This window comes from Castor canadensis, chromosome 17 (genome assembly GCF_047511655.1).
Source record: "Castor canadensis chromosome 17, mCasCan1.hap1v2, whole genome shotgun sequence".
Classification (NCBI taxonomy): Eukaryota; Metazoa; Chordata; class Mammalia; order Rodentia; family Castoridae; genus Castor; species Castor canadensis.
The window spans coordinates 12,124,525-12,230,367 of NC_133402.1; the positions used below are offsets into that span (position 1 = coordinate 12,124,525).

General features: G+C 45.6%; 1 protein-coding gene across 1 annotated transcript; it reads left to right on the plus strand.

Annotated features, from left to right (window-relative positions):
• Positions 1 to 5,630: 5,630 nt before the first annotated feature.
• Bmerb1 (bMERB domain containing 1) lies at positions 5,631 to 105,080 on the plus strand. The gene is made up of 6 exons (XM_074059310.1): positions 5,631 to 5,932; positions 65,233 to 65,356; positions 94,550 to 94,623; positions 100,293 to 100,407; positions 101,405 to 101,487; positions 103,878 to 105,080. The coding sequence occupies exons 1-6, from the start codon at positions 5,827 to 5,829 to the stop codon at positions 103,988 to 103,990; spliced, it is 615 nt and encodes a 204-aa protein (XP_073915411.1). The 5' UTR covers positions 5,631 to 5,826; the 3' UTR covers positions 103,991 to 105,080.
• Positions 105,081 to 105,843: the final 763 nt, after the last annotated feature.

Sequence of the window (105,843 nt, forward strand, 5' to 3'; positions counted from 1 at the left end):
TGGAATATTATTCAGTCACGAAAAGGAATGAATATGTTCTACAGTGTTGATGAATCTCAAAAACAGTGTCCAAAGGAAAGCAGCGAGGCACAAAAGGTCACATACTATGATTCAGTTCATCTTAAATCATCCAGAAGAGGTAATCCATGGGGGGAAAAAAGCATTACAGTTGCTGGGAGCTGGAAGGAGGGGGGAATTTGGGGTTGCTACATAATGGGTGTGAAGTTTTGAGAATAAGATGAGAATTTTTTTGACATAAAATAAAGGTGATGGTTACACAACATTGTCAAAATACAATGCCATGGAATCAAGCTACTAAAATAGTTGATTTTCTTTTTCTTTTCTTGGCGGTACTGGAGCTTGAACTCGGGTGCCTCACACTCGCTAGGCGGGTGCTCTTGCATCCCACCACCCTTTTTTTGTGTGTTGGGTATTTTTGAAATAGGGTCTTGTGAACTATTTTCCCGGGCTGGCTTTGAACTGCTATCCTCCTGATCAGGCGTGAGCCCCTGGCGCCTGGTGGTAATGCTTTTTCTGAATAGTATCTCAATTGCTTAGGAAATAAGAACAAGAATTGAAAACAAGATTACGCCAACTGAAAAAGCTTCTGCACAGCAAAGGACACAACCACCGGAATCAAAAGAAAACCTAGAGAGCGGGAGAAATCTTTGCCAGTTATTCATCTGATAAAGGAGTAATATCCAGAATCTATAAAAAGCTCCAAAAATTAAACACCAAAAACCAAATAATCAATTAATAAATGCACAAACAAACTGAACAGTTTTCTAAAGAAAAAGGACAAATGGCTAATAAATGCATGAAGTAATCTTCAGCATCTTTAGCCACAAAGAAAATGCAGATCAAAACATCACTGGGATCCCATCTCACCTCACTCAGAATGGCCACCATCGAGAACACAGTGACAAATGGGGGCGCCGAGGGAGGCGGGGTCCCTTAACCACTGTTGGGGGGAATGGGAATTAGTGCAGCCACTATGGAAGTCAGGATGGGGGCCCCTCAAAAGAGCAAAGATGGACCTGCCATATGATCCTGTGACACCACTCCAGGGCACGTACCCAAAAGAATGAGTCAACATATCATCGAGATACCTGCACACAAGTGTTCATAGCAGCACTATTCACAGAAACCAAAATATGGAATCCGCCTAGGTGCCCATCAACCAGTGAATGGATAAAGAAAACTTGGAATATGGGTACACGATGGAGTATTACGCAGCTATGAAGAAGGATGAAATTGTGTCCTTTGCAAGAAAATGGACTGGAAAGACAGATATCACATGTTCTCCCTCATATGTAGAATCTAGTCTTTAAAAACATGAATGATGGCCAAGAGCTGGTGGCTCACACCAGTAATCCTGGCTACTTGGGAGGTGGAGACTGGGAGGATCACAGTTGGAAACCAGACAGTGTGGGGAGGGACTTCATCTCAACAGGAAAAGCTGGACGTGGTGGCAGTGCCTATCATGCCAGCCTCTGGTAGAGCGCCTGCCTAGCAAGCATGAGGCCTGGAGTTCAAAGCCTAGTACAAGCGTGAAATCCTTATTTTTGCTTTCCATTTGGTTAGGTGAATATTTCCATCCCATTTATGGAGTAGTTTATCGTTTTGGTCCTCATTCGTGTACCTCCTCTGCCATATATCACCTTTCAACAATGTGTGGGTTTATTTCGGGGCTCTCGATGTTTTTCTTGTGTCCTAAGGCTCTACAATATATTTTTTTCTTTTTTGGTGGTACTGGGGTTTGAACTCAGGTCCTCACGATTGCTAGGTGGGCACTCCGCCAGCTCTACACTGTGTTTTGATAGCTGGTAGTTAAGTTCTCCCCACCTTGTTCATTTTCTTCCACAGTCTTGTCTATCTCTGGTGCTTTGTTCTTCCATGGAATTTTAGGATCAGCTTATCAAGGTTTATTTTAAGCTCCTATTCCCTATTGAGATTTCAACTGGAGGGCTGAAAACAACAAGAGAAAAACAGAGACAGAACTGAAGAAAACTTTTCGTCCTTTTGATACTGACTCTTTTTAGCCTTCACATGGCAAATGCATTCCATCGTTTTCGAGGGTTCTTGGGATTTGAACCTGGGCCCTTGGGCATGCTCAGCAAATGCAATCCAAATTCATTAATTGTCCCAAGTGACGTAAATTAGTAATCTCCTCGAGTTTTTTGCTGTTATGTCTGTATTTTAAATTCAATTACTAATGTTATAAAAATATTACTGTTCTTTATTTTGGCAGTCCTGGGGATTGAACTCAAGGCCTCACACTTGCTAGGCAGGCTCTCTACCACTGCAGCCACTCCTTCAGCCCCTTTTTGCCCTGGTTGTTTTGTAGATAGGGCCTTGCCATGTGCTCAAGCTTGCCTGGACTGTGATCTCCTACATTAAGCTTTCCATTATAGCTGAGACGGATGGTACATACACACTCGCCCAGCTTTTTCCCATTAAGATGGGTTCTTGCAAATCTTTCTTTTTCCTTTGGCTGGCCTGGAACTGTGATCCTCCCAATCTCAGCCTCCCATGTAGCTTGGGACGACAGGCATGCACTACTGTGCCCCATCATTGGTTGAGATGGGATCTCTCAAATTAACCAGGATCCTCCCAATAACAGCCTCCTAATTAGCTAGGATTACAGGTGTGAGCCTGTAATCTTTTATGCTTACCTTGTTTTCAAAACCTTTCTCTTGCTTATTTTATTAGCTTATCTGTGGATTTTTTTTTTTTTTTGGCAGTATTGGGGTTTGAACTCAGGATCTCACACTTGCTAGGCAGGTGCTCTTCCACTTGAGCCACATTCCCAGTCCTTTGCTTTTGTTTGTTTTTCAGATAGGACCTCACATTAACTTTGCCTCAAACAGCAATCCTTCTCCCTCTGCCTCCTGAGTAGCTGGGCTCACAGGTGTGCACCACCAAGCCCTGCTCTTGTTCAATTCTTATGCCTCATTTATTTTTCTTATCTAACTAGAAGTGGGGATAATAGACACGCTTGTTTATTCCCTAATTGTAATGAGGATGGCAGTGGAAGTGAAAGCACAAGTGTGATATTTCTTGTATTTCTTTTCTTTGCAGTGCTAGGGATCAAACCCAGAACTGTGCACATGCATGCTAGGCAAGTGCTCTTCCACTGAGCTGCATTCCCAGGCCTTTGCTGCATTATTGTTTTATAATTATTATTATTATTAAGACAGAGTTGCACTACATATCCCGGGCTAACCTGGAAGTCATGATCCTCCTGCCTCAGCCTGCCAGGTGCTGGGATTACAGGTGTGAGTCACTGCACCTGGCCTCCTGCTTCCTGCCTTCCTTTCTTCCTTCCTTTTCTTTCAGTAGTACTGGGGTTTGAACACAGGGCCTCAACTTGCTAGGCAGGCAGTGCTCTACCAATAGATCTACTCCATCTGCCCTCCAGCTTCCTTTGTTAATATTGCTCATGAATAAGAACTCTCATGAGCTTTGAGAGGTTTTCCCTCCTGAGGACTCAGCTTGGGATTTTTTTGGTCTTCTCCATTGCTTGATCGATTGATTCGTGGTTTCCTAGTTTCTTAATTTATGTTCTTGTCCCTATTTCATTTTTCCTGTTTCACTTAAGTTTTAACTGTTCTGTTTTTCTTAAAGCTTTTTGAGTTAAAAATGTAACCCATTTCTTTCTAGTCTTACATCTTTTAATAAACGCACTCCTGTAAGTCAGCTTTCCTGTACTGTAACAAAAATATCTGAGATAATAAATTTATAAAGAGTGAAGGTTTATTTCGGCTCAAATCTCAGCGGTTTCAGTCCATGGTTGGTTGACCCCATTGCTTTTGGGCTTGTGGGGAGACAGTGGATCATGGGAAGGGGCACATTCTGGAGCAAAGCTGCTCATTTTATGGCCGACATTCAAAGAGAGGAAGAGGAAGGGGCTGGAGTCTCCTATACCCTTCAAGGGCATGCCGCCAGTGACCAGAAGACCTCTCACTATGTCTCACCTCTGAAAGTTTCCACCAGCTTCCAATACCACCACTCTGGGGGCCAAGTCTTTAACACAAGGACTTTTGGGGACATTCCAGATCCAAACTATAGCAGTGTTTAAGGCTGCATATTTACATACATCAAAACTCCTATGTTTTGAGCTGGGCACTGGTGGCTCATGCCTGTAATCCAGCTATTTGGGAGGCTGAGATCAGGAAGATCACAGCTCAAAGCCAGCCTGAGCAAATAGTTGTCAAGACCTCATCTCCAAACCCCAGACCCACCAAAAACAAAACAACAAAAAACTTGTCAGTTTTGAAGCCGGCACAACAGCCAGTCTGTGGCTGTAGATCCAGCCACTTAGGAGGTTGAGGCTGGAGGGTGACTTCAGCCTGGACTGTGAAGGCCAGGCTCAGCAACATAGCAAGCCCCCATCTCAAACCAAAACCAAAACCCAAACAAAACAAAAACTTACACATTTTGACATATGATACCCTCATTGTTGTCTAGTCTAAATATTTTATGATTTTTTTCATGCTATTTCCTCTTTCTTCCATGAGCTATTTCAAAGTTCAATATTGGTGATAACTTTTTAAGTGGATAAGTCATTTTCTTAAAGAATTTGGCTGTTTCACACCTCCAAGACAAATGGACTCCAAAAATTGTCCCAGATAGCATCAAAACAGCAACAAACAAGAAGCCAGCAAGCCTGTCCTACAAAGCGTTCCCCCTTCCTGATACAGAACCACATCACTGCAGCCTAGGAAGTAAGAAAAATAAGAAAGAGGCTGGATGTTGATTCAAGTGCTGACCTGGCCATTCAAGAAACGTGGGAATTTGGGCAAATCATCTTTCTGCAGCTCAGTTTCATCTTCTGTAAAACAAGAGTAAGTGGGAATTCACAGAGTAACCAGGGATTGTTTTGTTCCTGGTTGTCGCTCAGTAATAGTACTGATTCTGGTCCATGTAGTGACTTTATTTTGTATTTTTAACATTGCCATTTTTTGTCAGTAAGATTCATCTCCAGGTTTCTGAAAAGTAAAGTCCCATGTTCCAAACAGCTTTGTGGTTCCGGTGTCAAAAATGTTCTCTCTCTCTCTCTCTCTCTCCCTCCCTCTGCTTCTCCTCCCTCCCTTTCCCTCCCTCTCCCTCTCCTCCCTCTCTCCAATGCAAATACATAGGAAATCAACACAGGCACTCACTGTCCCATTTCATATTAAAATTATGCACACGCATGCAAGCAACAGAGATTCCCACAAAAAGCATACAGAACCCACAGATCAAGGTATACACTTAGCTTGTGCATGATATGCCCACAAAGATGGTTCCATCAGGGTGGAGGTGTGGCTCAAGCGGTAGAGCACCTGCTTTGCAAGCACGAAGACCTGAGTTCAAATCCCAGTTCCACCCCTCCTCCGCCCCCCAGAAAAAAAAGATGGATCCTTCAGAGAGCCGGGCTCACCAAACCCACTCAAAACCTACCATCCCGCTGATGGATCACAAGCCACCCATGAAAAGCATAGCCTCTGGCTACAGTTCGGACAGGAGCCTTTCTTACTTCCTTTGGTTGGTTTTATATTAGCTGTGTTTGTTGTTCTTAAGTTTACCACCTGCCCCTTTTTCTCCCTACCCAGCCCCCAAGTCTCCCCTTCCCCTCTCGCCTCATTGCGCATGCGCCCTGCATCCCTCCCCCTCCTGGGTACCAGTCTGCGCTCCCGGGCGCTGGCGGCGGAAGAGATGGAGCAGCAGCATCACGAGTGTCCGGCCCCTTAAATCGCTGCTGACTGGAGCCGCCTCCCTCCCTGCAGCCTGTGGCGGGGATGGAGTAAAAAGGGGGACCCGTCGACCTGCGTGCGGGGATCAGCGATGGAGTTAAAGCAATCTTTGTCCACCCATCTGGAAGCTGAGAAGCCTCTGAGGCGCTATGGGGCGGTGGAGGAGACAGCATGGAAAGCGGAGGGACTCGGGAGAAGTGAGTACTCGGACGGGGGTGGGGGAGCAGTTGGGGACCCGTGCTCTGGAGCCGGTTGTCCCCGGAGCGCGCAGAGCACAGAGAGCGGACCCAGGGACGCGCCCCCGCAGCCCGGCTTTCTGCGCGCGGGGATGCGCGGCGCCGCGCTCTTCCCGCGAACAAAAGGGGGGACCCGCGGGGCTGGGTTTCACCAAGCGGCTCGGGAAATCGCCAGGGAGCTAAGGCTGGAGCCTGGGTTGGACTCGGGAGTCCCACACCTGCCAGCTCGCAGCTGGACCTAGGAAGTGGGGTCTTTCCCGCCGCTGCCGGAGGAGGACCCTTTCTGATCCTTTCTCGACTTGCTTGGGATGCGCTAGGGCGTTGGGAAGCACTGGGGCTCTAGAGCCATAGGGCCAACCTGGAAAGTGCCCCTGACCCCGGAGAGGGGTGGGGGGAGTGTCCGCTGTTCAGGGCACATCTGAAATCCCCTGGATTGGAGGGGAGGGGGGAACGGGTAAGGGGTGGCTAGTCCTATTCACACCCTTCTCCTCCTTTCTCCTTGGTCCTTGGTTTGGGTACAGCCCTAGAAGAGGCTCTGAGACAGGCTGGCTGTGTTTACTGCTTCTCTGCGTGGTGCTTTGGTGCCCACAACATTTCCAGATAAATGATTTTTGGGTTTAATGAATAAGGTACACTAACTGAAAGTCATCCAAGTGTATAGAAGTAGCCTCAAGGGCTCACGGTCACCAGGTGTTCCTGCAAACCCTAGGGGCTTCCTAGTGTCCCCTGCTCTGGCATGGCTTGCCCTCACCCCAGTGCCTGTTGGTGGCAAAGGCCCTCTTGCCTTGTCTGGGACCCTGTAGATTCTTGTGGTGGCACTGGGTGATTGGGCTGAGCACCAATCTCGGTGTTATGTTGGGCTAAAGTATTGTAAATGTGCTGCTTTCCTGTCTTCACCTGGAAGAAAAATGTGTGTGTGTGTGTGTGTGTGTTTCATTCTGCGCTGTAACTATGAATTCAGAAAAATCTTCCTAGAATGGCTCAGCTGTGTTGTGTGTTTGGACTTCAAGTTGAAATCACAATCAAACGTCTTAGCTCCTCACCTGCTATGACAGGTACCGTTGTGCTTTCCTTCTTTCCTTTGCTCTCTGCTTTTTAAAGCTGAGTCCTTCTTACCCTTTCATCATTTCCACATCCTTGGGTTTGGTGCTTTGGCATAACCACAGGGCTGGTTGGTGTCTATTTCTTACAAGCTCAAAATGCTGTCAACAAAAGCTGCTTTTTATGCATAGATTGACACATCGTAACAACTTTAAATGCATCATCTCATTTAATCTCCAAAACAGCCTCCTGTGGTTTTATGACTCTCTTTGCATGGGTGAAGACACCGGATTTGTTGGGTGATATGACTATTAGGTGGCAGAGTCAGGGTTTGCACTCAGGTCTGTTGGACCCAGGCTTTTAGCGTGAAGACTATTGCCTTGATTTTTTTTAGGAACATTTCCATGTCTGTTGAGAGAGTCCCAGGAGCTGGCCAGTGGTTTTATAAGTATGCAGCAGCCCTGTGGGGCTCTGCAGCTCACAGTGCCTTGGAAGAATGTGGGGTCCACCCAGAGTAGAAGTTGTGCAGAGTAGAAAGCTATATGCATTCAGATAAGCTCTGATTTGAATCCTTGCCCTGTCCCTTTGTTGACAATGTGACTTGAGACACATTTCTAAGCTTCACTCTACCCCTGCTTTCTCCCAATAGAGGTAATAATAGGTACCTTCCTCTGGCTTATTGGAAGTTTAAGACAGTGTATGTGGAGCTCGTGGCAAGTAAGCATCCAATATTTTACTCCTACATCTATAGAAGGAACTTGAGTTTTAACCTTTGCAAAGAATTACATAAAGCAACACCCAGGACTGAAACTGCTATGATGGGCAGTTTCCTAATCACTCTCTTACAGCTTTTTAATTCTCCTTACCATTTTATTAGGAAAAATTTTAGCTATACAAGGAAATTACAGCAAGCATCCAATTTATATCATGTTAGCACCTGAGATTTTTATACTTCTGAGTCCCAGGCAGAAACCTGCTAAAAGTCTACAGAAGGGTGTTCTCATCCTTTCTCTCCCCAGCCATCAGATATTCTGAGGTTTGCTTCCTGGGTCAATGCAAGACCAGTGTTTTATTTGTTTTTGTGTGGATCCCCAAATCTATAGCCCCCCTTTCACCTAACCATGTATGAAATTTTCTTAAAGCTCCAATGCACAGTTCCACTTTTGAACTTTGATCTTGGTAAATTTTGACCTCTAGACTCTTCTCTACAACCAGGCATTTTTTGATTAAAGTGGCTTTTTGGGGGGAACACTCAAAATAATGGATTGTAGAAAGAGGGCATGCTCTGTTTGACCTCCACACATACTTAAATGTTTTATGTTAAACATTAAATATGTATAAATTAAAAGGAACTGAAAAGGGGAAAAACATGGCAGAACTGCTTGTTTTAGTTAAGGTTGTATTAAATGCAGTCTTCATTTCAGCTGCAGTTTTTAGGTGGAAGATGCATGATGTTCTAGAGTATAGTACAGAAAAGAATGGCAACTTTGAAATCAGGTGAAATTTTAATCCAATGCCAAGTGCTGTGAGTCACGCCTGTAATCCTAGCTATTTGGGAAGCTGAGATTGAGAGGATGGAGGTTTGAGATTAGCCTGGGCAAATAGTTCATGAGACCCCATCTTCAAAAATAACCAGAATAAAATGGACTAGAGATTAGAGGTGTGGCTCAAGCAGTAGAGTGCCTGCTTTGCAAGTGCAAAGCCCTAAACTCAAATCCCAGTCCCACCAAAAAACAACAACAACAACAACAACAACAAAAATTCTAGCACTGAAACTCTCTGTGTGTCAGCTGCGTCATCTGTAAAGTGGGGACAATAATAGTGTCTGGCACTCGGGGGCTCTTGGAGGATGGAACATAGGTGTGGCCCCTTACTCTGTGAGCATTGATCGGTGCTGAGCGGTTGTCACACTAGAACCTGAGCGGAAGGCACTCAACAGTATTTGCAGAGATTATTCTAAACTCGATGGTCACAGCTTTTCATTGCTGCATTTAGCTGTAAATTCTGGATAATGATGGTGTATATACTGACGTCCACGTAGGGAAAGACTTCTCTTGTTGCCGTTTGATTTCTTGCAGTGTTGGGGATTGAACTCCAGACCTCATGCACTCGAGGCAAAGCTTCTGCACCCTTGAAAACTATCTAGTATTTTCTCATTTGAAAGAAATTCTAGGCAATTGCTCCTATGCACCTTTCACAGAATTTTTTTTTACAGCATTTTCTCACTAGCAGTGAATTTTTTTTTAAAACTCAGTTGGAAAATGTATGGTGACATTTCCGTGTGGTGAGATACATAAAAATATTGCTTTCAGCCAACTGTAATTAATTGAGTGAGGCACAAAGACAAGGTGCCTCTAGAAAAGGCACAGAGCTTTCTAAAAGCACACGTGTGTGTTGCCAGGGTCATTTGTTGGTAGATTTGAATGGGCCCTAAAGGACGATGGAGATTAGGGCAGCACAGGTGGGGGAGAGGGTGGCCCGGGGGGCAGGAAGGCTGAGAGAAGCAGGGCATCGAGGAAGAAATACATGCTCTGGAAGTAGAAGACTGGAATCTTTCCACAAGCTCAGGGGAGATGACTGTTATTTAAAATTCTGAGGATGTATCCTCACTAGCCAGGGAACCATTACACTGGCCAACGTTTCAGTTCAATAAACAGCGCAGGGCCTGAAATAACGGGAATTATTGGCAATCCATATAATAGAAACCGTGGGGGAAGGTTTTGGATTATTTGTATCAGTTTGATTAGATAAGCTAACTTTATTATTTTACTTTGTTTTGCATTCTTTCTTTTTCTTATTATAAAAGCAAGACATGCACTTTGTAAAAAAAATTCAAGTTCATCTAAACTATAAAAATTTAAAGTGAAGTGTGGGGGCCAGAGATGCAGCTCAGTGGCAGAGCACTTGTGAACTCGAGGCTCTGAGTTCAAATCCCAGCATTGCCAAAAGTGAAAAGATGAAGGTCCCCCCCACACACACACACTCACATTAACTCATTCAGTAAGTAGGTGTCCCTGTCCTAGGGGCTGTGGATACAGGACCCAGCCAGGCCAAGTCCCTGCTCAGATGGAGCTTCTGTTTAGGGGAAGTCAGAACCTGAGCTGAGAAGAAAGTATTAGTGCATATCTCAGCAAACAAATACAGCTCAGATCTTAAGTGTTCCGTGAGAATTTCTAGGGAGCCATATTTCCCATCTGATGGTCAGGAAATGCTGCTTTCTCCCAGAGGTGACATTTGCCATTGCTAGGGTCTAGAGTATAAATTCAAAGGCCTTTGGTGTGTTAAAGAAGAGACAGAAGACCAGGTTGGCTGGAACCTAGTAATTTAGGGCAAGAGAGTAGAGATGAATCAGAAAGGAGCCAGACTATGTAGGACCTGTAGGTTGTGGTTAAAAAAAAGTCTGGAGTTCATTATCCAGCAGGAGACACAACTGTAGCCTTTTTATCAAGTGACTAACATGAGTTGGTTTTGTTTTTAAAATGACATGTTAACTACTGGGTAGAAATTAAGACCATAGAGGGACAAGCCATGATCAGTGTAAGGGTCACTTGGTATAGACCTGGTTCCTTCCTAATTAGTTCCATTTGGGTAAGTGGCAGGAATTTCCTTGAGTGTGAAGGGTATGATAGGGCTAGAGGCACTGGATTAAGAATGAGAGGATCTGATAGTTTCAGCTGGACATGGTGGTACACATCTGTAACCTCAGGTACTCGGATTATAATCTAAGGGGAAAAGCCCAAGACCCTATCTTAAAAATAAACTAAATACAAAAGGACTAGGGTGAGGTTCAAGTGGCAGAGCACTTGCCTGGCTAGTATGAGGCCCTGGGTTCAAGCCCCATCAAAAAATAAAATTAGAATTAGGTGTCCTAACTTGGTGTGTCATTTTTTATGAGTTTCCTCCTTAGATGTTAATTGAAGGAAAAAAATCCATGGAACCTATTTTTGTCTCTGATTCATTATTAAACACATTAATAATAATAGCAGTCAGTGAGTTTCAGCTATGAATTTAAGCTCATTCAATTCTTCCATCAGTCCTATGACACGGGCACAATTGCTGTTCCCATTTTTGACTTGGGTATGCTGAGGTTTGGGGGGTTAAGAAGCCTGCTGTAGGTCATACACTTAGTAAGTATAGGCCTGTGTTCCTGTCAGTGTCTGTTGTTCCTGGCACAGCTCAGAGGCTGGAGAGAAGCGAGGCACAGGCCTGTCTCAAGAAGCTTACAGACCTGGGGAGAGGGAGTGCAGCTACGAAGAACACCACAACTCCTAATAGCAGTACCAAGAAGCATGCTAAATCAAATCCAACTGGGACCTCCAGGCCAACAGCTAAGAGGAGTGTCTGCCAAGCAGAGTTTCAAAAGGTGAAGATAGGAGAGCATGCCATCTCAGGTGAGCTGCAGGGAGGAGGAGGTCTAAAGGCCAGAGTCCATGCTCCAGCTTTTTCTTTTGTTTTGTTTCCTGCTTCTTTCCTCTGGGCTTAGTGAAACCTGGGTTTGTTGACTGTTGTGTTGAGTGTCTGGGGCTGTGTGGCTCTCCATGTGAGTCACCTGTTACCTAGATGAGCACATGGGCGGGAAGCCAGCACTGGTAGAGGCTGTCTTTTGATGTAGCCTTCCGGACCACCACTCACAAGCTTCCCCAAGGAGGCTTACCATACAATCCATTCTTTCCTTCATCATTCCTTTGCTCAGCAGGCTTGAGTGCCTACTGTGTGCTAGTTTCTGAGGCACAGAGAGAGAGAGAGAGAGAGAGAGAGAGAGAGAGCGGGCCCAGACCTCTCCCTAAAGGAGTTCTCTGTCTGACTGTGTTCCCTTCCTCACAATGCTGCCTCCTAGCACTGTGACATTGGGCAATTTGCCTAACTTCATTAAACCTCAGTTGCCTCATCTGTAAAATGGGCATAGTCCCCCGAGTGTTAACTAGGGTAATACTGACAAAACATGGCATCCGACATAGACATGTCACTAAATGTCATTTCTACTCACAGTTATTAAGGTTCAGCTCAGTTGAGCTGACAATATGTAGTAAGAAATGCCTGCTGGGCTGGATGGGAGGAGCTAAACTAGCACAGGTTCAAGAAAATCCAAATTGGAAAATGACTATATTGCATGATAGGAATTACTTTGCTCATTTTAAATTCCCAAACATGTAAGTTGTTCTTTCGTCTATTAGTCATTTCATTCATTCATTCATCCATCCATCATCCATCCATTAATCATCCACCCACTCATCCATCCATCCATCCATCCATCCATCCATATTTACTGATGGTTTCTTCTGTACAAGATATTGGGCTAAACTGCAGAGTATAGGAGCCCTTGGCATAAGGTATGGGCAGTCCTTGTCTTCAGGTGACTTAAGGTCTATTGGGACCATATCCTGTTTCCAACTATGTAAAACAAAAGCACCAGAAGGTTGATGCATTCAGTCTTTCTGAAATTCAGGACGCTTTGACCTCTTAGCTTAATGCTGGCAAAAGATTAATTTCATTGTTTTGCTACAGGCATGTTTTTGCTGGCCTGTGAGAAGATGAGTCTTAATAGGGTCAGATCAAGCTTTCTGGACTAAACTGAGTGCAGTTATTTGCTTCGGTCTTCCTGCAGGGGCCCTGACCACAGAGACTTTGAGTGTCCTCTTCATCTGAGTGTTCAATGCCAGTGTCTAACCTATTATTCACGACTTAAGCTTCTCACTCAACCAATAGTTACTGGGCTGGGCGACTGTTAATCCACGAAGCTGAGGTGCAAATGATTTAATTGTGTTTGTAAACCTTCAGCATCACCAAACTGAACAAGAAAGTTAGCTAGAGTCTCAGTTGGTCTGAATTGCTTGCCCATCGGTTTAGATGGCTTATTACTGATGCTGGGGTTAGATAGCATTCCTGCTTTCTGCAGGATACAAGATTTTCAGGTCAGATATGGTGGCTCACATCTGTAATCCCAGCTACTCAGGAGACAGAGATCAGGAGGATTGTGGTTTGAAGCCAGCCTGGGTAAATAGTTTCCAAGACCCTGTCTCAAAAATACCCAACCAAAAAAATGGCTGGTGGAGTGGCTCAAGTGGTAGAGCACATGCCTAGCAAGTGTGAGGCCCTGAATTCAAACCTCAGTGCTGCCAAAAATAAATAAATAAAATAAAATTTAAAATACTCATATGCCTTGGACCCAGCCTTCTCACTCCTGGGACTCCATCCTTTATTAAAAGGTGAAAGATTTATGTAACCTTAAGAGAAACCAGAGGCCCTGGGACTCTGTCCAGAAGAAATCAAAATGGTGGTATACAAAGTCTTATGTGCAAAAAACCTGGACACCAATGAAGACCTACTAGATGCTTGGTTAAGTTATTTTTCATCCACTGTGAAAAGATATGCAGCTGTTAAAAAGGAGTATGTTAGAGAGTCATTGTTGTCTTAGAGGTCTTAGGGAAGGAGGAAAATGAGATCCAGGAAAGGTCTGAAATAGGATCTCACTTGTAAGACAAAATACCTATTCTCTGTCTTTGTCTCCCTCTTTTTGTCTCTCTCACTCTCTCTCTTGATATACATCTATGTCTATGTAGCTGTATGTAGATGTATAGTGTCACATATGTATGCATGACTGCATCGTGTGTGGGGGGTTTTATTAGTATGGAGAAAAATGTGTGTATTAAGTCCTACTTGCATCACTACAAGGAAATACCTGAGGCAGCTAGCTTATGAAGAGAAAAGGTTCATTTAGCTCACAGTTTTAGAGGTTCAAAATCCAAGATCAGATGACCTCTAGTGAGGGTGGCAGGTGGTGGCACACATGGCTGGAGTGCGTGTGTGTGAGAGAACTTACAAAGTCAAAGAAGTCAGAGAGGGAGAGAGAGAGACAGGCAGACAGACACACACACACTAGCATGTCACAGTTCTCTTTAAGGGCAGGCCAGCAATGGCCTAAAGACCTCCCACTAAGTCCTGCCTCCCTATGGTTCTTGAGCACTTCCCAGTACTGCCACCTGGTGGACCAAGCCTTCAGTCACAATGGACCTTGGGAGCCAATGACCATTTCCAGCCACAACTACATGAATCAATCTCTCAATCTTGTTCTCTCTCTCTCTCTCTCTCTCCCTTCTTCTCTCTCTCCATCCCTGCCTCTCCCTCTCTTTGGCTGCACTGGGGCTTGAACTCAGGGCCTTGCACTTGCTAGGCTGGTGCTCTACCATTTGAGCCACGCCCCCAGCCCTTTCTGCTTTAGTTATTTTTCAAACAGGATCTTGATCTCCTACCTGTGCTGGACTTGGACCATGACCCATCTATCTCTGCTTCCCACATAGCAAGGATTACAGGCATGCACCACCATGCCCAGCTTCTTCTTCTTCTTCTTCTTTTTGGTTTGAATTCAGGGCCTCATGTTGCCAGGTGGGCATACTACCACTTGAGCCATGCCCCCTTAGCCCCTTTTTCCACTTTAGTAGGGTCTCTGGACCAGAGGTATAGATCAAGCAGTAGAGCACCTGTTTTGTAAGCTTGAAGCAAGTGGGAAGCCCTGAGTTCATATCCTGATCCCACCAAAAAAAAAAAAATAGGGTCTCATTTTTTTTTTTTTGCCTGTCATCAGTCTTGGACCTCAATCCTCTCACCTACATTTCCCAGATAGCCAGAATGACAAGTGTATGCCATCATACCTGGTTTGTTTGTTGAGATGGGGTCTTGCTCACTTTTTGCCCAGGCTGGCCTTGAATTGTTATCCTTCAGATTTCCACCTCTTGAGCAGCTGGGATTATAGACATGAGCCACTGTGCCTGGCCTGGAATCCAGGCACAGTGGTCCCATTCATGAAGGTTTTAACCTCAGGACACTCATCCCTTTTCCAAAGCCCTCACCTCCTAATTCATCTAACTTCGGGGTTCAATTTCATAGTATGGATTGGGGGAGATGGTACATAAACACATAGTCCATAGCAGTCCCCTCAAGTCTAGGAGGACTTTGAGATATCTGAGAGCTGAAGATTTGTCCAGATCTTCCTCCACAAGGGAAATGCTCTTAGCAGGTAACTTAAGAGTGGCCATCATTTTGACAGGGATCAAAAGTGCTGAAATTCTGTCCATTTTGGTTTCCTTTGGTTGTTTCTGTGCCCGGCATGCCAGGGTGAGAGCAGGTCACCTACTCTGTGTTTCCGGTTCTATGTAAATACTAGAGGCCTGTGTCCACTGCTGTAGGAGCCATCCATCTTCATCCCCCTTTAAATAGGCCTAGTGAGGGCGTCCCTGGAGCCCATCCTGCTGGTTACAACCAGGGCAAACTACATTCTGAGGAGCAGCCAGCTGGGGCCCCCCCGCAGCGGCCGTGCTGGGTTCCAGGAGCTGAGAGCCTGTTTTCCTAGGGATCAGTTCTGCCTTAGAGCAGGGCTTTGCAGCTTCTCAGATGCTCACCCAGAGCTGGGGCAAGGCTGGCTTTATACATCTTCTCTCCTGTGACAGAGATCTTTAAAAAAAAAAAAAAAAAAAAAGAAATGGAGGTCAAGCTGGGCACCGGTGGCTCACGCCTATAATCCTAGTTACCAGAAGGCAGAGATCAAGAGGATCACGGTTCAAAACCAGCCCAGGCACATAGTTTGGGAGACCCTATCTCAAAAAAAAAAAAACCTTCACAAGAAAGGGCTGGTGGAGTGGCTCATGTAGTAGAGTGCCTGCCTAGCAAGCGTGGGGTCGTGAGTTCAAACCCCAGTGCCACCAAAATAAATGAATAAATAATAATAAATGAAAAAAATAATAATTCAGGTAAGGCTCACTTAACCACTGGCTGCTTTCAAGCATACAACGAGGTGGCATTAATAGTACATTCACGGGGTTGTACAAGCATTGCCTCTTTCTAGTTCAGAGACGTTTCTTGCCCAACAAAGGAAAGCCTGGACCCATTAAGCAGTTCGTCCCCATGTCCTTGTATAAGACAAGGTGGTTTCTTTCCTTCACCTATCGCTAGGTTCACACCTGAAAGCCCCAGAACCAAAGGCAGATTAAAAAGAGAAGAGCATAGCAAATTTATTTAATATAGATTGAGTATTACCTGAAATATTTGGGAGCAGAAGTGTTCAGGTGTCTTTCAGGTTTTTGGAACATTTGCATATATTTACATATCTGTATCTATCAAATGAGATATCCTTGGAATGGAACCCAAGTCTAAACACTAAATTTATTTGTGTTTTACATACAAGATACACATAGCCAGAAGGTAATTATATACAGTACTTTTAGTGCCCCTCTGTTTTGACAGTGACCCATCAGCTGGCAGGTATGGAATTTTCTACTTGTGGCATGATATATCAGTGGTCAGAGATTTCAGGTTTTTGAGCATTTTGAATTTTGCATTTTTCAGGTTAGGGATGGTCAACCTGTACAAGTTTTATATCAATGGGAACATTCAGAAGCAAACCCCCCCAAACCGGGGAAACCTGAAGATTCTTTTGGAGGAAGTATGGTGGATTGATCAAGAGGTGTGACATGATTTTAACACAATAGGGGGACTTAACAAGCTTGCTTATTCAAGTTCTTCTTAGTGTCCTGTGTGACATCGCTTTCCTTTGGGCGTAAAACACCACACCTGTCACGAGGGAACTGCAGGGAACAGTGTGAGAAAGTCAGAGTGACCTCCATCTTTCTGCTGTTTTCCCAAATCCCATGGTGCCATATTTTGGGGTAGCATGTCGTGAACCCCAAGTCCTTGGCAGCTACTGCTTTCTGTCTTTCTGTATTTGCCTATCAGGATATTTTATACAACATGTGACCTTTTGGTCTGCTGTTTCATTAGCAGGTTCTCGAGGTTCAGCTGAGTTGTAGCACACATTAGAGCGTCATTCCTTCTCCTTTCGGCGATAGTGGGGTTTGAACTCAGGGTCCTGTGCTTGCTGGGCAGGTGGTCTACCACCTGAGTCACACCCCCAACCACTTTTGCTTTTAGTTATTTTTTACATAAAGTCTTGTTTTTATGCCAGGGCCACCCTGGACCACAGTCCTCCTATTTATGCTTCCCACAGGGCTGGGTGACAGGTGTACACTACACACCCAGCTTCTTATCGGTTGAGATGAATCTTGCTAACTGTCCCAAAATGTCCTCAAACCACCATCCTCCCAATCTCCATCTCCAGAGTATCTAGGATTACGGTGGTAAGCCTCCGTGCTTACATAATATTCCATTTAGGGAAAGGCCACATTTTATCTATTCATGATAACAGAAGCTAGCATGTCCTCACCACTGAGCTGGGCTCCCAGCCCTAAACCTGAGATGCAGATTCTCTAGTGCAAAGAACGTCCCTGTCCCTTCTTCATCTCTGTCCCTAGGTTTCTGTTCTCATTTCCTGCAGGTTTCTCATGGTTTTCTGTTCACAAACACAAGTTTGGTAATCCAAACTGTTGGACGTGCTCAGGATGAAGCCAGACGAAATACAATTAGGAGCTTCCCAAAGCATCAAGAAACCTCTCCATGCAAAATGGCTTTATTTTCCTCCAGGCATTCCAGCCCAGAAAGTTTCTACTGGCTTCAAATTGGAGTGAGGAAGAAATTATCACTCCCACTCATAACAAAGGAAATGCTTCAGGTGGAGGGCCAGAAATCCCTGCACTTGTCAGCCCTGGCTGTGCTTCCCCAAAGGAGGGGATCTGGAGTTTCTCTGGAACATTCTCCATTTCTGGGGACCACCTGGCTCTTCTTTATGCTCACCTCCAGAAGTGCGCAGGAAACAGTGAAAGAGACCAGCAGAATAAAGTATCTCATGTTACAAAGGACATCTCAGTTTTTGCAAACTGAAATTAGCATTGTGCATGTGTGTGAGAATTGAACTCAGGGCCTCCAGTTTACTAGGCAGGTTCTCTACCACTTGAGCCACGCCCCTAGTCCTTTTGCTTTTAGTGTTTTTCAGGTACAGTTTCTAGATTTTGCCTGGGACTATAATCCTCCTACCTCACTAACTTTTTGCCCAGGCTAGCCTTGAACCTTGACCTTCCCATCTGTGCCTCCTGCAGCTGGGATTAGGAAATTAGCATTTCTTTTGATGGGGGGGGAGGAGGAGAAAGAATTCATTGATCATTCTTCCTGTAATGTTCTTAAATTTCTTGGTATAAAGGTATACTGGCAAATCAGGTATTCCTGAAAATGAGGGGGTGGTCCTCTTATTTCCTTGAGGATTTCTTTGAGGAGTACAGTGTGTGTATGCAGCTGTCTGCATTTGTGCTCAGTTGCTTTTATCACTTCTGCAGGGCATGGGAAAAAAATGGTTCATGCTGGGGACAATCTAGTCCTGTGGGATTCCTATGTCTGACTGTACATCAGGGTCCCAAGCCACGCTTAATACATTCAGCCCGTTCCTCCCTTTTCAGTGGATTAGAAATCCCCAACCCAGAGGGAAGAGGATTCTCCAAAGGGCTGGGGAGTAACCCACTTGTCCTATATATTAAAAAAAAAGGAAAGGAGAAAAAAAGCTAAGTTAAAAAAACGAAACAAAACAAAACAAAAAACCTCTTTTTCTTTTTTTTTCTAATAAAGGATTTTTTCTACCTGACCATGATAGCCAACAACTGAAAGCTCTCAGTAAGATAAATAATTAATCTGAAATCGTAAAGCTGTAATTGTCCCTAAGAAAAGAAAGCTTAACCCCTGTTAAGCTTTCCTGTTGCCCTAGATCAGCCATCCTTAACTGACTACAAAAGACACTGATATTGTTATTATTATGTGGGACATTATTCAGAATTTTGTCATGGACAGAGAGATGCATATAAACTGTATTTAGTGGACCGGCCTCTCCAATAATTTTGTTCCTTTTCCTGCAAAAAAGGAAACACAATAAACTGTATTTAGAAAAGGCAGTTATCCATTAACTAATACATTTCCTACAGAAACAGCTGGCTGTGTGACAATGTGTCAGCTGCCATACAAATTCACCCACAGCAGGGCTGAGGATGTAGGTCAGTGGTACAGCACTTGCCTAGAAAGTGTGAGGCCCTGAGTTCAATCCCCAGCGCTGCAAAGTAAACAAGCAAACAGAAATTTACCCATAGTTCCAATGGGCTAAGGGGTAGGAGACAAAGGAACACTTGAGATACTGGGTGTTAGTCTGTTTTCTGTTGCTGTGACTAAATGTCCAAGAGAAGCAGCCTAAAGGAGTGAAGTCTTATTTTCACTCGTGGTTTCAGAGATTTCCACCTATGGTTGTGGGCTTCATTGTTTTGGGTCCATGGCAAGGCAGAACACCATGGCAGGAGTGTGAGGTAAAGCCAAACTGTTCACCTCATGGCAGCTGGGAAGCAGGAAGTGGCCTGAGTCCCAATCTCCCTACAGGAGCCCTCCTCCTCCATGACATAACTTCCTTCCACTAGGCCCCACCTCTTAAAGGTTCCACCACAGGCTGGCGACAAAGGTTTGACACCTGAGCCTTTGGGGAACAGTCCAGATCCAAGCTATAACACTTGGTGGACTGGGGTTTGAACTCAGGGCCTCATGCTTGCTAGGCAGGCGCTCTACCACTTGAGCCACTCTGCCAGCCCTGAAAATAATTATCTTCCTATAATATTATGAAAAGATAATTTTCAGAAAAAGGTAAAATTCTGTCACAAAGATACAAAAATGAATACGTGTTGAAGACTGTATTCCACTGAATAAGAAAACCGAGTAGGTGTAACTGTTCAGAAGCACCTGAAGAACAGTCTCGATAGAGCAAGAGGACTGAAGGGAATGTACAAAGGAAGGTCCTTTGATGTTTCCATGACAGAAGCTGACTGGACTTCTGTAAGACAGGACAGAATTTGCATGTGGATAGAAATTTTTTCTACATGATTCTTAGTTCATAACTACCTATGGTGTGGTGACCACATAAGCTCAAAGACAATGAGGGACCAGACTCCGATGACCTCCAGAGGTGATCCCCAGACAGAGGGCTTTTCCATGGAGACCCACATTTCTTTTCTCCATCATCTGCAGGCACTCCTGAAGAAGCAGCAGAATTCAATCTTTAATTCACCACTTTTTTTGTTTGTTTGTTTTTACAGTACTGAGATTTGAACTCAGGATTTCACACTGGCTAGGCAGGTGCTCTACCACTTGAGCCACTCCACCAGCCCTGTTTTGTGTTGAGTATTTTCAAGACAGGGTCTCACAAACTGTTTGCTGAGTGCTGGCTTCGAACTGAGGTCCTCCTGAGCTCTGCCTTCTGATAGCTGGCAGTATAGGCATGAGGCACTGGCGCCTGGCATCACCACGTTTTTTTGAGAACAAAGAATGCTATTAGTTTTCAGGAGTTTTTTCAGTTCAGAAAATGATCTTGAGAGCTTAAAATGATTTCAAGTGAAACCTGGTCCCGTGAATGGCTATGCTTGAAAATCAGGAACCCACAGGGCCACTCATTTATCCAGATGTCTTCTTTTGATACCAAATGTCTGATGTTTTACTGACTCTCTAAAAAGCCTCAACCAGATCTCTTGGGGTTGATTCAAGCTGAGAGGAGGGTCAATTCAGCACTTGCTGGTGACCCACTTTGCTACTCTGCAAACTAAAAATGTCACTACGTATTTATATTTTAGGCTCAGGGTCACAGCCATGTCACCTATGGGTGAGGACTATGAATCTGCTCGGTCAACAGATCTTCCTTTTGAAGAAAAGGCTGTTCACACAGGGACTGGCACACCACACCAATTCAACACGCATTGGCTGAATCCCATATCTGACTCCTAAGCAACGAGGAACATGGCATCACTTCCTGAAGGGAAGTTGACACACTGGACAAGCAGCTAAGAAGCTTCTAAAATTGGCCTTGGAAGAGAAACCACTTGGGCCTCTGTGGGGCTGGAATCAGGTGTCTGGATTTACAGCGTTTGTTCAGCTGCTATTTCTGTTATCTAAAAATATAACAAGGCAGCATGGAGCTGGCTAGCAGACCAGACTCCTCTGTGTGTGATTACTTGGTGGCCTGGCACGCATTGCTAGGGTTCAGAGCCCTGATGGTACCCCAAAGGAGCGTAACAGGCAGGGTTTAAAATAGAAGGCCCTGCAGCAGTTTGCGGTTCTCGAAGGCAGCATTTTCTAAATTATGCTCCCAGGAATAGCAGCTGTTAATAGGTTTTCGAAGAAAAAGAGGCAGGATGGTAGTCAGTAAATTTGGACATTATTGGATAAAACTTAGGGATGCAGCTGTAGGAAGGTTTTTACTTATTTATTTCTGCAGTGCTGGGGATCGAACCCAGTGCTAAGCAAGCACTCTAGCACTGAGCTACAGCCCCCACCCAGCTGCAGGACTCTCTGGGGAACAGGCTGATGCATACTGTGACTATCTGAGGGGAGGTGAAGCCTGCTTTTGAGATGGGATCTTGCTATGTTGCCCAAGTTGGCCGTGAACTCCCAGGCCCAAGGGATCTTCCTGCTTAGCCTCCGGAGTGGCTGGGACTACAGCTGTCCACCAATGTGCCTGACTTTTTTTAACTCTGTAATTGGAGTTTAATATCTTTTCCCTCATCTTCCCCATTCTCCATAATCTGCCCGGAATCTCATTTCTCTCCAGTCTATAACATGCACCCCTGGCTCCCTGATCCATGTAGATCGACACACACAGTGCCTTCATCTACTCATTAGTAAGGTGGGTTAATATACCCCTCCCTCATCATGGCAGTCAAGACGAGTCAATGAGATGATGACCTATGAATGTTTGCTGCCATTATTGTTGATACTCTTGTTATCATTCGCTCCTGCATCCTGTACCCCCTTCTCCTTTATTCCTTTCTGCCTAAACTTATTACATTCCCTTTGTGGCAGATCCATTCCTCCATTTCCCTCACTCTTTTTGTCTTTCCTTTTTTTTTTTTTTTCTTGGCTGTACTGGGGTTTAAACTCAGGGCCTCATGCTTGCTAGGCCCCCACAGCTCTAGCTCCCCCATTCCCTTTATGGGATGTGCACAGTTGCCCTCTCCTATAAAGGAAAATGCAAGCCCCCAGTCCTGACCATTGTCTCTGAACCCCTTCTACATGGGAATTCAGGAATTGGCAAAGGTTCCAGCCTCGGCTCTCCTGGAAGCCCCCACCTCTTCTTTTTCAAGGAGTTCTTCGATTTCTGACTTCCTGACCTGCTCTCTCCGCCCTGTGCAGTTTAATGTTTGTTGTCCTTGACTTGATTTGGTTGCCTGGGAACTGTCTAACTCCGTTGATGGTAAGCTCCTTCAGAGCAGGGGCCTTACCCGCCTAGATCAGGGGGTGAAGAGACTTTCTGTGCCGGCTAGATGGTAAACATTGTGACCCTCCATAACCCTGGACTCTGCATTCACAGATTCTATCCACTGCAGATTTAAAACATTTTTTAAAACGTGTTTCTACTGAACACATACACCCTCCCTTCCTTCCTCCCTCCCTTCTTCCGTCTCTTCCTTCCTTCCTCCCTCCCTCCCTCTTTCCTTCATTCCCTCCCTTCCTCCCTTCCTTTCTTCCCTCCCTCCCTTCCTCACTCTTCCCACCTCTCTCTCTCTCTTGTTCTTTTGTGTGTGATGAATGGGGTCAAACCCAGGGACCACACATGCCAGACAAGTGCTCTACCACTAAGCTCCACTCGCACCCCAGACTTTTTTCTCAGCATGGCTCCTAAACAATGCAGTATAACAACTCTTAACACATTTAGATTGTATCGGGTATTGCAAGTAGTCTAGAGATTATTTAGGATGTGTTGTAGAAAGATTAAGTGCAAACACACCATTTTCTGTAAGGGACTTGGCCATCTGAGGATTTTAAAAGTATCCACGGGGGTCCTAGAACCAGTCACTCATGGACACTGAGGGGACAACTGGGACAACTGTGTTGCAATTTGTGTAGGTCATTTGGTCTCCGTTGCATTCAGTCTGTACTTAACTCTACTTCTGTACCCAAAGGTAAAGCCCCAAAGCTGCCATAGGCAAATATTTTGCTGTTTCATTTAAACTTCAGATGTGGACACCAAAATTTGAATTTTATGCAATAATTCCACATCATGAAATATTATTGTTTTTCCCCAAATCACTTAAAAACCTAGAGGTCATCCTTAGCTCAGAGTCATACAAAAACTGCCATTGAGCTAGGCTTGATCGAAGGTCAGCTGACCCTTAGTTTAGACACTAGTGGGTACGTAAAGGTGGTCATGTCACCACCAGTGACTTTTTGATGCTGTGGGGAGAGAAAGTTCTGACTCTTTGTCTGTGATCTTGACTTGGCTCTTTACAACCACCATTCTGGGGCTTTTTGCTCACAGAGCTTGTCCTAGTGCTGGAAAAAGAGCATCGTTCAAGAGAAAAAGTTGTATGGTTCCATTTACAGGTGCTCATTTTGGATGTTTTCACACACAATTGCAAGCAGCAGAAGTTAACTGTGGAGTCTGGGAGTGGTGATGCATATTGCAAGCAGTCTAGAGATTATTTAGGATGTGCTGTAGAAAGATTAAGCCCAGCCCTGGGGAGGCTAAGGCAGGAGGATCCCAAGTTTGAGGCCAACCTGGACTATACTGGGAAATTCTGTCTTGAAAAAAGAAATTATCTTTTGGATAACTGAGATGTTTCCAACCAGGCGGAAAACCCATTGGTGAGACTTCAAATCAATTTAAAGGTTGCGACCAATATTTTAAGCAAGAAATGGACGATAACAGAAAGTACGAAGCTGTCACCAGGTGCTAAGAATAAGTAGCTGAAGCATCCTTGCTTCACTGATGTTTATACATGCATGTAGATACCGGGTCTCTCTGCACATGTCTTCCTGTGGCTCACAATAAGTAAATTTATTTAAGTAAGTCTGCAGAGTCCAGTGACTTAGGAAGAAGAAAGAATGTACGGGCAGCACGGGGGAAATCCCTCCAGAATCAGAGAAAAAGCTCAGTAGCAAGTCTTCAGAAGAGAAACCGACAACTGTGAAGTTCCAGGTGGCAGAATCAGTCATCAGGCTGAATCAGTGTCACTATTTTTGCATTTCTGACACTGTGCTCAAGACTTAAATGCCCTGGAGAGAACAGACAGAGAAGCTCTGCATTAACCAGAGTCAATTTCTGTTGTTTGCAAATAATCCTACCGACTGTGCACAAAACTCCCCAAATAAGCACTTAGAAAAGAAATGCTGAACCCTACAAACTTTCCCTGGGTCTCAGTGCCTCCTGCAGGCTCTGCAGCTGCCGCTCCTAGGCAGTGGGACATCTCCAGACACTGGACCTGCTCTGTGAGCAAAATGGGGCTGCCCGGTGTCAGGTGGAGCCAAACTAAGGCCAAGGTCAAAAGCAGCCAGGACCAAGCACGTATATGTTGGTACTTATCTTGGCTAGGAAGGACAGGGCATCTGGACTGCTGTTCCTAAGATACTACATTCCATGGGTGGCATGTACTTTCCACAGAAGGACAATGGAGGTGCCATGAGAAGAGCAAGGGCCATGGGTGCTTCTAAGGCAAAACCTACAGGTGGCCACTAAGGAGTGAAAAAGTGCTTTTCCCTGTCTAATAAAAATAACTGCTGTGAGCTGGACGTTGGTGGCTCTCTCCTGTAATCCTAGCTATTTGGGAGGCAGAGATCAGGAGGATCAAGGTTCAAGGGCAGTCTAGGAAAATAGTTCGCAAGACCTTATTTTGAAAATACCCAACACAAAACAGGGCTGGCAGAGTGACTCAAATGGTAGAGCACCTGCCTAGCAAGCACGAGGCCCTGAGTTCAAACCCCAGTATTGCCCCCCCAAAAAACACCTCCAAAAAATTGATGTGTCTATTCTGATAATAAACGGTTAATGCTTATAGTATTTAGTTAAAAATGCTGAAAATTGTAAGAGAGAGTAAAGGCCACCGAAAAAAATGCTGCTAACCTCAGATAACCACTGAGAACATCCTTCCAGATGCTCTCTTTCCACCTTCTTCTCTCCTTTCTTCCCCTTCTCTCTCCTCGCTCTCCCCTCTTCCTCCTCAGAATGAGACAAACCACATTTTGGAATCTGGTGTCTCTTAGGAACCCTATTCCCCATGGCTATCAGAGGAGTCCTTTCTGTCTAGAGTGGAACGAGGGGAAGCAGTGGGACGAGGAAACTGAAGGGGGGAAATACTAAGTGGCAAATTAGATGGAAATGGTACCCCATTTGGAGCCACTGTATCCCAAATGGGATGGAACAGAAAGCCTAACCTGATTTAACACGTGTTTTGATTCCTTTTGTGCAGAAGCCTCTGCTAGGTGCTGAGGAAGTAGAAGAGCAAACAAGCTAGGTAGGGCAAGGCTGCTTCCTTCTAGTAGCTTCCTTTCTAGTGACTGAGAGAGATACAAAGAGAAGATACCACGTGAGCCAAGTGCTATGGGGACCCAGAGGAAAAGGCAATTATTCCCTTCCCAACACAAAGGCACCCCCCTCTGCCTTCCACTCCAGCCTCACCTGGGTCCTCTCCCACCTGCCTGCTCTGCTTTTGGCTCCTAGGCTGGACCCTGGTCTTTGGAACCTTTTCTTTGGAGTATCTTGTTTTGATTCCCTTCTTCCTTACCTGGTGAACTCCTTCACATACTTTTAAGTCTCAAATATCAACACTTCCTTCCCTGACTTCATGCCTGGCCTCAACATCCTTCTCTCTTAGTACACAGTCTCTTTCCTATCGCTCTACCCCTCCTGATTTATGATGACAAATACTACCTGTTTCCCCTTGATGCTGTGAGGGTAGGGATCACATCTGGTTTGTTCCCCCAGCACTTGCTGTATTCCGTTAATACCTGTTGTGTGATTGAAAGGTCAATGACTGTGTAACTGAGACAACACGCTCTAATGAGAAAAGAGAGCTAAGATCCCTTGTTCCAATTAAGATGGGGGAGGCTCTGACCTCTTTGCCGAGAGCACTGGATCTTGGAACAGTAAAAGGACTTCAGTGGAAAAACCAGTAATTTCAAATCAAGTGAGAACCTCCACGAATGTTATGCTCTTAGTTGTGGTGAATTTGCCGTTGTTCTGTAGGATGTTGACACTAGTGGAAGAGTGAGGGATATACGGGAACTCTCTGTACCACCACCGAAACTTTCATGTAAACCTAAAATTACTCCAAAGTAGAAACAGCCAGTGCATTTGGTCTGCAGAAGCCTGATGGAAAGTGTGAATATTAATACCTTTTTCCTACCTTTTCTTTAGAACACCCTCCATCCAGAAAGCTGTTCAAGTGAACAAAGTCAATCACATTAAAAAATGAGAAGAAAAAATATGGAAAGTTTTTTTTTCTGCTCAGATGTCAAGTTCTATTACTTGATTAAAGTCAAGCATATTTTCATATTTTTCTTTTTTGTATTTTTAAAATTAATTTTTTTTTAAAAAAATTGCTTTGTTTTTTTGAGACAAGGCGATGCTATATAGTCAAGTTTGGCTTCGAACTCGTGTTCCTCCTGCCTCAGCCTCCCCAAGTACTGAGAATATTTTGTATTTTTCAAGAGAAATATCAGGTCCCCCTTTTTTTTTTTTTTAGTCACAGTTTTAGGAAAGAAATATGAAATTCTCCAAGCCTGACTTGATGTTAAAGTGAATAATGACAAACAGTTCCTCTACTATCTCAGTCCAGCCTGGTTATTTTTTTAAGGATCCTCCAAGTTTAAGGAACTATTCCAACCATAGGGGAAATACATGAACTCTTACATCTACAAAGGATTTTCAGTTTCATAAGAGAGGATCTTTTGTGGTGTCAAGAATATTTAAAAAGTCTCCCCCCCAAAAAAATGAGCTTGAAAAATGAATTCCTATTGCTTTACACTAAAATAATAAGAGCATGTTTGAACATGTTTTGCAAAGTCAAGTTATTCTCCAATCAGATTACAGCATCAAAACTTATGACTCATTCTGCTGACACCTAACTGTTTTTTTTTTTCTATTTCTAACTTGTACTTCTTATAACATAAGCCATGGCCTGTGATTGAATCTTAATGGTTCAGGAGCAGAGCAGTAAAGACTGTGTCCATCAGCAAGCCCTTCTCAAACCATCTGCTGGAGAGAACCAAGAGGAACTGTCAAGTCTCCAGCCCTCCCTACCTTCCTGGATTAGAGTTTCCCTCCCCTGGCTCCTACTAAGACCACCTGTGCCTGGCCACCACCAGAAAAAAAAAAAACACAGTTGGAGACTTTAATCTCTGAACTATGCATTAGGCTTATGACTAAATAACTGTGTTAAGCTACATAGTCAAGATCACTGCTCTCCTAGGCTATTCCATCTATAGGTCCCCTTTGAATAAAGCAACAGTTCCATTGGTGGGATTTAGTTATAATGAGTGTTTTGTGAAAAATCATTCATGTGCACTCTGTAGCTTTAATAATCTCTTGCAACCAAGAAAGCTGAAATGAATAAGAGTAGAAAATGTCATCTCAATAAATGCCCAACAACTGCCACTACAAGGGTGCTCAGGCATCCTGGGTTTGCCTGAGACCATCTTAGTTTTGGCACTGAAATGTCCTGCCTCCCAGGAAACTATGGGCTCTGAGCCAGGCAGCTTGTCACCCTACCTCTACCCACTTCACGTAAATGGGAAGTGTTGAGAAGACATTTGCTCCCCAATGGCAAACAACAGAACTGGTCCCCTCCTCTCCTTATCATAGCATCAGAGATTGGGTACTATGATTGTGAAGGGTGAATGTTGCATGAACTTGACTCTGAGGAGAAGAATATCTACAGAGAGCAAGCTGGTGTCTTGGGTGCATGATGGCCAAACTAACAAAGTAGTGCTGCAACTGCTGAAATATCAAGACAGGAAACAGATTTGGGGATGTGGGGGGGTACTGGGTTTTGAACTCAGGGCTTCATACTTGCTAGGCAGGTGCTATACCACTTGAGCTGTTCCTCCAGCCCAGAAGTAGCTTTGTTTTAGGGACTGCACCTTCAAAATGGTCTTCACTGTTAAGACATGTAACCTGTATACCAAAGCCAGGAATCTCTGGCCTGACTTTCCCACTGTGTTCTCTGAAAGGAGTGTGGTTAATGTCTGACTATTCTTAATAGCAATTTCTGGCTCATCAAATTGACATTTTCCTTTCTCTTTAGGTGGCTGAGACTAAGGGATTAAATTAATTTCATGGCATTCCTTGCAGTATTCATAGATACTATCAGTAAGCTTCTATAAAATCTTTTTAAAATAATGGATGCTCATTATAAAAATTCAAAAAATATGGAAGCACAGAGAGTAGAAAGTAAAAGCCATTTCCCATCCTCAAGCTGTTATCCCACCATGGGTTTAGTGTATTAGTCTTTTATTGGGTATATATTAACATGTGTATTTTCATTACTGGCTGTGGTTTTTTGAAACGGGGTCTCATTACATAGCCCAGGCTGGCCTGGACCTTTTGATCCGCCTGCCTTGGTCTCCCAAGTTCAGGGATTACAGGTATGTACCACCACACCCAATGTTACGTATGTAATTTTTAAAAAAGTGGGTTAGCTCTTTGTCACTGCTACAAATACCTGGAAAAATCAACTTAGAAAAAGAAAAGGCTTATTTTTGGCTCACAGTTTTGGAGGTTTCAGTCTATACTCAGTTGGCTTTATTGTTTAGAGCTGTACACGGGAAGAACATCATGGCAGGAGCACATAGTGCAACAAAACCAGTCACCTCATGGCAGCCTGGGAGAGAGAGAGGAGAGAGAGGAGAGAAAGGAAAGGGAGAGACAGAGAGAGGACAGAGATGAGAGAGAGAGAGACAGAGAGAGTGAGAAGAGAGAGGAGAGAGACAGAGGAGAGAGAGACAGAGACACAAAGAGAAAGACAAAGACAGACACACAGAGAAAGAGAGAGAGAAGCAAAAGAGAGACCAGGATTCCCCCCTCCAAGGGCACCCTCCCTAGTGACCCAAAGACTTCCCACTAGACCCCTCCTCTGAAAGGTTCCACCACTACCCCCCCGAATAGCATCACCCCGGGGACAGTCCAGCTCTAAATTACAGCAAATGGAAGACAGTGTACACTAAACATGGTCTAATTTTTTCACTCAGACAGTATATCATATCCATCTTTCTATGTCAGTAACACAGAAGTATTTCATCCTTTTGATGATTGCATGATTTTTAAGTTATATATATATTATATATATATATATCTTCTAACCAATTCCCTATTGATAGCCATTTATGCAATTTAACATTTTAAGAATGCTGCAAAAAATATCTTTTTCATTTTTTGTACATCTGTCTAATTACTTCCTCTGTAAAAATTCTTAAAGGTGGAATTGCTAAGTAAAAAATTGTCAACAAGGTTTAAAATGTGGGAGACAAGTAAGTCTGACTTCATTTTATGGGAATTCATTTTGGGACTAAAATGGGCTCACTTTTAAGAAGAAATAAAGTATCATAATTCAAATGATGAAATGGACAAAGCAGTCACCTAGGAGTTAGGATACCATTGGTTCAAGTTCTTGTTCACCTCCCAACTAACAGGTTGACCTTTGATACTCCCCTTCACCTCTCTGGGCATCTGACTCTTGCCTCCAGTGGTACTTTGCTCATGGATTTTCCAAATAATTGACAGGGTCATTTTCTACAGTGCAAATATGACCCTCTGCTTAAGTTTATCGGAGGCCTTGCCATTGCTTTCTGAATGAAGCTAAAACTCCTAGCTGATAAGCAGCAGACTGCATTTCTAGCTTCCTCTCCTATCCCATGACTTTGATCCAGCTGCCCTTCCCTCCTTGAATTACCCTCAGTGCTTTGCTTCCAGGTGCTGGTTCAGACTGCTCCCTCCTTCTGGAATACCTGGTCCCCACTTCTCTGATCAACTAACTCATACTCTTCAGTAAATAGCTTGGGCTTCTTCCCTTCTTGGAAGCCTTTCCTGATTCCTATGGGTTGAACCAGTATGTTTTCTTTTGGCTCTTGTGGACAGTGCATGTTATAACACACATCCTCTAGAATGCAGCACTAATCACACTGTGGTAGAATGTCTGACTTCTCTGTCTGGGTCAAGGAGTCTCCAGCATCTACTATAGCATTTGACACAATATATATGTTTGCAAAATCTCTGCGAAATAAAATAGGTGATTTGTAATACAAAATCTAGGACTTTATGAGAATTAAAAGTTAAAGTTGAACCCCAAAGCAACCCCAAAGAAAAAAAACTCAAAATAATGTAATAAAAAAAAACCCACAAAAGAATTAAAGTGGTACACTAGAAAATATTGTTTTAACACAAAAGAAGGCAGTAAGCGAGGAACAGAGAGCAAAAAAGACATAAGACATATAGAAAAAAATAGCAACACAGCAGGTTGTAAGTCCAACCACATCAATAATTATATTAAGAGTAAGTGGACCAAACACTCCAGAAAGAAGGCAGAGATTGTCAGAATATTTGCTGTCTATAAGAGAAACACTTCAGAGTTGAAGAAACAAAGAGGTTAAAGAGGAAATAATGAAAAAAATACATGCCTTGAAAGTATAAGCGAACAGGAGGGGCTATACCACTTCAAGACAAAAGACGTAAACAAATTCTACTAGAGACAAAGAAGGGCCATTATAGTGAAGAAAAAGTCAATACATCCATCATGTACAACAGTTGTAAACATATATGTATCCAATAACAAAAGTAGAAAAGAATTATAGGATGAGTTACGTGTTTTCAGAAACATCCCTGGGAACCCTCCAGGCTCTTTATCTGCACTCTTTGCCCTGTACACTCCTCCGGTCTAAGACGTCATCATGTGCACCATAGTGGCAGCACTGGTGGAGAAAAGATATCACAACAGCAGTGACAGAAACAGCCCAAGGAAGAAGGCACCTATCAGTTTGAACCCTGTGTGTTGGGGGAGTGGGGGATGCGGTGTTTAGGAGCTCATTTTAAGCACCTGGACTTCTGGTCATCAGAGTATTGTCCTCCCAGAGTCAATTTCTTCCCTTCCCAAGTCTCCTTTCTTTTAGCTGGTCTCCTCTTGTCATACCTCCTTTCTCAGTAGTTCTGGTGGTGATACCAGAAATCTCCCCTTCTTCTCATTGATTCAGCCAGTTTTCCACTCTAGTGCCAATCCCACTCTTCAAGAGTAAATGCCGTTTTCTGGCCGGGAGCTGGTGGCTCACACCTGTAATCCTAGATACTCACGAAGCAGAAATCAGGAGGATCAAGGTGCAAAGCCAGACTGGACAAATAGTTCATGAGACCCAATCTCAAAACTACCCATCAAAAAAAGGGCTGGTGGAGTGGCTCATGGTAAAAGCCCTGAGTTCAAGCCCCAGTACAGCAAAAAAAAAGAGTAAACACCATTTCCTGCTGTGAGAGGAAGCCCTAATTATTCATTTAAATACCTCCCCACACCCTTTCCCACCTGCTGAAGAGGTTGACTCCCAAGAAGGATTGTATGAATGGGATGAGAGGTGAGATTCGAACTGGAGAAGTCCCATGAGGACAAAATGGCCCACCTAAAGGAGAGAGTCTTGAAACTCAAGTATGGGGGGTGAAGTGGTCATGTGGGGGTGGAGAGAGGAGAACTAAAGAGGAGGTTCACGGGAGAGGGTATTAAAGGTGTCCAGAGAGAAGGAATGCACACCTCAAGGGGACATTTAGACACTTGCTCTGAGATGAGCAAACTAACCCTGTCTTACCTCTCAACAAAAGCCTTGATATAAAATAAGACATTACTCGTTATTTTTTGCTGTGTTAATTTGGTTTTGATTTGATGATGTCTCAAGACCAGCCTGAAAGTGGCCAAGGGTAAAAGCAGGGGTTCTCCTTTGTGGATTACCTTGAGACGTGATCATTACCTCAATACCTCAACGTGTGGGTGAATACTGACGGAACACTTACCAGCTCTGCCAGATTACCGATTCCCAAGATAGGTGAGACACCATGCTTCCCCACAAGGAATTTATGGGCTGGTGAGAGACAGACATACTGAGAGACAATTGTATAGTATGCTAAGGGCTTCGTTAGAGGGGAATTCTAGGTGCACTGGGAGCTACCAGGCTTCTGACTCAGCCTGGAAACCCATTTGAAGAGCTCCTGCATGCTCAGGAAGGCACTCAGACAGGAAGGACCCTGGGCACAGACAGCCAGGTGAAGAAAGGAATGAGCAATGTCACGGAAGTAGGAAGCATCTGGAGACATCCTGGGACCCAAAAGCAATTCATCGTCAAGAGAACAAAGCCCACCTAGGTTCTTCTCTTACCCAGCCGTCCTTCCTGTCTCCCTCTTTCCTCCTTCCTTCTCACACTCATCCATTCAACTCAGAGTTTATTCCAGGCCATCTGTGCCCAAAGCACAGTCCCAGGAGCCAGGAACAAAACAGGGGAGGGGGGATGGGGGGCACAACCAATCTAGCCATTCTTCTCATGGAATGAATCACATAAATAGAAATATAATTTCAACCTGTGGTAAGGGCTCTGATGTAAATGCCCAAGCGGGGTTGCCACACTAAAAAAAAACCAGGATGCCCAGGTAACTTTGAATTTTAGAAAAATAACAAATACAATTATATTCCCTGCAATATTTGGTATATAATTTATACTGATTTTTTTTTTTTTGGTGGGATTGAGGTTTTGAACTCAGGGCTTGGCGCTTGCAATGCAAACACTCTTACACTTGAGTCACACCTCCAAGTCCATTTTGCTCTGGTTATTTTGGGAGATCAGGGTCTTGGGAAGTATCTCCCTGGGCTGACCTCAAACCAGAATCTTCCCAATCTCAGCCTCCAAAGAAGCTAAGATTACAGGCATGAGCCACCAGCCCCCAGCTCTTATACTAAAATTCTGTTTGTTGTCGATCTGAAATTCAGAGTTACCTGGACATCCTGTGCTTTCATTTGCTAACCTTGGCCATCTGAAGTTCAAGATGCCATGAACTCACTCTGCAGGAGCTGAGCAGGTCTGGGGCTCGATGTGGGAGGATGACAGGGGAAAGGATGAGGTGTGTACAACAGGAGGCTGTTTCCCGGGGAGGAGATGGGCAGAGAGGGGTGTTCTCAGTGAACAGTACCAGAACGCAGTCTGATGGAGTGTTTTGTGGGGCTAAGCAAAGACCCTGGAACATTCGGCACAGATGTTTAATCCCTGGGGTAATGAAAAGAGAAGCCACTGGGAACTGAATTAATATATTGTGCTCTTCAGGAGAGATGCTGGACAAGTAAATGTCAGGTACCTGACTCAGGTTATTGACTCTAAGAGATGAATCAGTGAAATTGGGCTCTGGATATACTCAGTCCCTGTGTCACCAGGTGGCAGGGAATTCTGACGTGGAGGCCAGAACGCAGTCACCACCAGGCAGAGTCATCCCCCAAACGCACCTGACTTTGCCTGTAAACATGCAACCCCGGAGTTTGAAAACCTGGAAAGAGGTCTGGAAGTCAATTCGTTTCCCTTTAAATATAAGGTGCAGTGAAACTGATCTGTCAGAGAGAAACCATTGGGAGAAACCATTTAGCAAACCACACAGGCTTTGTTTGTCACCAAGCTGAAAAGTTCTAGTGAGAAAGTTGTGTGAGCATTCCTAGACTTGGCCCAAGGTGTCAGGTGAGCATAGCCGAAGTCCCCAGCCACTGGACAGCCACCTGCTGCAGTGTTTCTCAACAAGAGTCACCCACACCACCCCAGAGGACACTGGGGAGTGTCTGGGGACATTCTTAATCATGTCAACTGGGGTAAGAGGCTGGCATCCAGTGGGTAGAGGCCAGGATGCTTTAATCCTCCTACAGTGCACCCAACAGCCTTCCTCCTCCCCAGCCAAGACTGACCTAGTGCAAAATGTCAATGGCACTGGGGGGTGGGAAGCCCTGGCATGGAGACACTGATTTTTTCCAAGTCAGTGACAGAAACAAGCTTCCAAACTTCCAGTCTCAGAGCCACTGAAATTCCCTGACAGGCATCCTTTGAGCCACTGCTCTAACAGAGGTGTGGCCAGGACCTAATGATACTGGATTGTCAGTCCCAAGTTCGTGTCCTGGCGCAGTTGATGAAGACACCAGACCAGAGTTGAGTAAAGCAAGCACAAAGTTTGTTAAAAGGACAGCAAAGCTCCCTATGACAGGATGGGCTTTGGAAAGCTAAGCCATAGCGTAGCTGAAGTCTAGGAGTGATGTAGGGTGCTACCTGGCTTAGATCCAACTAGTCTACCTTGAAACTAGTGACTGGTTGGTGCCTAGTCAGCTTCTCACGGAACTCGGCCATTTGCCTGTCCCCCTCCTTATAGAACTGAGCATTCCAAGAAGATCTGGTCAGCTTGTCCTGGCCTTGGGGCCCACCACCCACATTGTGCAGCTGCATTCCCTTATTTTGGTATTTTGGTAAGAGTCTTGTTCTTTCTATGAGCAACCTGCTGTTTCCCTTGACCTTTTACATGTCTGCTTCTAAAGTGCCTCTCATCCAAAATGGAGTCACCTTTGTCATGGCTCCCCTTGCACTAATAGGACCAGGCCTGGCAAGGAGATGCGCCAGGTGTGGAAGGGGCACATGAAAAGATGCCCTGTCTTTTTATTTATTCTTGGTAGCACTGGGGTTTGAACTCAGGGCTTCTTGCTTGGAAGGCAGGAGCTCTACCGCTTGGGCCATGACTCCATATCTATTTATATTTTAGCAGAAAGTAAAAATAGTGGTTGTTCTAGGTATTGCAATGTATATAATGTAACATCATATTCTAGTGGTTTTGGTGTTTTACTACCTCAAATTATTTCCATGTAGGTTCCTTTAAGCATCCCACCTTTTTCTTTTTCTTTCTTTCTTTTTTGAGACAACTTCTCACTATGCTGCCCAGGCTGCTCTTAAACTTGTGATCTTCCTACCTTAGCTTTCTGAATGATGGGATTACAGGGATTTACTGCCACACCTGGCCCATCCTATTTTTTAAGTAGAAGTTTTTACAAATACACTGAACACCATATCATATCAGGGAGTGTTATAATTTTGGCTTCAAATATTATCTTTGCGTCAAATATGACTTAAGAAATTAGTAAGAAAGAAAGTCTGCTGTATTGACTCCTGTTTTTACCTACTCCAGCATCATCCTTTCCAAAGCCCCAAGCCTTCTGCTGTCATTCTCTTTCTGTTTAGAGGATTTTCTTTGCCATTCATTAAGGGAAGGTTTGATAGCAACAAATTCTCTGAGTTTTTCTTCACCTGAGAATGTCTTTATTTCCCCTTGACTCCTGAGATCTCTCTCCCTTTTTCTGTTTGCCAAATATAGAATGCACAATTCAGAATTCTTTTCTTCTAGTACTTGAAAAATGTGGAGGCACTTCCTGCAAGTTGCCATGGTTTCGAGAAGAAATCCACTGTCACTCAAATGGGTGCCCCCTTTAAAGGTTGTTTCCTTTCTCTCTGGATTGTTTTTCTTTGCTCAAACTTTAATGACATGTCTTGGTGTGGATTTCTTCAGATTTGTCTTATTTGGGATTTTCTTTGCTTCTTGACTATATGCTTAAAAAATAAAGACCAAATTTGAGATGTTTTCAACCATTGCTTCTACAGTTATCTTTTCAGAGACAGTTGTGGCTCAGGCCTGTAATCCCAGCAGTGGGTTTACAGGCTGGGTTAGGAGGATTGGGAGTTTGAGGTCAGCCTGGGCTACACAGTGAGACTCTGTCTCTAAAAAAACAAAATGAAAAACAAACAAACAAACAAAAAATGAGTGTGGTAGCTCACACCTGTAATCCTAGGTACTTGGAACACAGAGATGGGGAGGATCCAGGTTAGAGGCCAGCCCAGGCAAAAAAGTTAGTGAGACCCCATCTCAACCAGTAAAAAGTTGAATGTGAGTGCTTGTCATCCTACCTATGAAGGAAGTGAAATTAGGAGGGTTGGGGTCCAGGTTGGCCTAAGCAGATATGTGAGATCCTATACAAAAAGATAACTAAAGCAAAAAGGGCTGGGGACATGGCTCAAGTGGTAGAGAGCTGCTGAGCAACTGCAAACCCCAGCACCACCAAAATACAGAGCAAAACAAAACAAAAAAATCTCTTCCAAGGGAAGAGACATACAGGTCAGAGTCCAGGTCATTTCCAAACAAGAGCTTACAGTTGTCCTCTGCCACTGTCCTGGCAATGATGTGTGATGTCATGCATGGAGTTTTGCCCACCCGAAGGCTTACTCAGGCCTTGGTTTCATTCTGAAATACACGGTTGTCTCAAAGAAAAGCACTGGTGCAGTGATTTGAGCTGAACTTGCTGTCTTGTTTGTTTGTTTCATAAAACAGCATTGAAAGAATGACTAAGAAACTATAGTTTTCAGGCCTGGGTATTGTCAGTCAATTCCTTCAGTCAACAAGTGAAGTGAGCCTGTCACCTTGAGGAAAACAACTGACAGTATTTGTTGCCAGTGAGAGCACTGAGCGTTTACTAGACAGAATTTTGGAAAACTTGCATCTGTCACCTTGAAGCTTGACAGCTTCTCGAGATGGAGCTTCTCTGATGAGATCGTGGTGGTGCTAATGAACATGACTTGTGGTGAGATGGTCTGTGCTGAGTTAGTCAGCTTTTCCTCACCACAACAAATGCTGAGACCATCAACCTATGGGAAGAGAAGGATTTATTCTTGTTTGTTTGGTGGTACTGGGGTTTGAACTCTGGACTTCATGCTTGCTGGGTAGGCTCTCTACCACTTGAGCTGTGCCACCAGCTTTTAAAAAAAGACTTATTTTGATTCACAGTTTTAGCAGTTTCAGTCCAGGATCAGTTGGACATTTTGCTTTAGACATTGGACTGTACATCATGGCAAAGAAAAACCACTCTCCTCTTGGCTGGGAAGCCAAAGAAAGCAAGAGGCTGGTGGAGTGGCTCAAGTGGTGGAGTGCCTGCCTAGCGAGCACAAAGCCCTGGGTTCAAGCTCCAGTACCACCAAATAAATAAGTAAACAAACAAATGAAAGAAAGGAAGAGGAAGGGGCCAGTTTCCACTATCCCCTTTGAGGGCCCTCCCCAATGACCTGAAGATCTCCCACCAGGCCCCATTTCTTAAAGGTTCCAAAACCTTGGGGAACAAACCCTTTGGGGACTTTCCAGAAGAAGTGATAGGATGTGTGAACATTTGAAAGGTCACCATACTCCCATGAATTAATGTTTTCCAAATGACTGATGGTGGGGCAAAAGATCTCTCAAAGAATAAGACAGTCCAGGGGGAGGGGGGCAGGGTGGAGAAATGACCCAAACAATGTATGCACATGTAAATAAATAAACAACAACAACAAAAAAAGAATAAGATAGACCAGTAGATTTTCATAGAGCAGACTATGAAAAGTTCATTGGTACAGTTTCTGATTCCACGTTGCCACTAAACTTTAAAAAAGTACTACTTCTTGAGTTTTGCTATCGTAAAAAATAAGACTATCCACTATAATCTGAGAAAGGCTGTTAAGATACTCCTGCCTTTGCTAAGCACATGTTTCTGTGAGGCTGTATTTCTTTTTTCTTTTTTTTTTTTTTGAACCTCGGCATCCCAAGAGCTGGAATTACAGGTGTGTGCCACCATGCCAGGCTGGATTTCCCTTATAGACTCTGACCAAATAGTGTATTCCAACAAGGTGGGTGTAGAGGCAGGTATGAGATCCCAGCAGGCATTGAAGAAATTTGCAAAAAGGTAAAACAAAGTTGCTTACTGAAAATTTTGGTTTTGAAAAAAAAAAACATTAAAAATCTATTATCTATGAATAAGAAACATGCAAAAATTTACAGCAATTGAATTAGTATTTCTAAATTTTTAAATTTTCATTTATAGGACAGTAGATATTGATAAACATCTAGATTAACAATCTCTGCCTGAAAACTCCAAATCTGAATCAGATCTGAAATGCTCTTTGAGTACATGCTGCCACAAGTACAAAATTTTACCCTTGAACTCATGACGGTGCAGTCAAAATGCAGGCTCATGGGCTGGGGGTGTGGCTGTAGTGGTAAAGCACCTGTCTAGCAAGCACAAGCCCTGAGTTCAAATCCCAGTACTGCCAAAAAAAGGTGGTTTGCTAAAAAAGCAAACAAAATGCAGGCACATGAAAAATGTTGTATAAAATTACCTTCAAGTTGTGTGTATGAGGTATACATGAACCATAAATGAATTTCATGTTTAGACTTGGGTCTCATCCCCTATTATTTCAAAATCTGAAAAAAAATCTAAAATCAGAAACACTTCTGGACTTAAATCACTTGGAAAAAGGGTACTCAACCTGATAAGAAAAAATAAAAGCTCTTTGGTTTCTCAACTATATATATGCATGTGTATGTGTGTGTATGTATTTAATTTTTTTCCCATGGTACTGGGGTTTGAACTCAGCGCCTAATGCTTGCTAGGCAGGTGCTCTGTTGCTTGAGCCACTCCGCCAGCCCTCTCAACAGTATTTTTAATGGCCAAGCACTGCTGGTGTGAGATGGCACGAAATAAAGATGACCTGATTTGATTTGATTTCTCTCACGTGAATAACAAGATTCTCCACTCCCAGGAATGGGGCACCTGTCTCTGCCGACTCACCTGCTGCCTCCAGCAGAGTTCCAGGGATGTGTGGGTCTGAGCCTAGACTCCTCTACTTGTTCGTCCAAGAGCAACTGCACAGGTTGATCTGTCTTCATATGAATCTTAATGATTGACATTTTCTGATGTGTCTTCCCATACATGATCATGGTACATCTCTGTGTAAGTCTTTTTATGTCTTTCGACCAAATTTTATAACGTAAAATTCTTTTACATTATAAAAGTCTTTAAAAGTCTTTTTATGTCTTTCGACCAAATTCTGTAAGTATCTCATATGTTCTGTTTAATTCATTCCTGGGAACTTCATAGCTTCATTTGCTGTGGTGATGATGCTTTTTAACTGAACATATAAATTCTTGGTTACTGCAGTACAGGAATCCTTTTGTTTTGGGGTTGGGGGCAGTTGGCAGTACCATGGTTTGAACTCAGGACCTCCCACTTGCTAGGCATATGTCCTGCCGCTTGAACCACACCCCTAGCTCTTTATTGCTTTTGTTACGTTTTAGATAGGGTCTCATGTTTTTTGAACAGGACTTCGATCCTCCTACCTATGTCTCCCACATGGTTGGAATTGTACATGTATGCTACCACACCTGGCTTGTTTGTTGAGGTGTGGGGGTCTCAACGTTTTGCCCAGTCTGGACTTTAACCCTGAGTTTCCTAATCTCTGCTTCCTGAGTAGCTGGGATTCTTACTGATTTTTTAATGTTAACTTTATAAAATTATTTTGGCGAATTCTCTTAATTAATTTTAGTAGCTGATGATGCTCTTGAATTGTTTTAGGTAGACAATCATATAATCTGTAAAACAACACGATTTTGTCTCTTTCTTATGCTTCTTTTCTTTTTTCTTATCTTATTGCATTGGATGAGTTCTCAAATACAATGTTAATGGTGGTGATGCTCAGTTGTATCCAATGCCAGGACTTGCTGTGTGAGAATCTCTGCTGGTGGACACCACCTGGTGCAGGGCTAGGCTGTCTAGTGTGGTGGATAAGGTAATCTAGGATGGTAGTTAGGTGTGTGGCTTATGGAACCAAGTCACCCAGGTTTACACTGCAGTTCCATCTTGCTCTAACTCTGCGACCTTGGCAATCACCTAACTTCTCACAGCCCTACTTACACCTTTGTTGTTGCTCTGTTTTTCATGGTGCTGGAGTTTGAACTCAGGGCCTTGTGCTTGCTAGGCGGGTGCTCTACCACATGAGCTACATTCCCAGCCCCTTAGTTACATCTGTAAAATCAGAATAAGAATAGTTAGCAATATATTGTGTTGTAAGAATTATTGAATAATGTTAGCTTTGGGGTTTTTTTTTTTTTTTTTTTTTTGGTATACTGGGGTTTGACTCAGGGTTTCATGCTTGCTAGGCAGGTACCCAACCACTTGAGCCACACCTCCAGTCCATTTTGCTCTAGTTATTTTGCAGTTGGGGTCTTGAGAACTACTTGCCTAGGCTGGCTTCAAACCATGATCCTCCTGATCTCTGCCTCTCAGGTAGCTAAGATTACAGGCGTGAGCCACTGGTTCCCAGCTAATGTTAGCTTTTTATTTGAGACCTCTGTCACAGAGAGGGCAGTTGAACCTACTCTCACATGGGCAGTGGTGGATTTTACCAGATAGCCAGGGACATTTCACCATGCGATTATGTCTTCTGTCTTATGCAGGTGTGTGTAGTGAGTGTGCCTACTCTGTAGACATTAATCCTTTTGCAGAGGCCCCGTGAAGGGAGGGGAAAAAATACTGGGATAAATCAAACTTAAATACTCTCCCCTAAACACTCAGGATAGCTTGTTAAGTTTTAAGAAGTCAGTATCTACTTGACTGAACCTAGAAAATTGTTTGACCTTTTGCAAAAACACTTTGGCAGTATTTAAGAATATTTTAAACAGTCTTATGATTCTGTGCTATGCATATGTTTGCAGGAATGTATGAAGATCTTTATAGAATAATTTCATTAGAACATTGTGTTTGATAATGAAAACTTGGAAACAAGCTAAAAGTCCATGGGTAGAACAAGCCATGGTAGAGTTATTTGGAAAAGAATACGGCAGATCTATTGACACCATTTGTTTTGGTACTTGGAGTTGAACTCAGAACCTCATGATTGCTAGGTAGTTGCTCTACCACTTGAGCCATGTTCCCTGGTGCCATCTTGAAAAGTTCCTGAATACGTTAGTAAGTGCAAAAGCAACCCACAGAATATGTAAAGAATTTCCTGGTGCTGTTGAAAAAATATAAGCAGGCTACCTGTGTGCATGTATGTACGAGGTATGAACTATTACCAGTAGTTGTTTCCCTCCGGAAAGAGGATTGGGACTGAAAGAGTGGTGTCAACTGAACTCCTGTTGTTCCTTTTTACCATACTTCTAGATTGTTCGAATTTTCTACAATGAGAATTAGCTCACATGTTGCTTGTGTAATTGTAAAACATTGTGGGTGAAGAAAAGGATTGCAGGATAGATTCTGTCACCTTTGACATTGGCAGGTGCCTCTGCCCATCTGGAGTGGCAGAGTGATCTTGGTTAAAAACAAGCCTTGGGCCGGGTGTGGTGGTACATTCTTGTAATCCCATCTATGTGAGAAGTGAAGATAAAGGATAACAGGTCCAGGCTATTCAGGGCGAAAAAAGTTAGTGAGACCTGATCTCCGAAAACCAAACTGAATATTGAAGTACACACATGTAATCCCAGCTACACAGGAGGTAGAGGTTGGAGGATCCAGGTCTGAGGTTAGCCCAGGCAAAAACTCAAGACCCTATCAAACACAAACTGAAAGCAAAAAGAGCTGGGGGCATGGCTCAAGTGGTAGAGTGCTTGTCTAGCAAGTGCAAAACCCTGAGTTCGAACCTTAATACTGCCCCCCAAATAAACAAAATGAAAGAACCAGCCATGAAGCTTTGAAGCCGGTGTGGGGTTCAGAACTGCAATCCCAACACTCAGGAGGCTGAGGCAAAAGAATTGCGAGTTTGAGCCTCTGCTATATAGTGAGACTCCATCTCAAAAAGCCAAAGGCAACCAACAACAAAAGAACCAGCCTTAAGAGAAGGAGAAAGGGGGGCAGGCCCCAACCATAGGGACCCCTAGGGCCTCAGCATCACCCTGTCTGTCTCTAAGGAAAGACTCTGCTCAGTTTTGGGACTGAATCCTGTGTCTTGACATCAGTTCTGTAAACAGGAGCTGTGGTGAGCAGAGATTGTCTCCCTGCCACCTGCTCTGAGAGTGGGCGAGTGGGGAAAACACCCTGCTGGTCGCCAGAACCATCCTGGGTGGCTTGGAACCCTGTCCCCTCTACCCTCTGGACGAGGCACCCCTTGGGAAGGGCTGAGCCTGGTGGGTAAAGGAAGCAGCTGGAATAAAAAAAAAAGATAAAACCAAAACGTTTTAAGGATAAAAATGTTAAGAAATAAAACAAGCAGCAAAGGAAGCCGCTGGTTACTTTCCACACAGGGTGGCAGGAGCTGAGTCCAGCCCTCACTCAAGGGCACAGGAGAAGGACAGTGACTCACTGCTGCCTCCACTTTCACACCTGGAGGAGGAGGTCACCTCATCGACAGGGAGAGAATGGAGATGACCTCCCGGGGCTCCCATGTTTGGAGAAAAGAAAAAACAAAAGATTGTGCAGGATTCTGAATTAGCATTTTTTGCCTGCGTCCCCAGCTCAGAATTACTGCCTGTGTACAGCAGTCCCTGGAGCGATTCTCAGTTCCTGTGCTGGTACTTACCGTACCTACCTTATCTCACTCAGTCGTCATGACAAGTCCATGACAGTGCTGGCGTCACCTCCATTTTACAGATGGGAAAACTGAGGCAACAATTTATATTTATATAACACAGAGAAAACTACCCACAATTCTACTCTCTGAAGTTAACAAACGCCCTTACGCATGTTTTTCTAGTAACTTTATATTTTGTCCCATTCTCCTAATTTTCCACTATTTACTTTCCATACCCTGCCTTTTTTCTTTTCCTTTCTTTCCCTCCCTCCCCCACCCCTTCCTTCCTTTCTGATGGTACTGGGTTTTAAACTAAGGGTTTTGCAGTTGCTAGGCAAGCACCCCACCACTTGAGCGGCACCCTTTCCGCCTCAGGTTGCTTTTAGATAGGGTCTCGTGCTTTCTGCCTGGGGCCCGTATGGGCCTTTGATCTTTGCACCTCTGCCTCCCATTGTGGTCACCGAGCCTGGCTTGTTGGTGGAGATGGGGTCTCAGTAACTTTTTTTTTTTGGCCTGGGCTGGCCTTGAGCGTCAATCCTCCTTATCTCTGCCTCCCAAAGAGCTGGAATTGCAGGTGTGAGCCACCACACCTGGCCCTACCCTGCCCTTTGCACTTAGCAATGTGGTCAATCCCCACAGCATCGAGTATTCTTCAATAACTTGATTTAACCAGCCGCAGTGGCCAGACGGCAGACGTTTCCAGCTCTTTGCTGTCAGAAAGAATGCTGTCACGAGTTTATGTCTCAGTGGGCAACCGTCCGATTACTCGGCTATGAAGAACCTGGAAGGGTGCATTCCTCCAGAGGACAGTTCTGACTTCACACGCTCCTCCTTCCCCCGAGAGACGTCCGAGAACTGGGCAAACCTAGGTTTGAGTCCCAGCAGGACTATGGTCTCTCATTCCTCCTCGATATTTGCCATCTACCTGTGTTAGCTTACTCAGACAGGTGCTTTCTGGGCAACTCCCATAGCTCCGAGAGAGAGAGAGAGAGAGAGAGAGAGAGAGAGAGAGAGAGAGACAGAGAGACAGAGAGAGAGAGAGAGAGACAGAGAGACAGAGAGACAGAGAGACAGAGAGAGAGAGACTTCCCCAGTAGAAATAAAAATACTTCATGAGTACTGCGTTACGGCTCCTGGGACAGACTCCTACTGCCCCCCTTGGGTAACGCATCCAGACCTGAGTCAGCTGCATTGGTCAGGGAGTGGGGATCAGATGGTGATGTGACCTCTGGTGGTCAAGTTCTGGATCATATCTCATTCCCCAAAGAGCAATCAGGAAATGGATGGTAGGTGGGCTAAAAGAACAGCTGTCTTTCAAAAGTCACTGGGCTAAGGGGACTGGACTCCGTTTCCTGGCCATGTGTGCCCGACAATTCCCATCTCTAACTGGCTGACCAGTCATTCATGTCCCAACTGTGACCAGCCCAGGGAAGCCAGCACTTTCCCTTCCCAACAACTTGCTTATTAATTTCTTCAGAGAAGCACTTGGATCTTCTCTGCACCATTTCTACCCTGAGGAATGGGACCTAGGAAATTATGCAACAGTGTTTTATGTCCACTCTGGTCCATTCAGTAATTGGTAGTGAGACACTGAACTCCCCACGCTGTATCCTAAGTATAAATTGCCATTTCTAGCTGTTTCATTGGAAGAAAACAGGGAAGAATGTTCGTTTTCTTTCCAGCAAGAAAAGAAAAAAGCAAACACAAAACGACATGAAAAACAAAAGTAAAGCCTCAATCAATTTGTTGGTTCCCAGATTATCCTGTATGTCATGCTAGGCTTATTTAACTGGTCCATTTGTCATCCTGGGAGCTGGCCTAGTTTGTGTCTGGTTAAGAAAATAATCAGGAATCCAGCAAAACCATCGAGAGGCCCCTGGTGATGAAGCAGGGAATATGAAGATTGTTTTGCTCTTCACTGGGCAATGCTGTGGTTTGGATAACTGTCCCCCAAAGACCCACGTGTTAAAGGCTTGGTCCCCAGCCTTCTGTGGCACTGCTGGGAGGTAGTGTTACTTTAAGAGGCGGTACCCACTGAAAGGAAGTTAGAACCTTGGAAGGGAACGCGCTCTCTCTCTCTCTCTTTGCTTCCTAGCCACCATGAGGTGAAGAGGCTTCATCCACCACATGTTCTGCCATGTTATATAGAGTCACCATAGGCCAAAGGCAATGGAGCCAAGTGACCATGGACTGAAACCACTGACACCATGAGCCAAAATAAACCTTACCTCCTTTTAAGTTGATTGTCTTAGGTATTTTGTTACAGTAATGGAAAACTGATGAACACAGGCAATGTTTGTGCAGTCTTTGCATTGTAGGTAACTGAAACCCATCCAATTCCACCAAAAGGCGAGATTGTTGAAGGATTCCAGTGTGTTTCAAAGAACACAGGGGCAGAATTCCAAATTCAGGAAGAGAGTAAGCCTGTTAGGAAGCAAGGGGGTCACCTTTATTTCTAGCCTGTGTCTTTTTCTTTGTGTCATCCCTATTCTTCTCTGACATGGAAGAGTGGCTTTCAGAACTCATGCAAACATCTAGCAGGCTTATATTTTAAGACAAAAGTTAGATTAAGGCTGGAATATCCATTTCAGTGCCAAACTCTCAGGGGAGGTTCCTATTGGTCTAGCTGGGGTCAGAGGTCCTCACTTGGTCCAATCACATGTGGAGAGGGGTGGGACTTATGTTGTACCCGTGAGCATGTTGATGTTCCAGAGTAAAGGTATTTCCCAGGGAAAAGCATGGAACTACAGCTCCGCTTCTAAATAAATTTGAGATGGTCTACTCCATACCCTAGTCCAGTTTCCGGGGCTAGATTATTGGGGTTTGAATCCTGGCCCCAGTATTTTCTGGCTGTGTGGCTTGGAAAACTATTTAGCCTGACTCTTGTGCCTTAGTTTTATCTACAAAATGGGTGTAATAATAATCCCCTCTGGGGGCATGGCTGGATTACTTTACAAATATAACTCTTCCTGGCAATAAGAAAAGCTTAATAAATAGTAGCCAATATTATTATTGCTGTAAAATTAACTTCAGCTATAGTTAGATTATTTTTAAAATTATGCAAAATACAGAATGCTTGAAAGAGAAGTTTTGTGATAGAAAACAGGATTGAATGAAATTAAATTATCCTTGGGATTTTTTTTTTTTCAGTACTGGGGTTTGAACTCAGAACCTACACCTTGAGCCACTCCACCAGCCCTTTTTTGTGAAGGATTTTTTTGAGATAGGGTCTCATGAACTACTTGCCTGGGCTGGGTTTGAACCTCGATCTTCTTGATCTCTGCCTCCTGAGTAGCTGGGATTACAGGTGTGAGTCACCAGCATCCAGCTCCCCCTTGGGATTCTTATTTGAGTTACTGGTGGTACCTTTGGTTTAAAACCTTAAAAGCTTACATAGAGACTTATGCAAGGTGTTAGCAGTTTTGCTTATTTTACCTGGCGAGAAAGATCAGTTGCTTAAGTTTGCCAGCATAATAAGTCTTTAATATCTTAGTTTGGAAATGGAAAGGTACAGGATCGAGTCACAGTATCTCTTAGGCTAGAACTTTTCTCTCTGAAGGCCACCTGTCTCCATCCTGACTCCTCAGCTCTGTTGTAGCACAGAAGCAGCCATCAACACAGGAATAAATGGACACGGTCAGGTTCCAATAAAGATTTATTTATGAGTAGCCTCCAAATTTTTTTCCAGAGTGATTGTACTAGTCTACATTCCCACCAACAGTGTAAAAGGGTTCCTTTTTCCCCGCATCCTCGCCAACACCTGTTGTTGGTGGTGTTGCTGATGATGGCTATTCTAACAGGGGTGAGGTGGAATCTTAGCGTGGTTTTAATTTGCATTTCCTTTATTGCTAGAGATGGTGAGCATTTTTTCATGTGTTTTCTGGCCATTTGAATGTCTTCTTTTGAGAAAGTTCTGTTTAGTTCACATGCCCATTTCTTTATTGGTTCATTAGTTTTGGGAGAATTTAGTTTTTTAAGTTCCCTGTATATTCTGGTTATCAGTCCTTTGTCTGATGTATAATTGGCAAATATTTTCTCCCACTCTGTGGGTGTTCTCTTCAGTTTAGAGACCATTTCTTTTGATGAACAGAAGCTTTTTAGTTTTATGAGGTCCCATTTATCTATGCTATCTCTTAGTTGCTGTGCTGCTGGGGTTTCATTGAGAAAGTTCTTACCTATACCTACTAACTCCAGAGTATTTCTTACTCTTTCTTGTATCAACTTAAGAGTTTGGGGTCTGATATTAAGATCCTTGATCCATTTTGAGTTAATCCAGGAGGCTACTTAAAAAGCTGGACATCGATCTACCATTTGATCCAGCAATACCACTCTTGGGGATATACCCAAAAGACTGTTACTCCAGAGGCACCTGCACATCCATGATTATTGCGGCACTATTCACAATAGCCAAGTTATGGAAACAGCCAAGATGCCCCAGCACTGACGAATGGATTAAGAAAATGTGGTATCTATACACAATGGAATTCTATGCAGCCATGAAGAAGAACGAAATGTTATCATTCGCTGGTAAATGGATGGAATTGGAGAACATCATTCTGAGTGAGGTTAGCCTGGCCCAAAAGACCAAAAATCGTATGTTCTCCCTCATATGTGGACATTAGATCAAGGGCAAACACAACAAGGGGATTGGACTATGAGCACATGATAAAAGCGAGAGCACACAAGGGAGGGGTGAGGATAGGTAAGACACCTAAAAAACTAGCTAGCATTTGTTGCCCTTAATGCAGAGAAACTAAAGCAGATACCTTAAAGCAACTGAGGCCAATAGGAAAAGGAGACCAGGAACTAGAGAAAAGGTTAGATCAAAAAGAATTAATCTAGAAGGTAACACACACGCACAGGAAATCAATGTGAGTCAATGCCCTGTATAGCTATCCTTATCTCAACCAGCAAAACCCCTTGTTCCTTCCTATTATTGCTTATACTCTCTCTACAACAAAATTAGAGATAAGGGCAAAATAGTTTCTGCTGGGTATTGAGGGGGGGAGCGGGAGGGGGTGGAGTGGGTGGTAAGGGAGGGGGTGGGGGCAGGGGGGAGAAATGAACCAAGCCTTGTATGCACATATGAATAATAAAAGAAAAATGAAAAAAAAAAAGATTTATTTATGAGCACTGAAATCTGAATTTTGTGTAATGTTCACATCATGATCTTTTTTTTTTTTTTCCAACCATTTGAGAATGTAAAAGCCATTCTTGGCCCATAGGCTGTACAAAAAGAGGTGATGGGTTGGATTTGGCCCTAGGGCTGCAGTTTGCAGACCTTGCTTTAGCAGACATTATGTTGACATCCTTCCTTTCCTTCCTCCTCCCTCCCTCCCTTCCTCTCTCCTTCCTTCCTTCCTTTCTTCCCTGCTCTTCTCCCTCCTCCCTCCTTCCCTTCCTCCCTCCCTTCTTCCTTCCTTTATGGGGTTTCACTGTGTTGCCCAGGCTGTGTTAATGTTGCTGGTTCAGTCTGTGATCAGAAGACTTCCAAATTCTTGGTGTCCCACCAGGAAGAATCCATGGCAGGACACATGGGTGTAAGAGGAGTTTATTAAAAGTTAGGGAAGAGAAATACAAAGGGAAGCTTGGTGGAGCCCAGGTGGAAGCTGGGAGCCGAGAGAGCATGCTTTTGTGCTTCTGGTGCTTTTAAAACTTACATAACCTATGGGCAGGGGAGAAGCAGGTGATTCCCATCCAACGATCAATGAGCGGGGAGGGGACAGGCAGTTCCCGGCCAGGTGAGGGTGATTCCTGAGCTAAAGCATGGCTAATCTAAGATGTAGTGTTTTGTTTTTCCTATGAGTCCCTAATTTAGCCTGTCTTGAACTTAAGTCTCAAACTTCTGGGCTCAGGTGACCCTCCAGCCTCAGCCTCCAGAAGATCTGGGACCACAGGCCTGCACCACCACACCCAGTACAGTCAGAGTTGATGTATGGCTTCCCACGGCTTCCATGGCTGTTTTATCCTAGAGGTGTATTTGCTCCTCCTTGTGTTCTTCCCTTAGATGAAATTTGCATGGTTCTTGGTTTTAACAACAGAATACTCATTATAATGCTTACATAAAAAAGGAATGTATTGGCTTATAAACTTGAGGTGTCTGTAGTGTGACTCCTGTCTCTCCATCTCTTCCTACATAGGTAGGATTCATGTGACATCAGGGTTTCTTTCCTTCGAAAATTGCAAGTAAAACCTTTAATTGCAGAAGCTGAGTTCATCATTTATAAATACACTAAAATATAGTCTACACAAAACAGGGTTTCTTTTTCTTTCTTTCTTTTTTTTTTTTTTTTTGGCACCTGCACATCCATGTTTATTGTGGCACTATTCACAATAGGCAAGTTATGGAAACAGCCAAGATGCCCCACCACTGACGAATGGATTAAGAAAATGTGGTATCTATACACAATGGAATTTTATGCAGCCATGAAGAAGAACGAAATGTTATCATTCGCTGGTAAATGGATGGAATTGGAGAACATCATTCTGAGTGAGGTTAGCCTGGCCCAAAAGACCAAAAATCGTATGTTCTCCCTCATATGTGGACATTAGATCAAGGGCAAACACAACAAGGGGATTGGACTATGAGCACATGATAAAAGCGAGAGCACACAAGGGAGGGGTGAGGATAGGTAAGACACCTAAAAAACTAGCTAGCATTTGTTGCCCTTAACGCAGAGAAACTAAAGCAGATACCTTAAAAGCAACTGAGGCCAATAGGAGAAGGGGACCAGGAACTAGAGAAAAGGTTAGATAAAAAAAAATTAACCTAGAAGGTAACACCCACGCACAGGAAATTAATGTGAGTCAATGCCCTGTATAGCTATCCTTATCTCAACCAGCAAAAACCCTTGTTCCTTCCTATTATTGCTTATACTCTCTCTACAACAAAATTAGAGATAAGGGCAAAATAGTTTCTGCTGGGTATTGAGGGGGGGGAGAGGGAGGGGGCGGAGTGGGTGGTAAGGGAGGGGGTGGGGGCAGGGGGGAGAAATGAACCAAGCCTTGTATGCACATATGAATAATAAAAGAAAAAAGGAAAAAAAAAAGAGGGATCTCCTAAATGGAGAAAGCATGTCCCCGGGGTGCACCTTTGAAGGTTCTAGCTGGTCCCAGCCCCTTTCCCTCACTCTGCTTCCTTTAAGCCATGAGGGAACAGCCTCCTCCTCCATCCGCTCTGCTGCCACAATGCTTGGGGATGGGCCACCATGGACTGAATCCTCCCAGCTGTGAGCAAAATAAATCTTCTCTCCTTTTAGGTTGTTCTCTCAGGTATTTTGGTCACACCTATGCAAAAATAACTGTGCTTCTTGTGTACTTGGAGTGGCAGGCGTGTACCCATCATGCCCAGCCTGTTGATTTAGATGGGGGTCTCACTTTTCCCAAGCTGGTCTTGAACCTTGGTCCTCCTGACCTTCACCTCCTGAGCACCTGGAGTTACAGGAAACCACTGCGTCTGGCTGAGAGCGGGTGACCAACAACTGGTAATAGTTCTTGCTCGGCGCCTGGCCTTGTCTTACAATTTCGAAAAGAGTCTCCGGCAGCCACGACGCCATCTTGGGACGCCCAGGGTTTCTTTTTCACCAAAAGTTTGCATAGGAGCCAGGTGCCAGTGGCTCACACCTGTAATCCTAGCTATTCAGGAAGCAGAAATTAGGAGGATCTCGGTTCAAAGCCAGCCTGGGCAAATAGTTCCAAGAGACCCTATCTCGAAAAACCCTTCACAGAAATAGGGCTGGTGGAGTGGCCTATTCAAGCCCCAGTAACACACACACACACACACACACACACACACACAAAAGTTTGCATAGAATTTCTGGGTCTGAGTACTTGTGTATATGGGACCCCAGATCCACCTGAACTAGCCCCAGAAGCTGGGAAACTAAACAGTGAGAGGCTTAGGCCACTCCTGGATAAGGTCAGCCCTACTAAGTCACCAAGACCTGGAAGTGTTATGTGTGTTGGTTTCCTCAGGGAAGGAGGGGTCCCGTTACCAAAGAAAGGTGTGTGGGCGCTGGGAGGTGCTATGAATATTTGTTCCCGGATTCTTGTGTTGGGAACTTAATCCCCAGAGCCCTATGTCAATGGCATTTGAAGGTGGGGCTTTTGGGAGTAACTAGGATTGGATGATGTCATGAGGGATGGCGTTAGTGGCTTTGCAGAAAGATGCTGATGCCGTCCTCTTGAACGTCCCAACCTCTAGAACAATGAACTAAATAAGCCTTTGTTCTTTATTTTGAGACAGGGTCTTGCTGTGTAGCCTAGGCTGGCCTTGAATTCACAATCCTCCTGCCTCAGGCTCCTGAGTGCTGTGATTGTAGGTTTGTGCCATAAGACCTGGCTAGCTAGACCTTTATTCTTAATAAATTACCCAGCCTCAGGCATTCCGTCAGAGCAACAGAAGACATACTAAGGCAGAATGTTTACTTCACATGGGGATAACACATGGTGACATTTAAAATCTGAATGCCTTGAACAAAATGTATTGGGGATCTGCCAGGAATAGGAAATTGTTTCTCATACCTCCTCTTCTGAAAGGAATTGCTTGACCTCTCTTTGGCTAAATTCCCTTTTCAGGTTCCGGCTTCTCTTGGAACTGACCTTTGGGGCTTAGCAAGCCACGAACGCCATAAAGGTTTATTTTTCGTCTTCCAGGCAGTCAGGTGCAGCTACGCTCATGGAACTCAGTTGATTGAAGTTTTGTTTGAGGGATGCAGTGACTTGAATCGCTAACAGCCTGGGTTGGCCACTCATTGCCATAAAGGCTGACAGAGCTGAACTTTCTAGCTGGGCTCAAAATAGCTGTTTGTGACGTAGGCGTTCCATGATTCATCCTGGAGTTTTCCACACTTGGGTGCTGTGGACAGTGTATTCTTACTCCTTCCCACACAAGAGTCTAGCCATCTCTGCCTCCCCCCAAACACAATTGACCACCTCCAGTTTATCCTGTACCACCCATCATTTTGACCCTATTTTTCTTTTTCTGAACTCATTCAAATCTAATGTTCTTACCTCCATCCTCTACCAAACTAAGGCTTTGGCTGTCAGTACTGCCAAGCAAGACGCTCAACACACACGAGTCCTCACTTACGCCTGGATTGGCATTTCAGACCCACTTTTCTAAGTCAAGTGTGATCCTGAAAATGTGTGCAGAAGCACTCTGGCTCCCTGGGGCTCACCCTCCATACTTGTGGCCAGTTGGTCCTGTACAGGGGAACGGCTCCCTTGGGGTTGTCCCACCCTCTACAAAGAACCTTGCAAAACGGGAGCTACAAAGTAGTCTGAGGCTAAGTTGGAAAAAGTGCAGGGAAGGTGGAACGCCACAGTGGTGCGTTTGTTTACTGCACTTACTGTTTTGCTTTACTTTATTGCATGTTTTTCACCTTTTTCCATCTCAGGCCCTGGACATAGCACTTTGCACACTGTATTGTGTGCTTGTTTCTTCTGCTCCTCCCTAAAGCAAGAGCAGCTGGTCGTTTTCCTATGTCCACACTGTTCCCTTCACAGGGCATCTCTCGTGGGAGATGCAGTGACCTGAACACACGATCAGGGACTGGGAGTATGGCTCAGTGGTAGAGCACTTGCCTAGCATGTACGAGGCCCTGGGTTTGGCTCCAGACACACACACACACACACACACACACACACACACACACACACACAAAATCAGAATAAAATCCATAGTTTGACTAATGGGACTAAAATCCAAATTCCACTTCAGCCCACAGGCCTTGCATTATCTGATCTCCACCTGGAAGCCTCCTCCCCTTTCTCTTTTTGCTCCACCCACGTGGGCCTTCCCTCTGCTCTCTTCCGTAAAGCTCACTCCCATCTCAGGTCTTCTGCACTCCTGTTCTGCCTGTAACATTCTTTCCAGGTGATCATGCAGGATCAACTCCAATGCCCACGTCTCAGAGAAATCTCTGTGATGGTTAATCTTGATTGTCATCTTGATTGGATTGAGAGATGCCTAGGAGATTGGTAAAACACACCTCTGGGTGCGTCTATGAGACCATTGCCAGTGACGGTTTGATTATAAGGGCTTGGACCTAATCAATGGTTTCATCTATAGATGGACTCAAACTTTGAATAGACTATAGGGAAGTGTTGGACGTGTGGAAGTTGGAGGAAGTAGGTCACTGGAGGGGTGACTTTGAAGGGCACATCTTGGCCTGGACCTTCCTGTTACTCCTCTCTGCTTCCTGGCTACCCTAAGGTGAGCACACTTCCTCACCCATATCCTTCCACCATGATGTACTACTTCACCACTGGGCCACACAGGGAGGAAGCCTACCATGGACTGAAACTATGAGCCAAATAAATCCTTCCTCCTTTAAGTTGTCTGTGTCAGGTATTTTGTCACAGCAATGAAAGTCCAACTCACAGTCTTTCTGGACCCCGCCATCTGAAGGAGTTGGTCATCCATCACTTTTTAGCTTTTGTGCACATTTTATTTCTTTGTAGTCTTGTCAACTTAAATGACATTGCTAACCTTCTCCTACCTTCTGTCTTCCTTGCCGTGGTGGGTGTTTCATATCACGCAACTGGAATATTACCTGGCGTAGGGCAGATATGTTGAATAAATGAAGAGCTCGCCAGTGACATAGGGGCCTTGCCACCTGCTCCAGACTCCACAGAGGAAGGGCCATCCAATGGGGACAGAATCCTGAGTGTTCAAAGGAGACATAAGGGAGAATAAAAGTCAGTACCTGTCAGAAATATCCCAACTGGTTCAGACCTTGCCTACCTTTTATGCCCAGTTTTTTTGGTTTTATGTTTGTGGCATCTTTGGCTCTTGAAGTCAGGTTGACCTTTGCACTCAAGCACTCAGATTTTGCATCTTCCACTGCATTGCTGGGCAGTTGACCCTTGTCACACCTCCACTGCTGGCTGGGATGCACAGGAAGTTCTGGATTTTTGCTCCACTGGTACATGGCGCTCCTTGTCTTTCAGTGTGGAAATGTCTTTTTCTAAATATAAAAACACTACTGTACTCTTCTCTCAAGGAAGTGCACGTAACTCCCCATCCCATAAATGTGGGCTGTGCATAGTGTCTTCCTTGTAGAGAGTATGACAAGGAAAGAGGAAGCAAGGGAGCAACTTCACAGTGGAGAAGCCTGACAGGCACTACCTGAGCCAGGTGATCGAGATCAGCATCAGCAGGGCCGTGTTGCCTTATGGCATGTACCCCAGTGTGCAATGGTAAGAATGGCGATTTATCTCCCATCTCATCACTCCCACACCTATCCCCTAAACCTATGGTCTTCCTCCACCCCAGACCTCTTGTCCTAGTGTAATTCTCTCATCCATGTAGGCTGTCATAACAAAATGCCTTAGGCTGGGAAGTTTATGAACAACAGAAATTTATTGCTCACAGTTCCAAAAGCTGGGAAGTCCAAGATGAAGCTACTGAGAGTGGGCGAGGACCCACTTCCTGGTTCAAAGATGGCGCCTTCTATGTGTCCTCACAGGATAGAGGAACAAACACAACCCTTTCAAACTCTTTCATGGAGGCACCAATTGTTAGAACAAAAGAGGCTTAGAAAGATAGAAGGGGGCAGCTCAAACACCAGCACAGGGTTTATTTAGGAAGAGACTCTGTGGAGGGGGTCTCCAGCAAGACAGCTAGAGCCCACCACTGCTTATAGACTGGGAGTACTTATAGAGGGTTGGTGGAGAAGTCCCAGGAAGGTCACTGAGCAGGAAAATCCTCAATGGCCCTTTGACATCCCCCCACCCCCAGAATGGCTTAAGGGCAGGCCAGGTAGGGCATTTCTAGTAAACGGCTAAAGGTGGATGTTTGGTTTTTTTCAGGCTGAGTTTCCACTAAGCTACCTTTAAGAGGGAGGAGGTCAAGTTCTAACATGGCTGCCCTTTTGTTCACCCATGAAGTGGGTGGCTGTGACCTAACCACCTACCAGAAGGACCCGCCCTCTAACAATACCATACTGGGGATGAAGCTGCAGCATGTGAATCTGGAAGGCACGCAAACATCCACACCACAGCATAAATCATCAGAAAAAAATTAGAAAAATCCTAATTAAGGGACATTCTACAAAAAACGTTTGACTACTACCCTTCAGAACTGCCAAGGTCATTGTCAAAAACAAGGAAAGCCTGAGAGACTGTCATAGCCAGAGGAGCCTGAGAGACAGGGTGACTAAATGCCACATGGTGTCTTAGGTGGAACCCTGGCATGTAAAGAGGGCATTAGGCTAAAAACCAGGGAAAGCTGAACAAACTATGGATTTTAGACATTTAAAAAAAAATTCCCAAGGATTTCCAGTCCTGATGCTTTTGCCTTTAATGTAAATCTTTCTGTTCAGAGCTTTATCTTACCTTTTTTTTTTTTCTTTTTAGCAGCCCTGGGGTTTGAACTCAGGGCCTCACACTTTTGAGGCTGGCGCTCTACCACTTGAGCCAGTCCACCACCCCCTCATATTACTTCTCAAGTGGACTTTCAACCTGGCCTGTTTTCACATTTGCTTCCTCCTTCTGCCACCATCTGACTTTCCCTCTGGCTTCAGTTCTGCAGCCTGTGAGGTAGACATTGAACTTGGCCCATCTATGTTTGCACACAGCCAGTGTGAGCTCCCTGGCTTCCCTGGCTGGTTGTCCCCAACCCTCCAGTGCCAGTCACCCCTGCTATCCAGATTAATATATAGCCCACAATTTTCCCGTTGCCCGTACTGTTTATGTACTTTCCAGGGTATGAGAAATTAAATGATTTCCAGGCTAAGCAATTGGTAAAAACTGAAATATTACTTCAGACAGTTTCCCATCATTTTAGCCCCACCGAGCATGGTTTTAAACGGTACCATCTGGTTCTCTAGCCATCCTTGTGTGACCCTGGCCCCTCTGTTACTTCTGAGTTGGTTTGTAAACTGGAATGGTTAGGGAGTCTTGGTAAAGATGCCCGAATCACAGCTCAGGTTACATTTATAATTGTCTAGATTCATGAAGTCCTGAAATGGCAGGGCTGGGGAAACTTCAAAAATTAAACCGTGAATAGTGGGATGAAGTGCTAAAAAACATTTGTTGTTCATGCAGTTTTAATTGGCCAATTATCTTATTGTTATTACCAGGTTATCAGTTTCTACAGTTTTAATCTGACAGCCCTAACGCTTCCCTTTGAAATAGGAAGATTTGCTGTGTGGTCCCAAAGAGCCTCAGAAACCAGTTTGAGCCTTTTCCACTTGGGGTTGGGAGAAGTATGTCAGAGTAGCATAGTGACTCACTGAAGGTCACTTGGAAGTGTTGGGGAGAGGACACTTAGTAATGAAAAATGACATTAAAGATAGTTGAATAATCTCCCATGGCCTTCACAGCCATGTCTCAGAGGTAACACATCTATTTTTCAAAGAAAACCTTTCTAGAAATTCATTGGGAGGGGCACCCTGACTGTGCAGAGTCTTGAGGACATCCTCATTGATTAGTTTTTGCCTTGGAGAGACCATTCCAGAACAACCAAGCTCCAGAGTGTGAGAGCCACCTCCAGTTGTCCTGGGACCTAAGAAAAGAGGCAGACAAATCCAGGACTGCACAGAGAACAATGAGGACACTGAGGGTTGACCAGGTTATATCCTGCACCCATGGTCGGTGGTAAGAAAGAAGCAGAGCTGGAATTTGAACCCAAGTTGACTTCCTTCCACCATGTTCCTTAGTCCCATTAGTGGTCATGCATTTCTCCCTTGTATTAGTCACCTTCCTGGTACTATAACAAGCACCCAAGATAAATGAACTTATAAGAGAAAAGGTTTCTTTTGGCTCACAGTTTTGGAGGGTCCGGTCCATGACTGATTGACCCCAGTGCTTTGGGCCTGAAGCAAGGCAGCACATCGTGGTGAGAGCACGTGGAGGAGTGAAGCCATTCACCTCCTGGCTGGGAAGCAATAGAGAAGAAGAGAGATCGGGGTCCCACCCTCCCCCCAGTGACCAGAAGGCCTTTCCACCACCTCCCACTCGTGCTAAGATGGGGACCAAACCTTTAACACTCAGGTCTTTAGGGGATCCCCTTTGCTTTGGTGTCAGACAAGTCAAATGAGGCTGAGAAAGTAGAAACATGGAGAAAAATGTGCACAAGGTCATTTTAGAGAATGGTAACCTTTGCCAGGATCTGAAAGCAAAGCCATTTTCCCCGGACTGCAAAGCCTGCCTCTCAGGGCTGCAGTGAGCATAAAGAGACTATGTATGGGACCTCGCTGTGTAATGGAAGGTGTGATTCCTCCTCCCAGCCCCAGGGGCTTCCTCCTTGGCAAAGCAGGCTGAGGGGTTGCAGGGAGGATTAAAAGCGGTTACTTCATCTCCTTGGGAAACAGTGACTCATTAAAAACAACTGGCTTATTACATTCACATTACAGGGGAGAAGGAGAGCTGCTGGGGGCATCCCATGATGGGATGTTTGGGGACTGAGATGCGCTTCCTTCCTGCAATGGATGATTGATGACAGCAAAGGCTGGGCTGCCAGCAGGAGCCTCGGAATGCATCGACATTGGCTCCTCGGTAATAGGGCTCAGATATATTTCCCTGGTATTTAAGACTCTCTCAGGTCGATATCAGGAAGAAGTTCTTATGGATACATGGGGTGGTGAACAGTTTAAAGACTGCTGCTTAATTGCTGCCATCTTTCTTCTTAAGATGACAGAGCTGGGAAAATAGCTCAGTGGCAGAGCACTTTTCTAGCATGTGTGAGGATCTGGGTTTGATCCCTAGTACTGCAAAAAAAAAAAAGTCATTGTAAAGACATACTGGGAGCTGGGCACCAGTGGCTCACGCCTGTAATCCTAGCTACTCAGGAAGCAAAGATCAGGAGGATCGAGGTTTGAGGCCAGCCCCGGCAAATAGTTCACAAGACCCTATCTCTAAAAAAAAAAAGAAAAAATCACAAAAAAGGGTTGGCAGAGTGGCTCAAGGTGTAGGCCCTGAGTTCAAACCCCAGTACCTCAAAGAAAAAAATAAAAAGAAAAGAAAAGAGATACTGGATACATGACCCTATGGACAGGACATGGTGGGGTGAATTTTATGTAGCATTTGGAATTTTGGAAGCTCTGGTGGGTAGACTTTTGACCTACAGAATGGACCCTCAGATCTGGATTACAGTGACCTCCACTAATCACATATGACCTTATAGATTATTCTAGAAAGAGAGGTGATACTGGGAGAACATGGCTGGAATAGAGACTACAGAAGACTTTCTTTGGTCCCCATCAGTCTAACCTCCCTCCTCTCCTATATTTAAACGCCAAGTTCCTAGGAAATAGCCACTGTCAACTTGTCCCCTGAGTGGCTTTGTTTTCATGATAAATGACAACCTGCCAGCACATCCCAGCCAGGCCTGGTGCTCAGTTCTTGTTTGCTGCTGCTGCAGAGTCATGCATGTCCCTGGGGTGGCATTTGGGGATAGAAAGATGGATTTAGCTGCCTCTTCCCCCAGAAGTGACTCAGCTCCTGGAACTGCACTGATAGCATTGCCAGTTGGAGCTTGGGGACTTCTAGGCCTTAATGCTTCACTCTCAGCTGACAGCCTCAGAGTGGCCATGTCTTCCAACCAGCCTGGACTGGTCCTTCCGGCAACTCCGATCTCCTGCCAGCCTCAAGATCCATTTCTTGGCACCTGTTGGATGCCTGCCTCCTAGAGGGGGGAAGTACGGTGAAGGGAGCACCCGAGCATGCTAGGCTCTGTCACACAAATTCAGACTGCAAACAGACCAACCATGGAAGAGTCTCATTTAGTCACACCGGTACCAGAATTTGTCCTTTCTTTTTTCTGTGATACTGAGGATGAAACACAAGGACTTTGTGCATACTAGGCAGCTGCTCTGCCACTTGAGTTAGACCCCTAGCTATTTTGTTTTGTGTTTTTGAGATAGGTGCTTGCTGAGTTTGACCAGGTTGACCTTGAATTTGAGATCCTCCTGCCTCCAGCTCTTGAGTAGCTGGGATTATAGCTTTACACTAGCATTTCTGAGTTTAAAGACCTCCTTTCTTGAAGGTCCCTGGACACAACTACCTAACCTAGGTTTACCCTAATCCCTGAGGTACTCTTTTTTGGAGGGGGGGGTACTGGGGCTTGAACTCAGGGCCCACACCTTGAGCCACTCCACCAGTCCTGTTTTTTTTTTTGTGATTGGTTTTTCGAGATACTCTCTCTCAAACTATTTGCCCAGGCTGGCTTCAAACCTCGATCCTCCTGATCTCTGCCTCCTGAGTAGCTAGGATTACAGGTGTGCACCACCAGCGCCTGGCTGGGGTACCCTTTTAACAACCTTCAGGATAACCACCATATGTAATAACGTTTGAGAACACTTACATTTCATGTACCTAAAGTAATACAACACACAAGCAGATGATCCCTGATCCTAAGTGCTTTAGATAAGAAGTGTTCCAGATTTTGGTTTTTCATATTTTGGAATATCTGTATAGGCTTCATTGGTTGCGCCTCCCTAATCTGGAAACCTGGAATCCAAAAGGCTTTCTGGTCTTATGCTCTTTTCAGATCATTTCAGATTTTTGAATTAAGGCTGATCAACCTGTGTTCAGTGTTTTCTGTTGTTGTCATGATAATGGCACTTTTCAAATCTGAAGGTGATCCTTAAATGAAGATGATAGGTTACAAGGGCTTTGAAGTAGCACAGACCTTACTTTATTTATTCATTTTTGCAGTGCTGGGAGTAGAACCCAGGGCCTTCCCATATTAAGCAAGAGCTCTACTCCTAAGATGCACCTCTGACAGCCAGGTCTCATTTGAAATCTCAGCCCCATCACTTCTTTTCCTAGCCTCAACTTCTTCATCTGTGAGATGGGAGATAGGGCAGGGGTTGGCAAGCTTTTTCTGATAAAGGCATGGTGGTCGATATTTGAGTCTTTGTGAGCTATGAGGTCTCTGTTGCAGCTGCATAATTCTGCAACAGAGCAGCCATGAATAATATGTAAATGAGTGAGCATGACATGTCTTCCGACAAAACTGTGACATCAGGCACAGGGCTGGATTCCATCTTCTGGGTGTTGTCTGTCAGTGCCTAGGGAGTTGTAAAGATTACATGAGCTCAGACTTCCCAGGAGCCTGGTGCCATGTGCCTGGCATTTGAGTGCTTTCTACGGGAGGAGACTCTATTTCATATCTGATTTGAGCTTTAGACTTTGCTTCTTTTGCTAGGGGAAGGAGAACATCCTTGAGCAAGACTTTCCAGAACCATTCAGCCCCATTCTCTGCCCCAAATCCGAGTTAAATGCCACACCTGCAGTTTGGCAGCCACCGCCTCTGCCCTCCCCCGAGGAGGGAGGTAAAATGCCAACTCGTGGGGTGTGATGAATTCTCTCTGCCCCACGCCTCACCCCAGGGTGTGTTGCCATTTTCGACATCTGTCCCCTAGAAAGCAGGTTGCCCATCTGAACCTCCTGGTGGAAAACGCCAGGAGTTATATTCACATCCACAAATGTGATTTAACGTTTTAACTCTCGCCAGGATGTGGTGTACTGTGGTTAAGGCACATGGCTGGGGATGGGGGCTGGGGAGAAAGACAGCAAGCCCAGGATCGAGCTGAGTTTGAAATCTGTCTTTGTAATGTTTTGGTCTTGTGATGTTGGGCAAATCATTTCCTCCTCTAAGCCTCAGAGTTATCAACTGCAAAACAGGGACTACATAAGACACATAAAGCCTCCATCACATGGTGACCGTGGAACTCTATATTGTCATAAGAAAGTGATGGTAAGAGGCAAAAAGATATCGGAGGCCATGCAGCTGGTGACTAGATCACTCACTCTGGCTGGCTCTCTCTGGACTCCCTACCCCTCTGGCTACTTCTTGGGCTACCTAGTGAGACCCTGTCTCAAAATAAAACAAAAATGACTGGAGCTCAGTGGTAGAGTGTTTGCCAAGCATGCAAAAAAGCACTGGGTTTATCCCCAGCCCCCGTCCCCTCCAGCCCCCAAAAAAAGAAAAGAAAAATTGTAAGTCTAAGCACCATAAGTTAAGGTCTGTCTACAGTAGTTAGTGTCCTCCTAAAATTCATATCCACTCAGAACCTCAGAATGCGACTTTACTTGCACATAAGGTCTTTGCAGAGGTAATTACAATAAGGATGGAGAAGAGATCACACTGGATTGGGGTAGACCCAAAATCTCATGAGATAGAAGAGGACAGAAAGGGACACCAAGTCAGGGGGAGGATGGTCACATGAAAACAGGCAGAAGTTGGAGTGATGGAGCCACAAGCCAAGAGTTGCCAGGAGTCACCGGGAGCTGGGAGAGGCAGGAAGGATCTCTCCCTGGAAGCTTTGTAGGGAGTTGTTGACACCTTGCTTTTGGACCTCTGGTCTCCAGAACTGTTAGAGAATCAGCTCCTGTGGTTTTTCACGCCCTCTGGTTTTGGTGGTTTGCAATGGCACCACCAACAATAGGGGTATCGACTTAGATCGCCTGTGTAGACCCCAGGCAGCAGCATGGGGGCCCAGTGTGAATTTGGAGGTGGCTATGGACATGGGCTTTGCAATTTCTCTTTCCAGCTCTGAGCCTTTGTTTCCTTCTTTGTAAAAAATGAGACCATCCGGTCCTGCTGCCTTGTGGCAAGGACTAAAAGCAATGGTGGGCAAGCAGGTCTCCCAAAGAGCATCATGGCCAATATACTGACCACGACATGCTTGGTTGATTCAATCCAATCCTCACAGCTGCCTCGGGGAGAGGAGGAGCCTCCCCTCCTCTCATGTTACAGAGGAGAAACTGAGACCACAGAGCTGGGACTTCATTTTTTTTTTTTCTTTTGGTAGCATTGGGATTTGAACTCAAGGTTTCACTGCTTGCTAGGCGTGCACTCTACCATTTGAGCCACTCCCTCAGCCGGAGCTGGGACTTCAAATAAGGCCCAAATAAGACTCCAGAAGCTCCCACCCACCCCAGGTCACTGTAAATTGCCCCATGCTCAGTCAATGAAGCTGTCTCTCTAACCCAGTTGGAGCTTAGCACACAGTAAGGCTCAGTTCATTGTAATGACTGTAATCTCCCCCTTCTTCCTTCCTCAAGCCGAGTCTTATGGCCCCGATCCCAGAAGCCATCTTGGCTTGCTGTCTGGAGCAACAGAACCCAAAATCTGATTCCTGGGGTCTTGAAGCAAACCTGGTGGCCCTAAGGAGAATTCTGTCTACCTTTTCACATGGAAAGAGACCTATGAATCCTCTGTTATATGCATCTCCCCCTTCCCAAGTCCCAGCTGGACACTGCCCTGGTCTCTGCTTTCCCTCCTCTTTCTGTCACTCCCCTCTCTCTTCTGTCTCTCCCTCTTCACTCTCACCTGGCACCAGTTCCAAAGGACAGCTTGACCTGCCGTTTCCCTGAGCATGAGTCTCCTGATTCCACATTTCCCCCTTTATCTGCCTTCCCTCTCTTCCTTTCTTATAGACAGTTGGTTCATGTCACCTCCCCAGGTCAGCACCATCCTACGCTGTGTGTGCTGGGAGATCTTGGAGCACTCTGGAAATACACAGACCAAAAAGTCATGGAACCCAAGAGAAGGGGACCTGCAGTAGGGTGATGACTGCCATGCCAAAGTCCCTTCCCAGCATTGCTTGGCCTTTTCCATTACTGTTGTCATTGCTTCTCTTATATAAAGTGGGAGTTATCTCCAAGGGAGGCATTCCTTCCTTCCTCCCTCCCTCCCTCTCCCCACTCTCCCCCATCTCTCTTCCCCCTTCCTCCCTCTCCTCCTTCCTTTTTTTTTTTGGCAGTAATGGGGATTGAACTCAGAGCCTTCTGCTAGGCAAGCACTTTACCTGGAGCCACTCCCCCAGTCTGAGGCCATTTATTTCAGTGTGAGAACCAACCACAGGGAAGTGCCTTTCTCCTTGAAGATTTTGATTGGTGGAGGGAGACAGGTAATTTTAGCCCCTAAGGTGGCTAGGAGACTGAAGGGTATGCAGCTTACAAAAAAATCCAATGTCTACAGAAGAACTCAGGGCCAGAGAGTCCCACAGAAGGAAGATTGTGTTGCAGGGAAGGAAGATTGTGTTGCAGGGGCTGCTGGGAGTGGGTGCTGTTCCATTATGCCAGCAGGCCGCAGCTGATGTCAAGAAAGTCTGCATGTCACAGCGTCCCCAACCCTGCACAGGTGTGCGGGGTCAGGGCTCCAGGCCACAGAGGGAGATGGGTGGAATGAGGGCAGCTTTCCAGATCATGTATTGGGGTGTAAGGAAAAACACAAACACAGAGGTGCAGAACTGAGTGCCAGCATTAGAGGGTGGTTCGGTGTGGAAGGAGGTGGCAGATGTGGCTGAGGTGACATTGCCTTCTCCCCTGAGTTGCCCCTTTACCTGTAAAGCCTGTAGACCATTGCATCCTTGAAGACTTCGGGCTTCACTCTGGAAATGTAGCCTGAGGAATCGTGGGGACACTCCCCACAGGACTGCATGTGGTGGGGACAAGTGAGAACCCTCCTTAGTGTGCAGATGGGAAATGTAATACAGCCACAAATAGAAAACAACCCAGGCCTTCACACTGCTGCTGAGGACATCCAAGGACAGGCACCAGTGTTCCTGATGTGCTAAGTGAGTGCAGAAAGAGCAAGAGCGAGGCTCTGGGTTACAAAAACCAGCCCTATGAAATGAGGAAGATACATGTTCACATATACTTAAATATCCATTTATATTTATACACATGTACAGGCATGCGTATACTAACATTTGAGCTGCTGACATTTCAGTACACAGTTTTTCAGTCTTTAAAAATTTTTTTAAATTGTGTGCATATACATATATAATATATACAATGGGAAAGGGTGCTAAAGAGATCACAGTGGGGGACAGGTGGGAGGAGGAGGGGAAAGGAGAGGGGTCTGGTGGTGAAGAAGATCGAAGTGTGGTGGTTTTCTTTAAATATTTTAAATAAATAAATATACATATATGTTTATATATGAAGATAGCAAGTTGAAACCCACCAAATACTGGTTGGAAAAGGAGAGCTGGGACAAGGGTTAAATGAACACAGTAGAGGGGCGAACTTGTTCAGAGTACACTGTGAGCACACACAGAAAAACCACAGTGGGACACCTTGGTAATGTCTGCTAATAAAAATAGTTTTAAAAGAAATGTAAACATAACAAAATTGTGTGTGTGTATATGTAATGTTATTTATTACATATACAACCATATAAAGAGGCTGAGTTATCCCTTATCCAAAATGCTGGGGCCCAGAAGTGTTTCTGTTCCGTTTTTTTCAGATTTTGGAACATTTGCATGTGCATAATGAGGTATCTTGGGGATGGGACCCAGGTCTACACACGCCGTTTGCTTATGTTTCATACACATGTAGCCTGAGGTCATTTAATCGTGCTTTAATGCGCCTGCATTTTGACTTTGACCTGTCACATGAGGTCAGGTGTGGAATTTTCCACTTGTGGCTTCAAGTTGGTGCTTGAAAAGTTTGGGGTTTGGAGTATTTCAGATTAGGGATCCTCAGCCCATACCATCCCGCACACATGCATTCTGTCAGACACACGCACACTGTTATGGACCAGAAACTCTTATGTTGAGACCCTGGCTCCTAAGGCAGCTGTACTTGGAGCTGGGGCCTCCAAGGAAAGGTTAAATTCGGTCACAGGGTGGGGCCCTGATCCCATGGGATTAGTGTCCTGATGTGAAGATGCACCAGAGAGCTGTGCTGCTCTTTGTCTCAGCCTCCCACCCATACACAATGACCAAGGGGCTATGTGGCCCTTGGTGAGAAGGCCGATCGCCCTCACCTAATACCACCCTCTTGCACTTCCAGCCTCCAGACTGCGACAAAATTCATTGCTGTTGTTGAAGTTATTCAGCCTTTAGTATTTGGTTGTGGCAGTCTGAGCAGACATTCGTACACGCATATATGACACATATGATTTCTTATGCATAGTTCTTACATGCGACATATAGATAGAAGCGACGACAGATGACTGCAAGGACATCCATCAGAGTGTTTGCAGGGGTTCTCTCTGGGCTGTGGGGATATGGATGACTTCTTACCATTCTTTTTTGCACACCTGTGTTATTTGAATTTTCTACAACAAACTTCTGTTACTTTCTATCGTGTCACCACTATTTACATTACTTAGTATTGCTGTAAGGTCATTAGCATAGAACTTTCCTCTGCTTAGAGTCCTCCTTGATCTTCGAGGTCAGTGTGTGCAAAGTGGCCATGGTCAAGGGGACAGAAGCTCCGAGATGGGGACAGGCTGAGACTGATAATGCTTTAAGCAGGTTCTTTGTGAATCTGCTGACCTTCTGCTTGCAGCCTCACAGGATTCCCATGTGTCTAAGTCCATTTTCTGTTGCTGTAACAGAATACCTGGGACTGGGTAATTTATAAAGCAAGGAGGTTTACTGGGGCTCACAGTTGCAAAGTCTGGAAAGTTCAAGACTGGGTGGCCTCGTTCAGTGGGTGCCTCGTGCCAATTCACATGGCAGGTATATGCAGGCAGGAAGGGTAAGCCGAGAAAACTGAACTCATTTTCTTGCTATATATATATATTTTTTTTTTTACAGTACTGGGGTTTGAACTCGGGGCTTTGAACTGCTAGTTAGGCACTGCACCGCTTGAGCTGTGCCCCCAGCCCAAATATTGTGGTTTTAATTTATTTTTTGGTGGTGGTTGTGGTACTGGGGTTTGAACTCTGGGACTTGCACTCACTATGCAGGTGCTCTACCACTTGAGCCACTCCTCCAGCCCTTGAACTCTCTACCAAGCTGTTCTTCTTCACATAACTAGGAAAGTGAGAACTTGGGGATTCGGCACTTAAATACCCCATCACTGCTCACAGGCCCCACCACCTCCCAGCACCATTACTGGGGACCAAGCCCCAACAAGAGCCCCACATTTAAACCACAGCTCCGTGGGAAGTGTGCTTCCCAGCTTCCAAAGGACCCTGTACAAGCACACATTTGTAGCACAGGTCAAGGCCACCGTTGTAAGTGACGGTCACTTGGGCTGTGCCCTGGCCCAATAGCACAGTGTGTCCTGTGGTAATTCTTTTTTTTTTTTTCTTCCCTTGCTACATAGCCCAGGCTGGGCTCTCGATCCTCCTGCCTCAGCCTCCCAAGTGCTGGGACTACAGGCATGCACCACCATGCCTGGTAGAAATTCTTGAAAATCCACGTGGCCCGGGGGTGCTGACATCTGCGTTTTGTGTCTCTGCGCAGATCAGCTGGACATCATCTCCATGGCGGAGACAACCATGATGCCGGAGGAGATTGAGCTGGAGATGGCGAAAATCCAGCGGCTGCGGGAAGTCTTGGTGCGGAGGGAGTCTGAGCTCAGGTTCATGTGAGTGCTTCGAGGAAGGGTGCGGAGGAGGGAGGAGGCGTGGGGACGCCACCATTACTGATGGTTACTGTGAGCCAGGCACTGGCTGAAGGAGACATACATCTATTTTTTGAAAAAACTCCTTTGATTCTCACTACAACCTAGAGAAGTGGGTACTGTTGTCTAGTTTCTATTTCCCTCTCCCGGGGTCCCTAGCAACCTCAGAGCCTCCAGAGCCCAGCGTGCTCGAGGAATTGTAAACTTAACGCACAATTTTATAAACGGAGTGTAAAGGCGTGGCCTGGCCTCCTTCTACCACCTTGATGCCTTCGGGGCTTGCAAGGGCCTCGGTTAGCAAGGCTGAGGGGTAAGGTCACGTCCACTGCTATAGCCAGAGGCTCCAGAACCAAAGGGAGTCCACAGCTTTTCTTAAAACTGAAGGTTTTTAAGAAGCCAAGCACACGTGAAGTGCACACCTGTAATCCCAGATACTTGGGAGATGGAGGTAGGAGGATTTCGGTCTAGACCGGCTCAGGCAAAAACTTGAGACCTTCTCTGAAAAAAAAAAACAAAAACTAGTGCACAAAAGGGCCGGGGGTGTGGCTCAAGTGGTAGAACACCTGCCTGACAAGATTGAGACCCTGAGTTCAAACCCGGGTGCCATATTGAAGGTGCACTTGTCTAAGATGAACTCAGATCCTATGGGATCAGGGGATGTGGTTGTGTGTACGCAGCCAAGAACAGCACACAGCACAGCCACTCCGCAGCAAACCCAACAGGACTGCAGAAATCTGGGCCAAGATAACGCGGACCCCGCAGAGGCATGGCTTGTGGCCAAATTCCCAAGCAACCTTCCAGCAGGGTCATTGGACCCAGAGTCTGTGTGATTTAAACTATGAAAGGTTAACAAATAAAGTTGGATTTGTGCTGTCCTAAAAAAAATAGAACCAGACAAAAAAAGAGGTGACCTGGCTGAAATGCAGGGTCATGGCTCCTCCAGGCACACACTCACCCTTTCTTTCCTTGCTGTCTCCCAGCGACACTGTAAGGCTGGGGGTGTGAGCACCTGTCTGAGTGCTGCTTGACAGAGGATCACTTCAGTCTGAAAGTGCTCAGGAGGACCAGAGGATGCTTCTGCTGCTGCAGGAGCAATGGCTGCCACTTTGTGTTTACTGACCTCCGTATTATTCCTGGCATATGGCACATAGCAAGGCTTAAGGACAAGAATCGCTGACATTTATTAAGTGCTAGCTCTGGGCCAGGCACTGCACCAAGCTCTCAACTTCTGATCTCACTGGGTTCCTTCATTGAGTTCATGAGCCCCACCACTTAGTGACAAAAGCCAGCAGTAGCTATTTGAACAAATCAAATTACCTAAAAGATACAGGCTGTCAGCGTGGTCAGACACAGAGCAAGGGCTCAGCTGCACTGACCAGGGTGAGCACCTGCATCCCAAGCCCGGAGAGCTCACCAGTGTCCTGCAGGCAGGAGAGGATGCAAAGAAGACCCACCCCAGTCCAGCCTTGGCCGGTGTGCAGCCTGCCCAGAGGAGAGCACCAGCTCATCTGCTCAGATTCTCAGGGTACCGTAAGGATGACCAGGGCAGAGCCCACAGCTCACTACTCACCCATCAGCCTCAGCAGGCTGGGAGCCAAGTTCAACTCAGCTCTCCCAGAGCTGCTCCACCTGTAGATGTAGGGCAGGTCCTCTTCTTATTCCATCCTGGACAGGGAGATATTAGAGTCACAGATGGCATCTGTTGATAGCCAAGCTAGGAGGCAGTGAGGGGGGTGTTTATGAATAAGGGAATCAGTGAAAGAAGGGGGGAGGAAGAGGTGGGGAGGAAATTAGGAAAGAGGGAGGGAGAGAGGACATCTACCAAGATAATCCTCAAAGAGGAGTCCACAGAGGCAGGGACCTTGTCTGTCTCCCTCACTGTGTCTACCAGCATCTTTTTCTATTTTGGTGGTACTGGGTTGGAACTCAGGGACTCTTGCTTGCTAGGCAAGTGTTTTATCACTTGAGCCGCGCCTCAGCCCTTCTGTTTTCACTTTGCTTTTGAGAGAGGACTTTGTTCTTTTTCCTGGGGTCAGCCTCATTCCTTGATCCTCCTGCCTCTGCCTCTGAGTAGCTGGGATGCAACACTATGCCCGATCTTTTCCAGCAGCGTAAGCAGCTCCTGACGCTTATTAAGGCAATTAAATTAGTGATGTGTGCAATAAATTATTCATTGCACATCCCAACCATCCCCCCCCACATACATATGCATGACAGAGAGAGGGTGAGAGAGACCTTTTGGCATAGAGGAAGAGGAAGACAGACTTTTCAGGCTCAGAGAGGAAACTCTGAGTGACAAGAACGTGACGGCCCTTGGCTGAAAAGGTTTCACCTGTAACACCCATGATGCCATTGGTTTGGTCCCACCTGCTCCACGGACCCCACGGGCTGTGAGTCAGCCTGTGGTTCACAGCTGGGGATGTCCTGGTTTCCAAGGGCTGCTGTGTGCTGATTCTCCAAGACCGAGTCCACCTCCCACCCCTCTGGGACCCCCACCTCTGCCCCTCCTCTCCTGCCAGCAAGGTGAAGAAATAGAAGGGGGCAGTGAAAACTCAGGTGTCATCCTGCCTCTCCCACGTCCTTGGTCTATGACCTTGGGCCAGGACAGAAAACACAGGAAGTGCTGTTTGCCAAGGGCCCATGCAGTCACTCATGAGAACCCCGATAAGGGTGGGTTCGGTTCCTCCCACTTTACGGATGATGGCACTGAGGTGAAAGAGGCCAAGTGACGTGTTCAAGATCAGTATGAGTGGTAGAGCGACTGCTTTGAAGAGCAAAGTCTTGAGTTCAACCCCCAGTCCCACCAAAAAAAAAAGAGATCAGTATGAGGCAGAACCAAGACTCAAGCCCAGATGTTGGACTTAACCCCAACCTATGCTGCTGCTTTTATTTATTTATTTTTTGTGGTGCTGGGGTTTGAACTCAGGACCTACACCTTGAGCCACTCCACCAGCCCTTTTTTGTGAAGGATTTTTTTCAAGATTGGATCTCATAAGTTATTTGCCTGGGCTGTCTTCAAACTGCGATCCTCCTGATCTCTGCCTCCTGAGTAGCTAGGATTACAGGCGTGAGTCACTGGTGCCGGACTTGTGCTGTTACTTTTATTTCCAACTCAAGCACCCCTTTTTCCTAGAATATAAAGGCAAACCTGGTTGGATGCCCAGAGCCACAGCGGCTTTGCCTTGCTTCACCATCTTGAGTTGGAGGCAGTGGGAAACTGAACGGATTCACTTTGGGTTTTCCTGTGCCCTTTCTTTGGATGGTACTGTACCAAGTACCTGAGGCAGTCAACTTAGAAAAAGAAAAGGGTTGTTTTGTCTCATCATTTTTGAGGTGTCAGTCCAGGATCAGTTCACCTCATTGCTGTGGGCCTGTGGCAAGCTAGACACCATAGAGCATGTTACAGGGCAAAGCTGCTCACCTTGTGAAACAGAGGAAGAGAACGGGTCTCACAGTCCCTTCAAGGACACACCTCCAATGACCAGAGACCTCCCACTAAAGCTTTCACCACCTCCCAGTAGCGCTAAGCCGGGGACGATCTTACCACACGGGCCTTTGGGGGACACCCAAGATCCAAGCAGTAGTACCCATGATTTATTTTGGAGAACTCAGTGATGACCTCCAGCTTAGTCCACATCTGCCTGGAGCCCTATTCCTACAAGGATCCTCCAGGACCACAGTGGGTGGCACTTTTTGAGCCATCACTGTGGGCCAGGCGGGAGCCAAGCCCTTCGTGCACCTGTCACATAACCTTGGTCTGGTGCTCACTAACGGAAGGATGGAAGAAGGATGGACCAGATCAACTCCCAGCACTCCTGCATGAGGTCAAGTTCACAGACCTCGGTCAGGTCCCTAAGGCTAACCATGAGTGCGCTCCCTGCTGGTGTGTGTTTTCCCCACTCCGAAAGAACGTCCAGCACAACTTCTCTCCCCGCCTTCCTTTAGCCTGTCCTCCGCCTTCCACCTTGCAAAATGGCACCACGAGATGTCTGTCCTGTGGTTTGGCGATGTCATGAACTTTCCTGGAACAAGTCAGTACACCCCTGGGTCTCCCGAACCTGTCTCTGCACTGGGCGGCAAGTGTCTGAGAGTAAAGCCTGAGGCTGCCACCCACGTCCCCATCCCTCCCACAGCTGCCTGTCCCCCGGCCTCTCCCATCCTGTTCCACTGCAGGCAAGGACTCCCAGAGGCTGCCAGCCACATCAGACTCATTTTCTCACCTGCATCCCGCCTCTGAGTCACACTATTACCTTTTCATGTCTCTTGCAGCCCCTGGTTGGCCGGCTCGGCCATCCTGTCCCGCTGTGGACCTGGGTTCCAGAGGATTAAGTATCGTCTGCCTCTGAGTGGGGTCGGGCTGGTTATCTCCATTTTCTACCTGCTCGCTGGATTTTCATAAAAGGCACGTGTGGCCTGTCTCTGCTCGCTCTGGGCACCAGCAGCTTTCAATCGGCCATCAGACCCTCAGCAGGCAGGCGTGCAAAGGGCACATTTCAGGGCCACAGCCCTGGAGAGCCACTATTTCCAGAGCCTGGGATCGAACTCTCGAAGCATCATTTTATTAAGAAGTAGCTGGCATGATGGAGGTGAGGCCCTGGGAACCCGGCAGAGGTCCAAGGAGGGTAACGGAAAGTGCCTCGAATATTTGCTGCATCTGGGTGTTGTTCTAAGCATTGACTCATTGACTCCTCGCCACAACCCTGGAGATAGATAATAGCATGCACTCTCGGCTCACAGATGAGGGAACTGAGGCACAGAGAGGTCAAACCACTTGCCTAGAGTTATGATGGTATAGCGCAGGCTTTTTGAAGCAAGTCCATCCAGCTATGGGGTCTCTCAGCTGGTCTTGGAACTAGTTCTCCTTTTCTTTGGTGGGGGGAGAATAGTACTGGGGATTGAACTAGGGGCCTCACACTTGCTAGGCGAGTGCTCTGCTCTTCCTTTTCAGATAAGGTCTTCTGATTTTGCGCAGGCTGGCCTTGAACTGTGATCCTTCTACTTCTACCTCCCAAGTAGCTGGCACCACAAGCATCTGCCACCACACCTGGCTTGTTTTGAGACAGGATCTCACTTACTTTTGCACAGGCTGGCCTTGAACACAGTCCACCCAATCTCTGCCTCAAGTAGCTGGGATTACAGGTGTGAGCCACCTTGCTCAGCCCCAACTTCTTATCAACTGTGTGACCTAGAGAAAATATTTTGCCTTGTGAAAGGTTTGGTTTTCCTATCCTTACAAATGGGGACTCTGATGTCTCCCTGGCAATGCTGTAGCAAGGGCCAAAAAGAGATGACACATACGTGATATTTCCTTCCCATCCCTCCTTTTTGTGTGTGTATTTGTTCTTGTTTTGGGGTGCGGAGATGGAGCCTGGAGCCTTGTGCATGCCGGGTTTTGCTCGGTGCTGGGGGGTGGGGACATTTCCAGGACCGCTTAGTCATGTCTGAGAACACTCAGAAGACAGTCCTGTCCCCAAGAGAAGCTGGGCTTCAGAATGGCCGTCCTGAGAGTCCCTGGTGACATGCTGACTCTGACTCTGACTCAACCGTTGAGTCTATGGGGCCTCAACTTCATTATCAGGATTTTTTGAGAACATTTGTAAATTTGCATTTCCGTTTCACCTTTCATGAGCTGGTGATGCTGCAGGCTGTCTGGAAGAGCTTCACACCAAGGGCAAAAAGAAGCACTTAAGAGTGTGTTACTCCTGTTGCATGCTGGTTTTAAATAGCATCTCCTAAGAACAGGTCACCATTGTCACTGGATCAGGTGGGAAGAGCTGCTCTTAATTGCAAAAGATCTAAAAGGCAATTCATCTTGGACAAAATATACAAGAATTTGAGGGGTAGGGAGAGAGGAGGCCTTGAAGGAACAGGAAAGGCTTGGAGAAGCTAGAGGAGAATGTTCCAGGCGAGGCCCCTGAATAGAAGGCTCCACCTATGGGATTTCTGGGTGTACTGAGACTGAGGCCAGTGGGGATGAAGGCTGATGAAGTGGAGAGAGAAAGTCCCTGAGTTCGCAAACTTCTGCAGTTCTAAGTCGTCTACTGTGGTCAGAACAAGGTCAGAGAAAGGAAACACGTCTCTCTGGAAACTTTGTGCTACCACAAATCTATTTCTTTCTGTTGGTTCCAAGGATCTTCTCTGGACCTTCCCGACTCTGGGGAGTTAGGAGGGAGATTACCACATGGGACCATCTATGTGTCAACTAGACTGGGCCACAGGTCACCTAGACATTTGGTCAAACATGGTTGTGGGTGTGTTTGTGAGGTATTTTTGGATAAGGTTAACATTTGAATGGTAGACTGACTCAAGCAGACTGTCCTCATGTAGGTGGGCCTCATCCAATCAGTTGAAGGCCTGAATAGAACAAAAGGGCTGAGTAAGAGGGAACTCCATCTGCCTGGCTGTGTGAGCTGGGAGGTTGATTTTTTCTGTGTCTCTAGTTTGCCAACTGCAGACCTTGGGAGAGTCGGCCTCTATATCGGATGAATCAGTTCCTTAGATAATCTATTTGTCCATATAAATCCTGTTTTTGTCTTTCTTGGAGAACCCTAAAGAGCCCTGTATATTCTCAGGTATTTCCATCTGGATACTTTGTGTAGTTAGCAAAGACCTAGGTGGTTGGAGAAGACTAGATTAAGATGAAGGGAAACTGGCTCCATCACTTTAGAAAACAGTTCAACATTGTGTATTAGGCTGTCTTTTGTTACTATGACAAACTGCCTGAGGTTGGGTATTTATAAAGAGAAGCGATTTGTTTAGGCTCATGATTCTGGTCCAAGGATGAGGTGCCTAAATCTGGTTATGCCCTTCTTGCTAGCAGGTCCCACAGTAATGCAATGTAACATGGCAAGGGACAGAAAGCGTGTGTGTGCCCCTGCTCTTCTCCCTTCCTCTGCTTATAATGCCACCCATATTCAGTCATGGGGGCTCCACCCTAGGACCACCTTCCAAAAGCCCCACCTCTAACCACCATGCTCCAATTAAGCATCCACCCTCTTAATGCCACACAATGGGGATTAAATTTCAACACAGGAACCGAGTGGGACACACTCAAACCACATCCTAACCCTAGCACCTCTTGACCTAGTAAAGAACTCACTGTGTGACCTGCGGTTTTGCTCCTGGGCAGATCTGGAGCTGTGCAGTGTAATCGGTTAGCCAGTGGCCTTGTGTGGCAACTTCCACTTGAATTAATTAAAATTTAATAAAAATTTAAAATGTAGCCTCTCAGTGGCCCTAGCCACATCTCAGGTGTCCATTGGTATATTGTGTCTAGTAGCAATTTACTGGGAAGCACAGACTTTTGTAGGATGTGTCTGTTGTTACAGAAAGTTATACAGGGCTGAGCGTAATGGCTCACGCCTGTAATCCTAGCACTTGGGTGGCTGAGGTAGAAGGATCACGAGTTAGAGGCCAGCCTCAGCAACATAGCAAGTCCCTGTCTCAAACACAAAACAAAACCCAAAAACTAAAAACAACAAAAAATATGTATAGTTCAGTGGATTGGACAGACAACCATTATCACCATCGTCCTTCTCTTGTAAAATGGAAGCCCTGCACCCATTAAACAGCAGCTTCCCTGGCTCCCCTCTGGTCTTTGGCAACCCCAGTTCTACTTTCTGCTTCTGTGATTTTGATCTACCTCATAAAAGTGGGATCTTACAGAATTTGTCTTTTTTGACACACAGCTCTAAGGGGAAAAATAGAGAGAAAGCTGGAGTAATCAATGTACAACATCTAATATCGCCAAGATTCATTACACTCAGTATGTCCACCCCAAATCCATGATCTCTCCCACCAACCCCCATCCCTAGCAACTGTGGCTCAGCAAATAGCCTGGCGCCCCCATCTATCTGTGCAAACCCAAAATTTGGAAATCAGGTGTCATCCTTGACCTCCTCCACCTGCCACGCCACCCAGTGAGTCCACTACAACTTTGTGAGTTTTTGGCTGGCCACTGTCCTCCATCTCCATGGCCACCAGGTGACCCCATGTTCCCATCTCTGTCTCAGTGTGTGTTCCATACCTTTCTCTCCCACTGGACGTTGATCTTGACAAAGGTCAGCCCAGGACCAGCTGTTTTCACTCCCACCAGTGTTGGTGTCACCTGGCATATGGCCAAACTCAGTGTAGGATTGATTGAATGAATGTGCCAAGCCATTCTCCTAGTGCCAGACCCAGTTCAAGGGCTCCCTGAGAGTAGCAGGTGTGGGCAGCATGGCTCTCTGATGGCCAGGGAGGACAGTGCACCCAGTCCTTAATAATGCACAAAGGGACACTACAGCTTGCAATGTAGACACTTCATTAAGTGGATTTGTGTCCTGTGACCAAAGTGGCCAAGTGCACAAACCTGGTCTTTACATGACACGCTTACTATCTTATAGCTCAGGAGGCCAGAAGTCTCAAGTCAGTTTCACCAGGCCACATCCAGGTGTCAACAGGGCCTTGCTCCTCCCAGAGGCTCTACAGGAGAGTCCTTTTCCTTATTCTTCCAGCTTCTCATCTTTGCTTTCCTTGGCTTGTGGCCCCTTCATCCATCTCTGAAGCCAGTGTCATAGCATCTTCAAATCTCTCTCAGCCAAGGTCATCCTGTCACATCCCTCCTGTGCGAAATCTCCCTCTTAAAGGGACACTTGTGATTACACCCACGGCCCACCTGGACGATCCAGGAGAACGGCCCCGTGTGAGCTTCTTGCTTTAATCACAGCTGGGTCATTCCTTTTCCTATAAAGCTTGTGGTTCACAGCCTCACCAAGACGTGGGTAAGGATCTTTGAGGACCATTATTCAGTCTATCACATCACATTGATGAACAGCTGTTCACTTAAGGGCAAGTCAAAAGCTGGACTCCCATGTGACAGAGACAATGACAGTGACAGAAACGTGTATGTGAGGCTAGGGGCGGGCGGCACACATTTGGAGAACCCTCACTGTTTCATCTCGGGCTAGCTTCTCATTTTTTGAGTTCTCCCAAGAAAAATGATGAAGGGGTTTTTGTTTGTTTGTTTGTTTGTTTGTTGTCTGCTTGTTTCTGGAAAAGTGGGGGGTTTCAGTTGCCCCAGGGGTTGAAAAGCACTTGTCCAAATCACTCGATCAGAACTGAATCAGGTAATGGTTGGCGAGCCTCCTTTCCACATTTTCCTTCAAATAAAACACTGGCTCCTCCTTGAGATCTTGGGGTGCTCAAAGAGGAAGGGGAGTAAATAAAACCACAAACAGCTCAGCAGGTGCATCTTGGTGTCTTGGGTCTGCAGCTGGCTTCAGCCACCAACCCCTCACCCTTAAGACAATATCCTGCTCTACTCACATCTCCTCTCCCCTCCCTCCCCCCAGTACTGGGGTTTGATACCTGGTTTCCTCTCCCAGGCCAGACCTAGCTGGTGCAGACTGGCTCAGCCCATGCCAGTCAGAATCTCTCTTCCTGGCACCAGGAAGGCAGTTTCTCAGCCACCTGGTTCTCAGCCTTGACAGCACTTTGGAATCCCAAATGCTGAGACCTGGGTCTCACTCCCAGAGGCCAGGTTTTCAAGGTGTGGTGGCCAGAGCATCAGGAGTTTTCAGCACAGTAAGAATGAACCCAAGAACCCTGGTCCATCAGCTGCTTACAGAGAATCATCTTCTTTTCTTCCACGATTTTTCTAGATGAAAATTGGCCTTTAGAAAGTATCGTATCTCATCCCTGTTAGTTGACTTCCTGGCATGACTGTAGCTGTCTCTCGCTCCTTAGCTCAGAATCGTGATTGGAACGAGAATGAAATGATGTTTGTGGTCTCCTGTGGTGAATGAGAATTCTCATGCCATCTGTTGCCCTCATCACATCCGTTATCAGATTCCATTGATTACGCCTTTGATTGAACCTGGTGCTATATTTATCAAGAAAATTACAGTTATAGCTTTCATGCAGCTTATGTCCCAACGCAGAATTTGTCATCATTCAACCATGATTGCTTCGCTCTTCATTCTGTGCCCATCTGCTACTGACCTCTGAAACCCAACACATGGTCTCCTTTGTGTTTTATATTTTAAAGAAATTTGAGTGAACAAGCTGAGAGCTTCCTCACTGAACTGCTGAAGGGTCTCAGAATTAGAGTGCTGTAATGATGAAGGTGAATTCAATCCCAGCTCTGCTCCTGACTGACTGTGTGTGAGCTTTAACCTTCAGATTCCTCATCCGTAAAACTGGTCCAGTACAGTTCACATTTGCAGAGCTGGAGTGAAGATTAAGTGAAGTAACGCATGACAGAACTTAGTGTAGAATGCTGAGCTCCTTGGAACTAGCTAACACCTCCTGATATTAGCCATGAGAGCTCTTGGGAAGTTTTCCTACAACCTATGAACGTTGCAAAGCTGTAGTTTGACCAAAGACAACCTGCGATCTCAATTTCACTTTGATGTGTGGTTTCTGCAGATGGAGTTTGGTGAGCTATGCCTGGTCTGTATGAGTGGGTTTTTTGTTGCCGTGATAAAATGCTGGAGATGAGCAATTTAAGTGAGGCTTGTGGTTTCAGAGGTTGTTAGCTCTGGTCACTTGGCCCCATTTCTGAGTAAATGGCCAGACTAAACCTCATGAAAGGGGGTGGTGTATGACTGAGCAAAGGTGCTCACTTCATGGTAGCCAGGAAGCCCAGAGCAAGACAGGAAGGGCCAGGCACTCCCACTGACCGACTTCCTCCAGCTAGGCCCCACCTCTTTTTTCCTCTTTTTATTATCATATCATTGTTGTACTGGGGGTACATTGTGACATCTACAAAAGTTCTTACCATATACCATAGTTGAATTTACCCCTCCATCATTCTCCTTTATCCCCTCCCCCCATTCCCGAATAGTTTCTCCATTTTTATACATGACTGCATAGTATGTGCACAATATTCACCCTCCTGCACCCTTTCCCTATCTCCTCCCTCCTCCCACTGGTACCAACCCTCATACTGGACCTGTTTAGCCTTCCTGTTCTCCATTTTTTTCAAATGATATTTTTGTTTGTTTAAGAGAGCCATACAGGGAGTTTCCTTATGACATTTCCGTGTATATATGTATTATAACCCAAATTGGTTCCCATCCCCTCTATTTTTCTCCTTTCTACTTTAGTTCCCTTCTTATGGTGATTTCAACAGGCTTAAAACTTCTATATCCTTTCTTGTGTAGGAAGTATATCAACCATATTCACCCTCTTAACTTCCTTTTTTTGCCTCCCTCTCCTGTTAGTGACCTCCCCTCAGCGTGACCTGTTTTTCATAATATAGCTGTATTTGTGTTTTAGGCCCCTCTTAGTAACCCATTTGTTTATGAATCATCAATGGATTATTAATCCATTGATGACATTAGTGCTGTCATGATCTAAGCAACCCCCAATAGCGCCACCAGCTGGGGGCCAAGCCTTTAACATATGAGCCTGTGGGGAACATTTCACGTTCAAACCATGACAGGGTCGTTTAGAAGGCTCTCAGCTGGGAGCTCTGCATCCTCCCTTCCCCTTGAAGATAGTTATTACTCATTACTATTTTGTGTCTCCGAGTATTCACACAGCTTCTAGGCTTGTTAAAACTGACCTTGAGTTATTCCTGAAGGAAACTCCATCTGATCTGAGAACAATCAGTCAGTCGGTTTCAACCCAGGCTGGGCGGTGACAATTAGATTCGGGGAGCCTTGCTCCTGAATCATTAGCTGTCCAGAGGAGTCAACCCTCTGGCCATCTGCTGACTGCCATTGCTCTGGTCACAGTTGAGCCAAGTTGAGCAATTTCTTCTTCCCCCACAGCTTGCTGTACTGACATAGTAGACCAGCAACTCCGAGTGGTCACGGGGTCCATGTTGTAGCTAATAGACCATTGCACTTGGAGACAGGAAGGAACCTGGTGGCTGTATGAATTTAAGTGACTCAGTTGGTCCATTTTTCCCCAAATGAGGAACACCCTGGGATAGTTTTAGATCATATTTGGAAAAACATTAAGAATTAATTTTTAATGTCTTTTAAGAAAAAATATTAGTTTTCTCTTTATGGTGCTGTAAAAAATGTGAATCAATATTAAGAAAAATGGTAATAGATAGATAACAGTAAAGAGGAGCTTGGTGGCTCACACCTGTAATCCCAGCTATTTAAAAGGTTGAGATCAGGAGGCCCATAGTTTGAGGCCAGTCTGGGCAAAAAGTTTTCATGATCCCATTTCAACAGAAAAAAGCTGGGTGTGGTGGCACCCACCTGTCATCCCAGCAATGAAGGGAAGCTTAAAATAGGAAGACCTTGGTCCAGGCAACCTGGGCAAGTGTTGCCATGGTGATATGTAAATAACCGATGCTTAGGAAGCACTGACAGCCCCATGGAGCAACCTTGTTTTCCTTCTTACTGAAAAGGGCCACGGGGAGAGCTCCTCTGTGGTTAGTGGGAGGTTCAAACACAGCATGAGGCTGCGCGGTTAGTGGTCAAAGTTATGGACTTTGCTTTTTGTCCAGTCTGGGTCCCAACAGAGACACTAACTAGCTGTGTGACCTTAAGCAAATTACTTCACATCTCTATAACTTGTTTGTGTGGAGGTTTCTGGTACCACTTCTGACATTAAAGTGTGTGTGTGTGTGTGTGTGTTTTCTGACACCAAACACATCATTTTTCTATACCAGTTCTCTGATTTTTGGACACTAACTGGGTGCCTAACAACCTGATTTTGACACTGTCTCCTGGAGCTTGTGTCAGACTGCACCACTTAAAGGGCTCTGTCTCACAAGACTGCCCTTGCCTCAGGTGCCTCTTACAAGCCCCTGGCTATCCTGGTTTCTGCCTGCTGACTACAAATTCAAAGGTCACTACAACCGCCCTTTAGGTTTGATGTTGGCTGGAGTGACTTAGAACTTAAGAAAGTCCTTTACTTACACTTCCTGGTCTAAGTATAAAGGATACAATCCAAGAATAACCCAGTGGAAGAGTCACGTGGCAGGGGGAGATAAAGGCAGGGGAGCCATGTGGAGTTTCTCTGCTGTCTCTGGCTGTGCCACCCTCCCAGTACCTCAGTGTGTCCACCAACCCCACCTTCAGCTCCTTGTTCAAGAGGTTTCATTAACTCCATCGCCAGCCCCGTCCTCTCCCCAGATATCAGAGGGTGGGCTGAAAATTCCCACTCTCTAATCACTGGTTTGGTCTTTCTGGCTACCAGTTTCCATCCTGAAGCTGTCTAGGGACATCACCCTGAGTCACCTCATTAACATAAACTCGAGGGTGGTCAAAAGGGGATTGTATGAATGATCACTTAGAAAATTCCAGAGGTCTTTCATATCTGCAAAATGGGTCAAACAAAAATTGAAAAAAAAAAAAAAGAAAATTTCAGTGGTCAAAGGCCAGGAGTACTGGCAAATAACTAAAATCCCAGCACTTGGGAGGTTGAGGCAGGAGAATCACTCACAAATTTCAGTTGAATATGTTTCTAAGAAGACACAAGATCCTTTATTGTGCTTTTGAAGTACAAATTAACTAAGATTTGAAAATAAGGAAAGAAGGTAGAGACCTATGGCAAGCATTTTCCATATCCTTTGGGGGCATTGTGTATAGGCCTGCCCAATAATTATTTAATGGGAGACTATATAATTTTGCTATTTGCTATTTTATAAGAATGTCAACATGATGAATTACACATTAACTTGTAGATTTCTGTCCAGTAGAAAAGATAACCCTAAGGGATTTAATTTGCCCAGTGGGCAACCTAGCAACCTTATCCTAAGATTCTTACAAAATACACTATAAATCCAGCTCCTCAAATGCTCTTGAAATAAGCTTTACTGCCTTACTGGTCCCTTCATTAATGAGTTACATAAATCTTTGAGTCGTGTTATCACAATTTAAAATACACACTACTTCAGCATAATCATAGTAATGTCTAACAGAGTTCTTTGTGCCTATAATTTAGTTCACTGAGAAGTCACAGAATACCTTTTTAATGTAAGACACCACGTTGGGTAGTACGGGGAAGAACCAAACAGACAGGTCCCTATACTCAAAGATTTCATAATTACTTCTGGGGCAATGGGAAGTATAGCACTTACTCCTTACACTGTGAGAAAGAGAAAGGCAGCTCCTAGCAGCACTCACAGCTTGACCAAGGCATTCCACAATTAAACACAAATAATTCTGTAGATCTCCAGCACCAGACAAGGCCATTTTGAGACTGTGATAGATCAAAACAAAAATGAGATTATTTTACAATTGTGTCCAAAAGCAGATAAAAATATGAAATATGGTTCAAATCACAGAAACAATTGGCCCATTTTGTGTTGGTATAACAAAATACCTGATCTGAATAATATATGAAGAAAAGAGGTTCATTTGACTCATAATTCTGGTGGCTGGGAAGTCTAAACAGCACGGTACCAGCACCTGGTGAGGGCTCCTTGTCAGTGTCACAACATGGTAGATGGCATTTGATGGTGGGAGCATGGGTAAGAAAAAGTGAGGTCACACAGCAAGAGAGAAAGACTGGGCATGATAACCTGCCCTTTCAGGAAATAATCCACTCCTGTGAGATCCAAGCCATTTCCTGAGGCTAACCCTAGTCCCTTCACTGTGGTCATCGTGACCCATCAAATCCCATGAGACTCCACCTCTTAAGGCTCCTACCATCTTTAACATTAGGGACCACCCTTCCAGCACTTGAACTTTTGGGGGAGAAACCATAATTATACCCATATCCGAGCCGGTATGAGTGACTTGCTTCTTTATCACTGTTCTTCCCACTCTACAGGAAAGATGACTCAGTCACCTCAGGGAATACTCACCTTTCCTAACAGCATCCAGTTCAGAGCAAATGACCACTTTTTTTTTTTTTTTTTGGCAGTACTGGGGTTTTGAACTCATGGCTTTGCTTTGTAAGTGCTTTAGTGATTGAGCCACACCTCCAGTGGACCACTTCCTTTAAACTGCTCCCAAAAGCACCTAACACAATCTTGTAAGCCCATTCGAACACCATCTGACTGATATTTTCTGTGTAGATTTGAATCAGGGACAAGCTAGGCAGGTACCAATCTATACAAGGTGCTACAGACTCACCAAGGTGACCTAAGATAAAGAAAGCTGTCCCTGGCAGAACTCCCCTTAGAGAGAGGACTTGGTGTGGTTGGCAGGGACACTCTGATGAGCCAGTGGACAGAGAAGCCTATTTCAGTTAGGGTCCTGGGCTGCAAACAACAGAAATCTGCACTGCCTAACTTGAGCAAAATCTGGGATTTAGTAGAGGATTACAGGTATGTGTGGGCTGGGCCCATACAAACAAAAGGAGTCTGAAGAGACAGGCTTGGAAAATGGGTAACGATCAAGACAGCTCCATAGACTGACCACAGAACCTACCTGGTCAGAACACCACTGCCACCATTGCTGGACCCCACAAACCTAAGCCCACCTTCCTTTCACCTCTGTGACATTTGCTCAGCCGTCAACATCTCAGCCATGAGTGTGTGTTGGTTGAGTTGGGGGGCAGGGAACCTCCCTCGTTTAACCTCTCTAACAATGACTGAACTATCAATGATTTCTCCAAAACTAGAGCTTGGATATTGAGCAATGGAAAATTCCAACTTTTACCCAGAAGAGCAGGGACACACCTCCACCCCCACCACACATGAAGAACAATAGATGGTTTTTAAACAGCTTTCCAAGTAAAGTGAATTCTGCCATCTGCAGGAGTTTGGGTATTTTTGAAGAGGGTTAGGCTGACTTGGTGTCAGAGCCGAACTGCTTGGAATAGAAGCAATTCTTCACTGCCTTAATGTGGGCATCTGAGTCAGATGATTCAGACTTGCATCCTACTGGCTCCATCACTTAACAAGCTGTGTGATTGTGCTTGGGCTACCTAACCTCTCTGAACTGCAGGATCTTCCTCTGTAAGAGAGACGATCACACAGTACCTACCTCCACGAGGATGGAGATAATCTGTAGAAGTGTATAGAAAGCAGTATGTGTGTATAAAGCTCTGAGGAAATGCTGAATAAACAGTAGCTGAAACCATCATCATCACCATTCGCAATTTTTTCCCCACGCAGTGACCAGCTGTCTTCTAAAGCAATGTGAAACAAATCTTCAAGCATGTCGAAGAAGCATCCCCAAATGAGCTCACTGGTTGATTCCAGTCAGTGATGTTTAGTTCTCAGGAATCTTGTGAGCCAGTTGCTAGACGATGGGCAGTTCAAACTGTGGTCATGGCGAGTCTTTACACCACAGACATTGATCAGTGGAACAATCAGGGATCCCCTTCCCTCCCTGAGTCCCAGCCAGGTGTTATCATTTGCCAGCGCAGGCTGATTCTAGCCCAGGGCTCCCCTGCTCCCAGCAGAGACCACTGCTGCTTCTTTGTGTTTCATCAAGCCCAGAATGCCACCTCCCTCCAAAGAAGCCACTTATCCCTAGTGCTGACTAACATGAAATTGATTTAAACATTAATTATCATTAAAAGCTTATCTGCCTCTGCTGGTGCAGTGAGTGTAATGACACTTGCGGATGGTGACTGGAGACAGCTGACGAGCTCAGAGAGGGACGCTCTGAGCTTTGGCAGGAGCAGGGGCCAGCTGAGACCACGGTCAGCTCAGTCCAATCCATGGCAATGGCTGGAGGCAGATGGGGCGCCTTCCGTGGGGTCTGCAGATTGTGTTGCTAAGATGCCCGCCCCCCCCCCCGCCTTTATTCCTTTGAGCTCAGTTCAGTGACAGCTTTAGAATTCCTACATAGGAGAGTTTAGGGTCCACGATCTGGTCACAAGGAGGGATGCAAGACTTACATTCAGGCTGCCTTTGCTGTAGCAGACCCACAGTTTTAACTGAGATTTGAGCAGTGCACATCAATAATTTTTTTTTCAGTACTTGTGTTTGAACTCAGGACCTCATGCTTGCTAGGCAGGCTCTCTACCATTTGAGCCACTCTGCCAGCCCCCAAATCAATAATTTTTTAAAAAGCATGGTTTTCTACCAAGTGTTTTACTTATGCCTACACAAAATGAAGGGAAATATCTATTGCCTATCTCAAAAACATTTTTAAAACACTGAAGTGGCTTTGAAGGCTAATGGGAATTATGGGGTGGGATTAAACACCCCCCTACCATAGTCCACCAAGAAAACCTGCCTCGTGGAATAGCTATTGGGTGAGGACATTTAAAAGATTGCAGAAATGGGGCAAAGTAAAAGGGCAGAAGGTAACAGCCTGGTATAGCTGGATGACTGAATGCAGTTTGTTATAGAGCAATTGTCATGGCTCTGGTGTCTGATTATTTCAATGAAAATCTTGCCAGCTGTGTGATCTTGTGTGATTTACTTAATCTCTCTGAAACTCCTATAGAGAATGGAAATACCAGTCCTGTATAGAGACTTCGAGGAGTCCACAGATGGTTTTGGACCAGTTTCAGGCTGGCAGAAAATTGTCAACTGAATACTAGCTTTTGTTGGTCTCAGCATGAGAGCTGGGCTGACTTGAGAGTGGGGAGGGAAGATGTAGGAAGAGACAGGGCCCTGGTGGGTGATGGCAAGTGAAAGGCACAGGAGGGACTGAGTGCTAAGATAGGCTCAGCGTAGAAACGGTATTGGTAGCAGAATGCAAAGCCTTGTCACTTGAACTACTGGTGTGTAATTGGATTTCTCCAGGGTGACTCACCACCTTTGATAGACACTATTGCCCTCATAGAGTCTCTTATCAGGGGCTTTGAAATTTTTCCTCCTGCACTCGCACTTGCTAGGCCTTGCTTCAGTGAAATCCAGCACTGTGTGTTCTTCCCCCTGCCCGCCTGCCTTCATTACGGATTTACTGCTTTGCGCCAGGCACAGTGTGATGTGCTAGAAGCTTAGAAAAGGAAAGTCCCTTCAAGAGGGCACAGTCTATTTAGGGAAAAACATAAAAGCCAGGGTGGTTATCAGTGGGATGTGGGGGTGGTTATCAGGGAAGGGGGCTGTGGCACCCTAAAGGAAGAACAGCTGATCCAGTCTGGAGCATGGGGAAGCCTCCAGAAGACGGTGCTGGGCCTATTTTAGACACGGACAGACGGGAGGATGCAGGTCAGGATTCACACAGCCATGCAGACAGGCTGCTGGCCCAGACCCCCAGACCCTGTGGCTAGAGATGAGGCTGAAGAGGCCAGGGCACAGAGGGGCTTCTGCTGAGGCCATGCTGACCCAAGACTGGTCATGTGTCTCCAAGGACAGAGGTGGCCCAGATAACTTAAAAGGAAAAAATAAACAAACTCATAAACCTTTAAAAAATCATCCAGATAGGCCAGATGGCTCACACCTGCACTTCCAACACTTGGGAGACTGAGGCAGGAGGATCATAAAAGTTCAAAGCCAGCCTAGGCTACATAGTGAGACCCTGTATGAAAAAGAAAAAAAAAAATCATCCAGGTAGGAGCCAAGGGTGTAGCTCAGTGCTAGAGCATGTACTTAACGTGCAAGAGGTCTGGGTCCATCCCCAGCACAGCCAGAAAAAAATCTTACAATACATGCTTACTATAAAAATGAGAATCAAAGACACAGAGAAGCAAATAAAGAAAGAAACATACCTTCAAAGTAATCACTGTAACATTTCAAATGGGTCCTTCTGTTTTCAATGCATATGCTCTTTGCAAAACGGGGTGGTAGTGTTTCCCAGCCAGTTATCTACAGGTTATTCTCACATGGATGGCTTCTCTTTGCCTGAGTGGACTTCCATTATGTGTGGACACCATAATTTGTTGAAACAGTGCCCCCTGTTGGACATTATTTTCTTCACAGATTCCTGCTATTGTCAACAAAGCTGTATTGCATTTAAGAATCATGGCTAAATCTTTATGTGCCCATAATTATCTCCTTAGGATAAAATCCTTAAATAGTGTCAACTGGCTCTAGGGTTCAAATGTTTTCATGGCATTGACATACACAGTCACATTATCCTGAATTGTCAGTTGTCATCATTGGATATTGTTGTCAGTTGTCCTCAGAGCCTTTCATTCCTTCTTCCCAAATCTCACATAACTGAATATGGGTCCACATGGGTCTCTTCAGCAGGAGTGGGGGAGAGAGGAGACTGGGATAGTCCTCCACTTTTCTAACTACTCCCTCCTCCAAAGATGTCCTCTTCCTCCAGCACAGAAGAGACCCGTGGGCTGAAGACTGCTCATAAACTGAGGCTGCTGTTGAAAGTCTGGCCTCCCTCCTTGTCTTCATCCATTTTTTGTTGCTATAACAAGATACTACAAGCTGGATAATTTACAAAGAATATATTTCTCACAATTGTAGAGGCCAGGAAGTTCAAGAGCACAGTGCCAGCCTCTGATGAGGACCTCGATGCTGTGCTACATGGCAGAAGGGCAAGTGAGCATGTGCAGACCAAGAGAGAAAGTCAGACAGAACTGAGCATCTTATTAGGAGTCCACTCCTGTGATGGTGGCCTTAATCTATTCACCTCTTAATGGTCCCACATTTTAATACTGTTACAATTAAGTTTCAATTATAACTACATCTTCCCTCTCCACTCCCAATTCATCCCATCTTTCATGTTGAGATCAACTAAAGCTAGTATTCAAAGCATAGCGCCCCTCTTAATAAATTACCAGAGAAAACACAAGACATCCAGTTAAGTCTGAATTCATCTGAATTTCAGATAAATAATGAATATTTGTTTGATTGTTTGTTTGGAGACAGGGTCTCACTATGTAGCCTAGGCTGGCCTAGAACTAGTGATCTTCCTGCCTCAGTCTCATGAGCCTGGGATTACAGGTGTGTACCACCATGCCTGACTTGAATAACTTTACAATATGTAAAAAGTTACATTCATGCATGTCAACATAGTTCAATGTGTTCCTAATATTGCTTGAGACATACTTACATGGAAAATTGTTGTGTATCTGAAATGCAAATAAAACTATGAGCTCTTACTTTTCTTTGCTAAAGCTGAAAACCCTGTCCCCTTCGTGACCTCCCTCATTCATGCATATGTCAACTATGTTTTCCCAAGGGGTCCCTTGCAGGCTGGCCAGCCACAGGTTTTTAGAGAAGATAGGGACGTTCACGTTGTTTCTTCTTCCTTCCTTCCTTCCTTCCTTCCTTCCTTCCTTCCTTCCTTCCTTCCTTCCTTCCTTCCTCCCTCCCTCCCTCCCTTCCTCCCTCCCTCCCCCTCCCTTCCTTGACCCCTTCTTCTTCCCTCTCTGGAACTTAAGCTTTGTTCCCACCCTTGGTTATTTCTGAGCCAACTCAGCCTAGAGCCCTGGGGCTAAGGTACACCTGAGCTTAAGTCTCTCTTTATATCCTGCTTTGAACCATCCAAGGAAAGGACACTTAAGAGTGTCTTTTTCTAGACACTGTCTTGGCAAAAGTCTGGGGATTGGGGGCAGGGAGTAGAAGGTAAGAAACAAAATCATAAAACTTACTGTCTCCTTCACACATGAGTGGAGGGAAGGATGTGCAGGACAAATTGTCGCAGAAACTGCCAGGTCGCCTTGGCAGGCATCGTGTGAAATCTGCTGGCCAATCTTGTGTGTGCGGGACACAGCTCAATTCTCTGCTGGAACCCAGTGGAGAAAATGGTCTCCGACGCCTATCAGAGCAGTAAGGCAGGTGAGAGCCCTGCTGTTCCCTGCGGGGACCTTGGGAGCTGGCCTAATTCTTGGTGCTCTCAGAAGTGCCAATTGAGTTAGGAAGCCAGGCACACGGTAGGCCATCAGATTTGTTTTCTGAAAGAGTCAGTGAATCCATCAGCAGTTATTGCCCTCTCCGGGCATTGGGTTCTTCACCCAGGTAAGGCGAGAGTCATTTCTTCTGGCTCTGACAACTTGGCGAGGGCCTGAATACTCCACTCTTTCTGAACACCAGGACAGGCAACACTTTTCTTAAAGGGCAGCTGCGAAGTAGCTCTGGCTTTGCAGGCTGTCACATCTGTTGTGGTTGCTTCCCTTTGCTGTTGTGATGTGCAGGCAGACCCCAACCTACAAATGAGTAGACTTGACTGTGCCTACTGTCAAAGGGTAACATTACAATGTAGTTTAAAGATCTTAATTGCCTTTGTTTTTCATTCTAGAATTGGACAACACTTCATTCCATAAGTAGAATAAGCGGGAGCTGGGAGTGGAGCTCAGTGGTAGAGCACTTGCCTAGCAGGCACAAGAGGTGCTGGGTTCCATCCCTGGCACCCAAGGTGAGGGTAAGAATCAAAAGGGAGTCTAGAACACTCTTGGAAGAGATAAGAGTAAGCCGTGCTTGAGGGAGGTGACATTCTTTGGGGATGGGAATTGAATGCCACATCCAGAAATGAGGGTCTGGTTTCAACCAAGGGAGAGTCCAGGGGACAGGAGAGAGATTATTAACACGGATCATTACATGAGTCTCCAAGAGAAAACAGGAAGCACATCCTTCAAGGACATGTCCCGAGGGTATCCCTTTCCTAGATGTGTCACCTGAGCCAGCACACCGGCAGGGTACTTTTGGTCCCTTGGTCCCAGCGTGACGCCGAGAAGGACTGAGTTGGCAGACTCCCTGGAGACCTCTCAGCACATGTGTCCCCCGGTCAGCATCTAAGCTCCCCAATTCACCTGAAGCTAAACCAACGCATGTGTTCATCACCTTGGCAACATTTGACTCCAGGAAAATCAATAGCACAAGAAGGAGAGACACACAGCCTTTGATTCAGGAATGTTGGCTAGGCTAGCACAGGGGTGACTCAGCCTAGCTGCTCCCTTTTGCCCAGGGTGGAAGGGTGGACAGAAGTAGCCTCTTCCACCAACTTGCTCCACACATGCAAATCACTGGGCTACCTGTTTAGTTCTCAGAAGACCCCAAGATGAAGGTGCTGTTCCTTTTCCACTGTGACAGCATGGAAGGCACTTAACAGCCAGTAAATGGCAAAACGGAGACCTGCCCTCAGATCTGTTTGGATGGAAAGCAAGTCATGTTCCCTCTGCTGGCAGAACGGAGTTTGGGGGTCATGGAAGCCTCACATTTTACGCATGAGTAGACAGCAGTCTAGTCTAAAAAATGACCTGCCCAAGGTCAAGATCAGATTTGTGATGGTGTTAACAGCAATGGTGCAGTCTGTGGTCAGAAGATTTCCAAATTCTTTGTGTCTCATGTGGAAGAATCCATGGCAGGACACGTGGGTGTGAATGGAGTTTATTAAAAGCTAGGGAAGGGAATTACAAAGGGGACATGGTGGGATCAGGTGGAAGCTGGAAGCAGAGAGAGCGTCTTTCTCTTTTCCAGGTGCTTTTAAAACCTATGCTAACCTATGGGAAGGGAAGAACATGGTGATTGCTAACCACCAATAACTGATGAGTGAGGAGGGGCACAGGTGGTCCCTGAGCCAGGTGGGGTTGTTTGAGTTGTCCCTATGCCAGGGTGTGAATAACCTACTCACATTTGCAATTGAAAAGAAGGCTCAGGGAAAGAGGAATGTTCAATCTGAAAAACAATATTAAGTCATATATTTTCTAAGGGTCCCAAACTTTCCCAAACTCCAGCCTGCCTCAGTAGGCCTCTGACTTGAACCTGGACTCCAAATCCCAGACCAGTGTTCTATTTCCAAGGTCAGACATTCCTTCCCCTTCCCTCTTCTTCCCACCCATCCCAAGAAGATCCAAGCCTCCACAACTTCCAGAAAAAGGAGCCAAACACAAACTATTTTTAAAAAAATCAACCCTTTCCTCTGGCACGCTACATCCGCCTGGCCACTGCAGCTTCAGCTGGATTTCCGTTAGGCTGCACCTCACTCAGTGGCCACTGCCTCCAGACCTTGTCATTTTCAAAGAAATTTTGTAAAGCAGCAGCCTATTATTCTGACAGAGCCTGATCACCTCTCCCTGCCCAAAGCTGCTCAAATGACCAATTTTCCACCATCACCCCAGCGTGAAAGGCCAAGATGAAAAATGTCACAGGTTGTCCCCTGCATTCATCAGGTTGTTGGAAATGACATCTCTTTCTCTCTCTCTGCAAAGAGCTGGTGGCAGGGGAGTTTCATTTCTGGGTTTGCCATTAACCACCACGCACAGACCCGGACTAATGTGGCTTACTTAAGGTTCGAGCCAAGCTTTTAAATCACTTAGCACTGACCAGTTCAATGCTTTGGGGACAATATTATTTAATTAATGACATTGAAAGTTATGATGATGTAAGGCTTGCCATGACCAGGGCATATGTAGGTGTGTTTTTAATCCCACTCTTATTAAAAGTATTACCTGTCCACTCTCTTTATCAGTGAAAATGTCTTCAGGTGACATAATAGAGCATTCAGGAAATAGTGTCTTAATTCTAGGGTGACCAACCTTCCAGGTTTGCCTTGGACTGATGGGTTCTCAGGACATGGGGCTTGAAGCGCTGCTTCTGGAACAGTTGCAGGCAAATCAACATAGTTGGTCACTCCACTCAAGTCAGAAGGACATTTAACACAGTCATCTCTCCATCTCCTAGGAGGGTTGGTGGTTACCGGATTGTCAAGGACATCGAAATCCAAGCATGTTCATGTCCCTTACATAAAACAGCACATCTTAGAAGCACATCTTATACCTACTTTCCATCTCCATGAAATCATCTCTAGACTACTTATGACATCTAGTACAGTGTAAACGCCTATGCAAACGGTTGTTACGCTGCATGGTTTAGGGAGTCATGATAAGTTGTACATTTTCAGTACAGGTAGGTACAATTTTTTTCTGAGTATTTTCCATCCTTGATTGAATTCTCAAATGTGGAACAGGCAGATGTGCAGGCCAACTGTGTTTATTTAAAAAGTTCAGGTGCAGGTAGACTGAGGGTCAGTGGGTGGCTTTAGGATGTCACAAGTTCTAGCTCTTTCCTCACTTCCCATCTGCCATTCTTACCACTGTGGTGGTGACAGCTTGAGGACCATGAGGGGCAGCACCCAAGCCTCTCATTTTTCTCAGAAGCCACAGTCACATTCTCTCACATTCTGTTGGCACAAAGTAGGTCTCATGGTCAACTTTAGCTGCAAGGGATCCTGGGAAAGTGGAGTCTGGCAAAAGCAAATGAATTGACATGACTGACATTCATCTGGGGCTGGACAAGTTGCCTCCCAAGCCAATCAGGGCTCTGGGAGAAAAGAGAGGGGGGAGGTCAGGGAGGACAGCAACCAAGCACATCTGCCCCAACTGGTAGTCAGGCAGAAAGGAGATGCCATGGTGAAATGGTCACAAGGACCAGTGAGGGCTGGATCTCCATGACCCCTATCCAGTATGGAACTTTGGGCACAGTTCTTGACCTTCATTGCCTCGTCTGTAAACTGGAGGTAAAAGACACCTCCCTCACAGGACTGCCGTGAGGATTCAGATGGATGTCTGCATGGAAAGTCCTGAGGACAGTGCCAGGCACTTAGTAAGACTCAATAAATGCTGACTCCTTTGCTTAACAGCTGATTTATAGCTGGACGAATAGACTCAACTCTGATGAACAGCTGCTGGTGGGATCCTACTGGGGTCTGAACATGGAAGACCAGAGATGAATTGCTTGGGATGAGGTGGAGAAAGAGGAGATGGGACACCATGGAAAACAATGCTACCGCACAGGACTCTTGACAGTGTTCTGCAGAGCTCTGCCTTACTTACTACTGTGTGCTGGGTTGGATGGTGGGGACAACTCAGTGACCCGCAGAGGATGAGGGCAGAGGCCCCCAGGAAGCCTGCCACAGCTAGGATGTGTGTAGGAAACAAACCAGTGTGGAACACATCAAAGCTCTCAGAGGAGACTGGGCCCCTGCTACATGCAGATCAAGGTTACGTATAATTTTAGGTTTCTTCTTTATGCTTGTTTCTATTTTCCACAATCTACATTAGGAAAACTAGGGATCCAGTCAACAATCAGATAAATATGTCTTTTTAAAAACATAGAGAAGAACACAATTTGTAACTTTCTTTTTATGTTTTTTTTCCCCCACTACTGGGATCAACCTCAGGGTTTTGTGTATGCTAGTCAGACACTTCACCTCTATGCTATATCCCCAGCCTGAGGTTCTTTCTTAAAAAGAGTTTTTAGGGCTAGAGGCACGGCTCAAGTGGTAGAGTACTTGCCTGGCAAGTGCAAGGCCCTGGGTTCAATTCTCAGAACCACCACAAAAAAAAGGCAAGAAGGAATGGAGGGATGGAGAGAGGGAGGGGAAGGGAGGGGAGGGGAGGGAGGAGAGGGGAAGGAAGGGAAGGGAAGGGGGTACAAAGAGGTTTTCCTTGTTAGCTCATTTCTCACCTTGTCCTTGCCAGCGTCATGTCCTCTCCCTTTCTCTGCCTGCTTCTTTTTCACAGCTGATTCTAATGATAGACACCGCTCATGTTTACCTGGTACATTCGCTGTGTACATCCCAGGCATGGTGCCCAGCACCTGACATACAGAATAGTCTTGGTGTCATTCCTATTTTAAAGAGGAGCAAAGTAAGACTCAGGGAAGTTGAGTCGCTGGAACATGGCCCCTTTGGGTGCCAAAACCCTGGCTCGTAACTACTACCTGTCTTTTTTTCTTTCTCCAGCTTCTCCTCTCTCACCTTTCAAAAATTCCCAACATGGTTTCTCTGTCAATTCTGAGTTGTAACCAAGATTTCTGAACTTTGGCATATTGACATTTTGGAAGGGGTCGTTCTCTGTAGTGGGGGGCATTCTGTGCACTGTGCGGTGCTCAGCAGCATCCCTGGGCTTTCCCCACTCTATGCCACAGCAATTCCTGCCCCATGCACCCAGTCACAATAACCAAATATATCTCCAGGCATGCCAGCTGTCCTCAGAGACCCAAATTACCCCCACTGAAGACCAGTGGTGTAGACCCATGTCTGAGTTGTGGAGGATTCTGGATGGTCTCCAGTCAAACAATTGCCAGAGAAACCCACAGGAACAGTTTGTGCCCTTCTGGCAAGCCCCAGCTCACTGTGGCAGCTGCCACCTGTGAGGACATTCCAGGGCAGGGCTCAAAAAATGTCTGGTGTCCCTCTGGCAACAAGAACTGCAGCAGAAGCCAGGCGCCCCGCCTCTTGCTCTGCAAGCGGGGATGCAAGAGTGGAATGGACCAGTAGTTCACGGCCAGCCAAGGGCAGGGCCCCACATGGATCTGGGGTGGAACTGCCAGGGGGGTTGATGAAGATGTTGAGTGATACACAAACAGATCCACACCGACTGCAGAGTTGCGCTCTGGCCCTGGTCCCGCTCCCACCACGGTGTAGACCGTGGACCCCTCTGTCCGTTTCCACATCAGTAAAACAAGAATCTCAATGCACCTCTCTGTCTCTGGTGCAGAACAGGATGCTGTCCCCAAATGACTCACTCCACCCTCTTACTTGCTGTACTCTTTTGGAGCCCCTGAAGCACAGCCAGCCTTCCAGGTCTGTGGGTTCCACACCCATGGACTCCACCAACCAACGATCGCAAAGACTCAGGGAAAATTGTGTCTCCACCAAACATGTACAGACTGTAGCTTCTTGTCATCATTTCCTGCATGGTTATTTATTTATGTGGTACCTCCATGCTATCATAGGCAATCCAGCAATGGTTCAAAGCACGTGGGAGCAGGTGTGCAGGTTCCATGCAAACGCCACACTGTTTGATGTAAGGGATTTGATCGTCTTCAGATTGTGTGCTCTGAACAAGAGAGCAGAACAAGTTCTGCCTGGAAGTGAGGGGCACCGGGGGGTGGGATAGGGAGGAGGGGGATGGGGGACAGACAGGAGAGGTGGCCCAAACAATGTATACACATATGAATAAATATAAAAACAATCTTAAAAAAAAGATTGTGCTCTCTGCAGGACATCCTGGTTCCGATCCCCACAGAGACTGAGGGAGGGACAATATTGCACTTGCTTTCACCTTCTGTCTTGGCTGCTAAAGTGGTAGCTTCATGAAGCCATGGCCCTACTCATTGATGTGTCTCAAGAGCCCCGGGCAGTGGCTGACATCATAGATGCTAAGAAGGATGTGCAAGTGACTGTACACATGGGGAGGTGACTTGAAAATATGTCTCAACTGCCACGGACCTGTCCCACCCTCTGTACTGAGTGGCTCCACCTCTGAGAATCTAAACTCCTCTCCTCAGATAATCTGCCAGGGAGAAAAATCTCTGCATAAGTAGATATCCATCATATTGTGACCAAAATCGCACAAGCAATGTTGAAATCCACCCATGTAATCAAGATAAGGCCGTAATGAACACAACCCTATAAATGCATGTGGTTGAGTTCCAGGCAGCCATTATAAATATTGTTTGTAACTAAGATGAGTTAAATTTTACAGCACACTCACAAAAGGATAATGCTTGCTGCAAAATTATATGTGCAACCCAATTATGCAGGTTGTAAAAATGAACGTGCCCCAACACTGGTGGTGGGGATATCATGCAGTCCCTCTGGAAGACAATTTGGAAACTCCTATTGCAATGGAAGCGTGGCTAGGCACTGGTGACGCACGCCTGTAATCCTAGAATTTGAAAGACAAAGATCAGGAGGATCACAGTTTGAAACCAGCCTGAGAAAATTATTCCTGAGACCCCATCTCCAAAAATGACCAGAGTAAGATAAACTCAAGGTGTGTCTTAAGCGGTACCTGCTTTGAGTGTGAAGCCCTGAGCACAAAACCCCAGTCCCACAAAGAGAGAGGGAAAGAGAAAGAGGGGGAGAGAGAGAGAGAGAGAGAGAGAGAGAAATGTGTTAGCCATGTGTGATGGTACACTCCTGTGATCCCGGCACTCAGTAAGCAAGATCACCAGTTTGAGGCCAGCCTGGGTTACACAGAGAGACCTTGCCTCAAAAAAACCAAACCAAACCAAAAAAATTCATTTAAAAAAAGATAGAAGGTAGAGATGGCGAGTACTGCAGTTCCGAGTCAGTCCAGGGAAAAAGTTAGGAAAACTCCATCTCAACAAATAAGCCATGCCAAGTGGTTCATGCCTGAAATCCTATCTAAACAGAGGGCATAAGTAGGAGGATTGTGTTCTAAGGCTGGCTAGGGCAAAAAGCATGAGACTTTATCTGAGAAACAACCTAAAGCTAACAGGGCTGGAGGTGTGACTCAAATTAGGGAGCACAAGGCCCTGAGTTCAAATCCCAGTACCACCAAAAAAAAAAAGACAAAAGACAAAATTCCAAAAAATATTTTTGTACAGTAGCAACAACCTGGGCTGGGGTGTGGCTCAAGTGGTAGAGTGTACACCTAGCAAGTACAAAGCCCTGAGTTCAAGCCCCAGGACCACCAAAAATAAATAAATAGCAACTTCATACATGGTAGCATAAGCATCTTTTTTAAACCTGGAGGAATAAGTTTCAAGCTATTAATAGTGATTGTCTCTAAAGAATTGGCTGAGACTTTACGTTGTAAATTTCTGCAATGCTTGAAATTATTGAACAAGGTAGCAGCAACAACAACAACAAAAACTGAGTTGCAACATGAGTCCACTCGTGCAAAGCAACCAAAGCTGGGTACGTGGAGAGCCACGGTCAAGGTGATGTTAACAATGAGCCAGCGTCTGTTGACAGGATGATGGCCAGGTGTTGGAATGCTCCTTCTGAGAGTAACGGACACAGAGAGGCTGTGCAGTGTTCAGAGTTCTCCAGAAACCAAGGACAAGAGGATACGGGCTTTGTAAGAGAATCGGCTCACGTGATCTCAGAGGCTGAGAAATCCCAGCACCACTGTGTGCCAACTGGAAGACAAGAAGTTGGTAGTGTGGCTTGGTACAGGATCAGGGGTGTCAGAACTGGGAAGCCTATGATTTAACTTCCAGCCCAGGCCCCCAGGTGCCATTGGTACAAGTCCTAAAGGCCAAGAATTTGGAGCTCTGATGTCCATGGGCAGGAGAAGGGTCTCCTGCTGGGGGTGGGGGTGGAAAGGAGAAAGGGAGACAAGAGAGAAAGAGCCCACACAACCCCTTAACAACCCCTTACTTCCTCCTTCCCACTCCCCCGCCTCAGTCCAGGACCCCAGCTGATTGGATGCTGCCCACATGAGGGCAGGACTTCCCTACTCAATCCATATGCCAATAGCCCCTGGAACCATTCTCACAGACTTATCCAGAAATGGTGCCTCAGCAGCCATGTAGGCATCCCTCAGTCCAGCCAGGTGATGCACAAGTTAACCATCGCAGTAGGCATGACCTTTGCAACACGGGGATCCCATTCCCATAGACTGTATCTGTTTAAAGTGCGTGATGCTGGGTGCACGTTCCTTGGAAGTGACCTGCTGTCATGTGGGGTCCTGTTTCCCCAGGATGGATGACATCCAGCTGTGCAAGGACATCATGGATTTGAAGCAGGAGCTGCAGAACTTGGTTGCCATCCCAGGTAAGCATGTGCGACTTTACCTCGTGTTAGCAGCTGCTGGGTGGTGGGTGGGGTGGGGGACACAGGTACACTGTCTGTACTCCTGGGGTCTGGAAGACAGTTAATTTCTTCTACTAAGGCAGCCTTATTCTTGCAATGCAGGGCTCCCTGACCACACAGTTCTAGTGCGGGTTCAAGTCAGTCAGGCCCAGCTGGGGTCAAGTTCTAATTCCAGATGTCTTTTTGATCCTGGGCAAGTCATTTTATTTCTCTGAGATTCAATTTCTCTTTCTCTGAAAATAGAATAGGAATAGTACCTAACTCATCAAGTGTAAATACCACAAAGTTCAGTGGTCAAGGGCTTTCCGAGCATGCACACGGCCTTGGGTTCAAGCTGAGCACCGTAAAGAAAAAAACAGCTGCATGAGTGTCAGTAAATATCACTGTGGTAAAAGTACTTTGCAAGCCAAGTGCTTAGCTTGGTGTTTGGCAGTTGTTACCATATTATCCTGTTTTGGGAGCAGGGATGGTATAGCAGTTATGAGTTCTAACTTTGGAACCAAGCCTAGATTTGCCAGGTCTTAATGACATTCCTTATTTGGCCCTTTCTACTTGGAAAGCCTCCCCTGACCAAACAGTATGGGTTGAGTGCCCTCCATGGGCGTCCCCTTGTTACCGGGGTCTGGGGGGTCCCCTCAGGTTCTTGTCTGGTGTCACAATTAAAAAACTGATCCAAAAGACAAGGAAGACAGGGCACAGCAGCAAAGTATTGAAAGCAGAAAGTGAGAGGAACATCATCAAGAGAAGTGACGGGCTCCAGACGCACAGCTCAAAAGCAGTTGTCTGGGGTCTCTGGCTTTTATGTGGCTCAGATCAGGCTGGTGGGAGAAACCTGGGCGTTTCTGCAGGTGGGGTTAGGATGATTGGCAGACTTGATTGACAGTCAGATGTTACATCACTGATTTCTGACTGTGCAAGCTCCTTCATATAATTCAGTCTGTTATAATTGTATGCGTGAGATGCAAGCAATATTCATGAAGCCTTAAGTAGGAAAAACACCTAAAAGATTCCTACAGGTGACAGGTGGGCTACACTGCACATGCCTTCGGAACTGGTTGGCACCGGTTATTGCCCCTTCCCCTTGCAAGAACTGAAGCGATAACCATGAAAGGGGTGTTTCTAGGTGGTCCGGGGGAGGTTGGATTTTACCTCCCTTCCAGTCTCCACAGTAATCCTGCATGCCCACAATCTCTACATCACCCTGACCAAAGCCCTTCTCAGCTGACTGCCTGTAGACTCAGCCATGTCTCTCCCTAGACTTTGTGTCCTTAAAGGGACACTGGAAGGCTGGAAGGTGCTAAGGGAAGTGCTGATGAATGAGTAAGCACAGCTGTATCTCAAGAACCTTGGCTTTGCCAATGAGCAACACAGGTCAGATAAGAACCCACCATCACCTGTCACTTGACTGTGATTGCCCTTCTATCAGACTTTTGTTTCATACTGAGACAGTCTCCTGTGTAGCCCAGGTTGGCCTGGAATGCTCCATCCTCCTGTCTCAGCCTCCCGAGTGCTGGGATTACAGGTGTGCACCACACCTGGCTATCAGTTTGTTAATTCCATCCCAAGAGGCTACGTTATGCAAGATGCTGAGCCCCATGCCTGGCCTGTACCCAGTTGTGACAATTAAAAATGTCTTCACTGTTACCAAATGTCCCTGAAGGAGGGACCAATATTGTCCCTGTCGAAGAACTCCTACTTTGGGGCTCCAGTGATGTGAGTTTGAATTCAGGTTTACCAGCTAAATGACCCCATGAAGTTTTGTTTCTCAGTCTTATGTTCCTTACCTGTAGGATGTTTGTGTGGTTGTTGTGAACATCACATGACATGACAGTGTGTGGGAGTGCTTAAAGCAGTCTTGTCAGCTGGGCCTGGTGGCTCATGCCTGTAATCCTAGCCACTTTGGAGGCTGAGATTGGGAGGACTGTGGTTCCAGGCCAGTTCAGATGGGCAAAAAGTGTGTGAGACCCCATCTCAATGGAAAGAGCTGGGTGTGTTGGCACACATGTATCATCCCACTGACAGTGAGAAGCATAAAATAGGAGGACCAGGGTCCAGGCTGACCTGAGGAAAAAGAGAGACCCTATCTGCAAAATAACCAGAGCATAAAGGGCTGGAGTTGTGACTCAAGTGGTAGAGCTCCTACCTAGCAAGCGTGAAGCCCTGAGTTCAAACCCCAGATACACCCCACCTCACCCCCCCAAAAAAAAGCCATCCTTTAGTGAGGTCAGAGTGGGCCAGGTAACAGGATGAGGTACTGTTGATTTAAAGAGTATTACCAGGTACCAGGTGCTGCACAGGCCCTCAGACTAAATGAGTGAATGAACCATCCTCATTGAAAGGGACTGGCAGCTCGTGGGAGCAGGGTTTCTTTTTGGGGGGGATTCAAATGTTCTAAAATGAATTGTGGTGATGGTCGCACACCCCAGCAAGTATACCTGGAACAGGTGAGTTGCATACTGTATGAATTGTATCTTGATAAAGTTACCAAAAAAGTTTAATGTTAGACACAAAACAATAAACGAATGGGGAAAAGTACTAAGGTCCACCACCCACTAGGAACTCCGGATCAGCTGGGTTAGGCATGGGACTCAGGCACTAGCCATTTTTTAAAGTGTCCCACAGGATCGTGATGGACAGCCAGGCCCGTCCACTCTCTCATTTTATAGCCCTGCTGGGCAGAGTTTTGTTAAAAAGTACAGAAACCTGTCCAAGCTGGGATAAGCACAAAACAGGCTTGGACATTACTGGAAGGACAGGGAAGTCTCCTGGAGCTCTCAGGCACCATATTTATTTGCTGTAGCTCCCCTAAAAACTTACCACTAATTTAGTGCTTAAAACGACCAGAAATAAAGTATCCTCTCAGCTCTGGAGGTCACAAGTCCAAAACCAAGGTGTTGGCAGGCCCGTGCCCTCTCCACAACTCTAGGGGAGAATCCTTCCTGCCTCATCCAACCTTCTGGCAGTGTCCATCAGTCCTTGACATTGCTTGATCTGACTGTATCACTCAGTCTCTATCTTCTTCTTCACATGACCTTATTCCCTTTACCTGGGTGTATTACCAGTCATTGAGTTGGGAGTCCACTCTAATGAGCACAGCTTTGTTTTGTTTTTTTTTTCCAGTGCTAGGGATTGAACCCAGAACCTCGTACATACTAAGCAATCACTCTTCTACTGAGCTACATCTCCAGCCCATGAGTATAACTTACTTTTAGCTTTACAAGTAATTTCTAAATTACTTAGGCTTCTTCCGAATAGTGTAGACATGAATTTTGGGGAGGAGATAGTATTTCCAGTTGTAATAGAAATTGGGGCTTGGGGAAATAGTCAATCCACTAGAAGCATGAACTCAGTCCACCCATACTAGAGCCTGAAGCAGAGAGGAAGTCAGTGGGATCCTCTTTGCCCCTCCCTACCTCCATTTTGGGTGAGCGTTCTACTTTCCCCTCTAGCACACAGGCCAAGTAAGGCCACTCTGTATCCCTTCTGTGAGTTTCCTATACTATTGCCTAAGTTTCAGGTTCTCTCATTCCCAATTTTCACTTTTCCAGAGACACTGATGGATCCGGCACTGTTCACTGTGTCCCTGTTAGGAGGAAAATGCTCAGGGTCCATTGTTAGCTCAGAAAGCCACAGGAGAGTCAACCCAGGCAAAGGAAACCTGAAGGTGCAGCCTCTGAACCTGCCAGGGCAACTGCAGGCCATGGGGACTCCACTCACGCCATGGTGGCCTCCAGAGCATGCATGGAAATAGGTGGTCTTTGGCTGACACATTGACAGGGGTGTACAGTTGGCTAGGGTCAGGTCTAGGATGAGGAGAACAAGATCCCTTAACAGGAGCACCCCTCCATTCAGTAATCAGGATAAAACATTGTAATGCAATATAAAAAAATAAAGACATGCCAAAAATCTGCTATGAAGAAAATGCTGTACCTGTTGTGTGGTAAAGAGCTTGCCTAGCAAGCTTGAGGCCCTGTACCACAGAAAAAGAGAGAAAATACCAAAAGCGTAAATAAAGGCAGGTTCAATACTGATGTTCCACATGCAGAGGCCAGGGATGCTACAACGTACAGCCCAAGTACCAAGTCCAACCAACATGTCATTGACTTACCCACAGAGACCAACCAGGTCTGGGGCTAGTTAGCAACAGAGCCCAGGTGCCTAACACCAGTCCCATTGATTCCCGTGAAAACTGCTTCTTCCCATCACTTTGCTGCAGGATTCAGATACTGATGTTTAGGAAGACATCCTCTCCTCTCCTCTTCTGCCTTTCTAAGCCCCTATCTCTACCTCCTCTGTCCTCACTGGATATCTTTCTCTGTATTCCCTGGACCAGAGCCAGGTGTCTAGATGGACAGAGCTGAGATCAGGGGAAGAAAAACCAATGTTTCTGGCAACACATCAGTGATAAAAGTATTAAGAAACGTGAACAGTCAAAAACAAATTTATGTTTCTTAAGCCAGGGTCAGAAAATAATTCACCAGTGTCTTGATGGTAGGTGGCAGCCTGTGATTGGAGAACAGCGGCACCTTTCCTGACTGGAGAGTGTCTGAAGGACAAGCCAGATGGCTCACACCACCTCCATGGTCCCCACTACGTCCTGAGAGCTAGGGATGCTTAGGCATGGCTGTGGAGGTCATGGTGTATTTCCTTTGGATGTAAAACAGTGTTGTTCTCATGGGATATTGGGAAGGATTAAACCAATGGCTCTCGTCTGGGGCTGATTTTGTTTTCCAGGGGACAGCTGGCAATGTCTAGAGACATTTTTCATTGTCATAACTTTGAGGGGGGCTTCATTTGGAAAGAAAGGCTATGTCACACAGCAGGCAGGGAACATTGGCCAGTGACTGGGAGACTTGGTCAGGAACTGGTTTGTAAGCTAGCATAGTGAGCTGAGAGAGGTGGATTCTCCCATGAGTGGCTGGGGTTGCTGACAATCAGGGTGAGGCTGGAGAGTGCCTGCATCGGTGGGACTAGAAAATGTGGGTGAGCAAATGGTGACCGAGGTTTGTCAAATGCTCAGGGCCCTACAAGTTGCTGAATGACTCTGGGAAGCTGTGAGGGACACTTGGGAATATCAGAGTGCTGGCAATGGTTACTTGGAGAAAAAAGCCACACCGCAGACTCCCCGAGAGAGCTGAAGTGTGCAGGATGCTCTGGCAAGTCTGTGGGGACTGGAGCTCACTTGGAGAGGGCATGGGAGGGCTCTGTGGTACTGATGAGTGATTTGGGGGATCAGACCCATGCAACTCACAATGGCAGGAGTGTTGACACCTGCATCCAACACATTTCTGAGTGCTCTCCAAGTTCAAGGCTAAGCCATTTCCTAAGACGAATGCATTTTAAGCTTCACTTTGTGTATAATAGTGAGGAAGCTGCTGCTTGATGAGGTCAAGTTGCTTCTTCAAGTTCACCCAGTGAGTGAAATGGTGGAGCAGGGATTCCAAGCCCAGCCCCTCAAATTCAACTGCTTCTAAGTTCTAAAAAGCACTCAAGCACTGTTGTAGACAGGGGCTTACTAAGTTGAGCACAAGCTAATCTCGATCTCAGTGTCTTTCTGCTTCAGTCTCCCACATGTTGGATTACAGATGTGCACCTGGCTCTCAACTGTCTCTTTATTTTCTTCTTCTAAGAAAAAGAAAAAACCAAGCTACAGAAGCAGAGAGAAGATGAGCTCATCCAGAAAATCCACAAACTGGTGCAAAAGAGAGACTTCCTGGTGGATGACGCAGAGGTGGAGCGGTTAAGGTGAGAGGACCACCAGACTCCAACCTTCCACTCCTTCCCCTCCCCCCAAACCCATCACCTGCTCCTGGGACCCTCAGCCTTGCCTAACGGGCATCTGCCATCGCTCTGCAGACGCTGAACTCAAATCAATTCCAGACTCCTGATCTGAGAATCCATTTCATACTCAAAATAAACTCCAAGCCATCCTGAAAAAGTCTTGCAAAGGCCTGCACGTCTAGCTGAATGTCACCCAGGGAAGTTCCCAGTGGGAATTATACCTCAGAACGCTTGGAAGAACATTCTATACATCCTTCCATTGCACCAAGGCAACTTTGCAAAATCTTTCCTGTAGTCTGTACAAAACTCCACATGCTGTGTTGACTTGCTTACCTCCTTTCCTTTCCCTTCATTTTAGTGGCCACAATGTCTTTTCCTACCTATTTGCATCTGTCACCTTGACCCAAACCACCAGTTCCAGGAGCCATGGTACAGCTGGAGGCTTCAGAGGAGGCTGAACCTGGGGACAGCCTTGAATGTTGATTCTTGAATATTTTTGTTCCAGGACAAAGCCTTTGGAGTCACTCTCCTTGCAGAGAGTAACTTCCTCTTTGTCCTTTGTGAACTCTAAGTTCCTTCTCAAAAATTCTGAGCTGGGCCCAGTTACTTTATTCCTGGTAACTATGAAGAGCTGAGATGATTTGCTCTCTGAGACCTGCCACACACCTTGTAGGAGCACAGGTGATGGGTGGCTTGAAGGTATAGGGTTGGGGGAGGTGTTGAGATCTCATTCTAGCTCTGGGTCAGCATTTACCCATTTTTGATATGTGTCTCAGCTTCAGAACAGGTTTATCAAACACAACATTGTATTCCATACACATAATAGCACACAACGATATATATGCACCATTCACGAACCCCTCAACCTGGTCCTACATACTTAGCCTCTTGCTTTGTCTCTCTGATTCTTTTCCTTACTTACTGTTCTTTCCTCTTCTCTTTTACACATCTGTCTTCCCAGGGAGCAAGAAGAAGACAAGGAAATGGCTGATTTTCTGAGAATCAAGTTAAAACCTCTAGACAAAGTAACCAAATCTCCAGCCAGTGAGTGCACTATTCTTCCTCCTCCTCCTCCATGAAAGAGAAAAGGAGATTTCAAAGAGGTCTGGGACCAGAGGGACCACAGGGACATGCTTTCTAGAGATCAGACTTGAGCCTGGGTTAACAGCAGGCAGGGCCACGTTCATGAGCCTGCAGCTTGTGCAGTCCCCAGAGCCCATGCCTAGAAGGACTCTCTCCTTAGTTTAATATTCTGCTACTGCTGTCTTGAAATTCTTCCTAATTTTGGAACAAGGGACCCTGCATTTTCGTTTTGCTCTGAACTCCAAAATCTATGTAGCTAGTCCTGGCAACAGCTGTCCCTCCCTAATCACAGGGTTTGGTATGTTTCATAAAAAGAACTGGGTGACTTACTGAGGCTCAGGGAACTGTGACCTGTATTAAGGCTGGAATTTGCAAGAGCCATAAACACACAGAGACACTCATTTGTGTGAAATGAGTTTGGGAAATGCTGCATACTCCACCCTCTTTTTGGAGGCCCTAGTATCTACTAGGATATCAAAGTAACAATGGAGATGAGAAGCTGTTTTCTTCTTATTGACTCAGTTTTTTTAAGTGTGTCTAACTGTGCTAGAGAAGCTTCTTTTAATTATGCAAAAGGGATGTCAAATTTAATATGGTCTAAGCAAAAAAGGGGATTTGTTGGAAGAAGAACTATAAGAACTCAGGCCTCAGAGACTGAACATTGTTGGATTACCCTCACTTTCCTCCCAGTTCTGTCTCTCTATTTGCATGTTAGCTTCATTTCTCCCAACCACATAGGCCTTTTCCATGGGACAAACTCCTGGAACCACAGTTTGGCAGTCCCAAGACAATTCTAGATTCGTTCTCCTGGTATCGAAGTACATAATTCTCAGAGAAAGATTCTAACTGGCCCTACTGGGACCATGTTCCTACCTCTTAGGCCCATCACTGCCACCAAGAGGCTGGGGTGTTGTGATTGGCCAAGTCTGTATCACATGTCCTTTCCTGCAGCCTCAGGAACATGAGCTATTACCAAAGCAAGACAGGTGGAAATCTTTCTGGGAAGCCCCAAAGCTGCCACTATCCATACAACCCCAAATCCAGTTCCGTGTGCTTCGCAGTAACATCCCATAAACACACAGTTACAGAGTGTGAGGAGTAAAGAAGGAAAAGAACTCCCTAGTATTGGTTCCTAAAACCACAAGGCACATGACCCCTACCTAAAGCCAGCATTCTCAATGGATTGCCTCTTCCATGAAAGACAGAATAAAAATATTTTACCTAATAGCATAGAGAAGGAGCAAAGAAATGTGTCTTCTGTGTAGGATTATGCATAAAATAATGATTTTGGCAAGAAATCAAAACATCAGGTCTACACCCCAAGCAAGGGGCCAAATATGGAACCTAAATTTATACTCTGCATCTGGTGCTATAAACCCAAGTTGAAAAATAAATTCGAGTCTCAAACCAGTGAAATCTCTGGGACTCTGGCAAGAGCAAATGCAAGACCTGCTCAGGAGGGACCATTCTCCATCAGACTGATTTTGTACACAGCCTTCCACAGATAGAACAACCCCAATGAAGATGAATTCACAATAAAAATTAAAAACCCTGACGAATTGAACCACCATGAGGGGACTCTAGATATAATGAAGAGAATGACTGTATAAGCACCAGACATGACAGAACAATTTTACAGAGACAAGAAACTAAGTATATTAAAATTATTAAAGAAATAAGAAACCCAAAAATGAAATAGTAGGATGGTATTAAAAAAAAAGTAAGGAGACTTGCAAAAAGTTAGCCTTGTGAAAATATTGTCTCCGAAGTAAAAACTCACAGATTAAAGACAGAGACACAGCTAAAGGCATGTTTTGTGAAATAGAAGGCAGACCTGAGGAAATTCACCCAGAATGTAGCACAAACAAACAGTGGAAAATAGGAGAGGTTATGCAATGGGGGTGGAGGTAGGGATAGAATGAGAAGGTCCATCTTATACTTAATAGGCATGGTGGAGGGACAGAAAAGAGATAATGAGAGGTGGAGAGTTCTAGAAAGATAATGTATGTGTATTTTCCGGAAATGAAAGGTATGAACCCTCAGGTTGTGGACAAAATTTCCCATTCATTCACTCACCAAGTACTTCCTGAATACCAGGCCCCATGCTGGGCTTGGAAGGTACAGTGATGAGGAGAGCTGACCAGGAGAAGGGCTAAAAGCTATGGGTGGAAGCTGAGAACTGAAAGCCAGTGGGCCCACAGGGAAGTGGGAGCAGCCACTGGACCACATACAGTGCACACTAGTTCTCCACACCACCTGAATAAGGCCTGACTAGGGTTTGAGGGGAGGAGGGGCTGGGCTGCCAATGGTCTCACCTCTCCCTCTCTCCCTGTGCTCCTTCCATGCTGCAGGCTCCCGGGCAGAGAAGAAAGCAGAGCCCCCACCTAGCAAGCCTACAGTGGCCAAGACAGGGCTGGCACTCATCAAAGACTGCTGTGGGACCACCCAGTGCAATATCATGTAGCCCTCCAGGGAATGTGGGGACCCCTCCCTCACACTCTTGTCATCATAGCCCCCATTTCACCGGGGCTCAAGAACTCTCCAAGGCCGAAGGGGTTGAAGGCAAGCCCATGTCTGCTGCCAGGGGCCATGGGCGTGGCAGGCGGGCCCAGCCACCCTGTACAGAGTGTAGCATTAGGGACTCCCTCACTGTCGTACGGCCCTCCCCAGAGCATGCCCAACCCAGGAGTCTGTCTCACCATTTGTCCAGCCACCAGGAAAGATCCTCCCTCAAAACAGTGTATCTCCACCTCTATCTAGCTGTATCTAACCCACCATGTGAATGAACTGGGCAAGAAGGGCATGATTCCCCGGATGTGTGTCCAGTTGTGACTTTCAACAGTCTAGCACCACACTGGACACATTCCCCATCCGCTCTCCTAGCCCTCCAGGGCACAGTCCCTCCACGTAGCCCTCACACCTCTTAGGCGCCATCAGTATTGCATTCTTGGAGACCCACGGCCTGTCCCGTCTGTAAAGACTGAGCTTGTGTGTGGTGCTGTGGTCACATCTCCTGCTTCCTCCTGTCTTGTGTCTGGGCACAGTTCACATCAGGAGGGTGTCTACTGCACTCCTGGCTCTTCCTTTGCTTGTCTTATCTGGACCCACAGGTGTGGAGTGGAGTGGGGGCTGGAGGCATGGACAAGAGCAGATCTAGTGCTTGGATGAGGTAGCAGAGATCTGGAGGCTCCAATGCCAAGGCCAGGGCAGAGAAGACCCAGAGCAGACCCCAATCCACATATACTTCGCCCACTGGGGCCACTACAGGGAGTACCAGTGGGACACCATCCCACTAGCCCAACATACAGAGCCAGGCAGGAGAGACAGCCTGACCCAAGTGTCCCATCATTTGGTGGTGTATCTGAACCAGCCTAACAATCCCACCTGTGTAACTTGTACATTCGCTACAGCCAGCCCGGCACAGCCTGTGTGACCTCTCTGTACGTGTGTGTGTGTGTGTCGTGACCGGCCTAAGTAGTTAGCCTAACTCAAGACTTGCTGATGTGCAATCATCCATCAGAGAAAATAAAAATGGAAACCACGTGCACAGCATTTTTAAAGTTTTTACTTTTTTCTTGATTATGAAAGTAATTCATGTACATAGTAAAACCATTTTAAGAGGACAGAAAGTATAAAGAAGTCTTTTTTAAACACCCGTAACTCCTCCATCTAGTGACTTGTGACATTTTGGGATATTTCCTTGCAGTTTTTTTTTAATGTATTTTTTTATGATTGTTATCATATTGTACCATTTTCTGTTTTCACTTATCATGGCATCACTATGGTTCCTCGTGTCATTTGAAGTCTTTTGTAAACATTAAACTCTTCATAAATATTTAGAATGCCATTTCATAGATATGCCCATCACCCCAACATTCCTCACTTTTGGATATTTAAATTATTTCTAGTTTTTTCATATTATAAATAATGTTTTATGATAAATGTCCCAAGGAGATAAACCTTCTGAATTTCTGACTTTTCTCCTTAAGATAAACTCTGAGAAGTAACACTCTTGGGCCATAATAATTTTTCTTTTTGGTGCTACTGGGGCTTGAACTCAGGGCCTTCACCTTGAGCCACTCCACCAGCCCTTTTGTCTCTTGGGTATTTTTTGAGATAGGGTCTTGTGAACTATTTGCCCGGGCTGGCTGTGAACCACAATCCTCCTGATCTCCACCTCCTGAGTAGCTGGGATTACAGGTGTGAGCCACCAGCACCTGGCTAATGAGTAACATTTTCAAGATATTTGTAAATCCATAGGTCTCTTCAGTCAGAGCAGCTCTGGAGTTGACCCAAGTTGTCTGACTGTGGATTCCC

What these genes read in the sequence shown, in the direction of transcription:
- Bmerb1 (XM_074059310.1), top strand. Translation starts at nt 5,827, where the DNA reads ATGGAGTTAAAGCAATCTTTGTCCACCCATCTGGAAGCTGAGAAGCCT. An exon ending in GAACTTGGTTGCCATCCCAG is followed by an intron (nt 94,624 to 100,292) that starts GTAAGCATGTGC and finishes TCTTCTTCTAAG; the next exon opens with AAAAAGAAAAAACCAAGCTA. An exon ending in GCAGAGGTGGAGCGGTTAAG is followed by an intron (nt 100,408 to 101,404) that starts GTGAGAGGACCA and finishes CTGTCTTCCCAG; the next exon opens with GGAGCAAGAAGAAGACAAGG.